General features: G+C 34.7%; 16 protein-coding genes and 1 long non-coding RNA gene across 21 annotated transcripts in view; 10 read left to right on the forward strand and 7 right to left on the reverse strand.

Annotated features, from left to right (window-relative positions):
* Window positions 1-11,210: 11,210 nt before the first annotated feature.
* On the forward strand, window positions 11,211-11,594 carry LOC131605874 (auxin-responsive protein SAUR71-like). Its single transcript, XM_058878173.1, has one exon. It carries the CDS (start codon window positions 11,211-11,213, stop codon window positions 11,592-11,594), a length of 384 nt encoding a protein of 127 aa, XP_058734156.1.
* Window positions 11,595-19,070: 7,476 nt separating this feature from the next.
* On the forward strand, window positions 19,071-19,496 carry LOC131605875 (auxin-responsive protein SAUR32-like). The gene has a single exon (XM_058878174.1). The coding sequence runs from the start codon at window positions 19,071-19,073 to the stop codon at window positions 19,494-19,496; it is 426 nt and encodes a 141-aa protein (XP_058734157.1).
* A 2,188-nt stretch (window positions 19,497-21,684) lies between these two features.
* LOC131605877 (uncharacterized) lies at window positions 21,685-22,068 on the forward strand. Its single transcript, XM_058878175.1, has one exon. The coding sequence runs from the start codon at window positions 21,685-21,687 to the stop codon at window positions 22,066-22,068; it is 384 nt and encodes a 127-aa protein (XP_058734158.1).
* A 1,634-nt stretch (window positions 22,069-23,702) lies between these two features.
* On the reverse strand, window positions 23,703-24,047 carry LOC131605878 (auxin-responsive protein SAUR32-like). Its single transcript, XM_058878176.1, has one exon. It carries the CDS (start codon window positions 24,045-24,047, stop codon window positions 23,703-23,705), a length of 345 nt encoding a protein of 114 aa, XP_058734159.1.
* A 1,798-nt stretch (window positions 24,048-25,845) lies between these two features.
* On the forward strand, window positions 25,846-31,333 carry LOC131603588 (uncharacterized). Of its 5 annotated transcripts, none has more exons than XR_009284461.1 (8): window positions 25,846-26,076; window positions 26,274-26,376; window positions 26,965-27,072; window positions 28,634-28,723; window positions 28,842-29,189; window positions 29,361-30,211; window positions 30,711-30,812; window positions 30,902-31,333. It is a non-coding gene; the product is annotated as an uncharacterized LOC131603588 (long non-coding RNA). The 5 variants fall into 5 exon arrangements; XR_009284463.1 differs by having other exon boundaries at window positions 25,847-26,076; window positions 29,361-29,844; window positions 30,708-30,812; window positions 30,902-31,316; XR_009284462.1 differs by having other exon boundaries at window positions 25,847-26,076; window positions 29,361-29,844; window positions 30,902-31,316.
* A 1,388-nt stretch (window positions 31,334-32,721) lies between these two features.
* Window positions 32,722-33,318, forward strand: LOC131605879 (auxin-responsive protein SAUR32-like). The gene is made up of 2 exons (XM_058878177.1): window positions 32,722-32,771; window positions 32,901-33,318. The coding sequence occupies exons 1-2, from the start codon at window positions 32,722-32,724 to the stop codon at window positions 33,316-33,318; spliced, it is 468 nt and encodes a 155-aa protein (XP_058734160.1).
* A 4,519-nt stretch (window positions 33,319-37,837) lies between these two features.
* On the forward strand, window positions 37,838-38,197 carry LOC131605880 (auxin-responsive protein SAUR71-like). The gene has a single exon (XM_058878178.1). The coding sequence runs from the start codon at window positions 37,838-37,840 to the stop codon at window positions 38,195-38,197; it is 360 nt and encodes a 119-aa protein (XP_058734161.1).
* Window positions 38,198-43,090: 4,893 nt separating this feature from the next.
* LOC131605881 (uncharacterized) lies at window positions 43,091-44,023 on the reverse strand. Its single transcript, XM_058878179.1, has one exon. The coding sequence runs from the start codon at window positions 44,021-44,023 to the stop codon at window positions 43,091-43,093; it is 933 nt and encodes a 310-aa protein (XP_058734162.1).
* Window positions 44,024-47,954: 3,931 nt separating this feature from the next.
* On the reverse strand, window positions 47,955-48,962 carry LOC131605882 (uncharacterized). Its single transcript, XM_058878180.1, has one exon. The coding sequence runs from the start codon at window positions 48,960-48,962 to the stop codon at window positions 47,955-47,957; it is 1,008 nt and encodes a 335-aa protein (XP_058734163.1).
* Window positions 48,963-49,726: 764 nt separating this feature from the next.
* On the forward strand, window positions 49,727-50,086 carry LOC131605883 (auxin-responsive protein SAUR71-like). The gene has a single exon (XM_058878181.1). It carries the CDS (start codon window positions 49,727-49,729, stop codon window positions 50,084-50,086), a length of 360 nt encoding a protein of 119 aa, XP_058734164.1.
* Window positions 50,087-57,011: 6,925 nt separating this feature from the next.
* On the reverse strand, window positions 57,012-57,425 carry LOC131605884 (auxin-responsive protein SAUR71-like). Its single transcript, XM_058878182.1, has one exon. The coding sequence runs from the start codon at window positions 57,423-57,425 to the stop codon at window positions 57,012-57,014; it is 414 nt and encodes a 137-aa protein (XP_058734165.1).
* Window positions 57,426-64,654: 7,229 nt separating this feature from the next.
* Window positions 64,655-65,321, reverse strand: LOC131608007 (auxin-responsive protein SAUR71-like). The gene has a single exon (XM_058879951.1). The coding sequence runs from the start codon at window positions 65,257-65,259 to the stop codon at window positions 64,804-64,806; it is 456 nt and encodes a 151-aa protein (XP_058735934.1). The 5' UTR covers window positions 65,260-65,321; the 3' UTR covers window positions 64,655-64,803.
* Window positions 65,322-73,705: 8,384 nt separating this feature from the next.
* LOC131605885 (auxin-responsive protein SAUR71-like) lies at window positions 73,706-74,128 on the reverse strand. The gene has a single exon (XM_058878183.1). It carries the CDS (start codon window positions 74,126-74,128, stop codon window positions 73,706-73,708), a length of 423 nt encoding a protein of 140 aa, XP_058734166.1.
* A 14,068-nt stretch (window positions 74,129-88,196) lies between these two features.
* LOC131605887 (uncharacterized) lies at window positions 88,197-89,737 on the forward strand. Its single transcript, XM_058878185.1, has 3 exons — window positions 88,197-88,252; window positions 88,375-89,026; window positions 89,138-89,737. Exons 1-3 carry the CDS (start codon window positions 88,197-88,199, stop codon window positions 89,735-89,737), a joined length of 1,308 nt encoding a protein of 435 aa, XP_058734168.1.
* A 23,640-nt stretch (window positions 89,738-113,377) lies between these two features.
* LOC131605888 (auxin-responsive protein SAUR71-like) lies at window positions 113,378-113,848 on the reverse strand. Its single transcript, XM_058878186.1, has one exon. It carries the CDS (start codon window positions 113,846-113,848, stop codon window positions 113,378-113,380), a length of 471 nt encoding a protein of 156 aa, XP_058734169.1.
* Window positions 113,849-134,497: 20,649 nt separating this feature from the next.
* Window positions 134,498-134,968, forward strand: LOC131605889 (auxin-responsive protein SAUR32-like). Its single transcript, XM_058878187.1, has one exon. The coding sequence runs from the start codon at window positions 134,498-134,500 to the stop codon at window positions 134,966-134,968; it is 471 nt and encodes a 156-aa protein (XP_058734170.1).
* Window positions 134,969-137,533: 2,565 nt separating this feature from the next.
* The window catches only part of LOC131603589 (recQ-mediated genome instability protein 1), a 6,847-nt gene continuing 201 nt past the window's right edge, over window positions 137,534-144,179 (forward strand). Inside the window, exons 1-8 of the mRNA XM_058875954.1 lie at window positions 137,534-138,042; window positions 138,999-139,169; window positions 139,528-139,673; window positions 139,856-139,989; window positions 140,096-141,027; window positions 141,424-141,534; window positions 141,620-141,748; window positions 141,827-144,179. The exon at window positions 141,827-144,179 is cut by the window's right edge and continues 201 nt beyond it. Coding sequence (XP_058731937.1) covers window positions 137,578-138,042; window positions 138,999-139,169; window positions 139,528-139,673; window positions 139,856-139,989; window positions 140,096-141,027; window positions 141,424-141,534; window positions 141,620-141,748; window positions 141,827-141,997 — 2,259 coding nt within the window. The 5' untranslated portion in view covers window positions 137,534-137,577 and the 3' untranslated portion in view covers window positions 141,998-144,179. The remainder of the gene's footprint in view (window positions 138,043-138,998; window positions 139,170-139,527; window positions 139,674-139,855; window positions 139,990-140,095; window positions 141,028-141,423; window positions 141,535-141,619; window positions 141,749-141,826) is intronic.

Raw genomic sequence — 144,179 nt, forward strand, 5'->3', positions numbered from 1 at the left:
GGGTCTATGGAAGCATCAGAAGAACATGAGATCAGAAGCACTGAAGTTTTGATGGTATCACGCTCAGAAGCACTTCAAGGTCAGAAGATCAGAAGATGCTTTGCACCAAGCTGTTTGACTCTGATGATATTCAAACGTTGTATTCACAAACATCAGATCAGAAGGAAGTACAAGTGGCAAGCTACGCTGACTGACAAAAGGAACGTTAAAAGCTATTATAGGCAACGTCAGTAGACACAGCGTGAACAAGGCTCGAGGTAGTTGACAAAAGCGTATAACATTAAATGCGATGCTGTACGGAACACGCAAAGCATTAAATGCACTCAACGGTCATCTTCTCTAACGCCTATAAATATGAAGTTCTGATGAGAAGCAAGGTTAACGATCCTAAACAAAACAACTCATATTAACTTGCTGAAACTCTGTTCTATTCAAAGCTCAGAATCTTCATCTTCATCAAAGCTCACTACATTGCTGTTGTAATATATTAGTGAGATTAAGCTTAAACGTTAAGAGAAATATCACAGTTTGTGATTATAGCTTTTAAGAAGCATTTGTAATACTCTTAGAATTGATTACATTAAGTTGTAAGGAACTAGAGTGATCGTGTGGATCAGAATACTCTAGAAAAGTCTTAGAGGTTATCTAAGCAGGTTGTAACTAGAGTGATCGTGTGGATCAGAATACTCTAGAAAAGTCTTAGAGGGTATCTAAGCAGTTGTTCCTGGAGTGATCAGTGTGTGATCAGAAGACTCTGGAAGACTTAGTTGCTGACTAAGTGGAGAACCATTGTAATCCGTGCGATTAGTGGATTAAATCCTCAGTTGAGGTAAATCATCTCTGCGGGGGTGGACTAGAGTAGTTTAGTTAACAACGAACCAGGATAAAAATAACTGTGCAATTTATTTTTATCTGTCAAGTTTTTAAAGCTACACTTATTCAAACCCCCCCCTTTCTAAGTGTTTTTCTATCCTTCAAGAAGGTCCAATGCCTCTTCTAAAGCTATTACAGACGCGCAAAAACAATCTTTTTAGCTTCCTTGATACCTCAGGAACACATGGATGTGCTTGCTTTGCTTTAAAATGATCTAAAACCTTCCACCCAAGTCATGTTGCAAGGTGGAAAATGGAGTTTGGATGGTGTGTTTTGGTAGTTACAAGGGTGTATTAATGCATACAATAGGTTCTATGTAGTGTATGGAAGGTGTTTGAGAAAAAATCAACAAAAACCTTAATGAAACAAGAATTTCGAAGTTTTGGTTTTTTGAGAGAAAGTGAGGTTGAGAATGGTGATTTTATGTGTGTAGAGGTAGAGAGCCTGAGTTGGATTTTATAGAGGTCTTCTGAGGATTATGAAATGAAATTGGAAGGATTCAAAAGTTTGTGGGAGACAACTTTGCTTGTTGTTGAAGAATTGATGCAAAAATGCATATAGCTCAAGTGTTACAAATGGAAAGTTTTGTGTTGGAAGGAGATATTGAAGTGTTGGTGGAGTCTTATCAGAAGTTTGTGTGGAGTGTTGTAGATCAAAGAGTAAGATTACAAGGCTTCATGCATGTTTGGAAGGAAATTGAGCTTTTGTACATTTTTGGCTAAAATGCTTTATGCACTTATGGTATGATCTTTAGATAATGCAAGGATCCTTGTACAAAGCAAAGGTTAACATGGAAAATTGTGCAACAACTAAGGATAAGAGGCTCACTTGGTGGATTATGAGGTTTGATCTTGGTTGGACATAAGTTTTTGACCTCTAACTTGACCAATAATGCAGTCTCAACATGGCCACATCCATTCTTCAAAACTTCATGCTCCAGCAACTAAAATCTTTGTTCTTGGTATCTATGGAAAGGTGGCATGATGCTCTACAAATTTTATGTTGAACACTTGAAGAGAATCAACTTGAATCATGGAGAAAAATGGCCATTAAAAATCAATGTTGAGGCTGTTTGATACTTAGAAAAAATTCTAAGTTTTTTTGTGTGACAATTTTCACAATTTGACATCTTATCTTGCCCCTTTGCTATAAGAAACTGAGGAATGATTTTGAATCCAAACTCTTCGCCTAGATGTAGTGTCATATGAAATATTGAATTGTAGCCCTTGTTTTCTCAAAATGGATGCTTGCGGAGGAAGTTACAACCTTGAAAAGTCACCTCCATGAATATGATTTTTGACACTTAGAAAAAATATTAAGTGTTTTGACAATTTTGAACCAAATTCCAAAATTTCTTGATTCTTCATGGTTTTTCTTGATCAAACTCATCCATAATCCAAAATTTCTTTAGATTTGACTTGTCATGGCCATGGTTGACCAAAAAACCATAAAGTCAAAGTTTGACTTTTAGGCATTTGTGTTGACTTTTCCAGATGAATCAAGTGTCTTCAAAATGATTAAAACTTTAGAACCTCAGACCACTGCTAGACATATTGAATCATTTTGAGGACCATGGAATGATGATCTTGATGATCCTTTGAGTGATGCACCTTGAAGCTTAACTTAGAAACCCTAAATCATAATTTTCACTTGATGAAAGCCTAGCACTTGAAATTTCTTGAAGAAGAAAGTGATCCTTGTGCCTTGATGATTAAGATCGTGATGATAATAAACAAATCCTTGACTCACTTGAGTGTGAACTTGAGTGTGATAACCAGATGACTTTCACACCCAAATAACAAGAGGGAAAACCTAAAGCATATTCATAACCACATTTATTTCTTCATTTGCAATATAGTTATAACAACAAAACGAAAAAACAAAAACATATCCTTATAACGACAAAAATATCACAGCACGAGAATAAGACACGTGACAATATCACATAGCCTTATAACAACAAAAACATCACAAAATCTGAATAAACCTAAACACAAAGTAATTCAAGTGCAACAAAACAAAAATATATACCACATAAAGGAAAACCTCAGCACAACGTGAGAGAGACAAAGAAATGAATAATGAACAATGACCAACGAACATAGAAAGGTAACGTATCGTACTTTGAAGAAGAGGAAGAGACCAAGAAAATATTTTATTTCCAATAAACGAATAAATATGGTGGAGATTAGGCAAATTTGAAATGAAATGAAAGAAAATATCTTTATAGATTTGAATTACCAAGCCGAATCAAACTTACCGTTGTCATAATGGAGAAGAATAAGGTAATGGTTTGAGTGGTTCTTTATCAAAGTGAAACATTTGGGTGTGTTCCAATCATCTAGATAATTCTAATTACAAATTCCTATGTCAAGCCAAACAAAAGAGTAAGTACCTCATTTCCTCCCATTGTTCCCAGTGTAATAGATACCATTAATATCAAGATGCAATATTTCATTTTGATTTTTTTAACTAACAAACTCATTAGTGGAAGTTTTGTTTGGAATACATCTACCAAATTTCACATGCGGTCCAATAACTACATTAAAATCACCTAGCATACACCAAGGGTAAAGATCTTACTACTATTTTTCACAACCACAAGGTAAGGATCAAGTTACAACCTTCTTTTAGCAACTATCTCTTTCTCAATCTCCAAATTTTTATTCAAATCACTAGGAGGCTCTACTACTATTTATTATTCATTCAAATAGCTTGTTTTTTTATAAATATTTCTCATTAGTCTATATAGAGATAGGATCAAATGAGACTAAGGTGCCAAAGTTTAATTTGACACCAAATCTCAACCGTCAAAATAATTGATCAAACAATCATATTAAATTAAAAATATACTATATATATATATATATATATATATATATATATATATATATATATATATATATATATATATATATATATATATATATATATATATATATATATATATATATATATATATATATATATATATATATATATATATATATATATATATATAGGAGGGATCAAATTACACCTGAAAAGTTACACCACGAGTTACACTCGCTCATAATTCATTTCGAATAAATATTTTTTAAAATCAACCGTTGGATTGAAACATATTATCATATAGATCATACCTATAAAGTTTGAGATTAATATATAATGATTTACTATACCATCAATATATTCAAATATTAACGTCAAAATGAACTTTCATATAACGTTAATTTTGATGCAATTCAATGACATGGTAAATTATTATAGATTAATCTCAAACTTTATACTATGATCTATATGATAATATGTTTCAATCCAACGGTTGGTTTTAAAAACTATTTATTCGAAATGAAGTTACAAGTGAATGTAACTCGTGATGTAACTCTTCGAGTGTAATTTGATCCTTATATATATATATATATATATATATATATATATATATATATATATATATATATAGGCGACAAAGATTTGTTTAAGGACGGTGAAGAAACTCAATAAACCTACTTATATTTCCCCACAATTATGACTCAAAACCGACAATAATTGTGTTTCTTTTTAAATAAAAAATACAATAAAAGAGGTTTCATCCCTAGCGCTACATACCTTTCAGTTTCTGTCAAACACCGAGGGGAAAAAGTTTAAAAAAAATACAAATTACACAGTGGCTATTTCTCACAAAGTAAGATATTCCAAATTCCTTTGGAGATGATGTGAACAATGTCATTTTATCTTATCGTCATAATCAATCAGATCATCTAAGCCATATCGATTGGGTGGCTTGAAATGTGATTTTTTGGGAAGACATTGTTTGTAATTAAGACCATCATAATTGGGCTTTCAGATTCAAATATTGTTTGAGGAATCGAACTAGTTTGTTGTTAAGACTTATTCGAGGATGTTTGAAGAACGAAACAACGAGCACATCAAAGAAGCTTCCAACACATAAGAATAAATGTTTAGCAAAGTGAAAGAAAACTGAAATGGTGGAGTTGAAGTTCAAATGCACGAACCTATATAAAGGCCAAAGCCCCTTAAATGCAAAGTGTCCTACAGGGATTAGGCAACATTAAGAACCATAACCCGTAGAAGTTAGAAAAACTAAAAAGCATATAGTAACATATTTGTTCCCAAGGTGTTTGTAATCATTACACTAAAGTAAAAAGATATTTAAAAACTTTCAAGAGGTAGAACAAAAGACCCAATAGAGTTCAAATTTATAAATCACTTAAATATCATATAATTACCAACCTCAACCATAGAAAGAGCCCAACCAAAGAAAATGATTGACTCGCCACTTAAAGCACTGCGCCCCTATGCACCTTGTGCTTGGGGAGAGCTATGTTATGACGTGGTTTCCTCTCAAAAGTATTTTTCCCCTACATGTCTCGTGCTTGGGTGATTATGTAATGTCAGGATTTTCCACTCAAAGCACTTTGCCTTTAGCCTCCTTGTGTTTCGAGGACTATGTACTAATAGATTTATTTTCACATAGTAACATTCGGACACAGTGAGATATACCCACAAATAAGAGCCCCACCAATATTCAGGAGACTACCCTTAATAAATTGTATTTCTCTGTACTACTTAAAACAAGGCTAGTAGAGTATGACCTAAAGAGATAAATGGGCGACCCCTCTTGACTTTAAGGCCAACACACCCTAAGTTAGAATACCAACTCGACCAACTGACTCAACACTAACGTGAATATGACAATCCAATATATTTTTCAAGTAAATCTCTCTAACATTTTCCTCTTTTAATATAGTCTATTTTAATATATATATATATATATATATATATATATATATATATATATATATATATATATATATATATATATATATATATATATATGGGACATATCCTATGAGAATGCCATTTTTATGTGAGAACATGAGAATGAATCTGAACTATTAGATTTTAAAATAAATGGTAGAGATTATGTGTCATTCTTTTTTTTTTCTCTTCTCCATTCTTAAAATAAATGATGGAGGAGAGAGAAAAAATGTCATAAGACTAAGAGAAAATGGTAAGGGTGTTGGTTATGTAAGGGGAAAAGATTAACACCCTCACGTCCGTCCTACTCGATGGGATTCACTATTGTTCGTTCTAATCTAAGGGTGTAAAAGTCTAAGTGTTAAGCTAAAGGGAATGCAATGCATGCAAAAAGAAAATAAAGAAAATATGGGGAAAAGAAGAGAATATTTACATAATTGTGCTCGCTCAGGCCCCGCGACCAAATGCCTAAGTATCCTTAAAGGAATCAGAGTGCCGTAGTTTCGCTCAAAAGTTTCTGTTTGTGTTTTTTAAATGAACGATGTTAACTTCACATTCTACTGTCGCTCGACCTTTGGAGACTCACGCAATTGTCGTAGAATGGAATCTAACATGTTCTTAAAAAAAAAGAAAAGTGAATTGGTTGGTGTTTTTTAATGTAGACAATTGACACATTAAACCCAATGGTGGGACACGCATCACCCCTATACTGTTTTTAAGTTTTGAGACTTTAACTACATAGAAGTCTATGAACAGAGAAAAGCAAGTTTAGCGTATGGATCCACTCGCTCTTTCCGCTACTTAAGGCTCACGGTAGTGTGATTCTTATCAACCTTTATTAGGTATCTTAAGAAGATTTATTGGGTATTTTTTAAGGGGAAAGCTTTGTGATTTGAACCACATAGAAGTTTATGAACAAAGAAAAGCAAGTTTAGGATATGGACCCGCTCGCTCATTCCGCTACTTAAGGCTCATGGTAGTGTGGTTTGCATCGTTATTTATTAAGTGTCTTGAAAAAGTGAAAATAAAAGAAGATGACCTAAACTAAAAGGAAGACTAAAGAGCCTTAAATGTTGTCATGCTTGGGTAGAATCCTAAGGTCTAATGACTTATCTTGCACAAGATAAAGTCAAATCCTAATGGAACATGGCAAATGAGCATCAAACAAGCTCAAAACAACGCAAGGAATGTGTACTCGATCAAGACACAATCAAAATAAATACATAAGATTGTCACAAGATGTAATGCACACAAGGCATACTCAAGTAATTTATGCAAGTGAAATATCAAACTAATGTGTGATCAAATATCCATGTGATAAGGAAATGACAAGCCTGAAGTCAACACAGATCACAATGAATGCCAAATGGTCATGCCACACTAGTTAAACAAACATCAATATCTTTCAATAAGGAAAATCATGTGTTGATATAAAGAAAAGAGACGGGAACCAAAGCCAAAGAACCTAAGTCAAAATGAAACAAGTCACATAGTAAACCAAACATGGCTCATTGATCTTTAAAATATCTCACCTCACAACAAGTTAAAAGAGAAATGAACTGAACAAACAAAATAGCTTCTTATGGTCATCATGAAGAATGATCAAATAAATTATCATTAAGGAATCAAGAAGCATGGCACTAAAGGCCTCATAACATCACAAGTCATAAGTGAATCACTAAAAAAAAAGGGATCATTTGCCTTAAAGGCTCACCACAAAAGCATACAAAATAAATACAAGTTAGCTTAAATGAATCAATCAAATTGATCTTAAGACCCTAAACATGTAAGTGAAGAAAATTAGAATTAAATTCCCAAAAGATTGCATAAATGCGTTCCATGAAAAGATGTGGGTCATTTGCCTTTAAGGCTCACCACAAATAAAAACAACATAAAAGAATCACAAAACGAATCACATTCAAAGTGAAGGATCAACGTGATCAATTGAGGTCAAATACCTCTCAAGTCTTTAAAAAACTATCCTTAAACTTATCATACCTCTAAACATCGATTACAATCAACAATGTACAAGACCATGATTACAAGATCAAACACAACCCAACAATGCCTACTTCAAAGTAGGACTTACAAACAATAAAAAATTACCTACAATAGTAGGACTTTAAACAATAGGTATTAAAATCAAACACAAATTGCCTACTTAAAGTAGGACTTTAAAACAATCACAAATCACCTACTTAGAGTAGGACTTTAAATCAAACACAAATCACCTACTTATATATATCTTTGGACTTATATTGGTTATGAATAATATCGATTATCAGATCAATCACAATTCATCATTTTATGACTTTGGTGCCGTCAACGCTACAGATCCGAAAGCATGAATATTTCGGACATCTCAATACAGTCAATACATTAATATTTGTAGGCATATGCAATTTGCCGTTTTATGCTATTAACATGGATGCTGTGGATTTGTTCGCAGATTCATCCTTTTTGTTTTTGCCGATTTTGAATTTGTATTGCAACGATGCACTATATCGATTTGAATGAATGAATATCATTTATTTTTTGTAAAAAAAAAAGTTGCATATTAATTTGAGTAAAAAAAAAAGGTTGCATATTAATTATTTTTAAAGATGCTAAACAATTACAAGCGAGTTATCGAGTATTTTTTTTAGTTAGTACACATGAATCAAATTCATATTATTATGAACGATTCTTGCTTGTTTTTTCCCATAGATTTTTATTCGCACACATAACTCATTGCATAAATTCACGCTCTAATGATTAAACAAGTTTCCACTCTAATGATTATGATTTAAAAGCAATGAGATTTAACTTAATTCAGTTAACCTAAAAAGTGAGGATATTCTAGAAAAGTTTAACCACTAAACGCATTCGCCTTAAGTTGAAACGCAGACAAGTAGTATATCTTAATCATTAAATTATTTGACCAATTAAAAAGCTTGATTGGATTTGTTTAATGTTAATAGAAGAACGTTTACCAAGTTATCATCAACTTAATGAAAGTGATAGATATTCAAACATTCAACGTTTCAGTTTGGACCGTGCAAGCATCATCATGTCTCGTTGAGGACGCTGGAATATTACGTAAGAATAAAATTAAAAGCAAAAATATTGTTTCACAATTGACTTGGGTCGTTGAGGAAAGTACGTTGTGTGGAAACAAAATGTTGTTATTTATGGATTGTTGTTTACTCGTCAGAAATGACAGCGCCTGGAAGAACTTCTCTTTACTTTCTATATTTTGTCTATTAAATTTTGATTTTTTTGAAGAAAAATTCCTAAAAGAATATAATACTTCTCATTTTGTAAATTATGTTAAAGGAGTATTTTTAGTAATTTAAATCATAAGTTTTATATTACTTAATAGATTAAATTCGGAAAAAAAAAATTAAGAATAACTTGTGCAAAAAATACAATAAAAAGTATTTGTGATTAAAATTTAGATTTTTGAAAGTTGATAAACCAAACATAAACTCTAATTAAAAAAAAAATTGCTTAGGCAAAAGTTATAATAAATGTCATTAAACTAAATGCTTCAAATTAAAAAGACATAAATAACTTAAAGAAAATTGACGCAGACCCATACATTTATTCATAAATTATTTTTTTCTGACTTAGATATTTTAGTTCTATAGAGAATACTTGATGAATTTTGTGACCCATAATTACAACAATAAGATCAACTTATATACTAATACAATGTTAGTCGTCGACAACAATTATCTCCATAGAACTTGACACATATCACCTTATGCGGGCTTCAACCTTCTAGTTTGCTCCCACGTGTCTTCAATGTTTAAACGAATGCAATCCATCCATCATGTTGATAAATGCCTTTAAACCCACTAATTGCTTCTGTTGAGAGTCTTTGGTCGACTCATGTAGTGTTATCGAAACATCCTTAGTTTGGCTAACTTCTAAACTAAAAACACACTAATATCCTCTTGTGGATCTATTTATAAGATTCTTCCAAACCAAGTTTCATGAGCATTAAAATACACTATATCCCAAATTATCTGATAATTTAGTCGAACCATCTTAGTTGACATGGTTAGTTTCTCAAAACTATGATTGAGCCTTTTTACACTTAGCATTTTCAAACATGATCATTACCATTCTCTGTCAAATTCTTCAACTACAATTTTCAGACTAACAAATGCCCCCCAAAAATGTCACTTTTTGAGTCCCCAAATCGGGGGATTCAGAGGGGAGAAGATGGAATGTGACTTTTGATATTTAATAAATTAATATATTTACTAAAATATTCACAATTTTATTTTATTGTTTCAAAATTATTATTTTCTTTCGTGTTGTTTCTTTTTCTATTTTGTGATTTTTCTCTATTGCTTCCATCAATTTATTATAATTATTCTTCACCTTTAAATTATTTTTTATTTTTATTTAATAAAAGTTTTAATCACTGCGATTTTTTTTAATTATTATAATTTTTTATTTTACTTGTTTATAATTTTGTTATGCATTCTATTATATTTTTTATATAAAATTTTAAACCATTTATTTTTTATTATATATATACATGCATACACATACACACACACACACACACACACACACATATATATATATATATATATATATATATATATATATATATATATATATATAATATAATATTTAATAATAAGTTATTTTATGTATTTAAAAGTTATTATTAGTACATAGTTTAATTTGTGTCAAAAGTTATAATACGAATTTAACTGTATTCAATTTTTTTTAACGTTATGTGATAAGTTATGAATTTTTAATTACTCAATATATTATAAATATTGTTTTTAAAAAAATATCTATGAAATTTTCACTTTTCAAATACATATCAGTTATATAAAATTATAAGGATAAAAATATAAATTATTAATAAAATTTTTCCGTTCCCATGTGATCCAAACATATTTTTGACCATAATTCCTCCCCTCGTAAACCAAATTCATTTGAACCAAACACACGTTAAGATATTTTGGATTTAAATAGTTAAATTTAAAAGGAAATGAAGCATAAAAAGAAATAAATAAATCAAATAAGTTTATGCAAGTTATCTCAATATTAAATAAGATATATAACCCAACAAAAAAAATTAAATAAGATATGTTTTGTTAAAAAAATAGTAAAACTTTAAAAATATATATAATTTTTCAAACTAATAATTAAAAGCATATCGCTTTCTATGGTATAAATATTATAATTGACTGATATTTTAAAAAAACATTTACATAGAAATTAAATAAAGGGAATTCAATTCTATTAAAAAATTCATCACAAGTTTCTTTTGACCGAAACCTACTAGGTAATTTCATAAAAGAAATATTCAAACTCGAACAGCACGTGTGAATTGACAATATAAAACAAAACCAAAAATAGAGCAACAAGACCAAAGTATAAGACCATTATATATTATTATATTATATGAATAATAATAATAATAATAATAATAATAATAATAAAGTAGGTCCCTATGAAACTTTAATTCTCTATATAAGAAGCTTAACATGTTGTGTTGGTAATATATATTATCAATCTCTCTAATTCTTCCTCTAAGAAAAGAGAGAGATATATATATCTTGGTTATGGGTTTTGTGAGGAAGTGTAAGAGAGTATGGGGAAACAAAAACAGGTTGCATCCAGAACACAGTTACAAAAAGCAAAGAGATAATACTAAGAAACCACCAATTAATGGTTGTGTTTGTGTCTATGTTGGAGATGAGAGACAAAGATTTATAATCAAGATCAAAATATTCAACCACCCTTTGTTCAAAACTCTTTTAGAAGATGTTGAGAATGAATATGGATATGGAAAGGAAGGTCCTCTATGGCTTCCTTGTGATGTTGAATTTTTCTGTGAAGCACTTGAGGAGATAGAGGGTTCTGTGGATGAGATGAGTTTTGTTGGTTGCAATTTTCCAATGAGTCATAAATTTAGTCCAGTTCATAATTATCAGGTTTTGGTATGAAATTGTGAAGTTAAATGATGTAGATATGTATGTTTAGAGAAATGGATTTTTGTGAAACAAATTTTCATGTTCACAATAATGGTATAAGCAGGAAATGTGTGTACTCTGTCTTTCCTATTTATTTTGGCTTCATATGTTTATTTTGAAATTTTGACTTTATAACCACTATTCCTCCCTTAAATTCTTGGACACTAAAATAAAAGTTTTTACACTCAAATTTGTGACATGATGAGTGTTGAATATTACTTTATTGCAATGCTGCAAACGTACGATTATTTCGAAGTAATAATAGAGAATTTCGTCTTTTAAATACTAGTTTTGTGTATCGAGTTCTATTGTCTCAACGTTTTTCTAAGACGATAGATGATTTGGTTTTGAATATTGATATTTTTTTTAGAAATTAAAATCTTAAAAACATGGCTTAGGATGAAGGATTCCTATCTCTATCAGATTCGTGCAAACTCTGATTCATTATGAGAAAAAAAAATTCAGTTTGTAGAAAAATAGAAAATAATTGACAACATCTGTTTTCGTCAGCGCGTTGTACTATTTTAAACAAATAGATTAGAAAACTTTCGCCAGCATCATATGTTTGCTCAGAATCGATTTTAAGCACAATTACAAAAATGAAGTTTTCTCGACCGAGTTTAAGACACTTTCGTCGCCTCAACTCAGTCGTTCAGTATTTCTTATTTGGATATCAATTCATACTTTTCAGCATGTGAATGATATGTATATAACGCCTTTACTGTCGTAGAGACATCTACATTAAAAATAAGAAATCTGAAACAAGCCTTACAACTTTTCTCGTAATAAAATGATTGGAAATCTACATAAAGTATATCACAAGACAGTCCTCGTGACCCTAAATCCTTAAAAAATTACTCAGACATAATAAGATTAAAAGTATGCATAACAATGGTTAAATACATACACATGAAAAAGTAATACTTAAACAAAATGAAAACCTATATTATAGTGAATCTCATAGTAAGAGATGCTCTGAAGAGACTTGTATAAAACAACAACAACTTAGAAAATCCGTACAAAATGGAAATGCACAAAACTAAAAATTTCCTTAAAACTAGAATAAGATAAGAGCTTAGTGATTTGTTATATGTTACAACTCACTTATATAAGTTTCTAGGAAAATAATTAGTACTAAAATGACTTAAACATGAAGCCAAACACATGGAAACCAATAGCTTCAAAAGAAAACATAAGAACTCCAAAAGTCACCCTGAATTTGGGGGAATTATGGCCGTAACCCATAATTACGAGCATAATGTAATTCCTTTTGGGCTAAAAATAGAAACCATATTCAGTCGAAATTATGATCGCAACACCCAGTTACGGGCTGATCATAACTTTCTCTGCTTTTTTGTTACTTCACTGTTTTATTTTCCTGATCATCAATAACTAGTTTCATATCTGTAAGGTGCCAAAGAAAAACAAATAAAACAGATAAATTTGGTAGTAATTACTACAAAACTAGAAGAAAAACTCGAGAAAACTATTAAAAACCCTTAGTTAGAAACAATGAAAATACTGTTGAACAAATTCCCTCAAACCTAAATCATTGTTTGTCCTCAAGCAATTTAGCTTGCATTGAAAGAACTTTAATAAAGTTTTTATAACATAAAATACTGTTTTTATAACACACACGGGAGCTTGGACTGAGAATTTTTTTCTACTTTAATCATAACACAAACAAACTAACTTTTGGGAAGAGCAACCTTTTTATGGTATACCCATCTTACTCCGATTAGTCATTCTTTATTTACTATACACACATGCACATTTTATTATTTTTTAGACATTTAGGGATTAACCATCGTTAGACTGAAGAGGATTACCCAACTTAGTAGATGCAATTGTCTTTTACTGCCCAATTTTTCATTTTTGTTTTCCACAACCAATCAACACACAATATACAACAACAACAACAACCAAGTCTTATCCCACTAAGTGAGGTCGGCTACATGGATCAACTTTCGCCATAATATTCTATCCCGGACCAAGCTTCTATCCAAATTGCTAATTTGGAGATCTTTCTTAATAAACTCTCTTATAATCGTTCTAGGTCTTCCTCTTCCTATTTCACTTATCTCCATTTGATATACTATTCTAACAATATAATCTACGGATCTCCTCTCTACATGCAGAAACCAGTTAAGTCTATTTCCCACCATTTTATCTACTATAGGTTCTACCCTAACACTCTCTTGAATATTTTATTTCTAATTCTATCTTGGCTAGTCTTGCCACATAACCAATGCAACAACCTGATCTCTGCTACACTTACTTTATTCTCGTGTTGATTCTTACGTGCTCAACATTCTGTCGCGTACAACATCGCAGGTCTCCTCGGTATCGGTACATTTTTCCCTTCATTTTGAGTGTTACCTTTGCGTCACATAAAACACCGGAAACCCTTCTCTATTTCAGCCACCCAGTTTAAATTCAATGGTTCACATCCCCTTATATTTCTTCATCATTTTATATTATAGACCAAAGTTATATAAACTGTGTGACTCCGAGGATGATATGGTCTCCAACTTTCACCTCTATGTTTGGAACACTTCTTCTTTTGTTGAACTTACATTCCATATACTCGTTTTTACTTCTTCTTAGGCAAAAACCTTTTTATTAAAGCTAGTCTCCAAGTCTCCAATCTCTCATTTAAATCCTCATTCGACTCTCCATATATGATATCATCTGTAAAAAGCATGCATCTCAGTGCTAGATCTTGGATGTGTTCCGTAAGGGCATCCAAAATTAAGGTGAAAAGGTAGAGTTTTAAGGTTGAACCTTGATGCAAACTTATTGTAATGGGAAAATTGTCCGTCTCTCCACCTTGTGTCAACATAATATAATCAATATCCATTCATATCTTGGATAACTAAAATATATGCAATGCTATCCCCTTTCTTCTCTAGAATTTTCCATAAAATCTCTCTAGGAACTCTACCATACGCTTTATCCAAGTTAATAAAAATTAAGTCCAGGTCTTGTTAGTCCCTCTGATACTACTCCATCACACGCCATAGTAGATAGACCGCTTCCATGGTCGATCTACCAGGAATAAAACCAAATTGATTCTCAGTGACTTGAGTCTCTTTTCTTAATTTTTTTCAGCCACTCTTTCCCATAACTTCATGGTATGAATCATAAGTTTAACCCCCTATAATTTACACAATTTTGTATATCCCCTTGTTCTTATAAACTGTAACTAAAGTGATTTTTCTCCATTCATTCAACATGTGCTTTGACCTCATAACTTTATATGCCAAGAAAATATTCACATTTGACTTCATAATAAGATAGAAGTCTATCTGAGAACACGTCACCCCAATTTCATGTGTGATAAGATCCAAAACCGAAAACTCCAAGATGGATTTACCCTCCATATTCACATGCCCTTGACCATACCTCCATGCACGCGCTCAAAACCTCATACCATGCTCCTTACATGTCCATTTAAAAACCCGATTAAAAAAATTCTTTTCTCCTTGGGGTATATCTTAAAGTAAGCCTTCTAAATCTCCTAAAATTTTACCTTAAGGTGTACTGCTTACCTAACCCGAGGTGCGTAAGTACTAATAACATCAAAGGTAGGTTCCACTATAAATTTAAAGGCTACAATTTAATCTCCTACTCTTTTCACATCCATAATATCCTCCGTCCACTCCTTGTCTCGATAATCCTCACCCAATTTCTTGATCTAACTTTTTCGGTGTACCAAAGCTTAAATTCTTAGTTGTCTAATTCTTTCGCCTTTTCACCTGTCCACTTGGTTTCTTGTAAGCACATAAAATTTATTTTCCTCCTAAAAATAGTGTCCACTATTTCAATAGATTTTCCAGTTAGCATACCTATATTCCATGATCCAAAATGAATCCTAATCTCAGGAACTAACTTCTTTATCCACACCCGTTCACCAAAAAGTGGGAACCCTTGCTTATTTTTCATAGCATCCAAGTGGAATGAAGCAACCATTTCTCTTTTGATACTTTACTCGACCCATACAACGCGTTGCTTACAAGAAATGTCACAACATTCACATTATTTCATAGTTGATCCATGTCATAGAGATTCAATAAATTTTTATGTTGGCTATCGACTGCGTATCATAACCCTCTACTTTTATGTGATCTTGGGGCCGACTAAGCATTGCAAAGCTAACACATACATGATTAAGAAACACACAATATGAAAGATAAAATTATGCCAGACCGATTCATGTGAATTAGTACGATAATACTTACAGGTTAGAAAGACTATAAGTTAAGTCAATTTACCAATTTATCTCAGAGTCCCTAACCTTAAGCTTTTCTTCCCATAAGTTATGGAGGTTTTCAATCAACTATCACACTAACACATAAGTAACAAGAAAAACAAACAAGCAAATAAACTATGACTTGATAGTTGATATACCCTCATACTTAAACTAAACATTAACCCTAATATTTAAAGAAATATTAAAAGAATGGTAAAGTAAGCTTACACAGATCACTGATTCGGAAGAGGTGGTGGTGGGGTAGTAATGGCCCTAAGAGATATGTCATTCATACATTTTTTGGATTATCATTTACTGCTTTGATATTTACGGATTAATTAATTTTGGTCACTTATCAAATTGGACTGCCCCATCAGCAGGGAAGTTTGTCTCGCTTGTTCCTGCCTGCTTGTTACCAACTTTTCCTTATGTAAAATATGCAAAAAAATTGCATTGTAATGGAAAATTTCAATTATATTAAATCATTCTAAACAGACAACTCTACAATATTCTCACTTAGTGTAAGTTACAATGATGAGAATAAAAGAGAAGACATGACACTGGAACTTGAAGAGAGAAAGAAATTCCACGTCGAAGTTGCCTACAACCAGGAAGGCTCGTAATGTGATAACTACTGAGATAAAACCACCAAGAATCAAAGATCGAAAGAAAAAGCTCACCAGCAAATAAAGAGACAAAAGGAAGGAGGAAGAAGAAAAAACTTTATATGTAATGGAGTTTTGGTGAAGCACCAATTGAATCGGTTCACAAAAGTGTTTTCTCTTCAAGAAGTTCAACAACAAAAAATATGAGGAATAAAGACAAAATAATACACGAGCGCCAAATTAGTTTAGAGAATCACATTTCTTATACTATAGTAGGTTTAGCCTAGGGCTAGGGTCCACATGGTAAAAGAAGGAAGAGCAAAGGTCAAATCGAGTCCTCACCACCCACTAATGACTAACAACGATAGATGTGACTGCATGGTTTGACTAGATGTTAGGACCTTCTTAAAATTCCAAAATGAAACACATGACTTTCATGGGTGTGACTTAATACTTTTAAGAGAAAAAACTACCCATATATTCTCCTTCATATGCAACTAAGGGTCACGATCACGAGTATTATCAAGAGAAGAACAACTTCATTCAACTTCAAAACAAAGGCATAATTGATCTCCGCTAGCTAAAGGATGGGGGGCGACTCTTCTGAATTAGACCTATACTCTAAATCTCACACCTTTATTAACTTAATCGTCAAAGTATTTATAATATACGATATATATACCCATATAGCTGAATTCAACTACAAAGAGTTCTTCGTTATCATCAACACCAAAATACTTTGAAGATTAATGTTTTTTAGATTCAATATATCCTTAACACACACACACACACACACACACACACACACACACACACACACACATATATATATATATTGTTTTTTATATTTTGGTATATTATTCTCATCATTGTATATTTGTATGGAACCGTTGTTTTTTCTCTCTCGTAGGTGTAATTGGATAGTAATCTTTTTTTTTGTCGGAGTTTTCCGTTTCTTCTTGTAACCGGGTTGGAGAATCCTTAGTTCTCTATTAAGGAGTTTCTGGTGTTATTTTCTCTTTCGGCTTTGAAAAAAGTGTCAGTGGCGGGTATGGGAGGGTGGAACAACGGTATTTGGGAATGGGCAAATTGTGGCATTATGGATTCTCAAATTAATTGTGTTTCCTTGAATTTGATTTGGGTCTCTTTTCGGAATTCTCTTGTGGGATGGGGGCCGTCTTGTATAGGGAGGGATGAGGTTTTTTGGAAGGGTTCGGGTGATAGCTTTTTCTCCGTGGCGTCTTGTTATAGACTTTTTGTTAGTAAGGGGATTCCTTGCGGGCCTTTTGAGAAGTTCAACGAGGTTTTGTCTTTAATTTAGAAGTTGGATGTCCCTTACAAAATCAAAGCTTTTGGTTGGAGGTTTTTTGTGAATAGGCTTCCTTTTAAGGATTTACTTTTGGTTAGAGGTATAGTTTTAACTCCGGATAATTTAAAGTGTGTTTTTTGTGGTATTAATCCGGAAAACCGGGAACACTCTTTTATGGTTTGTAAAGGTGTGGAGGTGGTGTGGAGGGAAATTTCATCTTGGATTGGGAAGCCTTGGAGGGCGATGGAAGAAGAGTGCAAAACGTGTTTTATGGATTGGTATTCTTTTTGTAAAAAGAACAAAGTGAAGAAGGGTAAATTAGGTGTGGTGTGGCTAGCTACTATGTGGATTCTTTGGCTTAGTAGGAATGGGATTTGTTTTCGAAATGAAGGTTGGGATGTGAATAATACATTGTGGAAGATTAAATCATTGGTTTGGAAATTGTCTTTTATTCGAGAAATTACTCATCCCATGTGTAGTTTTTACGAGTTTAACAAGGATCCGTTGTTATTTCTATCGTAATTCTAAATTGGTTTGTAATTTCTTTTTGCGGGGTTTCCTCGTCTGTGTAATCAGATATTGAGAACATTTAGTTCTCCATTTTAATTAATCTTGCTTAAAAAAAAAAAAAAATTAAGAATCCTTTCTCTGGTCCATTTTGGAAAAAGGAGCATAGATATCCTTGTACCCGCAAACAAAGTATCCGTTGCCAACTGATTCACTACACATGCTTGATATTTTCATTGATCAAACCTAATGATTAAACCTAATGATTAAATATTTTCATTAATAGGTACTCCAAATTCTCAAATATATTCATTGATCAAACCTAATGATTAAATATTTTCATTGGCATAATTGTGATTTGAAAGCCGTCAATAAAATTTAATTCAGATAACCTGAAAATGATGAAGACATTCTAGAAAAAGGTTATGTATCCACTTGTCTCATGTTAAGGTTTTAAAAAATGTTGATTACCTCCACTAACTTTTTACTTTTCTACTTAGAAAAAAACTTAATATACTCATAAACCATATTCAAATTTCAACAGCAATCGTAAGAACCAGTTATTAATTATAGAATAAAATAAAGTAGAACAATAAGACCAACAAGTATATATGTATTATATGGTGGGACCTTGTGAGAATTCAATGGTCTATATAAAGACCTTAACTTGTTGGTCTTAGGACCCTTTTCATACACATTATTAAATCAACGCCTTCATCTCTAAACTCTCTTGCTTTTCCTCTACGACTATAGATATATACAAACAAACTATAGAGATGAATTTTGTAAAGAAGTGTAAGAGGGTATGGGGAAGCAACAAGAGATTGTATGATCCACAAGACACTAGTAGCCATGGCAGCTATGGAAATTTACCAGACAAGTGTCACAAAAAGCAAAAAGGTAATACTAAGAAACCACCAAATGGTTGTCTTTGTGTCTATGTTGGAGCTGAGAGACAGAGATTTGTAATCAAGATCAAAATAGTCAATCACCCTTTGTTTAAAATACTTTTGGAAGGTGTTGAGAATGAATATGGTTATAGAAACGATGGTCCTCTATGGCTTCCTTGTGATGTTGACATGTTCTGTGAAGCACTAGGGGAGATAGAGGGTCACAAACAAAGTTCAGTTTCACAATATTCTCCATTGTCTTGTCGTTCTAACTTGAGTTCATGGGATGGAAATTACGAGGTTTTAGTATGAATTGAGGCTGTAAAATTAACTGGTGTAGATATATACATGTCCGATATGATAGAACCTTTTTTTTTATGGTAAATTATGATAAGATTGACTTTTGTAAACATATTTTCTTTCCATGACACATGCTTCTTTAGAAAAAATGGATAATATTATATGACTTATCCTACCTGATTTGAAATATTCTCATAATTACATTTTAACTAAAAAATTATTGTTTGATCTAAAGGGGCATGTGTGATGAGTATGATCAAGGGGAGGTAAATGCAAAAAGTATATTTTGTGACGATTGAGATTGTACCATGAGATTTTTTTTGACTTTTAATTTTATTATAGTTAATACATGTTTTAGAAAAAAATATGAACATACCAGACGGAGTGACATGTTCTCATATAAACTTGTTTCTTATTAGAAAATTATATAGGAAATTTTGTTTGGATTATAAAGTTATATTTAGAGTGAGTTTGACTATCCATCATAGATTATTATTGAATATGGTTGTAAGAGTTAAAAGGAGAGCGACGAGAAGAAGCCGTATAGAGCTTCACAGATTAAATGGTGACATTTGAATGATATAAAAACATCAAATTGTTCATTAATTTAAGATGTAAAACATCAATTTTACTAATAAAAAATGAATTTAAGGAGTCAAAACAAGGGGGCTTAAAATCCTATATTTTTGAGAAAAAAATTTGGAACAAAAGATTTTAGTAATATAGTGATCTGATCAAGTGACTGAATATCTTGACTAAATTGTTCATCGGCTTAAAAACCAACTGATTTGCAATAGTTTGTTGCAGGATTCAAATTAAGGGTGTTCATGGTTCATGAACTGCACTGAACCAAACCACAAAAACGGTTCAGTTTAATTTTTAATAACCACATTAATAATAATTCAGTTAACTAGTAAAACAATTTCAATTCAGTTAAAAATTGGTTTAAACCGGTTTGTATATATAAACTGGTTTAAAACCAATTTGTAGTTATAAACTAGTTTTACATTGAAGATTGTTTCAAAATCAAATAATTTTGAAAAACTCGATTTAACTGAATTTTCAAAAAACTTGATTTTACTGTATTTTTAAAAAACTTGATTTTAAAGTGTTTTGGAAAAACTCGATTTACAGTATTTTCAAAAAACCCGATTTTACTGTATTTTCCATAAACCCAATTTTACTGTATTTTCAAAAAGACCTGATTTTACTGTATTGTCAAAAACTCGAACTTATTGTATTTTAAAAAAAATCCGATTTTACAGTATTTTCAAAATACCTAATTTAACTGTATTTAATAAAAACTCGATTTTACTGTTTTTAAAAAACAATTTTACTGTATTGTCTAAAAACCCGATTTTTCTGTTTTTTTGGAAAAACTCGATTTTATTGTATTTTGTTTTAAAAACCATAATTGACTATATTTTCAAAAAAGCCGATTTTACTGTTTTAAGAAAAATGATTTTACTGTATTTTAGAAAAACCCGATTTATTGTTTTTTTGGAAAAATTAGATTTTACTGTAATAAGAAAATTATTTTACTGCATTTTCAGAAAAACCCTGTTTTATTGTATTTTCAGAAAAACCCAATTTTACTATTTTTTCAGAAAAACCTGATTTTACTGTATTGCTAAAAGCGCAATTTTACTGTATTTTTGGAAAACTTGATTTTACTGTATTTTTTTAAAAACAGAAATTTGCATTATTTAAAAAACATGATTTTACTATACTTTAAAAAACTCGATTTTACGCAGGTAGAACTCTGCTGGTTCAAAGTACGTTGCTAGCTATTACAAATTATTGGACTCAAGTCTTTCCTTTGCCTAAGAAAATAATCCATAGAGGCGAAGTTTTGTGTAAAAATTTCTTATGGTCGGGGAAAGCAAATGGGATAAGAGCTCTGGTAGCCTGGGACAAGGTCTGTGAACCTCAAAATGCTGGAGGTTTAAACATTACGGCGTTGGATTGCTGGAACAAAGCCACGTTTGCAAAATTACTATGGATCCTTCATAGGAAGGAGGACAAACTCTGGATTTGGTGGCTTGATGCATATTATATGAAGGGTATAAACACAATGCAATGGCAAATGAAACAAGATTGTTCATGGATTTTCAAAAGCATTATGAAGAAAAGAGACATGGTTAGATTCAGCCCCTATTGGGAGAAAAGTCTAAATTAAAATAGTTTTAGCACAAGGAAAATGTACACAGAGCTGAGAGGTGATAGGGCTGTTATGAATTGGAGGAAAATGTTTTATCAAAATTATGCTCGTCCACGTGCGCGTTTCATTCTTTGGCTTACTGTTCTTGGCAGAATCCCTACAAAGGATAGGCTAGCGAGAATTGGTATTCACACTGATGGAAAATGCATTGCGTGCGATCAACCCGAGACTGTTCTTCATCTGTTTTTTGACTGCAATTTCACACAACAGATTTGGAGCAAATTACTCACATGGCTTGGGTATCCAATACAGAGGCGGAACTGGAGCAATGAGTGGCATTGGATTATTGAAGAGGCTGCAAAGAAGGGCTGGAAGAGATGTCTGCTAAAAATGGTAGTTGCTGAAACCATTTATCATGTATAACAACACAGAAATGAAAGTGTCTTTGGGAACACTAATCGAACCACGAATATCGTTGAGAGTATAAAAATCATGGTGATGATTCGTGGGCAGCATAAAAGGAAACTTGAAGAGCATATGGATGTAGACAACATACTGATAAAGTAATTATCTTAGTTTTGTTGTTCTGTGTTGTTTTGAGCTTAGCTTGTAGCCTGGATCTTCGGATCGACATGTATTAACTGTTTTTGGTTAGAAATAAAGTATTCATTTCCTCCTCCAAAAAAAACTCGATTTTACTGTATTTTTTCAGAAAACCTTATTTTACTGTATTTTCCAAAAAAAGTAAATTCGAGTTTTATTAAAATACAATAAAATCAGTTTTTTAAAAGTAGCAAAATCGACTTTTTCTAAAATTTAAGTCAATTCAAGTTTTTTTGAAAATATAGTAAAATCGATTTTTTTAAAATACAGTTAAATCAAGTTTTTTTTGAAAATTCATATGTATCTACTTTGTAAACAATAAAGTAAAATCTAGTTTTTTTATAAATACAGTAAAATCAGGTTTTTTGAAAATATAGTAAAATTGATTTTTTTTGAAAATACGGTAAGATCGAGTTTTTGACAATACTGTTAAATTGGGTTTTTATCGAAAATATAGTAAAATCGACTTTTTCCAAATTACAGTAAAATCAAGTATTTTGAAAGTATATTAAAATTGAGTTTTTGAAAATACAAATAAAAAAGTAAAATCCAATTTTTTTAAAATACAGTAAAATCGGGTTTTTCCAAAAAAAAAAAACAGTAAAATCGAGTTTTTTTAAGAGAAAAGTAGAATCAGATTTTTTGAAAATACAGTAAGATCGAGATTTTTGAAAATACAGTAAAATAAACTTTTACCAAAATTATAGTAAAATCAAGTTTTATGAAATTATTGTAAAATCGAGTTTTTTGAATATACAGTAAAATCAAGTTTTTTTCAAAATACAGTAAAATCGTGTTTTTCCAAAATATAAAAACAGTAAAATTGAGTTTTTTCAATAAACAGTAAAATCTGATTATGTTGAAAATACAGTAAGATCGAGATTTTTGAAAATACTGTAAAATCTGGTTTTTTGAAAATACAGTAAACTCAACTTTTTCCATATTTACAGTAAAATCAAGTTTTAATTAAAATATAGTAAAATCGAGTTTTTTTTTGAAAATACTGTAAAATCTGTTTTTTTATTTATTTTAAAATATAGTAAAATCTAGTGTTTTATGAAAAATATGAAATATTGATTACATTTCTGAAAACGTGAAACAAATATTCTATACAAAATATTTATTTAATAAATTAAAAATTAATTTATATGATTAAATCTGTTTATAAAAAGAAACTGGTTCTGAACCAGTTTTAAACTGCACTTGAATTGTTTAAATTAAATGGTTCAGTTTATTAACCATCAGTTTTTATGGTACAATACAATTCAATTCAAATATACTATTCAACTAACCATATTTTACAACACCCCTAATTCAAATGATACCCTTAAAAAAGTAGCATCCTCTATAAAGTAGGGATATGAAATTGACATCCGAAAAAATGAAATGAAACAGATATATCATTAAATAAAAAGAATCTGTTTAAATATGTACAACAGTTACACCAAAAGCTCTTAATTAGAAACACAACTCATGTTACTACAATGACTTATTGGAAAATTGCAACCCATGTCACTCATAGCACTTTTTATATCCACAAGTGCTTCACAGAACATGTCAACGTGGCAAGGAAGCCATAGAGGACCATTGTTTCCATATCCATATTCATTCTCAACATCTTCTAGAAGTGACTTGAACAAAGGATGATTCAATATTTTGATCTTTATTATGAATCTCTGTCTCTCATCTCCAACATAGAGACAAACACAACCATGTGGTGGTTTCTTAGGATTATCTTTTTGCTTCTTCATGCTCTTGTTGCTTCTCAATACTATCTTACACTTCTTCACGAAATCCATTTCTATAAATTCTCGTAGAGGGAAATCAAGAGAGACTACAAATTGGGATGTTAGTGTGATGTGTTCACTTGAGTCAAGTCCTTTATATATATTTAGTCTCAACGCTTCCACCCTATTGTTTTGCACGTATATCCCTATTTTTAGAACTAACCAATAAGATATTGATATTTTAAATTAAAAATTTGAATTGGAATTATGAAATATTGGCGATAAAAATGAGAGAGGAAATTTTATTTTTATTTTTAATTAATAAAAAAATGATGATTGGTTATTTGTTGGAAAATATTTAGATAATTACAATTATAATACTTGGTTTTATTTTTATTAATTAAAAAATAAAAATAAAATAAAATTTTAAATAACTTTGAATTTTCTTTTTCCTTATTAATTGTTCCTACAAATATGAATTTAGATTTGTATATGTGCAAGTATTTCTCATGGTTGTTTTTATCTAAATATTTTTGTGTACTTGTTGCTCTTATACTTATTACACGTGTTGAAATTTTGAGTATTTTTCTAATGAAATTATATAGTATATCAATTTAATTCAAATGCTCCATAAGTTATTAACTTATTAATGATAAGTGTGGAAATTGAATTAGTCAAAAGAAAAGTGTGGAAATTGAATTGCAATGAAAAACAGGGTTAGTTTCAATTAATTTGATAACCCATAATTTATTAATAAGTCAATTTTAAAATAAAAAATAAATGACAACAATTGACATACTAAATATATTCAAACATTGCAATAAATATTACAACCTCATCATCAATAGAAAATAGAAAATAAGGATATCATAAAGTAATATTTAAGTAGGGGACAACTTCTCTATCTACACAAAAAAATTAGGTAGAATATACTTCTAACCAATTATATAATTTCATTTAATTTAACACATTTAATTATTTTTTAAAATACTACAAATATTTGTTGTTTTCAAAACATTTTATAAAGGGATAATCTTATCTAATTTTTTAAAAAATATGTTGGTGTAAGTAACCCATCAATAGAACAACCTAAGATGAAAATTATGAGCATATGTCACTTCTTTAAAAAAAAAAATCAAAAGTAGTTTTATGTCAAATTTTACACTTATGTTACAAACACTTTAATTAAAAGGGACACTCGTCAAATTGTTTTGTGAGAGAATATCCTTGCTAATAAAATTGTTAAGGTACCTCAAATTCTCAAATATTATTCAAAATAAACTGGCACGTGTGGAATGGTCAAACCTAATGATTAAATATTTTCAGCCGTCAATAAAATTTAATTCAGATAACCTGAAAATGATGAAGACATTCTAGAAAAGGATATCCACTTGTCTCATGGTAAGGCTTAAAAAAAAGTTGATTACCTCCACTAATTTTTAACTTTTGAACCTAGAAAAGTAAGCTTAATATTCATAAACAATATTCATAATTCAACATCAAACGTAAGAACTAGTTAAGAATAAAATAAAGTAGAACAATAAGACCAACAAGTATATATGTATTATATAGTGGGACCCTGTGAAAATTCAATGGTCTATACAAGGAGCATAACTCGTTGGTCTTAGGAACCTTTTCATACACATTATGAATCAACACCTTCATTTCTAAACTCTCTTGATATATACAAACAAACTATAGAGATGAATTTTGTAAAGAAGTGTAAGAGACAGGACCCACTACAAGAAAATATAAGATTTGCTACCATAATTTTACTACGGAATAAAATGGTAGTTAATCTTAAACTAATAAAATGTTATATGACTTCATTTAATATTTTATTAGTTTAGTTTTAGTTATTATATCAAAATTTTAATTTTATTTGGAAAGAAAAAAGTCACAGATCAAAGTTTGCGTTCAGCTTCTCCCAAAAATAAAACACACTGCGTTTTCTACCGATCTCTCTCTCGATTCTAGGTTTTGCTCTCTCTCGATCTCTCTCCCGATCTCGTTTCCCTCTCAATTTGGATCTCGCTTCCGATCTCGATTTCTCTCTCTCTTTGGATCTCGTTCTCACTCTCGATAACACGTTCTCGTCGAGGTATGCATCCATTGTCTCTCGCTTCGATTTCCACGTTTCTGATTTCCACGTTCTCGTCGAGGTGTTTTTCTTTGCAAATTCATGAATCTCTTATTTTACCCTCTTCTATCTATTATCAGGTTTCCTGATTATTTGTTTTTTAATTGTATTGAAATGCTAGTTATACTTTTAATCTGTTTCATGATTATTTGTTTTAGGTTTTCTAACTTGATTTTGACAGTATTGATTTTGACAATACTTGATTTTGAAAGTTATCTAACTTGATTAAAGAAACTTTGAGGCAAAATCTCTTCATTTTGGGTAAGCAACTTTGTTTTTTCTCTTTGTTCTTGTTGTTATTGTTGGTGTTGATTGTTTACCAAAAAATGCAAATACTGTATTTACACCACAAAGTAGAGAAGAAATTGAGCCACCTGTTTAATTGATTCATGAAATTCCTATACAAAGCGAGCCATCTAAAACTGATGCATAAACTACTCAGTTTCTGGATAATAGTTGTTCCTGTCATGATTTACAATACCTTAGTTTTATATCATATTGTATAAACTACATCCATGTGCACATGTTTATGCTGTTCGATAAATGTTGCCTTTTAATACCTTAAAATACCTTAGTTTTAAAAAATTTAGAGGCTCTTGAGGAATTTACTCCTAATAAATCATATTATATTTAGCTAAACCTTTAACCCAAAGAAATGGATTTAAATGGTCTGTCATTAAACATGACTTATAATAATAGGATATCATTATGGTGTTTGATCAATGTAGTCAAGTCTATGAAATGGGCCAAGGTTTTGGTGGATGGTGTTTGCGTCGTTAAATTTGGTTCGATATTTTATCAACAAGGTATTATTGGAAAATTATGGTCTAATCAAATATTATCATGCAGGTACCTTGGACACAAGTGAGCAAGTCAAGGCCATTGTTGTTAATCGCTGACTTTGTCGACAGAAACCGTAAGCTTTTCTCAGGGATCAGTGCATTTTTCCTTAGCCTGGTAAGACCGATCCCATTGCATGGTTTCCTTATTTCTTTATTTTAATTTCTTTAATTTGTACAGAATTCGTATTCGCATCATGACAATTCGGATTTGGGTGTTTCTGCTTTTACTCACTATACTTTTGCTTTCTTTGACTGGATTAGTTTATATCATAAATTGGATGCTTCTACTATTTATAAATCTATACACCATATAACATTAACATTGTTTTTGCGCATAAAGTCACAAAACCAAACCCACTGTGATTGTTAAAAAAAGTGGTTATTAATATTACCGCTTTTTTTTCAAGCTAGGTGAATTTAATTTCGGAGACATTAAGTGTGAAAGCTAGTGAAACTACTTACTTGATTTTTGTTGGCTTTATTGAAATTTATACTTGTTTAGTAATTTTACCAAACAATATATAGAAAATAAAGTACTAGAGGTGTTTCAAAGTCTAAAACTACACCAAAGCATCCAAATGAAACTATTCAGAAGAAAATGACACTTCTTTCTTGTACACTATTCTTCAAAGTAATCATTATACTTTGATGCTGTCCTTTTCTTTACCAAAAAAGGTAAATAATTCACATGTTTTTGTGAAGAGTACAACAAGACTAACAATTTCAATATACAAAGTGAAAAGTAAAACTTGCATAGATGGAAAAGTATCAAAACTATTATAGAAGTGAATATATTATACTCTACTGCCTAGAAAATGATTGACAAAGTTTTAGTGTCATTTTCATATATTTGCATGAAAGTTAGAGACAAGATAAAATCATATACCACAAAGTAGAGAAGAAAGGGATAACTGCTATTTGTTTCATTAGTTTTCAATTTACTAATCAAAAGTTAAAAATATCCTCTTTGTAAAATGAGTTTAGAAAATAGTTTAAATGTTTGTACTTAGATGCTTATATTCGTGTATATTTATCTATTTACTTTAGGATTTAATCCTCTTAGTAAACATTTGATGGGAAAATGATACGAAATGCAAAAGATTTTTCCTTATTTGATACCAATTCCCCAATGGAAGAAGTGGACATAAATGATATATATATATATATGTCAACAAAAGTTCCATTTACTAATCAATTCATAAATGAGAATGATTCTAGTGAAAATGAAGAATTCTTAGATGAAGATGAAGATGAAGAATCATATGATTTAGATTCAAATAGTAGCTTGTAACTTTTTTCTTTTTCAAATAAGAGGGTTAATTGTTATTGTTTATTGCTATTATACATATACAGCTCCTTATTGTTTGCTCTTTTTCAAATAATAGGGTTAATTGCATGGTGAAAATGAACAGAGAAGTTCTGAGAGTAATCTATGGCTGTTGCCTAATACTAAGATGTTTGATGCTAACAAATCTTTAGTTCTGAGAATAATCTATTTTGCTAATTAAATTTTGTGTGGAGTTTTGAAATTTGTATTGGCATTTACTTATTGATTGCTATGATGTGAATATATGAAGGAATATTTTAACCATTGTGATGTTTTGAATACTGTAGTAAGTTTCAACTGTGGGTGACTGAGTTTTTGAAAATATGCATTGATATTACTGCTATTATAGATATCTTAGTATGACAATCCGAGGTAGAGGAGGTACGTAGACGGAGTCAAGAGAGTGGTCGCAATCAACTTCACTCTTCACCTTTGCGAGGTATATTAATGGGACGAAATCCGGTTCTTTAATACAATTCTAATTTTAGTGTAAGATTACTATATTAATGGGATCAGATTTATTGCATTATATTTTTAATACAACTCTATGCATATAGGTGTGCATATTGACCGGAACAAAAGGCAAAGGTTAGGGATGGTTGATGCATTAAAGCATAAGCATAAATTCACTTATGATTTTGAAGATCTCTATGATGATATTGAAGATGAAGAGACGCAATTAATCAAGAAGAGAAATTATCAACGACAATTACTCAAGCGCCAAAAAATTGATGCATATAATGTAAAAGAAGGTAAAGGAGTGAGTTTTGAAATTTCCAACAATATGGGACAATCTAGTAGAAGAATTATATACAATCAAGGGAGAGAGCGTAATGACCGACCAGAACCTTCTCAGTCTTGCACTAGTCCAGCACCACCACCTCCACGTGCACAATTCTGTAGAGGTATTTCTCTACTGCGACTTGTTTATCATTAATGTCATAAAGTTGCACCATGACAATACATTCATCATGTATACTTTTTCGGTGTAGACTAAATATTATTTGTTTAGTGCTAAAGTTGTTTCCAGTAGCACTATCTAATTTAATATATCTACATTGCTGGACCTGTCTTAGGTATCTCTTCCACAAAACTTGAACCACATTGGTCAAGTCACTAAGATGTGTCTTTAAAGGGAAAAAGAATCTTGAAATTCTATAAACAGTTCTCTTCTGTTTAATTTCCAACAGTATATAATAGCCAGAGCTTGATAGAGAATTTGAGAGCATATTTAACTGAGTTTTCATCAAATTTAACAGAGGTTATCCCTCAAGTTTCTTGCCTTTTCTTCAGCAGAAAATTGTTATATACTTGAACTTTGTCATGTTAGAAACTATATTTCATTCAAAGATGTGTTTGTGTCCGATGTTTGTGGTCGACACTAAGGGTCATGGTCCCAAAGGAATGAAGGCAGAGGTATGGGGCGGTTTGGTTGACATTTGATTGAAACCAGAGTGGAAGAAGAAATCCGATGCAAATCGTTGTAACAGGGCTGCCTTACCTGATGCAGTGTTGCACACATGGGGTTCTATTAACTTAGGTGAACATAAGAAAAGGATGGTAAGTTCTGATGAGATTTTATGTGTTTATAGTTGTCCTGTTTATCATCTTAAAATGTTTCGAAGCAATATCTATTTCAATTCTTTAAACGCATATTTGCCATGAGCTGCCAATTTAGAATATTTTGGATGTCTTTAAGTTTTCGGAGTCCTTGAAAATTATTTGGAACTCTTCTGATTGTAATCAGCATTCAGTCTTATGAAGCATTGGTGTATTATGATATGATTTTCATTAGTGGTTCTCTGGATCTCTGATCTGCTACTAAATTTAGTTTATTTGTCATGCTGACTGAGGGAGAAGGAACTGAAGTTATTCAAAGTTGATGACTTGTTATTGTATTCAAGTGTTTCCTTGATCTCAGTATTAGGTTAGTTAATGGTATTTCCACTTATGATCAATAGTACTTCATACAGCTCGTTAAGTAGATAAACTACTGTCCCTATGTCAAATAAGCTTGCCTTCAAGCTGAGTTATATACGTGAGAATGGTAGGGTTAAAACTATTAGTTGCTTCTCATACTGTAATTAGCATTCAATCTTCATATTTTGATATGTTCTCACTATTAAGTGACCTTAATTTGGCAATACTGACTAGTTAGGCAGAACCCATAATATAATGTTCTTCTTTTGTGTTACTTTTTTGTTTGCTAAATCTTAAATAAATTAATATGTTGGATTTAGGTTTGAATGGAAATAAATGTGTAAGCACTTTTTGATACTTGATATATTCCTTTGTTTATGTTTAGGCTGTGGACTCTATAATGTAAATTGTGGTTTATGAATACTGTAAGCAGTATTGTTTGTTTTAGAGAGATATTGTCTAAATATAACACATGATTGGATCTTTTTAAATGTAAATTGCAGGAGGAGGAGGAGTTGAAACATACAGTTTCGTTTAGAGACGTGTATGCTCGAGTTCATAAGAAAAAAGATGGAGAATATGTCTTTCAACGGTCGAAGTTATTTGTTGTAAGTTATTAAAATTTAAAAATTAAATGTGTAATGTTTAACATGAATGTAGGTTACATAATTAATATATTCTTCGTATGCGTTTTTAGGAGTCATATGACACGGCTATAGTGGAAAAGTATGGAGAAAACACATTTGGCGCCGATGTTGGAGCCAATCCTTTCATTGATTCAATCCATGCCAAAAGCACCCATGCAAAGTGAAGTACCTGAAAAAACTCATGGAGATACAAGGTGAAAGAATGTTTTCCAATCTATTTCGAAAACCGGAGTTAATATGGAACCTGAGTTGTGATTTCTGAATTGGAAATAAAATAGAATATTATTGTGATGTATAATGTTTTCTGAATTGGAAATAAAATAGAATATTATTGTGATGTATAATGTTTTAGTGTTGTTAAATATATTAAAAACTTGATTTTTGAATATTATTGTGATGTATATTGTTTAAGTGTTGTTAAATATATTAAAAAAATTAATTTTTTGGGTTATTTAATTATTAGTGTATTTTTTGAATATTATTGTGATGTATATTGTTTAAGTGTTGTTAAATATATAAAAAAAATTAATTTTTTGGGTTATTTAATTATTAGTGTATTTTCATTTTAGTAATAAAGTAAAAATTATATTATATTTAAAAATTAAATTAATTAATTTAAATAAATATCAATAATTTTAATACTTTTAAAAATTAATTTTTACAAATAGTATAATTAGTTTTTATTTAAATAATTATAAAAAGTATGAATTAGTCTAATTAAGATTTACTTAAAAAAGAAAATAAAAAAAGTTGTAAAATTGTTTTAAATATTTAGCTTGAGATTTGTTATGATATTTTCGTAGTCATATTGTAGCTGTTTAGTTGGGAAGTATAAATTCAACTTCGAAATTTTGCTACTGCTTTGTTGTGGTTTAGCTAGGAATAATTTAATATCAGCTTGAATTTTGCTAGAATTATTTTGCCAAGATAATTAGCCACTCAATCCATGCTAGGGCATATATTGTAGTTAATCCCCAACAAATCTCAAACTATTTTTGTTTGATAGAGATTAGCTACGAATTAGCTAGTGTATTTGCCCTAGCTAATTTAAGATTTTCTTGTTGTGACCGGTCCTGACTTTTTAGAGGCTCAGGGCAAATAAAAATAAATGGACCCCTAATAAAAAACATACGTTTTGTTCGCCTCCAAAATAAAGAAGAATTTCAGAGACAAGATTAAAAATACGAAGTCTTGGTTGTTTCTAACAATAAAATGAATTTTAATGTAGATTAGTAGCCATCTGCAAATCATTGAAGAATTCAAAACCGAAATATGATTAACTGAGTTAAGAATGAGAATATTTTTAATGCGTTAATTGCTCCAATTTTAGATAACATCCACCATCTCAAAGAAATGAAAGTGGCATTTTCTCTTGTTTTAATTGCGGAAAATCAAGTCGTATGGCTAGAAAATGTAGGAGTAGGCGTAAACCATGTCATGTCCTTAATACGCAGGTTTACCTAAGTGGTAAGAAGTTTATTTCTATGATAAAAAAAAAATTAGTAAATCAAAGCACAAAGGATAATGAATTTGATTTCATCATAAAAATTTGATAATAAATGAGTTTATTGTACGATAAACTTTTAAATATTTAACTATAATATAGTCTTTAAAATTTATACTAAAATAAAATTATAAGGGTAGCAAGAATAAAATTTGACCTCAAATCTCATATGATTATAAATTTTAATTGATTATATATAAATTAATTAAAATTTAAAAATATAATTTGTTAGAAAAATTATATTAAAAATACCCTATGTAATATCAGATTGATTAATAATTGGAAAGACAATCAGTTGGAGTGTTCAAGTAAAAAATTATTATTTGAAAAATGGAATTCCGCCACAACAAGTCTCAAACCTAGATCATGTCACTCTTAAAGAAAGAGCTAAACTGCTGGGCTACAAGCAATGAGCTGTCCTATAATTTCGTTGAAATCTACATACTTTATTATTTTAGTGTTATAATTTCTTAATTACACCCCCAAAATTGAGGCCCTCATTATTTTGAGGCCCTAGGCTGTGGGTCTGCTTGTCCCTGGCCCAGGACCGACCCTGGTAAGAGAGTATGGGGAAGCAGCAAGAGATTGTATGATCCACAAGACACTAGTTGCAATGGCAGCTATGGCAAATTATCAGAGAAGTTTCACAAAAAGCAAAAAGGTAATACTAAGAAACCACCACATGGTTGTCTTTGTGTCTATGTTGGACCTGAGAGACAGAGATTCGTAATCAAGATCAAAATATTCAATCATCCTTCCTTTAAAACACTTTTAGATGATGTTGAGATTGAATATGGTTATAGAAACGATGGTCCTTTATGGCTTCCATGTGATGTTGACATGTTCTGTGAAGCACTTGCGGAGATAGAGGGTCACAAACAAAGTTCAGTTTCACAATATTCTCCATTGTCTTGTCGTTCTAACTTGAGTTCAAGGGATGGAAATTACGAGGTTTTTGGATAAAGCTGTAAAATTAATTGTTGTAAATATGTATATGTCAGATAAGATAGACTTTTTTTTGTTGGTAAATTATGATATAAGATTGACTTTTGTAAACATATTTTCCTTCCATGAGACATGCTTCTTTAGAAAAAATGGATAAAATTATAAGACTTAGCCTACCTGATTTGAAATTTCCTCATAATTACATTTTATCTAAAAAAAATATTGATCGATCTAAATGGGCGTGTGTGAGTGGTATGATCATAGAGAGGTAAATGCTGAAAGTAAATTTTCTTCCGGTAAATGTATTGTGAGATTTTCACTTACTTTTGATTTTAATATAACTAATACATGTTTAAGAAAAATATATGAACGTTCAATCACATGTGAGAGGGAGTGACATGTTCTCATATAGATTTGTTAGATCTTATAGAACATTTTGTTTGGATAAAGTTATACTTTGAAAGAGTTTGACTATCTATCATAGAGCATTAATGGTTGTAATTAAATATGGTTGTAAGAATAAAAGGAGAGGGAGGAGAAGAAGCCGCATGGAGCTCCACAAATTAAATGGCGAAATTAAAACGGTGATAAATAAAGAAATTTCCAACACAAAATCTTAGGAGGAGATTTCGGGCAGTCAAAAGAAAATGCAAATGATATGTTAAACGAGATGACACAGGAGATTGGAAAAATAGCAAAAGAGACATTGAGAGAATTAAGAAATTTTGGAATTAGGAATAAAGATCGTAGTGGTGAAATGAAAGTGTTCAAAGTAAAGTTAGAGCCAAGAACAATGTTTTAAAAATTGATGTATGTGTAGAGATGCTTAAACTTGAAGAAAATTACAATGTTTTTCTTTGTCGAATTCCAAGGCTAAATGACTTACAATATTTCATAGTACCAGATAACACAATCAGCCTATCAGTGTGACCAACTTCTCGCCAAATAACTTTGTTGAAGATACCTTCATACCCATTGAAGTCAATCTTTCTTTATAAAATTCAATCCTTTGTCTCCTGAATATCTTCCTTTTGGAGAGCATTGAATTTCCAGCTGTCAGGCACGTTATCCAATTTTGAAAATAATAAAAATGAAATTGCTAGGGATCGAGCCCATGACCAATAAATCTTTCACCCTTGGTGAAATTTCAACCGAGGGAAAAAATGGCGCACAAAATATCCCTCTTACTAGAAAGGACATTGTCCGTCTTAAGCACAAAATGTTTTGATGAGTACCTTTTTTTTAGTGAAAGTGCTCACAACGAAAGTTTAAAGTTTAACATGACCACAAGACAAAAAATAGTTTTTGGTTATTTGTGAGTAACATATGCTCATGATTTTCATCTAGTTTGTTCTATTGATGAGTTAGGCCAACCTAGTTATATTATCGGTAAAATAGTCAGTGGAGATGGTGGGTTGTGGAGTGTGAAACAAATCTGAACCAGGCAGAGTTAGATGAATGGGGAGAGTTGAGACAACTTCTATTAGAGGTAGCACCAAAATGGAGGGAAAAAGATTATGTTGTTTGGCCTTTAAATGGTTCAGGGGTGTTCAATGTAAAAGATTATTATGGGAGATTGGTTTTGGATCAGACTGAAATGGTTGTGGAGCCGGTGATCAAGAAGGCTTTGTCAATAGTGTGGAAGTCATGGATGCCGTCGAAGGTTAAGATCTTTGCTTGGAGATTGTTCAAAGGCAGATTGGCAACAAGGGTAAAGCTTGTAAAGAGAGGCATTATTGAAAATAATGATACAGCATTGTGTGTATTTGGCTGCCAGTGTCAGGAAAACATTCAGCATTTGTTCCTTACCTGTGCGACAGCAGTAGGGGTGTGGGGGAAAATTTATCAGTGGCTTGGGATTGTCCAACATGTTCACACTGCATGTTGCGAAGATTTTCCGCATATGGTGGGAGTGTTGAAAAGGAGCTGCGCGAAGAGGAGGGTGGGAGTGATTTGGGTGACAGTGTGTTGGTGTCTATGGAAACAACAAAACTGTTTGATATTCAAAAATGGTGTTGTTGACTTAGATGAAATTGTTCACAATGTGAAAATGTTTACATGGTGGTGGTTAGCAATTGGTAACAAACAGAAAATCTACTGTAATTTTTATGAATGGAGTCATTCTCCTCTAGATTATATGTAGTATTAAGGTGCTTAGGTGACTGCTAGTTGGAAAGGCTTGTATTTGTCTGTAACTGGTTGAGAACTTTTATTCTCTCCACTGTTTGTCTCTGTTTATAAAAAAGCTCATTGATTATCAAAAAAAAAATATTATCGGTAAAATATTATACTTTCCTTAGATATCACTGTGTGATATCCTTATTTTCTATTGTTGAGATTTGTAATGTATGTTTCTAGACATGTTTGAATATATTTAATATGCCAATTGTTTTCATCTATTTTTATTTAAAAATTGAGTTATTAATAAAATTATTATCAAATAAATTGAAACTAAGGATAAAACTGAATATAAGTTGATTTCTTGTGTGCTGTGTTTTTCAAATAATTAAGACAAATGATTGCAATAATAATATTCTTGAGTAGTGGAATCCAACATCTATTAGTAATGCTGAATAGGCTCACAAATGTAGTTTCATCAAGCGGCAAACATGATGAGAATTGCAACCATGTCCAAAATTACAAAGTATGCTTGCAATTCAAGAAAAAGTGATGCGATATTTTCAAGTCTAGAGTGTATAGGATACATCTAAAAACTAATTCAATTCTTCCTATTTTAATAATATTATTTGTGGCAATGACATTTTATACCATTCTCTTATAGACGAGAGATTTTGTAGGAGGAATATATGGTTTCTAGGTGGTTTTGACACAACTAACTTCTACATGTTTATTACTATGACATGCATAAACATCATGGCAGATTTCTCGAATGCTTTCAACATGGTAGATTGATTATATCTATCACACAAGGAGATGGTGATATTTACATCTATTTTTTTGTGGATTGAGTTTCTTTATATTCAGACAACAAGATTTTATCTTGGGAATGAGCATATTATGTCACCCAATAAAGTGCAATAACGTGACCCATTAGGGCCGCACTTTTTTGCACTTGTGTTACACCTCTTATTCATCTGATTAGAGACAAGTGTATGATTCTTATTCATGTTTGATATCTTGATGATTATATTGTCATAGAAGACTTCAAGGAGATGTCTAAAGCCCTTGACATCAATCAGGAGTCGGGTCCTGGATTAGGCCTCAAATTGAATAGTTGTAAGACTAAGATATTTTGGCCTTCTTGTGATAATAGTAAATTTGGTGGGGGAGTTGTTGCATTCAGACTTTAAGAGGTCAACGTTGAGGATAAAGGTTTCTATAAGGGATTGTTAGTCGAGATGGAGGCTTTATCAAGGGGTTATCTATGAAGAGAGCTGTCAAAATTGGTTAATTAATGCATCTTCTCCCACATTTAAAGGATCCTCATAATGAGTTTTTTCTACTTCAATCCTACATCGGTATCACCAAAATTTTGGTTTTCCTAAGAATATGTCAACCTAATCGTATGGAGAAATTGCTTTGATAAAAAGTTCGAAGGGCGGTTGAAGACATCTTGTTGGTAGAGGTCCTTTCTTTGAGGACCTTCAATGTATAATGGTTCCATAAAGGCTTTCTCGTAGGCTTTTGTAGCTTTTAGAGCAAAATCTTGGGTGTTACCAAAATCATTTATTGAGAGAGAGAGTGAGATATATGGTGATGTAATTTTAGATTTTGAACTTAGCACTTTTACTAGCAAGGATACTGTCTCTCTTAAGCACAAAATGATTTGACGAGTATCCTTTTTAATAAAAGTGTTCGAGACATAAGTGTAAAATTTAACATGAACATAATACAAATTTTGATTATTTACAAGTAATAATGCTCATGATTTTTATCTAAGTTGTTCTATTAATGAGTTACGCTAACATATATTATTGATAGAATATCAAACTATCCTTAAAAGATATCCTTATTTTCTATTGATGAAGTTTGTAATGTTTGTTGCATGATGTGTTTAAATGTATTTAGTATGTCAATTGTTGTTGTCATCTATTTTTTAATTAAAAATTGAGTTATTAATAAATTATTATTAAATAAATTGAAACTAATTTTGAAATTCAAATTTGACACTTATCATTATGTTAATAACTTACCGAGAATTTGTTGTAAATTAATTAATCGTACTATATAAACATGTGTAAATTGACAAGTATAAGAGCAACCAATCCATGAAAATAGTTAGATAGAAACAACTTAACACGTATTTTTATAAATAACCAATATCAATATCTTAACACAACTTAAAAATCTTAACTCAACTTAACACAAATTAAAATTTTTAATTTTAAATATCAATATGTTATTAGTTTGTTCTAAATATATGGATATATTTACAACCAAAAAAATAGGGTGGGAGGGTTGAGACTTTAATGTTCTATATAAAGGGCTCAAGTCTAGTGAACACATCCAACTAACTTTCCATAGTGATTGTAGTCTCTCTTGATTTCTCTCTACGAGTGACTATTTAATTCTGGAGATGGATTTTGTGAAGAATTGTAAGAGTCTATTGAGAAGCTGCAAGTTATCTTCAAAGACAAGGGTCAAAAAGCAAAAAGACAGTCCTAAGAAACCACAACATGGCTGTGTTTGTGTCTACGTTGGAGATGAGAGACAGAGATTCATAATAAAAATCAAAATATTGAATCATCCTTTGTTCAAGTCACTTCTAGAAGATGTTGAGAATGAATATGGATATGGAAAGAATGGTCCTCTATGGCTTCCTTGCGACGTTGACATGTTCTGTGAAGCACTTGTGGAGATAAAAAGTGCTATGAGTGACATGGGTTGCAAATTTCCAATTAGTCATTATAGTAACATGATTTGTGTTTCTAATTAAGAGTTTTGGTGTAACTGTTGTACATATTTAAACAGATTCTTTTTATTCAAATGTTTCTTTTCATTTTTTTGTTTGTTAAGCAGATTGTCATTTTCATATCCCTACATTATTGGAAAAATATATAGAGGAGAAACACATATCCCTAAATGTATTAGTAAATTTGGTGTTTTAAAATTTAGATTGATGAACAATTTTGTCAAGTTATTTAGTTATTTGATCATATCATAAATTATTGGTCAACCGTATGACTCAGTGGCAAAGTCAGGAAAATTATAAAGCTTGGGCAAAAATTTAAAGATCGCAAATTCATTGTATATAAGATAAAAATAGTTATCAATCAAAATAAAGAAGACTCGTCAATTTGTCAACAAAAATATAGTTTAAAATAAAAGAGATGAACAAGGCAATCGACTTGCAAAACATGGAGTATGGCTTGGCATATGGACCAAAAATGCAATGGTACAGTCAATGGTGATGCACAAGACAATCAACTTACAAAACTTGGAGTATGACTTGGTATATGAACCAAGAATGCGCGAGTTCATAATTTATTCAAGCATAAAAGCAAGCAAGCAAATAAAGCTCAAGAAAATAAAGAAAGCGGTAAAATTATTACAAGATTTCGAAAATGGGGAATATAAATTAACAAATGAAGATGAAATGAAAGCAATACAAGTGCGTACAAACAAGCATATATTAAACATGAAAATAATAAGACAATCAAATCAAATTAAATTACAAATGTACTAGCAAAGTGAACTAGTCTTCTAGACGAGTAATTTAAACAATTAATCGAGTAGGTCTCATTGTAAGAAAGTCCAATATTAAGCTATGAATATGTGCAAGTGTGCATGTGTCTCATTGTAAGAAAGGCTCAGGTCTTTCATTGTAAGAAAGGCTCATGAATCAGTCTTTCATTATATATTTATTTATTGTAAAATTAATAATAATAAATCAAATAGTAAATAAACTATTAAAAAAATTAATAAAATAGCAAAAAGAGAGGTTCAAGAAGAAACATATATTTAGGCCCATCCAAAAAAAATAAAATAATATAACAAAAACAAATATACAAACTAAACCTAATTATCATTTAGTTACTAATAAGAAATAATAAAAATAATAATTATCATTTGGTTAATAATAAAAAATTAAAAAAATGAAAACAAGAGTTGGTGAGATAATGGGATAAAACCAAGCACTAATGTGTCTTCCTTATAATTCTCTCAAAACAATTTTTTAATATTATAAAAAATTAAAATGTGGCCAAAAAACAAGGAGGAAGTTTGACTAATTAAGGAATAATTGAACATTATATTTAATTAACATGGACACGTGAGGTAACATCTTTAGCATTCTCTCTCATAATAGAATTCATCTTCTTCGACAAACAAAACGCCATGGCCGTACCCCTCTTTATGCCTTTCTGATTATTTTCTGCTTTCTTTTTGTAGACTTTTTTGGGTCAAATTCAAAAAGTAATTGGGCCAGAGCCTGGGCATGTGCCCAGCCTGGCCGGGCCAAGAACCACCTATGGTATGACTAATGATTCATTTGTTTTAGTTTATTTTTTAAAATAATTTGTATAGTAATATATATTTTTATAGAAAAAAATGTACATGTAGTTATTTAAAAAGTTTAAAATAAAAAAAAGATTTAAATGGTTTTTTATAAAATGTAATTTGAGTTTTTTTTTTCATTATAAATTTTATTGGATATTAAACTTTTTAAAATTTGTAGTTATTTTAAATAAATTTTTATACATTTTTTGAGATTTTTATTTCTGAAAAATTAAAGAAAAAATAATTTTAATAAAACTTTTTTCATTGTTAAAAATAATTTTGAATATATTAAAAAAATAAAATTTTCAAAGCTAAAATAAATTGGTCTTAATTCAATAGATATTAAATTGTTTATATAAAAAATATGTTTAACAAAACATTTTTCATATATATTATTTTTTAAAATATTTAAAAAAATCAATTTTTTTAAAGTTAAAATAAACTGGTTTTAAATCAATAGATATTAAATGGTTTTAAAAAATTATGAAATAAATTTCATGCTTTAAAGGCTTAATTATAATTTTGGTTACTCTATTTTACCAAATTTATGAAATTAATCTTTTTATTTTAAATTTAAAATGTTTTGGTTCCCTTCTCTTACTCTTGCATTTAAAATAAACGATGTTTCTATTTTTTAAATAATTTTTTTACAAAACATAATAAATCATCGTATAGATAAATCTATAACGAAATTTTATAAATAAGAATATAAATTCAAAAATGAACATCTCATCCCTTTTCTATGAAAAACGTAAAAAGAGAACCAAAATTATTTAAATTTAAATTTTAGTATTATGTAGTAATTTTTCTCTAAACAAATTGTATGGGAAAAATAAGACATAATATTTTATTCTTTAAATTTATATTTGAATAGCATATTGTAATTTCTCATTAAACAAAATGTATAGAAGAAATACAAAATTAGTTATGTATTTAATAGCTTCATTTTTCTTTTAGTCTTAGATTTAAAAAGAGAGTTTACATCCTGCTTGTGTAGAAGTACTTATATTGTAATCAAATCTGTGATCAAAGATGGTTTGATCATTCCTTGAGAGACCGAGTGAAGGTCAGTTGTCTCATGAGGTCTAGGACTAGAGAGTCTTAGAGGTTGTTAGTCACAGGAGGTACCTGTGTAGGTGTTAGTCACAAAGGTTATCTGTACAGGTTGTTAGCCACATGGGTTACTTGTGTAAACGTTAGTCACCGGCTGTTGGCGTGTGTGTTTGTAATCGGTTCGGTTATAATGGATTAAGTCCTCGCTTGAGAGAGACAAAATTACCTTGAAAGGGTGGACGGGACTAGCTTGAGAGTTCTCAAGTGAACCAGTATAAAAATACCGAGTTCTTTCCTTCTTGCATCTTTTTGTTATCATCCATAGTAAGGAAACTTGTAGTTTCAAGAAAGGGGAATATTTTTATAAAAAGCTTTGTGTTTTAAAAACCCTATTCAAACCCCCCTTTCTAGTGTTTTTCACACCTTCACGCCTGTGATCAGACCCCTCTGGGAAGAAACCACCGATAATGCCTGTCCGCGCCATATCAAGTATCTCACGACAGCGAAGAAGAACATCCTTAGTATGGTCCAACTGAGACTAATGAGCCTGCACGATCTCCTGATGGGCTGGTTTGGGTGGTGATTCCCCTGCAGTGGGATCATGTAATGATGTGACACCGTGAAGTACCAAGTGATGTACCCGTAGACGCAACTCCAATCTACCTCTGATTTGGTCTCCAGAACCTCATCGGGAACCATGTGATGCTTAGAGTATGCAAAGACCTCATCTATCTGTCAACGGGTTATCACGATAGGAGCAGAGACAGAAGGGTGTCGAGGTATTGTCTGACAGTAGACGAACAGCCGCATGACGCACTCTGGAAGATAATGAGCAATGATGGTCGAACTGGTAGCCAACCATCCTGAATATAGTGCAACATCATCCCACGGAACCGTCTCACAATGAGCCGCGTAATAGTCATATCAGGTGTCTTCGGCAGCCATGTGGTCCATTTGTATCTGTACGGATCGGACACATGGTTCCCTCTGAGGGATACGAAGGCACTAGCACGTGGCATGGCTTTAGTGTAGCCAACCACCTCTCCCTCTGAGGGATACGAAGTGCTGTAATTTTGGTGGTTGTTGGTTTTTAGATTTATAATTTATGATGGATTAGAAGCAAATAGTGGCTGTCATATTGTTCTACTTTAAGATATTTGGTGCAATTTTAATTCTGAAGGATTTACTTAAGTGACATTGTTTTTTATTCTAATATACTTTGTTAATTTGAGATGTTTTGTAAGACTTATTAGTTTTTTGGGTTAATGAACTTTTTCGTCCCTTTAAATATTTCAAATTTTATTTTTAGTCCCTCCAAAATTTTCCTTCAAGAAATCGTCCCTTCAGAAATTTTCTTTCAAACCATTGGTCCCTAACATCAAATTTCGTAGCTAATCGGTGGCTAAATTCATAGCTATTCTCTAGCAAATTTGACGTTAGGGACCAATTGTTTAAACGAAAAATTTTGAAGGGACGATTTCTTAAAGGAAAATTTTGGAGGGACTAAAAACGAAATCTGCAATATTTAGAGGACCAAAAAGTTCATTAACCCTAGTTTTTTAATAAAATTGGAACTTACTTTTATAATTATAGCGGACATATGTATAAAAAATATTGACAAACTATTATTATTAATAAAACAAAATTTTTTATTATTAATAACAAAATGTGAAAAAAATATAGCCAAAGTTATACCAACAGACAAATGTGTGGATAAAAAAATATATTAAAGTGTTAATGCCCGTAGGTGTATAGGACTGAGATTTTGTTCAATGGTCTCAAATTTCCATTATAGGATATTGAGATGGAAAATTTCCGTGGGTATAAGATAATCACAGAACAAAATGTCGTTGGTATAGGTTTTACGGTCTATACCCACGGTTTTTCTTCATTTACCTAAGGAATTATGTCGTCGCTATAAGTCAAATTTCTTTTAGTGAGAATATAGAACTATCCTTAAATATCATTTTATGATATCCTTATTTTCTATTGACGAAGTTTGTAATATTTGTTGCATGATGTGTTTAAATGTATTTAGTATGTCAATTGTTGTCATCTATCATTATGTTAGTAACTTACCGAGAATTTGTAATGTCAATTGTTTAAATTATTATTAAATAAATTGAAACTAATTATGAAATTCAAATTTGACACTTATCATTATTTTTTTTTTTTAGAAATCAAGATATCAATAAAAGGGAGAACTAAGAGTTCTCCAAGCCCACAAGAGATGAAACGGGAAAACCCCGACAAAAGAAAAAATTACTAACCAATTACATTACGAGAGATAGTACAACGGTTCCTTACAAAACTCGTAAAAGGAATAATTGGGTTGAGTAATTTTCCCACAAAAAGACCATCTCCAAGCCAACAACTTAATGTTCCAAACAACGTTGTTAACACTCCAATCCTCTTTACAAAAACAAGCCCCATTCCTAACCAACCAAAGGCACCAAGTTGTTGCAAACCAAATAATATCCAACTTTCTATCCAACACCAATTTACTATGAAAGAACAAGTGCCAATCCATAAAATTCGATAAACACTCTTCTTCGTAACAAACCCCTTTACCCACCCAAAAAGCTATATCATTCCAAATATTTTTCACCACCAAACAACCAAAAAACAAATGATCCCTACTCTCCTTACTAATGCCACAAAAAATACACTTTAAATCTTCTGAGGATAAAGACATACCTCGGAACTCCAAGAGGTCCTTCATAGGGAGCCTATTGTGAAATAACCTCCAACCAAAAGCCTTTATTTTGAAAGGAGCATCCATATCCCACAAAAGATCAAAGGCTTCCGCATGCTTAATTAGGGGACCATAAGAAATAAAAGACTTTTCATAGTGCTCATAACAAGAAGCAACCGAGAAATCCCTCTCCGAATTTCCATTCCAAACCACTGTATCCTTACCTCCCGACCAACCATTGAAATTCTCCAAGCGGCTCTTTAAAGACAACAAAAGACCCCTTAGGACCAGATCATCCACCACGGAACCGGGAAGGCCTAAATCCCCCCACCTCCATTCCTCCTCCGACCACCCTCCCATGGCCGCCACCAACACATTTTTAAGGCGAGAGGCAAAAAATAAATCCGGATAAGCCTCATTCAAAGCTATATCGTCCAACCACTTAGAATACCATAATGGAGTATTATAACCATTGCGGATAATAAAGCTAAAACTACCAACAATCAGATCATTCATACCAAGGGAAGAAAAATATGAAGTGTGAATACAAGATCACACTCACAAAGATGTTTTTGATTCATGGCAAACTCAACAAGCATACAAGCAACAAGGCACAAGCAGAAAAACTCAAAGAAAAGCAAGCATTGGTCACTTATGAGAGAGCAGGTCGACCTAATATGCATATAGGTCTACTCAACACAAGCAAAACAAGAAAAATGCAGAAAAGCAGCAGCTAGGTCGACCTACTGTCAACCCAGGTCGACCTAAAATGGAGAAAATTTCATACACTTCTGCTAGGTCGACCCACACATCAACTAGGTCGACCTAAACTGAAGAAATGTCCCAAAACGCATTTGAAGAGAATTCTGGTCGACCTACTTCCCTAACAGTTCGACCTAACTGGGAGCAAATATCATTCAAAGCTAATGCACCTCTGCTAGGTCGACCTAAGCACTACAAGAGGTCGACCTAATTGATCAAAAACACCAAAAGTTCTGGTTTTCTCTGCTCCAACTGATAAGCTCTCATATATATTGTCCAAGGTTCATTATTGCTTCTCAACAACCAACAACTGAAAGATACACAAAGGCTTCTCATCTTCGTTCTTCGTCATCTCCAACACAATTACACATAATCATTCTTGTGTTGAGGGTTAGTGATCGAGTTCGATAACGTCCATGGAACGGAATTGAAGATTCCTAGTGGGTGAAGATTTGTGGGGTTTTTGGTGAATAAAATCTGAGGGTTTTGTCCTCCAAGATAGGTGAATTTTGGGGGTTTTTATCAAGAAGCTTCATCAAGGATCCAGCTGAGTGTGAAGATTGAAGAACAAGTGTTCGAGCAATTCAAGACACTGCAGAAAGGGATCAAAGTGAAGCTCTTGGAAGACCTTAATCTGACTCAAGATTAAGGGGGAAGAAGATTCAAAGGATCGACAAATTTGGTTTATTGTTTATCGCTTTGCTATCTTCTTTGTATAAACTGCTTTCAACATTAATGGAAGATTTCCCAATTTCAATTTGGAATTGGGGGCAGACGTAGTCGTAGCGAGGACGGTCGACAAACTGCCTGAATAAATATCGTGTTCTTGTCGCTTTTATCCTTTCATTTAAGTTCTGTTCATAATTGGTTATAATTGCAAATTGATTAACAATTCGAGTGTTAAAATTGTGAATTAAGAACTTGTATAAACATCACAATTCATCACACATTGAATTACTATCAATTTGATCATTATCACCAAGTGTTTGTGTTTTTGCTTCTTTCACTATTACTGCATTGCAAACATCGTTCATCATATAAGAAGTTAATCGATTTTCATTAAGAGCGATATATTGATTCTATAGGATATTCTCTTATCGTTTATCTCAAGCTGTTTAGTGGTTTTAACACATATACAATCATTTCAATAGCGGTTCGGAATAGACGCGAGTCGATTCAGAACCGCTTTCGCTTAAAGTTCAATTAACTCCGAAAAACTCTGTGAGATCTATTCACCCCCCTCTAGATCCTTAGGCCAGCGTCTAACATGAAGAAGAATTAATTTTTAAGATGTCTTTCCACCATAAAGAAAAAAGAGGCGATAAAGATACCTTACTATCCGATCCGAGCACCATGGAAGAAAGATCACCGTACCGCGCTTTCAAGACGTTATACCACAAAGAGTTATGACCTTGAAGAATCCGCCACCTCCATTTGTTTAGAAGCGCCAAGTTAAACAAAGCCAAATTCTTCACCCCTAAACCACCATATTTCCTCGGTAAAGTGACACCCCCCCACTTTATTCAATGAATACGTCTTTTATCTTCCATTCCACCCCATAAAAATCTACTTTGAACACTAGTGAACAATTTCACCACTTTCTTCGGCATCTTGTAAAACGACATAGTAAATATGCATAACGAACTAAGCACCGATTTAAGAAGAGTAATTCTACCTCCCAAATTCAAAAACCGATTAGACCATCCTTCCAAACGATTCCTCATTTTTAACAAAAGAGGTTTCCAAGTGGCTTCCTTCCTTGGATTAAATCCAATAGGAATGCCCAAAAAATAAAAGTTACTCTCCTCCACCTTACAAGAAATAAAATTGGAAGCCGCCTCCAAAAAGTGCTCATTAGTATTAATACCAATCAACTTACTTCTATTATAATTAATACCGAGGCCCGACACCATTTCGAAAGCCCGAAGAACCGCTCAGACCGCCCACAAATGTTTCCAACTTCCTTCCCCCACAATTAACGTGTCATCCGTAAATTGAAGAATATCCACTTTGCAATTAGCATTGAAGGAATAGTTTTGAAATTCACCCAATTGAATGGATTTCTTCACAAGACCCGTAAGGCCTTCCACCACTAGAACAAATAAAAAAGGTGAAAGAGGATCACCTTGCCGTAAGCCTTTATGAACCTTGAACTCCTTAGTTGGACTTCCATTTACTAGAACCGACATGTTACTAGAAAACACCAACATCTCCATCCACTTCTTCCACTTTTCCCCAAACCCCATCCTATTAAGCATGTACCTCAAAAAATTCCATCCTACGTTATTGTACGCTTTTTCAAAGTCCACCTTGAAAAGAACACAATTACGCCCTTCTTTTCTCGCATGATCCACCACTTCGTTTGCCACAATAACACCATCCAATAATTGCCTACCGGGTACAAAGGCATTTTGAGAAGGAGAAATAATAGAATTAAGCACTACTTTTAATCTTCCCGCCAAAATTTTGGAAACCGCCTTATACAAACATCCCACCAAGCAAATGGGTCTATAATCATTCAAATCCACCGGATTCTTGGCCTTCGGAATTAAAGTCAAGAAAGAAGATGTAATCCCTTTAGAAATAGGACCTCCTTGAAAAAAGCAATTGAAGAAATTGATAACATCGTCTTTAATAAAGTTCCAACATTTCTTCAAAAAAAGGAATGATAATCCGTCGGGACCCGGACTCTTCGACCCTCCACACTCCCAAACCGCCTTTTTAATCTCAAATTCAAGGAAAGGTTTCTCAAGATCCTCCGCCTCTTCCCTACAAATGGATTTAAAAGGGATACCGTCCAAAGTAGGTCGGAAAGGTTCCGATTCGGAAAACTTATTCTCAAAATGAGAAAACACCTCTTCCCTAATCTCTTCCACCGTTTCCACCAAACCTCTCGAAGAATTAATGGGACCTATATGATTTTGTCTTCTTCTTTGTCTCATCACTTTATGAAAAAAGCACTATTCGAATCACCCTCCTTAAGCCACAAAAGTCTAGATCTTTGCAAAAGCATATTCTCTTTAATCCTTACATTCCTCCAAAATCTACCCGTCGCCTCCTTTCTAAGAACAAGGTCATCATCAAAGGGGGGAGGAGATAAAGGATTGAAAACTAACCTTTCATCCACGGTATTAATGTCATGAACTTCTTCATCAATCTCTAGATCAATCTTCCCGAATACTTCCTTATTCCAAATCTTGATTTTGTCTTTAATGAGTCTAAGCTTCTCCTTCAAGATAAAATCGCCTCTACCATGGACCACCAAGTTTTTCCACTCCTTTTCCACAAAAGGCACGAAAGAATCATTGGATAACCATTCATTGTTGAATTTGAACGGTTTAGGCCCCCAATTGTGATTATCCGTCATAATCCAAATTGGGCAGTGATCCGAAATATCCCTATCACCAATCATTTGACCAACGACATCCCACCTATTCACCACCGTGCTAGATAAAAGGAATCGGTCAATCCGGCTCTTCGATCTACCATCACCGCTAAACCACAAATTGTTTTTTTACCCTTACAAGGAACATCCATCAAGTCGCTCAAAAGAATGAATTCCGCAAACAACTCATCTTCTTTGCTAAAAGCCCTAACCGCCCTACCTTTTCTCTCCATACTATTCTTTATCGCATTAAAATCTCCTCCCATAATCCACTCCCCATCATTAAATTTCTTCTTCAAATCAAGCAACTTGGCCCACATAATCTTCTTCTTCGCTATCTCGCAAGACGAGTAAATATTCACCACATAATCTTGCAACATCCAACACCTCCCGTTTGGCCGTATCTTCGTCCACACAAATGAATCTTCCCCAAGACTGAGCCAAAGCCACAAAAAAATCAGAGCACCAAGCATGAGCCGGTAAACCGTAGATCCTGAACCACGCGTCCCTTGACGAGTCGATCATACCAGCCTCCCACTTCTCAATATGCGTAAACCAAGACTGCCACCACGTTTTGCCCTCCTTGATTAAATCGTTTATAAAACCTTCCTCTCTTTCTTCTAGTAAGCAAGTATTGCCGCCTAGAGGAGTGACCTTGATCGCGAAAACGCCCTCCATCTCCATATGAGTCTGCACATTGTAAGCAGAACCCGGAATACAAACCTTCCCGACATAAGCTTTATCGAGTCTACTTCTTACATCACTATTGGATTGAAAGTTAAGCACAACTTTCTCAACCTCTTTACCCGCTTGCTCCTTTGCGGTTCCTCCCACTGCTTCAGCGTAAGAAGAAAAGGACCTATTCTGCTCCACAGAAATCGCAACCCTTCGTATCTCCTTACCTCTCCAACCATCCCTTTTAATTGTTGACGAATTCACGCCCCCTTTCGTCCACACTTCCCTTTTGAATCTGGGCAGATTAACATGGATTTTCTTGCCCTCGATCAAGATGTTGTCCAAACGAATAGCTAGAATCCTACCGTCTTCCACATCGGTGAATCTAGCAAAACCGAAACGCTTTCCAAACTTATTCCTCCTCGGAGAGATAGCGACCTCAACCACGTTGTTGGAGCAACCAAATAATTTGAATAAGTTCTTCGCAGAATAATCTTCTGGAAACGCAGAGACATACATAGAAGTTACAACACCAGAAGAATCGTTCCGATTCCTCCCACCAAACGGAAAAGTATCCCATCTCCGTCCAGTACGTTTCGAGTAAGATACAGTTGACCAGCCACCCTTCTGCATAAGTAAATAAGACAAAACGAAAGCAATCGAAAAAACCCGGACCACTGAAAACCAGAAGCCTTTTACTCCACCTGCGCAACAACGAAAATAGCAATCAACCCATGAAACCGTCAGACACACACAACCCCCTCAACAAGGTCCCTGACCCTAAAGCCAGGAGTTTAAATCGAAATCGAGAAAGTTGATGTATCCCAACGAAATCAGAGCTGACCCATACCCGTAGAGAGCACGAAGGAAAAGAAGGAGTAAAATGATCAAAGACCGTCGAACCGCCGGAGGAGAAGACATAATCGCGAGGGTGAAAAAAACCCAGATCCCCAATCGCCTAAGGACGCACTTTCTCTCTCCTCATGTTAATAACTTACCGAGAATTTGTTGTAAATTAATTAATCGTACTATATAAACATGTGTAAATTGATAAGTGTAAGAGCAACCAATCCAAGAAAATACTCAAAATTTCAACATGTAAATTGATAAGTATAAGAGCAACTAATCCATGAAAATAGTTAGATAGAAACAACTTAACACGTATTTTCATAAAAAATCTTAACACAACTTAACACATATTAAAAATTTTAATTTTAATATCTTATTAGTTTGTTCTAAAAATATGGATATATTTACAACCAAAAAAATAGGGGGAGGGTTGAGACTTTAATGTTCTATATAAAGGGCTTAAGTCTAATGAACACATCCTACTAACTTTCCATTGTGATTGTAGTCTCTCTTGATTCCCCATTACAAGTGACTATTTAATTTTGGAGATGGATTTTGTGAAGAAGGGTAAGAGTCTATTGAGAAGCTGCAAGTTATCTTCAAAGACAAGGGTCAAAAAACAAAAAGACGGTCATAAGAAACCACGACATGGCTGTGTTTGTGTCTACGTTGGAGATGAGAGACAGAGATTCATAATAAAGATCAAAATATTGATTCATCCTTTATTCAAGTCACTTCTAGAAGATGTTGAGAATGAATATGGATATGGAAACAATGGTCCTCTATGGCTTCCTTGCGACGTTGACATGTTCTGTGAAGCACTTGGGGAGATTAAAAGTGCTATGAGTGACATGGGTTGCAATTTTCCAATTAGTCATTGTAGTAGCATGAGTTGTGTTTCTAATTAAGAGCTTTTGGTGTAACTGTTGTACATTTAAATAGATTCTTTTTATTCAAATGTTTCTTTTTATTTTTTCGGAGTTTTTTAAGCAGATTGTCATTTCATATCCCTAAATCTATTAGTAACAACATATATATCAAAATAATAGAAAAAAAGAGACTATGGGTTGATAACCAAATAATATAATTTGTAAAAATAAAGATTACAAAAAATATAGATAGTGAAACATAAATAGAACTTCTAACAAATGTTTAAAACAAATTCATCCCTATATTAGTGGATCACATCCGTTTTCAAAAAGCATATGTCAACCTTTAAATATATAACATCTACTAATTAATAATATATATCACTAATTTTCCATTTCTTCCATACATTTTGTGTTTAAAAAGAAGTTACAATATGCTATTCAAATATAAATATAAATATAAATAAAATAAAATATTATGTCTTATTTTTCTCATACAATTTGTTTAAAGAAAAACAAATTTAAATTTAAATAATTTTGGTTCTCCTTTCACTTTTTCATAAAATATTGATGAGATGTTCGTTTTTAAACTTACATTCTTATTTATAAAATTTCATAATAGATTTATATACGATGATTTCTAATGTTTCGTAAAAATATTTCATTTAAAAAATGGAAACATCGTTAATTTTAAGTGCAAGAGTAAGAGAGCGGGCCTAAACATTTTAAATTTAAAATAGAATGATTAATTTCATAAATCTGATAAAATGGAGTAATTCGAATTATAATTAAGCTTTTAAAGTATAAAATTTATTAGATAATTTTTTAAAACCATTTAATATTTATTGATTTAACTTTAAGAACAGTTTATTTTAACTTAAAAAAATTGATTTTTTTTAATATTTTCAAAAAAAAAATTTAAATGGAAAATTTTTTGTTAGACTTATTTTTTAGATAAACAATTTAATATCTATTGATTTAAGACCACTTTATTTTAGCTTTAATTTTTTTTTAAAAATATTTTCAAAAATAATCTTAAAAATGTTTAAATGTGCTAGACCGTCCCGACCCATTTGCTTAATGGGCTATAGAAAATGAGCCCGACCCGTTTTCCAAAGGCCCGTGCAATCCAATTGTGTTCTTAAATATTTCTTTGAGCAAAAAATCACACGCATACACACACACACATAGGTTGACATTGGAACTTGGGAAGTGAAATCATTGACATTGGGTTGAGGTTGTGTTGTTTCAAAAGCTGCACAAAGATCTGCTGCAAGCATTTCAAACTCTTAGTCCACATCATATTGTGTTTCTAGTTGTTGATCAAGTGGAGGATGATCTTGAGGTTGTTGCTGCTCAGTAGAAGCTTCATATTCAACATGAGTTGGTTGTTCTACTATAATTGGTACAGGTTGTGTAGCATTTTTCTTTGGTTTTTTATGCATACAGAGTAAAGCAATCAATATCAATTGCCAATAGTTAGTAAGAATGCATTATTGAGCTAGGATTTTACCTTTCTTTTCCGAGCTTCAGGGTTAGGAACCAGTACTGAACAACTCCTTGCATTGTGACCATGTACACTACAGTTGGTACAACAATATGAGGTATGTGTCATTCCCTTGTTAGGGTTTTCATCAGGTTCCCTCCTCCTTAATTTCTTGGGCCTACCAGGGCCTCTTTTGTATGATGGAGGCAACATCTCCTCAGCATTCACCTCAGGCCACATGTCTTGGCCATTAATAAGACTAACATTGAAATCATAGCATTGTGGCCATGTAGGTCTGTGTCATTCCCTTGTTAGGATCTTCATCAAGTTCCCTCCTCCTTAATTTCTTGGGTCTATCAGGGCCTCTTTTGTATGATGGAGGAAACATCTCCTCAACATTCACCTCAGGTCACATGTCTTGGCCATTAATAGGACTAACGTTGAAATCATAACATGCCATATATGTTTCTCTTGAATAACAGTCATCTACATTTTCTTCTGGGCATTGGTTCCTAAAGCCTAAGGCAGTCACTGTAAACCAACTTTGAACTTATAGTCCTTGTCTAGCTTTTCCATCTTAAACCTAGGATATTTGGGTCCTTTCTCTTTATCTGATGCATCAAGATCACTACTCCCAAGATCATCACTTAAATAATTAGTTTCAAGGCTTTCATTACCAACACTAACCCAACTTGATGAACCTCCAGTGACATTTCTAATCTTTGAAGGAGTAGTCCTATGTTTCCTTGCTACCTTTTTGACCCTTCTAGTTGGTTTCTCAACACATTATCAGCAATACCATTATCAGCATTAACATTATTATCATCATTAACTACATTTTCAGCTACAACTACCTTATGCTCAACATATAAATCCACACCACAACTAGTTTGAACAACATTTTCATAAACCTCAACAGCATCCACATCACTAAACATCCTTGCATGCTTACCCGATACAATGTTATACCACCATAACCAATAATCAGTGGACTCAAGATTGCGAATTTCTTTCACAATACCAGTTGCTTCAAAGAAGTTCCGCCTATCAGGGTCAATGTCTACTGAATGTTTACCCACACCTAAGTAGTATACCACACCGTCCCTACGAAACTTACCCACATAATGAATGTTCACCGTAAATGTAATACCTGGAAGATTCGTTGAGGTCGCTCAAACACGATTGTGACTTCGTCAACCTCAATGGCCTCACCCAAACAAGTGCTCGTACCAAGCGCCTCCACCTTCCCTAAGTTGTGCCTGAAATGCTTTCTAAATATAAACCCTAATTTACACAGACTACATGCCAAAGAGGGACATGACTTTTGATGACATATTTTGGGAGGAAAAGAATATATTCACTTGTGTTAAAGAAAATAATAAAAGAAAAGCTAAAACATATGTCAAGTCATTAACGTTTGTCACCTAAGCGTTTTTTTAACGTCTCACTAACAGCAGAGACTAACGTCAAAGCAAATTGGACATATGAGAACTTAAACCAAATAAAAGATTCAGTGCCTAAAACAAAAAATACACTAACTTTCAGAAACGAAAATATTATTTAAACCTTTATTTTATTACGCTTTTTTCTATTCTTACAACTCTCTTTTTTATTCCCGCCAATTTGTTGGCTTAAACTACTATCTATTTCTCTCCCTCTTATGAATGATCTATTTATGACAATCAAATACCGAGACTTGTTGATAAATTTGCTTCAACTTTATTTTAGAAAAGTATTTCTTTTAAAATTGTTTGAAGGTTAAAGTTGTATTTTAATTTATTGATTCTTTAGTTATTTAAAAACATAACACTTTTAAATTATTAATGTTATTAACATTTAAATAAAAAGTATTTTCTATTGATGTTTTGTGCTTTATTTTATTAGAAATCAATTTTTTAAGATTACAATTAAAATTTTTAAATTATTATAGCCGAGCTAATTATTATAGTCTGAGCAGAAAGCTCTTTCTTTTAGTTTTTCAGAATTTAAAAGAAAATGATTGAATGGGTATGCAACTCCTTGAACAATTACATTTATAGCTATAAAAATACTAACTAACTAACTGTAAACTGAAACAGTTACAAAAAAACAGTTAACACTAACCGAAAATATTAACTAGCATGAGTCCATTCTATCACGCATATACAATCTCCGAAAGTTAATTTCACAATTTTATACCAAAATCTGGTAATTGGCAGCACAACTCAGGTTCGAACGACACGACAATGAAGAACGACAAGCTGGACTGTGTTTGTGAACAATTGGAAAGCTGCAACCAACGGAACTTTCTATATCCACAAGTGCTTCATTGAACAAGTCAACCTCACAAGGAAGCCATAGAGGACCATCGTTTCTATAACCATATTCATTCTCAACACCTTCCAAAAGTGTTTTGAACAAAGGGTGATTGAATATTTTGATCTTGATTATGAATCTTTGTCTCTCAGATCCAACATAGACACAAAGACGACCATTTGGTGGTTTCTTATTCTTAGTATTATGTTTTTGCTTTTTGTGGAACTTTTTTGATAATTTGTCATAGCTGCAACTTCCATGGCTTTCTTGTGAATCATACAATCTATTGCTGCTTCCCCATACTCTCTTACACTTGTTCACCAAATTCATCTCAATAAGTTAAGCAAGAAATATTAGAAATGAAGGTGTTTTGATTAAGAGTATGAAAGGATCCTAAGATTCTAAGAATATACAAAACAAGTTAGGTTCCTTTTATAGACCACTAAAGCCTCAAACGGGTCCCAGCCATATTATATTTTTTAATTGGTCCACACGTGTTGTAGAGTTTTGAATATCTTGTTTTCATAAAAAGCTACATTTGAATTTTGTCCATAAAGAATGACCTCAACTTCTCTAAGGAATTTGAGTAAAAAACAAAGCATATGCTCATGGTTTTAAATTTTAAATTGCGGACCGCATCACCTGATGTGGCTGTAATATTGCGGTTGCGGTAGTGTCCGTATCCGCATCAGGTCACAATTGCGGTGTGATTGCAAATCACAATAAAAACCGCATCATAACACCGCAACGGTCGCATCGTAACACTGCATCGGCCGAATTAGATTATGCAATGCTCATAAAAATTATTTGGTCTATCTTCTTTTTAAATTATATCATAGATTTAAGATATATCTTAAAAGAATTAGCGATTAGCAAAATGATGACCAATTTCTAATGAGAAATATATGAAAATTTCTAGAGGAAAGAGAAGAAATGTGAAATCGAAAAATAAATAATAAAATATAATATTTTATGTTCATAAATATGAATTCACACTGTAACGACCGTATTCCGCATCGCAACAACCACAATAACTGCAACCACAGTAACCGCAGTTACAACCGCATCGGAAGCTGTAGTTTAAAACCATGCATATGCTTGCTTAGTCAATTCATAGTTGGTAGTAATTATAAAAATATAAGAAATTAACAGTTTGGTTAGTGAGAACAAGAAAGACATAGTATTATGTAATCCTCTCCAATGAAAACATTATATATAAAAAAGTCAAAGAATAATATGAAAAAAAGTGTGGACTATGGAGAAGGTGAGTGACTGAGACCCTGGCGCTGTCATTCTTGGCTAACGGTAATTGAGAAAACAGTAAGAACTTTCCGTTTCAACTTTGAAGGGATTAATCGGTCAACAGTCAACACTTTAATTTTCAGGTAGTGAATATTTTACATTGCACAAACTTGAATGTTGAATACCTTTCGTCACTTTCAAACTTGTTTTCAGAGGCCAATTAGTATAATTTTTTGGTAATTATTTTAGAATGGATACAATTCGCTACAGCATTAGTACTACCAACTAACTTCCTAAATTGGGCTTCTATCTTGGCCTTTCCAAGCGTCTGCAGAAATTGAATGCGGATTTATAAGGAGGAGGAGCAACATATGGCTTCTGCTTCTCTTCCTCTTCAACAACCTTCTTCTCAGGTGGAATTGGTTCACTTTCTTTTACTTCCTCGATTTTCAGACCAGAATCTTCCATTTGCTTACTGCTTCTAGTAGTTACCTCATTCATAAGTCCTTTTGGGTTAGGCATAGGTTGTCTTGCAAAAGTTTCGGGCAAGACGAATGAAGATGTTTGTTCTTTTGCAACTTGAAAGATCATTTGAGTATTCAACATCTTGTTGTGGGTAGCTATGGAGTCTACTTTGAATGCTAGATTATTCATCACTTCACTCATAGGTAGATTTTAGTTTTTGAATTCATTATTTTGTTTAGTTTGATTTATGATGAAAATTTCCAACATTTCTTCCAAATTGAATTCACAGAGGTGTTTCTACCCATATGTCCTTGTTAACCTGAAGTACTAGGATTAGCTACAAATTAAGAAGAATTATTTTTCTATGAAAAATTAGGATGATTTTTTTGACCAAGATTGTAGCTATTAGAATATGGATTGTTGTTCACAAGAATAATTTACTTCTTAATTACTTATTAATAAATTGACATATAGATTGAGGGAAAATAGAGAGAGGTTACCAATCGTTAGTTGGTCCAATGGTGATTGACGCCGGAGATATGTGTTAAATATAACTAGTATTTTTATATAATATAATACTTCCAATAAAAGTAAGTTTTTACTTGTGAGTAATTGACTTACACTTATCTATAATGTTCATTAAGACCAAAAATAATTGAAATTTATACACTCAAATCACAAAAAATTGAAAATAACTTTACCATAAAATAGTGAAATCCTAAGTTTTATATTTTATAAATCACCAACTGAATTTTAGTAAAGGAGACTTTGGAAATAATAGTCAAAATAATATTTAACCAATCACAAATGAATAGAAAAAGGAAATTTTGGCAAAAGAGTTAATAGTAAACAAATAAATAAATAATAAAACAAATAAGTAGTTATAAAAAGTGTGAGTTATAGAAAAAAATATATAAATAGTTAAAAAAAAAAGTTGATTGTATCAGAAGGATATTTAATCTAATAAATAGTTAATAATAAATAAATAAGAGCGATTAACTTTACTAGAAGAAAGTGGGAGAAAGTTTTGTTTTGATTAAATGATAAAAGAAATTAATGGGAAAAGATTAGTTATTATTAAATAGTTAAAAAAATAAAACTGAATCCATATAAGAAGTTAGATGGATAAATTTTTAAATAAATATAAGAAATTCTTTGGTGAAAAGTTAACTCCGTCACCATCATTTTTGCAGTCCGACTGTTTTTTAAAATCTGAACAACACAGTCTAATGATTCAGCTTGGAACATTGAACTCCAAGTTTAATTCTCTTTGAAAGCTCTTTATTTTACCGAAATTACAAGAGAATTATTGAATAAGTATACAATAACACCTAGAGGCTAGAACAATTAAATTTATAGCTACAGAAAAAATGCTAACTAACTAACGGAAACAATTAACACTAACTGACACTATTAACTAACTTGAATCTATTTTATCACACATACAAAATCTGGTAATTAGCAGCACAAATCAGGTTAGAACGACAGGACGTACAATAAAGAACTTGAAACTGGGCTGTTTTTGTGAACAGTTGGAAAGCTGCAACCAAAAGCACTTTCTATCTCCACAAGTGCTTCATAGAACAAGTCAACATGACAAGGAAGCCATAGAGGACCATCGTTTCTATATCCATATTCATTCTCAACATCTTCTAAAAGTGTTTTAAACAAAGGGTGGTTGAATATTTTGATCTTGATTACAAATCTCTGTCTCTCAGATCCAACATAGACACAAACACAACCATTTGGTGGTTTCTTAGTATCATTTTTTTGCTTTTTCTGGAACTTTTCTGATAATTTGTCATAGCTGCAACTACGAGTACTGTCTTCTGAATCATACAATCTATTGCTGCTTCCGCATACCCTCTTACACTTCTTCACTAAATTCATTTCGAAAAAATACGCAAGAAATATTAGAAATGAAGGAATTGATTGAGAATATGAAAGGATGCTAAGAATATACAAGTTAAATTCCTTTTATAGACCACTACAGTTTGTCCCAAAACCCCTATTATAATAATATTGCATATATTACTCTATTTTATTTTTTATTTTTGTTATTTTAATTATTGGTCCACACGTGTTGTAAAATTTTGAATATCTTGTTTTCATTCAAAACTACATTTGAATTTTGTCCATAAAGAATGACCTCAACTTCACTAAGGAATTTGAGTAAAAAAACAAACATATGCTTGCTCAGTCAATTTATAGTTGGTAGTACTTATAAAAATAATGCTAGTAGTTGGTTAGTGAGAACAGAAAATGACATAGTATTATATAATCCACTCCAATATAAATATTATATACAAAAAAGTCAAAGAATAATAATATGAAAAAATGTGCGGAGAAGGTGTATGACCCTGGCGCTGTCATTCTTGGCTGACGGTAATTGAGAAAATAGTAAGAACTTTCCGTTTCAACTTGGAGGGATTAATCGGTCAACGTACACTTTAATTTTCAGGTAATGAATAGTGTATGAGACAAACTTGGCTTACATTGCACAAACTTGAATGGTTAATACCTTTAATCACTTTCAAACTTGTTTTCAAAGGCCAATCAGTAACAAAAATTGGTAAGCTTTTTAGAGTAAATACAACCTTAGCTGGTGATTTTATAGTTTTATTTTGTATTTTCTGTTATTAAAATTGTTTGTAGACTTTGATTTTCAACCAACAATATATTCTGATTTGAAAGGACGGTATGCTAAAATTTGCCATATAAACTCTCGATACCATAGAAAAAGTTTTCGGTAAATAGAGTAGGGAACGTTCCTTTAAGGTTAAGAAGGTCAACGCATAAGTAATTGTGTTTACATTCTTCTGGGCAGCAGTTTCTCTGCTAAGTGTTTGGAAGATTTGGAGTGCTGTCAGCATACTTTTTAATTTTGTGTTGCTGGGTACTGGGTTGTCGCAATCATGTCGAATTGAAGTAAACACAATGGCTACAACAGAAATGTGAGATTTTGGATCGAACTCTAGTATGGCCGAAGGGTAGCTTCTTGGTTCGACAGGGTTAAGCATGAAGTCGAAGGTTGTTCACATGCTTGTGTCGAAGATGCTAGGGTTGTTAGCATGTTAAATTAGGTTTTAGTGTTTAAACCCTAATTTGTTAAGTTAGCTTGTTTATTAAGTTGACTTGTGTAATGGGCCTTGTGGAAAAAGCCCATTAGTTAGTATGTTAGGTTTTATTATAAATAGCATACTAGTCTCTCATCATTGCTAAGCTGCAAATCCTAATTTAGGGTGAGAGAGGTTATTTGTTATTCTTGTAAACTTGTAATCTTGTTTTAAGAGAAAGTGAAAGAATAGCAGTTATAACCAATTCTTGTGTTCTTATTCTCTTCCCTAATTCCCTATTATACTTTGTTATTGGTATCGTTTTTCACAACAAATTGGTGCGGTGAGCGTGGAGAAGATGCCGTCAACAAAGTATGAGATTGAAAAATTCACCGGAGTGAATGATTTCGGTCTGTGGCGCTTGAAGATGAAAGCCCTACTGGTTCAGCAGGGTTGTTTGGAAGCGTTGAAGGGAGAGGCAGCCATGAATGCTGCATTAACGGCAGCGGAGAAGACAACTATGATCGAGAAAGCACACAGCGCAATTTTGTTGAGCCTTGGTGATAAGGTTCTCCGGCAGGTATCAAAGGAGACGACGGCATCAGGGTTATGGGTGAAACTTGAAAGTTTGTATATGACCAAATCGCTGGTAAATCGACTCTACCTGAAGCAAGCTTTGTATTCATTCAAGATGATTGAAGACAAAGTATTGGCTGAGCAGTTGGATATGTTCAACAAGCTGATTCTTGATCTTGAAAATATTGATGTGAAGATCGATGATGAAGATCAAGCGCTGTTACTATTGTGTTCTTTGCCTCGATCACATGCTCACTTCAAAGAAACTCTCTTGTATGGAAGGGAGTCCCTGACGTTTGAAGAAGTTCAATCAGCCTTGTACTCTAAGGACTTGAATGAACGAAAGGAGCATAAACCTTCGACTGTTGGCGAAGGTTTGGCCGTTAAAGGAAAACTCTTACGAAAGGATGGTAAGTTCGACAAGAAGAAAGGCAAAAGCCAGTCGAAGTCTTACAGTGGCGAAGCATCTGGCATTCGATGCTACCATTGTAAAAAGGAGGGTCACACAAGAAAGGTGTGCCCTGAACGCCTGAAATATCATGGAGGTAAGGATAATGGCAACGCTGCCATTGTTCAAGATGATTTCGAATCATCTGATGTTCTTGTGGTTTCAAGCAGTGACTCTAAGAAGGAGTGGATTATGGATTCAGGTTGCACTTGGCACATGACTCCAAACAAAGACTTGTTCGAGGAATGATGTGATCAAGATGGTGGATCAGTATTGCTGGGAAACAACAAGGCTTGCAAGATTGCAGGTGTTGGATCTGTGAGATTCAAGCTCCATGATGAGTCAATAAGGTTGTTGACTGAAGTCAGGTATGTTCCTGATTTGAAGAGAAATCTGCTTTCTCTTGGTGAATTCGACAAGAAAGGATATGTTTTCCAAGGAGAGAAAAGTATCCTAAGAGTCATGAAGGGTTCGAAGGAAGTCTTGAGAGGCGTGAAGAAACAAGGCTTGTATACCCTTGAGGCTGAAGTTGTAAGTGGTTCGACAAATGTTGTATCCACGAAACCTTTGTCGAAGACAGAAATCTGGCACATGAGATTGGGCCATGTCAGTGAAAGGGGTCTGGTCGAATTAGGGAAACAAAATCTGCTTGGTGGAGACAAAGTCGAAAAGCTGAAGTTTTGTGAACCCTGTGTACTTGGAAAATCTTGCAGAGTGAAGTTCAACAAAGGCAAACAAAGAACACATGGATCCCTTGATTACATCCATGCTGATCTTTGGGGGCCTGCAAGGTGTGCATCACATTCAGGAGCAAGGTATTTTCTATCCATAGTAGATGATTATTCCAGAAAATTATGGGTATTCATCCAGAAGACTAAGGATGAAACTTTTGAGAATTTCAAAAGTTGGAAGACTCTGGTTGAAAATCAGACTGGCAGGAAGGTCAAGAGGTTGAGAACCGACAATGGCCTTGAATTTTGCAATGAGGCATTCGACAATTTTTGTGCTGCCTTTGGTATTGCAAGGCACAGAACTACTGCAGGTACTCCACAGCAAAATGGTTTGGCTGAAAGATTTAATCGAACTCTTTTGGAGAGAGTCAGATGCATGTTGACTAGTGCGGGGTTAAAGAAGGTGTTCTGGGCTGAGGCTGTTTCGACAGCAACATATCTGATAAACAGATGTCCTTCGACAGCGTTAGATATGAAGACACCTGAAGAAGTTTGGTCGGGACATCCACCAGATCTCGACAAACTGAGAGTATTTGGCTGTGTAGCCTATGCTCACATTAGGCAAGACAAGGTCGAACCTAGAGCTCTGAAATGCATGTTCATAGGATACCCTGAAGGAGTCAAAGCTTATAGGCTATGGTGCCTAGAGCCAGGTCACAGGAGGTGTATCACCAGTCGAGATGTAGTTTTCAATGAAGCTGAAATGGCTTTTAAGAAAACTGATGATGTTGGTCGAAGTACAGAAACATCTGACGAAGAGCTGGAACAGGTAGAAATTCCTGTTGAGGTGGAGCATGTTGATGCTGAATTGCATATCCCAGATGAAGTCGAAGAAGAAGCAGAAGATGCTGAAGTTGAGGAAACTGACGATGACTACCTATTGTCGAGAGATAGGTCGAGAAGAGTCATCAAGCCACCTCAGAGACTTGGATATGCAGATCTTATAGCTTATGCCTTAATCTCTACAAGTGAGGTTCTAGACGAAGAACCTAGAGACTATAAGGAAGTTATGAGGAGTCGAAATAAGACTGAATGGCTGAAGGCCATGGATGATGAGATGAAATCTCTTCATGATAATCATACTTGGGAACTGATCAAGAAACCTGTTGGGGCAAGGCTAGTCAGCTGTAAATGGATTTTCAAAGTTAAGGAAGGAATTGAAGGAGTGACGTCGAAAAGATACAAGGCAAGGTTAGTTGCAAGGGGTTTCACTCAGAAAGAAGGTGTCGACTTCAATGATGTGTTTTCTCCTGTTGTGAAGCATAGGTCCATTCGAATGTTGCTTGCCATGGTGGCACAGTTCGATCTTGAACTGGAACAGATGGATGTGAAGACTGCGTTCTTGTATGGTGATTTAGATGAAACGATCCTGATGAGGCAACCTGAAGGGTATGTCGAAAAGGGGAAGGAAGATTATGTGTGCAAGTTAAAGAGATCTTTGTATGGGCTGAAACAATCTCCTCGACAGTGGAATAGGAGATTCGACAAGTTCATGGCACGCATAAGTTTCATTAGAAGTCAGTTCGACCACTGTGTTTACTTCAGATTTCGACCTGGTAATTCATTTGTTATTTTGTTGCTTTATGTGGATGATATTCTCATAGCAAGCAACAGTGTCGAAGATGTGATGAGGGTAAAGGCTGAACTCAATAAGGAGTTCGATATGAAGGATCTGGGAGCTGCTTCCAGGATTCTTGGAATTGACATTCGAAGAGATAGAAAGAAGTCGAAGTTATGCCTATCTCAAGAGGCATATCTACGGAAGATTCTTGAAAAGTTTGGTATGTCGAATTCGAAGCCAGTTGTGACTCCAACAAACCCTCAATTCAAGCTGAGTATTGATCAGTGTCCCAGTACTGATGTGGAAAGAGCCTATATGAATAGCATCCCATATGCTAATATAGTTGGTTCTTTGATGTATGCTATGGTTTGTACTAGACCCGACATAGCATACGCAGTAAGTCTTGTAAGCAGGTACATGGCGAATCCTGGAAAGGCTCACTGGCAAGCATTGAAGTGGATTTTAAGGTACATAAATGGGTCTCTGAATAGAGTCCTAATTTATGGTGGAGCCTTGGGTGAAGATGGTAAAGCAGTAATCGAAGGATATGTCGACTCTGATTATGCAGGTTGTATGGATTCCAGGAAATCTATTTCTGGATATGTTTTCACTATGTTTGGCACAGCAATTAGTTGGAAAGCAACACTTCAGAAGGTTGTTGCTCTATCAACCACTGAAGCGGAGTACATTGCATTAACTGAAGCTGTGAAAGAAGCATTGTGGCTTGAAGGTTTTGCGAAGGAGCTGAAACTTCAAGGTCGAGGTATCACTGTTAAATGTGATAGTCAAAGTGCAATACACCTGTCGAAGAATTCAGCCTATCATGAGCGAACTAAGCACATTGATGTGAGGCTGCATTTCGTCAGAGGAGTAATCGAGCGTGGAGAAGTCCAAGTGCTGAAGGTTTCGACTGAAGACAATGCTGCTGATATGATCACCAAGACATTGCCGAGTTGCAAGTTTCTCCACTGTATGCAGTTGATAAAGCTGCATGAAGAAAGCTAGTTTGTTCCCTTGATGTTGTAGAGTTAGATCCAAGGTGGAGATTTGTGAGATTTTGGATCGAACTCTAGTATGGCCGAAGGGTAGCTTCTTGGTTCGACAGGGTTAAGCATGAAGTCGAAGGTTGTTCACATGCTTGTGTCGAAGATGCTAGGGTTGTTAGCATGTTAAATTAGGTTTTAGTGTTTAAACCCTAATTTGTTAAGTTAGCTTGTTTATTAAGTTGACTTGTGTAATGGGCCTTGTGGAAAAAGCCCATTAGTTAGTATGTTAGGTTTTATTATAAATAGCATACTAGTCTCTCATCATTGCTAAGCTGCAAATCCTAATTTAGGGTGAGAGAGGTTATTTGTTATTCTTGTAAACTTGTAATCTTGTTTTAAGAGAAAGTGAAAGAATAGCAGTTATAACCAATTCTTGTGTTCTTATTCTCTTCCCTAATTCCCTATTATACTTTGTTATTGGTATCGTTTTTCACAACAAGAAAGAATATCAAATGCTCTGAATGTGGGTTTCAGGCTTCATGTTGGAGGGAAGTTGGGGTGGCGGGAAATAAGCAGTGTTCTGCTGTTGGAATAGGTTGATTTAATAGAATTTTCTCTGTCATATTCTGATATTCTGTTTCTGTCTTGCTCTCTGCAGAGGCGAGTCTTTAGTAAGGCCGAGATTTTTGAGGCTTCTGATTCATCGATTCCGCGGTGATCTTGCCTACCTAGACTACTGTTCTGCTGATTTTTTAAGCAAAATTGTTTCATGTATCTATGTAGTGAGTCTTTGTATTGGTGTATGGCAAGAATTTTCAGTTTTTTTCTCTCTCTTTATGGCTACTGGTACTGGTTTGGCTGTGGGTTGAAGTGCTGTTGCAAGATTATTGGAGTGAATTTTCTTTTCTGATATGAAGGAAATTTTGTAAGGTGTGTATTATTTTGGATCCTGATGTAATATGTTTTGTGGCATCCCTTATGCCTTATGATCAATAAAAATTTTCCTTTGGCCTTGAAAAAAAATCTCTAACACCTTCTCCACCCAAGCATTGCCAACTTTAAGGGCTAAAATTGAATTCTTTCCGGACCTGCTCTTAATACAAGCATGAAATAGATAAGTGAGCATCACCTCTTTAAGTCACTGAACTTTTAGATCTCTAAAAAAGTTGGACATCTCTTTTCTTTAATTTTTCTACACTCTTTACATATCTTATGGATTTTCAGGCTATTAGGATTGTTGATTTATGTTATGTTTGGGAGTTTGGAGGGGAAGAGAGAGATGACTTTGAAAAAAACGAAGGATTGAGTGAAAAGAATTAAAGGATTTTGGTTGGGAGGATTTTGGAGGGTTTACTTTTATGCATGATAACAAAAACACCGTAACTCAAAATTTATATAGAAGAAGGGTTTACATAAATTTTTTAAATATCTTTTAATATTGTTATAGTATTCTAAAAACTAAAAATACAGTAATTATAAACACTTTTATATTCTTCTATAAAAAATCACATTTTAAAAAATGTCAAATATTACTTTATATATTTTTAAAAATTTATTTTCGGAAGTCTTTCCTTCTCCCCCTCCAAACTTCCGAACATAGCGTTAGAATTGTTTTGTAGAGAAGTATGCTATCATTCTCTGTATAGACGAAATCAATAGTTTGATTGTTCGATTTGTGTCAGAATGTCATTAAGAACCGCTTACGCAACACAATTCCTTACAACTATTGAACCAAAATAAATATATATTAAGCCTAAGCAAATACAATAAAACAAATGGTTTTGATATTGTAATATATAATTATAAACTACAATGAAAATGGCTGCATTTTCAAAAAATCATAGATCTAGATATGTTTTCAACTTTTCATATACAAGTGTTAATTTTACAACTTAATTATACAAAAACTATCAACTGGAAACACAAATCATGCTAGAACGGCAAGACAGTAGTGACGAATTGGAAACTGTGATTGGCTTGCGATTCATTCGAAAGCTATCTCCTACAAAACCGATATCCTCCTCAACACTCTCAATTTCTGCAAGTGCTTCACAAAAAAAACCAACATCGCAAGGAAGCCATAGAGGACCATCATTTCTATATCCATATTCATTCTCAACACCTTCCAAAAGCGTTTTGAACAAAGGGTGATTGCATATTTTGATCTTGATTACGAATCTCTGTCTCTCAGGTCCAACATAGACACAAACACAACCATTTGGTGGTTTCTTAGTATTCTTATTATTATCTTTTTGTTTGTTGCTCCTGTCTGATGATAATTTTCCATAGCTTCCACTGCAAGTTTCTTCTGGATACAATCTATTGTTGCTTCCCCAAACTGTCATACACTTCTTCACAAAACCCATCTCTATATAAATTGTATAGATATAGATATATCCAGTGGTATGGGTGAAAGTAAGAAATTGCAAAATTTTGTGTTGATTGTGTATGAAAGGCTCCTCAAGCTTCTTATATAGACGAAGAAGACTAAGAAGTCTCACACGGTTCCACTCTATTATGATTAGTTTATTAGTATAATACATGGGTTTTATCAGTGTTATTTTTTTCATAATATTTTATTTATCAGTCCACACGTGTTGTTGAATTTTGACTATTTCTATGTAATTGTCTTGGATTGATATATCAGGGGAGTTTATGAAGTTGTTAGCAACAACTAGTTAATGTTTCGGATTATAAGAGATATGCCATTTTTATCTAAAATTGTATCCCATATTTTAAAATATTTTGTAGTTATGATACTGTATGATATTTTACATCAGAAAAGAAATTCTATGTTCTAAAAGTGTTGTCTTGTAAAATTTCTGGTTACAATAGTAGCTGAATACTCCGGTACTCTTGAGTTTAGTTGGGTACCGGTATTCTTATCCAATCAAATAAAGTTATTCATTGTCATGTCATATTTTAAATTATTTTTATTTTAAAATAAATTAAATTTTTTAATTAATTTGCACTAAAGGTACCGGTACCCAACTACTTATCATGGGTGCCTAAGAATTTACCATTGCGTACATAAGTGTATTCACATCGTCACCATGACTCTTTCATATATAGAATCCTCTCTGTGTATAATTTATACTATTAATACAATTGTAATCACAAGTTCAACTATATATATATATATATATATATATATATATATATATATATATATATATATATATATATATATATATATATATATATAACATTGATGGAAGAATTATTTTTAATTTGTGAAAAATTAAAATAAAAATGATATTGATACATTCAGAAATTCACAAGGTGTTGGTAATTTAATTTACAACAAAAAAAAATTAAATAAAAAATTAAAAAGTTAGCATTTACAATTTTACCATAAATATAAAAATTAATTTTGGAAACAATTAAGTAATTCATTAATTCAATTTTACAATTTTTTAAAACAAGTTTGTACCAGAAAAAAATTATGTATAGGCTTCCTTTCCAAGTATGTTTGAAAATAGAGAAATTTGGGGATCTTATTTTGAAGGCCACAAAACCACAAATGGTTTTGTTCAACATTTACGATGACTGGTTAAAGAGTATTTCCTCATATACTGCATTCTCCAGGCTGATTCTGATTTTGCATGCACTTCAAGAGAATAATGAAAAGGCAAAGATGTTACTGAAGTCGAATAAAACTATGTCACTGAACCCTGTCTTATATTTTTAATCTGTCTGTTGTAAGCTCCAGCCTTAGATTCTTAAGAAAACTTGTCTGTTGCAAGCTCAATGCTTAGAATCTTAAGAAGTTCTAGTTGTTATAGAAACATTAAAATTTAATTTTACATTTACCAACAACATTATGAAGCTACTCGGTATGCATAATTTGTTATTCCTATCTTTTTGTTCTTAGTTTAAGATCAAAGTAACTTTTATGGCTTTAAGAGCAAGGTCTCTTTATTTATCAGTAATTAAGAATTTTGGATATAGAAGTAATTAAATTGTACAATTCATGAAAATAATAATGAGATTTTACTTAGCCTAATTTTATGACAAACACAATTGCTTACCATTGTTTAGGTAAGGAATTCAATATGGATCTCACCCCAAGAAAGGCATTTCTAAAGACTATGATTTAAAAGAGCTATTAAAACTAGGTGAAGAAGGGGATATTGAGTAACGTACCAATAACACTGTCAAATATATTTTTTTCAATAAGCATAACATCGAGGAAATGTCTTACGTACAACGACTTCCAATATGGAAGTTCAAAAAAAATTGACCTCTTCTTCCACCCACTCTTGACAAGTGTGTGTGCAAAAGACTTGTCAAACTGAGTACTCACATCTTTCACCTTTTCAAAAATTTGATCCTCTGTCAATATAGGTGGAGCTCTACGTTGTTTGGCCTTTCCATTGAATGCTTTTCTCCACCCACGGTAGTGATGATTAGAATTAAAGAATCTACGATGACCGAGAAAGACATTCTTCTGACAAAGATCCAATCGTGTCGTATCGGTTCCATCTTCACAAACAGGACACGCTTTTTGACCTTTATTGTTGTACCCTGATAGATTTCCGTATGCTGAAAAACCATTAATTGTTCCAAACAACATCGCCCTCAAGTTGAAACTTTCTTTCCTATACCCATCATAAACCTCCACATCGTTCTCCCACAAAAACTTTAAATCTTCGATTAAGGGTGCCAAGTATACGTCTATGTCATTTCCTGGTTGTTTAGGCCCAGAAATTAACATAGATAACATCATGTACTTACGCTTCATACATAGCCACGGAGGTAGGTTATAAATCATAATAATCACAGGCCAGGTGCTATGCGAGATACTTTGAATACCATGCGGGTTCATTCCATCAGTAGACAATGACAAGCGAAGGTTTTTTGCTTCTTTTCCAAATTCAGGATATTCATTATCAACTTTCATCCACAGTGGTGAGTCTGCCGGATGTCGCAACTTTCCATCAATAATTCTTTCATCTGCATGCCAAGTCAAGTGTCTTGAATCGGTTACACTACGATACATGCGTCTAAATCTCGGAATTATAGAAAAATACCATAAGACTTTTGTCGGAGACAACTTTTTCTTATATCGAGGGGCACCCCATTTAGGACACTCATTTAACGCTGCATACTCGTTTCGAAACAAAACGCAATCTTTTGGACCTGCATGTATCTTATCATAGCTCATGCCAATAGAGGACAACATCTTTTTGGCCTCATACGTTCGATTGGGAAGAACAATATCCTCTGGTAGCATATCTTTCATAAGGGCTAATAATTCTGTGAAACTTCTATCCGACCATCCATTGCCCGCCTTTAAGTTGTACAACTTTAACACCGCAGACAATCTTGTGAATTTTGTACAACCATCATACAACGATTTCTCTGCATCGCTTACCAACCTCTCGAACATTTTGGGACAATCCTCAAGATCTTCTTCAAGCGCTTCTGCAATCTCTTCGACTCGATCATAATCGTATGTGTCTGTGCAATCGTCGTTTGAAGCATACGTCATATTATACCTCGATTCAACATTCCCGTTACTTTTCTCACCATGCAAATTCCAACATGTATAACTTCTATCAATTCCAAACCGTAGTAAATGTGATGCCAACTGATCCGCGTCAACCTGACCCCCATAACAGCAACCCAAGCAAGGACACGTCATTCGGCTCGAGTCTTCGGCATGCGCAACCGCAAACGTAACGAATTCCAATACCCCTTTCTCGTACTCTTTCGACAATCGATTTGAATGCATCCATGTCTTATCCATGAATTAATTAAGCTAAACAAAAACTACTAATTAAGGCACAAAATAGTATAATGCGTTTTTGTCAAAATGCAAAGTATACACGAAATGAATCCGAAGCAATAAAACACAACACATTACTTTGGCGAGAGAGAACAATTAATTACCTGTATAGAAGTAAGCAACTTCTAGACCCACACAATGTAAAATTCTTGAAATCTATCAAACTTTCACTCTTCACAAGTAACCCCTATAGCAAATTCACAAAGTTAGTAAGTTCATCACTTAACGATTAACAACATTGACATCAAGAATCATAACAACATTGTAAAAAATCAGCATTATGTACATGGTGCTAAACATATTTAAAAAAGATGCTTTGTCAACTTTCAAAAGATGCTGAATTGTAAAAAATCAGCATTATCTAACAATTTACACAATTTACAACTTGTTTGGATTTGGATACATCGTTATCCCACCCCATGGCCGATTAAGTTTCCAACTCCTACTTTCGGCTTAACTTGTCTACTTGTATTTTCGGCTTTAACATGCATTACCACCTAGCTATATTTATGTAGTAATTTTTTAGTTTGTTATAAATTTCTAACTATACTTTTATAGAAACATCACCGGAAACAGAATTCTAAACTTAGCTAAAACAACCATTCACCAAAGTTTTATTTACTTCCTAATAATAAAAAATCTTCTAAGGACAATTTATCAAGGACAATTTATTATGGAGCACATGTAGAGAAACTTGGAATGACACTGTTTGAATTACTATAAGAAGCTCTTGGATTGAGTCCAAACAAAAAATCAGAGCAAAAGCCAGTGCAAATGCACATCAAAACAAAAACAAGCATACATTCAAACTACATCAACTCAGTTCATGCCATACAATCCAACCATTATTTTTGTTCAAAATTTAAACATTCACTCCTAACAAGTATCAAAAATCTAAACATTCACTCCTAACAAGTTCTAAAATTTAAAGTAATAGCACATGATAAAAGGTCACAATTATGCATAAAAAGAATATGCATAATTGGGATCAGATTTCCATTTCCTTTGATGTTTCAAACTCTACATGGGAAGAAGAATATGTCAATTATTATATGACAAATACTAGTATATACTTTAAGAGAGAGCTTATAATACATTGCATAATAGTTAACTATGTCGCAATATATAAGCACATTGCATAATAGTCTTTAAGAGATTGGTTAGTTAAGTTCATACTTCATATGTTTGTTACAACAAACTCTTAATTTTATTGCCTTTTCAATTGTATTACCTAAGCTCTTGGGTTATATGAGTCTATATAAACACCATTATGTACACTTTGTTTATTCATTCAATACATTGAAAATTATTTCATATTAAGAACACCTTCTGCTTTATTCAGAATAAATTGACTCTGTTTGAACAAGTATATACTTTAAGAGAGAGCTTATAATACATCATCTATTCTAAATTCATATATTTTTTCATATACTTAACTTCATAATACATGTATATCTATTCTATAGCAACCTTTTATTCATCTATTATATACTTCTATCCATATTTCTGTGCAATTGCAATATAACAGTTGTAGAGTATCTACATCGCAACCGCAAATGAGGCCGCACGAGCTGCATCTTAGAATTCAGGTTCTATCTATTTCTATTTCCAATGTTGGCCACAAATTCTACAACAACCAGTCCAATCATATACCAAGTTGCTGCTACCAATACATATTGCAACCAAGAACTGTTAACAATTTCCAAAGCTAGAGAAACACCTAAATGCTCTTTCAACTCAACTGTTGATCTTACTTCATGTAATCTAACTCCAGCCATGCCAATCAATGAAGTAACAATTGGTAACAAACAAATAACTCAATTTCTAAGTTCAAATGATTTCACTAAGCTCAATGCATAATCATAATCAAGCAAAAAAATCATCAGAAAAAACAATAAACCATATGCAGTAGCAGCGGTTTTCAGGACATAAACAATAAACAATAAACATTGATTCATTGAAGCCATTTTCAGGACATAACAACCAACACACCAAACAGTAGCAGTGCTTTTAAAAGACGAGAGAGACGATGATTACCTGAGATGAAGAGCGACGAGGGAGAAGACAAGAGGCAAAGCGTTGATCAAGAAAATTGAAAGCAGTGGCAGGTTTCTTCGTCGGAGAGAGTGCTTCAGCGATGGGGTTTCAGCGTCGAAGAAGAAGAAGAACTGAGGAAATATGGAAGACGAAGAACAATAGTGCTTTTAGGTTTTCAGCGTCGGAGAAGAAGAGCAACTGAGGAAATATGGCAAAACGCGTGTTTGTTTTAATTTGTTTTAAAAATTTTAATTTTAAATGAGCTACGCCAGCGCTTCTAAAAGCGCCTTCTTAACTAGCCCTTTCTCAGCGCTTTTCTTCCTAAAAGCGCTTTCGTAGCCTACCCCTATAGCAACGCTTTTAAAAGCGCTTTCATATATTACCCTATAACAGCGCTTTTATAAAGCGCTTTCTTACTGTAGCCTTAGAAAGCGCTTTCGTAGGATCCCCTATAGCAGTACTTTTTCCCTTGTTTTTTAGTTTTGTTTTTAGCGAAACCTATAGCAGCGCTTTTGCATAAAAGCGCTTTCGTAGATGTGCTGCTAAAAGTCAAATTTGGCGTAGTGATGAGACTCATACCACTAACATAGAGGTTGAAGCATGACCGATGACTCGCTATTGATCCAAGTATTCTTTTTCACTAGTTATATATTTTGTGCACATTTTGTAGTGCAGAAGTTGGTGTAACTTATTAATCTTAACGTCCATAGAAGCTAGCTATGCATTCTCTTAGTTACATCTGAAAATATGTCTATAAATATGTGTATAATTGATCAATACTAGTTTCAAGTTCAACTATATGTCTAGTTTAATGAATATTTAATGAATACTATTGTAGATGTGAAGTTGTTGCCTTTTATTCATATTATAGTATGGTAACACATTTTTCTGAATTCTATTGGAAGGATTTTTATTCTTTATAACTTGATAACTCAATTAAATTTCATAGTATTTTTCTATTTTGTTGTATTGGAAGAAATTTCATTCTTTATAATTTGATAACTCAATTGAATTTGATAGTATTTTTCTATTTTGCTGTTATAGAATTTTGTTTTAGTATATAACAAAAGAGTATGCGCAAAAAAAAAGAAACAATGGAAAAGAAATGACATGAAGATCATAAATTAAAACCATGATGCAAAGTCAGCGACCCGCTGTTTTTTATTTTATTTTATAAATTAATTAATTTAGCAGGGTATAAACTTCCGTAAAATAAAATTCACGACGTTTGAAACCGTTGCAACCTGTATTGAAAATAGTACCCAAACTAAAATTCATGACGGCTTGTAACTGTCGAAACTTGCAATTTACCTCAGTTGCCTACCTGTCACAATTTAAAACGACGTCTGGAGAGGCGGTTTCAACAACCGTCGCAGTATAGCCGGGCGACACACATTTTTGCCATAGAATCACGACTGTCGCGACTTGCGATTTGAGGCGGTTGAAACCGTCACATCTTGCCAATTTTCTTGTAGGGATAGAACCTAATTAATAGATGAATGTATTTCATATTTTGATATATTTTATGTTGGGGAGTCCAGGAAAGTCCAAAGCACAAAGCGACATTTAATGCTCCAGGACTACACAAGAATGTATTCCATTTTCTTGATATATGTTATGTTGGCTTAGCACTAAATATCCCCCCAAACATTTTAGGCATACTTGTTTAAATCCAACATTATATTTATTCATAGCTGATGTAGAACTCAATCACTCACATTTGCACCCAACAAGCTCCTCTATAAGTGTGAGTCCCCTATATCCTATACAGGATCAAAAATCGGATTCAGCTTCCTCTCTCACACCAAGTTGAACCATGGCTCTAATACCACTTGTTGGAGATTCTGGGGAAGTTGGAAGCAACAATAAGACCAATGCTCCAGAACCACAAGATCGAAAGATGTCACATCTCCATTCAAAACATTAAGACATTCAGTATATGAGTCATTTCTCTTATAAATTCAACATTTCACTCATTCATAGTTGATATGGGATTTAACCATTAACACTTGCACCCAATAATCTCCCCAACAAGTCTGAGTCCCCTAAATCTTATATTAGGATCCAACACTGGATCTAACGCTCTTTCCTCCACCTTGCCGAACCATGACTCTGATACCACTTGTTGGGAGAGTATGGAGAAATGGGAGCAACAACGAGACTAATTGTCCAAGACCATAAGAGAGGGAGATGCCACATCTCCACTCTAATCTTAAGGCATTATTTATATGGGACATATATCTTATAAATCTAACATTTCAACAATTCATAGCCGACTTGAGACTTAACCACTCACACTAGTACCCAACAATCTCCTCGACAAGTTTGAGTCTCCCACATCCTATAAATGGATCCAACACTGGATCTAGCTCTTTGTCCTCCACCAAACTGAATCGTGGCTCTGATACCATTTTTTAAGGAGTTCGAGGAAGTTGGAAGTAACAACGAGACAAATGCTCTAGGACCACAAGAGAGGGAGACTCCTCCATTCAAAAATAAGTCAACAGTTATATTGGTACCATATGACGATTAACTCTGGTGCGAATTTTTAAGTAAAAAGGTTCGACGAGATAAGTAATTTTAAATTATTGCATAGGAGGTTTAAGGATCTCTTGGCTAGAAATTTTTTACATAAGGCATTGCGTGAGTTAAAATCGAACAAAATGGAGGATATTGATTGAGTAGAGATGAAGGAGAAGGCCAAAAGATATTGATTCACCTTTGTGTTTCAAACGAGGTGATGTATTACTAACGACTCCGGAAGAGGTTTTGATCATTATAAAAATATATATATTAAGTCTCTGCAAATAAGATAACGTAAATGGTTTTGATCATTATAAAAAATATTTGTAATTAAAATGGCGACATTTTCAAAAAAAATCATAGATATAGATAATATATATACATATGTAAGTGTTAATTTTATAACTTAATTATATTAAAAAGCTCGTAATTGGAAACAAAACTCAGGCTAAAACGGCAAGTCAAGACAGTGACGAATTGAAAACTGTGATGGGCTTGCGATTCATTGGAAAGCTACATCCTACAAAACCGATATCATCCTCAACACTCTCAATATCCTCTAGTGCTTCACAGAAAAAGTCAACATGACAAGGAAGCCATAGAGGACCATCGTTTCTATATCCATATTCATTCTCAACATCTTCTAAAAGCGTTTTGAACAAAGGGTGGTTGAATATTTTGATCTTGATTATGAATCTTTGTCTCTCAGATCCAACATAGACACAAACACAGCCATTTGGTGCTTTCTTAGTATTCTTATTATTATCTTTTTGTTTGTTGCTCCTGTCTGATGATAATTTTCCATAGCTTCCACTGCAAGTTTCTTCTGGATACAATCTATTGTTGCTTCCCCAAACTGTCATACACTTCTTCACAAAACCCATCTCTATATAAATTGTATAGATATAGATATATCCAGTGGTATGGGTGAAAGTAAGAAATTGCAAAATTTTGTGTTGATTGTGTATGAAAGGCTCCTCAAGCTTCTTATATAGACGAAGAAGACTAAGAAGTCTCACACGGTTCCACTCTATTATGATTAGTTTATTAGTATAATACATGGGTTTTATCAGTGTTATTTTTTTCATAATATTTTATTTATCAGTCCACACGTGTTGTTGAATTTTGACTATTTCTATGTAATTGTCTTGGATTGATATATCAGGGGAGTTTATGAAGTTGTTAGCAACAACTAGTTAACGTTTCGGATTATAAGAGATGTGTCACATTTTTATCTAAAAATTGTATCCCATGTTTTAAAATATTTGTAGTTATGATACTGTATGATATTCTACATCAGAAAAGAAAGTCTATGTTCTAAAAGTGTTGTCTTTTAAAAATTCTGGTTAAACATGTATTGGTTACGTACTATAACATTGATGGAAGAACTATAACATTCAGGAATTCACAAGGTATTACCATGTATTACTTGACATTGTTGCAAAGGTGTTGTGAGATTATGTCAAGAACTTCCCACAAATATGAAAATTGCGCCCTTAAGACATGAGAACTTTCTCTGAAGAATTTTTACTTCAGTGAAAAATAGTCTTTAAAATTGCGCCCTTAAGACATGAGAACTTTCTCTGAAGACAATGTGAAGGTCTAAGAGTGACTTAATTTCAAGAGAAATATATCTTTTAATAAAGAGTATCAAGTTTTTCGAATGTGATTGTTAGTGAAAATAAAGTATAAATTTTTGGAAAAATTCAACTTTAAGTGGCGTATATTATTTAATGGAGACTCTTTAAGGGAGTGAAATAGTTTTTGTAGGTTATGATTAATGGTGCAAGTAAATGAAGATGTTATTTGGATATTAAAATGTTTGAAGTGAATAAGAATAGAGTGAATTCCCTTGTCGAAGAAGCAACGGATGCACGAGCAATACACTACTAGAAATTAGCGACCGAATTTTGTGTTTTTTTTTTCGTAAAATAAAGACCTCTGCGTATTTTAATCAAACCTTACCACTACACCACTTAATATTTATATTTAAACATAAATACATATAACTAAGAAATAAAATTTTCTAAAATTTAAAAAATCACTATATAAATTTGATTTTATTATACAATTTCATTGCACACATAAGAATTGTATAATAAAAATAAAATTCATTTTTATCAAATATAAATATAAAATGACATTATTTTTTATATAAATATATATTTTATTTGTTATAACAATAAAAAGATGAACTTTTACTAAAAATTAAAAATTAAAAGAGTACTAAAATCTTTAAATATTAGTAACATAATAAAGAGGATAAAAATAGAAAAAGAAAACAAAAAATATTAGTGATCGAAATTTTGATCTCTAATTTTTATATATAAATATTGTATGTAAAAAGTTTGGTCACTAAATCAGTGGCTGATTTATTTTGGTGACCGATTTACTGACCTCTTAAAATTGACTCATGAATATTAAATTTTGGTGGCTAATTCGGTCACTACAATGACCAAAAAATTTTGGTCACTAAATCGGTCACTAAAAACGAATTTTCTAGTAGTGACATAAGGAAGAGAAGTAGAAAGACTTCAAGACGTTGTTCTTGATCCATCAATGTCTGGATAGTGACAACTTCAAAAAGTTGGTGATTGTGACGTCGAAGCAAGCGTGGGAAATTCTATAAAAGACATATGCTAGAGCGGATAAAGCGAAGATGGTGAGGTTACAAACTCACAAACGTCAGCTTGAATTGATTCAAATGGAGGAAAATGAGACAATCAACGATTATATGACACGAATTACTCGGTTGGTGAACGAAATCAAGGCGTGTGGAGAAATTGTTACTGAAAAGAATGTTGTTTTAAAGATCTTACGTTCTTTGGCGGCAAGATTTGACAACATTGTGGTGGCGATTGAAGAATCGAAAGATCTTGAGACATTGAGCAAAGAGGAGCTTTAAAACTCTCTTGAGACTCATGAATAAATGATGGAGGAGAAATAACGACAAGACAAAGACGAAGATCGCTTTACATGCTCGGTTCAATGAGAAGAGCAAGAAGTGGAGAGGAAAATGGGTCATGAAGAGTAAAGCGAATTTTCATGATTTTGATACGAGAGTCTCAAAATTTGAAGAATTCAACTTATTAAAAGGGTTTATATCTTTTTTCCTAAACCAAAACTTTATCTTTTTCATCTTTAAACATCCTTCTTAATTTTATTGAGGAGTAAAATAGTCACACGGCCGAAAAATTAATTCAAGCCACGATGGCCTCATAAATTTTAAAAAAATTAATTATGTTAGCAACCCCGAGGAAGAAAAACTATTATAAAGTACATACATTCAAGGAGGATAAAACCACTTGAATTTTTCATATAGAAATTTGTGTTTACATTCACCATCAGAGAGAGTGTCCAAAATTTAGAGGTTTACATGAAAAATATTATGGGTATCACACAAAAATCAAGTCTAGACTTGATGCTTGAGAACTTTATACAAGCTGAAACTCATTAAAATGAAGAGTTCAAAACTCAAACTCACCATATAACACATAGGCAACTAAGTGCCAATATTGACTCTATAGACATACATAATAAAATGCTTTGAGACACAAATATCTCAAGTGGCCACACAAGTCACCACTTCTATCAAAGTTTCTAGGACATTCGAAACAAAATCCTAAGAGCTAGGTGATTGTTGTGATGTTTATAAGGAACAATCACATAAGGTAAAATAAGAAAATAGAAAATAAAATTAGAGAGGAGGAAAAATGAAATTCTTATACATAATACAAATTACACCCAACAGATAGTTATGTTCACAATTCAAGAATTTCATAAAAGTCTTGAATTCTCTTTTTTTTTTTTTTTTAAGTTTTGTTTTACATTAATTTTTATGATATAATATTTCGATGAAATGAGAGAAGCATTGTGATAATTTAACATGTAGGGATATGGGAAGATGTGTTTTTAAAATTGATCATTTGATTCTGCTTGTGGATTTTATGGTATTTTTACACGCCAAAATACCACCATACTCCACTGATAATATGAAGGCTCTTTCTAACCATAACAAACGCCACACTGGATGTGAAAAATAAAGAATAGTTTTTGTATAAGAGGTGAGTAGCTATGAATTTTCTTTGTTAATTATATTTGCATAAAGTTGTGTGATGATATTTAGGAGTATACTCCAAGATCCTTCCTTTTCATTTCCTTCCCTAAAATAACACCTCTCCAACTTCCCTAAACTACATAACCTTTCCATTTACTCCAAATTCTATACCATATTACCATTCCCAAAATCATTAAGTTCGTCATTACCATGATCCTCCATTATTACCGACATTCTCCATCCATAAAAACCAAACCTCCAAAAATTCCAAAAAGCCCTAAAACTCCATATTCTCAATTGTCAAAGTAAAGCTTCAAAGAATTTCTTCATAGGCATCCAAGAGGGAAAGATGTTAAAAACTAATAACTACTATATAGAATATAAGAGAGAATGCCTTGTTATCATTCAGAATAAGAGTTTGCTATATATATATAGCATTACAATTGACTTAAAAATAGAGAAACTTAAAATAGAAGCCACCACGTTACAAGCCTTTATTAAGTGGAAACTATATATTAAGTCATATTCCTAATAATAGAAACACATTAAAACATAGTAATAATAATAACCACAAATATTTAACATTCCCTCCCTTAAACTATATGCATAATGCATTTAGTTTACTTTTGAAGCTTCAATCATGCCCATCATCTTGCGAAGTTTCAAATATTGATCTAATTTTATAGGCTTTGTCATTATGTCTGCAACCAGTTCTTGAGAATTGCAGTAGTTTAATTCCACAACTCCATCTTTTACCAAATCTCTCAAAAAAAGAAATTTGATATCAATGTGTTTGCTTCTACCATGAAAAACTGAATTCTTTGAAAGCTTTATTGTAGAGCTATTATCACATTGAATCATAGTGCTCCTTTTCTCTTTATGACCAAGCTTCTCTAACACCCTCCTTAACCAAAGACATTGACAAGCACAAGATGCTGCAGCTACATACTCAGCCTCCGTAGTCGACAATGTCACAATAGGTTGTTTTTTAGAGGACCAAGACATTGTCGCAGAACCAAGCAAGAAAACAAATCCATAAGTGCTCCTTCGATCATCCAAATTACCGGCAAAGTCACTGTCAGTGTATGCCTCCAAGTTTGAGTTGCCTCCTTTTTTGTAAAAAATACCCAACTCAGTTGTACCTTTCAGGTACCTTAGTATCCTTTTTGCTGCAAGCCAGTGAGATTCAGTTGGACAAGACATAAATCTACTAATGAGACTTACTTCATACATTAAATCAGGTCTTATTGCAGTCAAATACATCAAACTACCAACCATTTTCATGTATAAAGTTGCATCAACTTTGGTTCCTTCATTATTCTTTGATAACTTTGTTCCTGGCACAATAGGATTCTGCACTAAATTACTATTATTCATTCCAAATCTCACTAAGACTTCATGAGCATACCTTCTTTGACAAACAAAAATCCCATTTGGATTTTGTATTACCTCAATTCCTAAAAAATACCGCATCTTTCCCAAATCAGACATGTCAAATTCTATCATCATTGAATTTTTAAATTCTTCACACATATTCCTATCATTCCCGGTATATACTAAATCATCAACATAAAGACTTACTATCAATAACTTGCTTCCTTCCTTTGTTTTTGTAAATAATGTATGTTCACAAAAACATTTTTCAAAACCTTCTCGAACAAAGTATGCTTCTATCTTGCTATACCATGCTCTTGGTGCCTGCTTAAGGCCATACAATGCCTTTTTTAGCTTGTAAAGTTTTTCTTCTTCCCTTTCTTCTCATATCCTAATGGTTGCCTCACAAACACCTCTTCATTAAGTTCACCGTGAAGAAATGCACTCTTTACATCCAACTGAAAAACATCCCAACTGTGTTGAGCAGCCAAAGCAAGTATCAATCGAATGGTATCAAGTCTGGCCACTGGAGCAAATACTTCAGTGTAGTCAACTCCATATTGTTGTGCATACCCTTTCGCCACTAGTCTCGTCTTGTACTTATCTATCTCTCCATTCCCATTGAGTTTAGTTTTATAAATCCACTTAACTCCAATTGGTTTGATTCCATTTGGTAAAATAGTAAGCTCCTAAGTCTTGTTCTTTTCTATTGATTAATTTCCTGCCTTCGTTGTGTCTCTCGACTTATTGCTCTTTCTAAATTCCTCAAATGAGATTGGATCATCTTCTGTAAACATCATCATTGCATTCAAGTTATCTTCATCAGATAAGCCTTCACCAGTTTCATAATCTGCCAAATAAGAAGGTGTTCTTCGTACCCTCCCTTCCACCATATTTGGTGATTCATCCTCATGTGATTCACTAGAAGATGAATTAGATTCAATGGAATTTGTTGTATCATCATTGTTTCCTCCCTCTTCATTGCATTGTTGTTCCTCTCTTCAATGTCACTCTCATAATCGTTTTTCCATTCTAAAACATCTTTGTTATTGTCCCAGTTCCAACATACATCTTCTTCAAAAATCACATCCTTGCTAATGATTATTTTCTTGGAAAGTGGATCATATAATTTGTAGGCCTTTGATTCATCACTTACTCCTATAAAAACACATTTGTTGCTCTTATCATCTAACTTGCTTCTCTTTTGATCTGGAATATGTGCATGAGCCACACATCCAAAAACTCGAAAGTAATTAATAGTTGGCTTTACACCACTCCATGCCTCTTCTGGAGTTTTGTTTTGCACAGCTAATGTAGGACATCTATTAAGAATATGCACACTCCATTTTACAGCTTCGGGCCAAAACATTTTAGGAGCTTTCTTCTCAACCAACATAAGCGCGCCATGTTCATAATCGTCGTATTTTTTCTCTCAGCAACTCCATTTTGTTGAGGAGTATAGGATGCAGTCAATTGTCTTCTTATGCCTTAAACTTTGCAAAATTCTTCAAAGTCATTTGAGGTAAATTCACCACCTCTATCTGTTCTTAAAGAGGTGATATATGCACCAGACTCCTTTTCAACATAAGCTTTAAAAGTTTTGAACATTGCAAAAGCCTCTGATTTTTCATGTAAGAAGTAAATCCATGTCTTACGAGTAAAATCATCTATAAAACTTAGGAAGTACCTGTTGTTGCTATTTGATTATGGTTTAATGGGTCCACATATATCTGCATGCACAAGTTGAAGCTTATATGATGCTCTCCATAAGGTCTTTTTAGACATAGAATCTCTATGTTGTTTACCGATCAAACACTCTGTACATAGCTTCTTCAGAATTTGGATTGAAGGCAACTCGTTTACCATTTTCTTGTAAAAAAGTGTCCTCAATCCTTGATAGCTTAAGTGACCAAAGCGACAATGCCAAAGATAAGATTCATTTTCTGACACGTTTTGAAAGCACGCAGACTCATTTGGCATCATAGAAGCTACCAAATAAAACATTTTATTTCCACTCATGATTGTTTCCATAATTAATCCTTTTGTTGGATGATATATCATACATTTCCCTTGTTGAATCTAAAATAGATAAGCCTTTGTCTTGTAGTTGTCCTATGCTTAATAAATTGTTCTTCAACTCAGGAATATAATAAACATTCGAAATTACCTGAGTATATCTGTTCACTTGCATACAAACATTTCCTTTTCCAATAACAGCCATTCTACTGTCATTTCCAAATTTTACAGTATGTCTGAAGCCTTCATCTAAATCTAAGAACCACTTTTTGTTTCCACTCATATGATTGCTGCAACCAGAGTCAAGAAACCACACTTCTTCCTTCTCACCATGTTTGATTTCAACATAGGACATTAATAATATCTCCTCTTCCTCTTTCTCTTCAAATTCAGCATAGTTGGCCTTTTGCTCCCAACCAGGACACTCATATTGGTAGTGTCCTAACCGGTGACACAGAAAACACTCTACAACTGCTTTATTATAAGGTTGTCGCCCCCTTCCTCTTCCTCGACCTCCTCTAAACACGCCTCTACCTCTTCCTGATCTATCTTCATGAGATATCTTAAGAACTTGTTCCTCTTCTACATTGCTTGTCATTCTTTGTTCATGAACAAGAAGACTACTTTGCAACTCATCAATAGTCATTGTATCCAAGTTGTTGGATTCTTCAATTGAACATACCACATAATTAAATTTTGAGACCATTGATCTCAAAATCTTCTCAGTGATGGTTGTTTGACTCATAATTTCACCATGAGCTTTCATTTTGTTAGCAATGGTTAGAGTGCGAGAGAAATAAGAATTAACAGTTTCTCCTTCTTTCATATGAAGAATCTCAAAATCCTTTCGCAATGCTTGCAGTTGTACCCTCTTAACTCGGTCTGAACCTTGAAATTTTTGCTTCATTGAATCCCATATACTTTTGGACGTGTCCTTATTGAGGATTGTTTCAAGCACATCACGAGAAATTGCTTGAAAAAGGTAATTTTTTGCCTTCAAGTCCTTTAACTTTTGCTCTTTAATCAATTTTTGTTGCTCCTCTGTTGGCTCTACTCCTGTTGCCATAACTAATATCCCATTCTCAATGAGATCCCAATATTCTTTTGAACGGAGAAAATTTTCCATCAACATCGCCCAATGGTCATAATGATCATCAAACTTGGGAATTACCGACTGCGCGAAACTACTATTATCACTTTCTGCCATTCTCCTGATCTCCTTCCACTTTAAAGAAAATTGCAATTTCTTTCTTGCTACACACCCTTTTTTTTTACTCCAATGATTTCTCTCACACACACTCAGTATGGATCAGGCCCCAATAATGGAGCTCTAATACCAATTGTTAAAAACTAATAACTACTATATAGAATATAAGAGAGAATGCCTTGTTATCATTCAGAATAAGAATTTGCTATATATATAGCATTACAATTGACTTAAAAATAGAAAAACTTAAAATAGAAGCCACCACGTTACAAGCCTTTATTAAGTGGAGACTATATACTAAGTCATATTCCTAATTACAGAAACACATTAAAACATAGTAATAATAATAACCACAAATATATAACAAAAGAACTACTAGGACTATCGAAGTTCGACTATCTACGTACGAACTAGAGGTAATCTTCATCTTAATTCTTATGGAATTTTTTTTAAAATGATGAACAATGGAAGAAATTTAATGTACTCTCTAAGAAGTGAATTGTTTCAACTAGGTACATAAAAGATGTTTTTATAAATTGTTGGGGTTGATTTGAAAATATATATGTTAAAGAAGTTATATAGGACTAGTTTGTTTCAGTTTTAAAAAAATGGATTTTTTTCTTTGTATTTTTAAAAATAGATTTTACAAAATTGTTTTTTAAAATATTACAAGTTTTTTATATTTGTTTTTTCTAAATTGAAACATTATTTTTGATATCCTATAACAGAAATAAACATTGTTGAAGATCAAAACATAGTCAAAATCACATTTTTTTAAAAGTGATATTTCAGAAATGATATTTATAAAAATCTATTTGAAATAGCTTCAAAATTAAGAGTTTTTTTTTTTGAAATTTTGATATCCAAAAAAAATTAATAAAAAGATGAAATACCTAAAATAATATTTTAAGAATAACTATTCAAACAAAATATTTATTTGAAACTTTTATGAAAAGTTTCTTTGTAAAATTTTTTTAAACAAAATTATGTAACACTATTAAAATCATTTTAAAAAAACGCTAAAACAAACAGGCCCATTTTGTTTAGTTTTGTGAAGGAATAGAGAGTTCAAGACTATATATAGGCTTCAAGTTCTTATGAGTCCAAAGTTATATATAGGATTCAAGTTCTCCTTTTAAGATGTATCAGTCAAAAGTACTTTAAACTTGTAGTTTTGACAAATGCGGAGTATAAATTTTAGTACGCTTTGTGGTTGCAGTTTTGTCTGATCTTCCACATTATAAAATAAATTTTATACTTTGAGTTGGTTGGGAAAATTTGTTTTGTTGTAGGAAAGATTTTGGTTCCAATTTCATGTTTTTCAAGTGAAGTGAAGATTAACTTAAAGAGATTTGATGGAAGAATCAATTTTTGCTTGTGAAAAATTCAAGTAAAAGATGTTTTGATACAATTAAAGACTATAAAGGACGTTGAAAGGAAACATCTTTAACATGGACAATAAGATGCAGGATGAACTAGATTTGAAAGCTTCAAGTATAGTTTGCATATTTTTGGCTAAGAATATTCTTGTGAATGATCTTAATACATCGTCACCCAAAGAGTTTTGGGAGAAACTTGAAGGGCTATATCAAGAAAAGATTATATCAAATCAGTTGCTTTGAAGGGCATATGGATGATCATACAAAAGTATCTGATCATCTAAGTGTTCTCAATATTATTGTTTATAATTAGAAATTATTGAAGTCAAGATTGAAGATGAAGATAAATCTTTGAGACTCATATGACATCTTCCATCTTCCTATGAGCATTTTAAACATGTTTTGATATATGGGAAGTGTTCTGGTCTGGGCCGAGCAGGCCCAACCCTTGATTACCAGCCGAGCAGGCCCACTTCCCTTGGGCCCAATTACTGAACAGATAGGGGCTGCCCGTCGCGAGGACCCTGGCCGAGCAGGCCCAAACTTTTGGGCCCACGTGCTAGATAACCGTCAAGGAGTTATCCACGCACGAAGATCACGCGTCACGTCCCAGCGAAGGATTCGGTCAACCATCTCCGAACCCTACGCTATGTGCATCCAGAACGTGAGTCTCCTGCTGACTCAGCCCTAGCATGGGACGTTCTGGCAGTTCCCTAGCACGTGGGCCTCCAATTGGATTTGGCCCAATTAGGGAACCTTGGCCCAGCGCTGGGGGCTATAAATACCCTCTTTCACTAGAGGGTCAGGTATTCCATTCTTAACTCTAAACCTCATTCTCTGATAGCTACTGACTTAAGCATCGGAGAATCTTGCAGGTACCCCCCCCCCCCATCTTGCTCTTCAAGCCAGACATTACGCCTTGACGATTCTCCTGATCAGGTACGATCCGTGGCGCCGTCTATGGGAACCTTGCTCCCCCTTCTTTAACAAAGATCAAAGCATAACCTTTCACCATGTAATACGGTGAACTGACTTTTATATCGAAATGTCGCGGTTAAGCAAGAGTCGCCACCGACTTTTATTTTATCCAACTTTAAGGAAAGGCTAAAAGAACAGGAAAATACCTTTGAAAGATTTTGAGTTCGGGGGGTAAGTTATGCAAAGGGAAGGTGTAAGGCACCCTTTGCATCCATGGTTATCCATGGGCTCTTAATTGCTTAGCTCACTTTGAAAATGTTTGATTTGTTTGAATTGAGTAGTGTGTAAAAAGTAAAAACTTTGTTCAAGGACTTTAGCTTGTAAATAAGCGTAGCCTTGTTTTGAAAGTATTTGAAATTGAATTGGAAATGTATTTTTGATTTGAATTTGAAAAGAGCGAGCAATTAGTAGTAACTACCCTAAGTTTGAAAATTTGTTCTTTTAGCTTTTCGAGGCGAAAGGATCTATCCATACCATAAAGGGTAGGAAGTCTTTCAATCGGATGTTAAGGGTCATCGAGGTTTATCGTTCGCCACAAGACTGTCCCATGCCATAAAGAGGGCAGGTAGTCTAAGGGAAGGATATAATAGTCATTAATCTTTTTAGGCATCATGCGAGGATACCTTAGCAATTGGGACAATCATCTTATAAGGCAACATTGAGGGACAGAAGTGATGATGATAATGAACTTAAGGCAACGTTTGTTTTGCTTAGGTATCCTCGGAATCGAGGGACTTGACTATTTTAAAGGCAACAATATAAGGCAGCAGGCAACAGTAGTAAGGCAACGAAGGCAACCAGAGGGATTACCCTAAAGGTGTGTGGGTGCAACAATCACGTGGTTAACTTCGATTATATTTATCTGTAGATTAGTGATCTAGGTTCAATTTAATTATCTTGCCACTCCCTAAATTACTAACCACGCAGAAAAATAATATAAATAATATAACAGGTTAAGTGCCTTTGAGGCCAAACAATACAAACCAGGAATAGATACATAAGAATACGGGGATACATAAGAATACGGGGAAGGGGACAATGAAACCAGCGGATCCCTTATCAGGGTTTGACATAAGTAATAATGAACAAGGAAAATATTTAAGGTTTTAGGATTACCGACATTCGTAGCTTTGGCGACTTGACGAACCTTTAGCTTTGAGTGATGAAGGTTGATGGGGCAGAGATCTGCCTTGAAGCACGAAACATTGACCCTGACCATCGGAGAATTGACAAAGAAAAAAGAAAGCAGTGAGTGCATTGATTGTTCGAACCAAACCTTATTTTTGGGCAAAAAGGCAAAAAATAATGAAATAAAATAAAGGTCAAATTGAATAAGAAAAGACTAAAAACTTAGCTTTTGATCAGTGGAGCGCATGGGCGGAGGCTCCTGGGGATAAACCTGAAAAGTTGGGCATAAAGAAAAAGAATGTAGTGAGTGTATGGCTAATTCATTAACATTTGAAAATACATTCTAACTTATATTACACGGCAAAATAACAATTAAAATAACATTTAAAAATAAGTAAAAAATTTAGAAACTTAGCTTCTTGATTGGCATGGTCGATGGACAAAGACTCGCCTCGAGCTTTAAGCATTGAACCTGATCATCAGAGAATTGGCAAAAGCATAAGTGTAGGAGGAATTCTATTGACGAGGGCACTAAACCCTAATTAAATAGAAAATCAGGCAAACAAATATTTAAGTAAAAGAAATTAAGACTTAGCTTCGTAGAGTGCGAGGCGCGTAGTCGGAGAAAACCTGAAGCATGCACAAGCTATGAATTCTGCAAAGCGGTCTAATACTCACGATGGTGGTATCTCACAAAAACAAGAAAGTGTTAGTACGCATCAAATGATGCATTATTAAAATGATAAAATTAAACTAAGTATTGATAAAAAATAATAAAGAAATCTGAAATATAAACTAAATTTTAACTATGTAAGCATAAAAATAACACCATTTATTTTTTAGTCTTTTTTTCTATAATAAAAAATAATTTAATAAAGAATTAGAAAAAGAAGAAAACTTGGTCGTACTATCTCTCCTTTAATTTTTATCCATTAATTATTTTACTTTTACTTTTACATAAATGAATTAAAGCTTATCCAAATAGTAGGAAGTAATAACAACGCCGACCCATAGCTTCTTCTTCATTGAAACAATCGGTCTCTCTTCCTCTGTGCATAGAAAACGTCTCCGCCATAACCATATCGATGCAAGCTCAAAATTCAACCAAATGAGAGAATAAACCTACCATATGACTCGACTTGATATTCTATATATGAGGCTATCAACGAAAATCACAGAAGACAACAAACAACAACAATTAATTTCATATTTCTTGTTTAAACCCTAAAGCTTCAATTTCAAATTAAACAATCATGGAGCACGGTTTCATATAATTAGCAAGGGGTTTCAATTCAGAAGAACAAGTGGAGTATGATGGTAACGAGAATTTGAGATAAAAAAAACTCACAAGGGAGCAGGTCCAATGGTTCTCCGATACGGCGACGGCGAAGAGGTTCAGGTAGGTTTGATTGTCGTCCTCCCTTCCTCTACTACTCTTCTTCCACCTTTCTTCCTCTGAATTTCGCAAGCGATGTGTTGTTGATGTTACTTTGGTGTGAACCAGAGCTTCGGTGGCATTAAAGTTCATGATATTTGCAGATGGATTCGTTGTGAAGTCAAAACTTTGAATCGTGTACGCTAAAGGCCGTTGGCTGTTGTTGACTGAAGCTTTGTTGAATCGTAGGTGAGTTGTTGGCAGCACGGTGCGTTGCTTCTTCCGATTGCTTTGATTTGCTGTGTTCTGAACCGTCGCGATTCAAGATGCTGTTGTTTGCAGGTTGTGAATAATGTCGCGAATTGATCAAATGTTGAAGGATGGCGATACGGCTTCAGTTGGATGCACTTGAAGGTGAATGCAGGGATGTCGACTCGACGAGGATGACAACGATAGTTGATGTTCTTCAACTTGAGGTTGCCGATTGTTGAGTTGTTGTTTTATTATGATTCTGCAGGTTTGTTGCAGGTATGATTCACTTGTAAGCTGATGTGTGGAGATGTCGGTGTTTGTTGATGTAAGTAACGCGTGAGGGAATGTTACAGTTCATGTCGATGGCATGTTCATATGTTATGTTGTTGTGATGCTGCAGATGGAAGGTTGTTTACCTGTATGGTTTTGATATTGGTAATGACATGTTAAGGGTTGTGGTACCATACGGCAACGAAAGTAAGGGTTATAAGAGTTGGTACGAGAGAATTGTTAGTCAGGTCAAGAAAATTGTAAAAAAAAACTGTACGGCAAAGATATATACATGGACAAGGGTTGTCAAAAGTTCCTCTTCTTTTGAAAATAAAAGACCTATTTATATACAAATTTTTAGGTCAACAAGTAAGGAAATAAAAATATGAATTAAAGCCCGATCACATTAGATTTTATTTAAATCAAATTTTATTTAAATCAAATAATATATGATTGTTCCTTTTTTTTTTTTGATGAAATGTGCATAAAATAAATTAAAAATCATTATTTAAAAAAATCTATAATAAAAACCAAAATTAAATATTAAAAAGTTAAACATGCAATTTTTGATATTTTTGTGATTTTTTTATGAAATGCATAAAACGAAATTAAAACAAGATAATAAAAAAGATAGAAAGGTGTCAATGTTAGGATTCGAACTCGCAACCTTACCTACAAGCTTTACCTCCTTACCAATTGTGCCACTTCATTTATTCGAAATATAATGACATTTGCAAATATATTAGAGCAAATTTTGGGGTATGACACACCATCGTCATGGCCAACAACAACACACCCAGTCCTGATCTCTTTGTCCTGGAATAACTGATTGAAGATTCCAGCCGCGAACTGACAAACCGCCGTCGGTAGGAACGTGCTTTTACCGAACAGAGGCAACAGACTCAGCACATTCAACATGTGCACGGCCTTCAAAAAGTCCAGAACGTCGAACAAACCCGTCCTGAAGGACAGGTTCAGAACGGGGAAGACGGGCAGACCCGGCCCCAGACTGAACCAGACCAGCTCCAAGTGGTGAATGAAACTGATACCCGAGACGGGCAACACGCTTCCTCGTTCACCCACACCTCTGACAGACGAAGAAGCCGTAGCCCGGACGAGGAGGAACAGATCAACATTCCCGAGGGCGCTGATCCGACTGCCATTCTCCTACTCAAAGAGCTGCAGAAGACCAACCGCCTCATCCGCCAACAGGGCGACCGCATCCACGATCTGGAAAGGAGGCGACGATATCGCTCCCCCCAACGGAGGCGCCATCGGTCACGTTCCTATTCCTCTTCGCGGTCTCCCCCGAGGAGAAGTCGCAAGCGCAGTCCATCTAGGTCTCGCTCCCCCTCGAGGAGAAACCGGCGCCAGCGGTCTTATTCCCGCTCTCCACCTCGAAAGACGCGAAAGAATCAGAAACCTGAAACCACTGAAGCCAAAGGTCTCTCACCCGAGCAGGAGCACCAAGGCCCCTCCAAAGCCGTGCAGAAAGTCCGCGAGCATTCTCCAAAAGACAACCGCAAAATCTCGGGCAAACCACGCACTAAGCCCCAGCGGGGCAGACATTCAAACTCCCCTGAACCCAGCGACGAAGAGGATTTCCGCAGTCCCTTGTCCGAGCAAATCCGGCGTGTTCGTCTTCCCCGGGGGATGGAAAAACCACCAGCCTTGGACCACTATGACGGGACCACCGACCCCGATGACCATATAAGGAGCATCGAAGCTGTCATGGACTACCACGTGGTACGTGGATCCATCAAATGCCGCATCTTTCCGACCACACTAAGGAAAGGCGCGATGAATTGGTACAGGAATCTGCCCCCTAACTCCATCCACTCCTGAACCGAACTGAAGGATCTTTTCCTAAGCCACTTCACCGCGTCTCGTCGGCAACCGAAATCAGAAGCAAACCTTGAGGCAGTAATCCAAGGTACCAACGAATCTTTGAGAGACTACCTCGACAGGTTCAACAAAGAAGCTGTCCAAGTGCAGACCGCGGACTACATGAAAAGGTACCTACTCGAACGAGGGCTCCTCCCCGGAAGCGACTTCAAAAAGGCCATCAAGATTGAGGAGGTCCACTCCATGAACGCCCTCCTTCGCAAGGCTCAGGCCTTCATCAGATATGAGGAAGCAGAGGCTGCGACCACGAGAGCGTCACGGGACAACGATGCCGCTCGCAGTTCCAACCATGAGCCCTCAACTTCGAGGCGCGGGCACGAGAGGAGGAAAGACGATAGGTCTCTCGACATCAAAGAACGTCGGGGACCTTCTGGTCGTTTCAACGAATATACCCCGCTGAACGCCTCACGGGAAAGGATCCTAGCCGAATGCCAAAACACTGACTTCAAAAAGTCGAACATCAGACCCCCGAAGTCAAACCCCGCGAGGCCAGGAACCGACAAGTCCAAGTACTGCAAATACCACAGGAGCCATGGACATATTGAAGGATAGAAAAACACTTAGAAAGGGGGGGTTTGAATAAGTGTAGCTTTAAAAACTTGACCGATAAAAATAAATTGCACAGTTATTTTTATCCTGGTTCGTTGTTAACTAAACTACTCCAGTCCACCCCCGCAGAGATGATTTACCTCAACTGAGGATTTAATCCACTAATCGCACGGATTACAATGGTTCTCCACTTAGTCAGCAACTAAGTCTTCCAGAGTCTTCTGATCACACACTGATCACTCCAGGAACAACTGCTTAGATACCCTCTAAGACTTTCTAGAGTATTCTGATCCACACGATCACTCTAGTTACAACCTGCTTAGATAACCTCTAAGACTTCCTAGAGTATTCTGATCCACACGATCACTCTAGTTCCTTACAACTTAATGTAATCAATTCTAAGAGTATTACAATTGCTTCTTAAAAGCTATAATCACAAACTGTGATATTTCTCTTAACGTTTAAGCTTAATCTCACTAATATATTACAACAGCAATGTAGTGAGCTTTGATGAAGATGAAGATTCTGAGCTTTGAATAGAACAGAGTTTCAGCAAGTTAATATGAGTTGTTTTGTTCAGAATCGTTAACCTTGCTTCTCATCAGAACTTCATATTTATAGGCGTTGGAGAAGATGACCGTTGAGTGCATTTAATGCTTTGCGTGTTCCGTACAGCATCGCATTTAATGTTATACGCTTTTGTCAACTACCTCGAGCCTTGTTCACGCTGTGTCTACTGACGTTGCCTTTAATAGCTTCTAACGTTCCTTTTGTCAGTCAGCGTAGCCTGCCACATGTACTTCCTTCTGATCTGATGTTTGTGAATACAACGTTTGAATATCATCAGAGTCAAACAGCTTGGTGCAAAGCATCTTCTGATCTTCTGACCTTGAAGTGCTTCTGTGCGTGATACCATCAGAACTTCAGTGCTTCTGATCTCATGTTCTTCTGATGCTTCCATAGACCCATGTTTTGATTCTGCTTCGACCATCTTCTGATGTCTTGCCAGACCATGTTCTGATGTTGCATGCTGAACCCTTGAGACAAAGCTTCTGAGCGCTGAATTATGCATACTCTTTATATATTTCCTGAAAAGGAAATTGCATTGGATTAGAGTACCATATTATCTTAAGCAAAATTCATATTATTGTTATCATCAAAACTAAGATAATTGTTCAGAACAAATCTTGTTCTAACAATCTCCCCCTTTTTGATGATGACAAAAACATATATAAATGATATGAATTTGCGATCAGAAAGAGCAGACGGCAAAAGACAAATTACACAGCTATAGCATAAGCATGTGAATATGTCTCCCCCTGAGATTAACAATCTCCCCCTGAGATAAATAATCTCCCCCTGAAATAAATACTCGAAGAACTTTAATAAAATACTTCCCTGATTATTTCGGTAGAGACGATCACATAAGCTTCTGTCTTCAGAGAATTCATAGCTTCTGATTTCTGCTTCCATTGGACAGCTTCAGAACTTGAATTTCTTTAGATCCCTAGAACACTCATAGCTTCTGATTCCTGCTTCCATTTAGGACAGCTTCAGAACTTGAATTTCTTTGATCTTCAGAACATTCACAACTTCTGATTCCTGCTTCCATCTAGGACAGCTTCAGAACTTGAATTTCTTTGATCTTCAGAACATTCACAGCTTCTGATTTCTGCTTCCATTTAGGACAGCTTCAGAACTTGAGTTTTCTGGATCTTTAGAGCATTCACAGCCTCTGATTTCTGCTTCCCTCGGATAGCTTCAGAGCTTTGAATTTCTACCAACATCACTTCATGCTAGATTTGTATCAGAACATTGTGGAATGTACCAGAGCATCATCAGAGCATCTCTACATCCTGAAATGTTACAGAATAAAAACTAAACGACAAAAGTCAGCATGAACGAGTCAGAACATAAAATGTATATTAGAACACATGATATGTATCAGAGCCATATAGGCTAAAATAATGTATCAGAGCAAATAGAATTTTGTCAGAACAAATAGACAAATATGGATCAAATTCTATTATCAGTGCTTCTGATTCTGAAGCTTGACAGCACTCAGCTTGCTTCAGTTTCCATGAGCTTATTCTTTTTACAGAATAACGCTTCTTATGGTTTTGCTTCTTGTGTTTGCTTTGAAGATTTTCTTCACTTCTTTATACCTGCAAAACACTTAAACCATATAGAACTTGCAGTTCTTGTTAGTAAAAACAACTGATTAAATCAAATCATTTATCACATATTTCTCCCCCTTTTTGTCATATCATCAAAAAACAGAAAAGATTCAGAGACAAACAAAAAGAAACACACGGAGGAAAAAGATGATTTCATTGAAGTTCAAACATCAGGTACAGAAGTACATGAAGATAAGTAAGATCAGATGCACAAAAAACAGATGCAACGAAAAGAAAGAAACAACATAGACTCAATCTAAGATGGCCCTAGCCTTGACAGGATCTTGGCCAGCATCTCTTGAACCTCATTGTTGTGTCCATCTTGCCTCACCATGAAAGCTCTAAACTCAGCATTGAGTGAGCTTTGCTCATCCTGTCTCTTCTGAATTTCTTCCAGAGTCCTTGCAAGACGAGAAGATTCATCAGAAGAAGCTTCACCGCTTTCAACCACAGGAATAGCAACTTGATCTGTAGCTTCCATGGATAGATCATTTGCAGGGATTTCCTCAACAGGATCTGATTCAGCAACATGATCCTCAACATCTGCTTCTTGCATAGAAGCATCTCCATATTCTGCAGCAGGAATTTCCGTGTCTCCATTCTCAAGTGCCTGAAGAATGGCAGCTAGATTCCTGGGAGCAGAAGGACCTTCAACTTCTGGTGGGTCAACAACTTCTGGAATGACCAAGCTTGGGTTTTTCTCAGAAGGGTTTTCCCTCAGATAGTTAAAGAGAGTCTTGAAGTCTCCGAGCAGAACAGGATAATCAGGAATAAAGATAACAATATCCCTGCATGGATTTTCTTCCATTTCAGCAGCCAGTCTTAATTGTTCCATCTCATCCAAGAAGGGCTTCTCTTCCAACAGATGTCTTCCTTTGAGACTAGCAAACCAGAAGTCTTCATAATTCCTCAGAATTCCACGAGGCCGTGGGGCAGCAGCTACACAGGCTTCCTGAAGTTCTAAAAACAGAGCATCTGATTTTCTGCGAAAGATCCTCCAGAAGTTCCGCATAGCAACATCATTCAATCCAGAACTTTCAGCAATTCTGAGAGTATCAAAGATACTTCTGAGATTTCTCTTTATTTTTTCAAAAACTACACCAATAGGGTATACAGGGCGGAATTTTATTTGGGTTTTTGAAAAGGCAGGGTTGGAAGTGAAGTACGGATGAGGTTCTCTATCCAACCTATAAGAAGATTCTGCTTCAGTATCAGAATCTAACACTACCACTTCAGCTTCAGGACGAGGCTTGGGAGTGTAGTTGCAATCACGGAGCAGCTGCTCATGTGATGCAGAGGTTGGAAGAGGAGAATCACAAAGGTTGTTTTGAGAGGTGGAGGGAGTATGTTCAAAGGTGGCATTGGGAGAAGGTTGAGATGGAAAGAGAGTTTGAAGGGGTGGTATATCCAGAACAGGATTGATGGTAGGTGGAGAGGAAGGAATGGTTATAGGAGAAGAAGGAGGTGTAAGAACATGGACAAAAACAGGTGATTCTGATGTGGCTTTTTCAGGTTCAGGTATAGGGACAACCTCTATTGGTGCAACTTCTGAACGAACAGCAGGAGCAGAATCAGGTTCAGAAATGCATATACCTTTGGAACCTCTCAGAAAAGCTTTGGCCACATCCTCAGTCTTCTTTTGCTTCTTACTCTTCGGCTCTTCAATAATCTTTGCTTTGCCGCTAGAGATTTCTTTCCTTCTGACATATGTCAGAACTTCTGATTGATTCTCAGCCTCTTGAGAGACATTTTCTTCATCAGACTCTTGAAGAATCATCTTCCTTTTTCTTGTTTTCTTCTTCTCAACAGCTTCTTTCCCTTTCTTCTCAAACTCATCAGAGACAGACTTAGCAACCTTTGCAATGACCTCTTTAGAAACATCTTGTTTCTTAGAGACAGCAGAAGGATAATCATGCTTTCTTTTAGTCCTTTCTTCCTTCTTCTTATTTATTTTCATTGGAGCACCCTTCTCTTGATTTTTGAGATATTTATTTTCTTCTTGTGATAACAGATACCTAGTTCTGACTATAGGTACCTCACAGTTGAAGAAAGTTTCAAACTCAGCAAGAACAGGTGCTCTTCTGATTCTTGTATCAGCAAGAGGTTGGGGAGTCTTACTGATAGCCTTAATTACTTTCATCTTCTTCAAAGTGAATGCATTCAGACAAGCCCCAGATGTGACAGCAAGGTTTTTCACAATACCTTCAGATTCCAGGCTTTCAACAATCTTTGAATGCACCAAAAGATTTGAAATAATCCTTCCAAAAGGAATGATTGTTCCACCTTTTTCTCTGAAAGCGTTTCTGGAATCCTTTACTGCTTTCCACAAATGGTTGAAGATGATGTAGATCGCATCAACCTTCTTCTTAGTGGCAATGCAATAAAGAATATACTTTTGCTCATTATTGATGAAATCCGAGGCATGTGTTCCTTTCCTATGGTAGAAACACCCAAGAAGGATCTTTGTCCAGATTTTGTAGACATCTCTCAAATCCTTGACTCTTTTTGTTTCCTTGACATTTGGATAGAGAGTGGATAGAATATCTCCCCAATCTGCCCTTTGATCAATCTCAAAAGCCCCTTCAGGGTTTTTCAGATCAAACATCACTCTTAGGATGTTTTCAGTAATAACAACAAACTTTCCATGGACGAAAGAAAGTATTGATTTTGGAGCAACCACAGCATGTGCCCAGAACTCCTTGACAAGATCCGGATAAACTGGGCCAACGAACTCAGCAAACAACGAGGTCCATCCTTGAAAGATGATGTCTTCTTTAAGATGAAATTCATGTTCTTCAAGGTTGTCAAAATCAACAATAAGTTCACATAGAACTTCTAATTTGTCCTTGGGAATAGAGCATGCAACAACAGGAGTAAGTTGCAAAATTTCTTCTTGGAGATGGTGAGGAACAGATGTATCAACATTTTGGGATGAGAAGGCAGCCATGGATGCAGAATGAACAAAAGACGAACAAGAAAAGAAAACTGGGTTTTCGATTAGGGTTTTAGAAAACGGCTAAGAACTTTTCAAACGAGAGAATGCAAGAAGAAAGAGAGACAAGGGAGCGAAAAAGATATATGATATGATTTTAAAAGAATATAAGGAGACGAATATAAAATAGAGAATGAAAAAGAATAAATAAACAAAATGAATAGTTTCAGAATCAAAAGAAATCATTTTCATTAAATGACGAGTGACGTGAGGAGAGAGATCGTGGTAAAAGAAATGATTTAAAGCAGTTACCTAGGTCGGCGTCTTTTCAACTGCACGCTTTGTACACATCATACAGACACGTGTGCATCATCAGATAATGGATGACAGGTGTGAAATATTCAATAGGCTTTACGCCTTCTGATTCCGATCACTGCTTCTGAATTGATCAAGTTTCTCTTCTGGAAACACTCCTTCTGAAGTGTGCTGATGTAAATCTGAATGATCTTCTGATCCATTACTTCTGATATACACAGCTTCTGGAGATTCACTTCTTTGTTCTGCAGCTTCTGATAAGACAAAACTGTATCTGCAGAAATTCTTAAGCTGCTTTGTTTCATCAGAAACAGGTTTATCATCAAACCAGATATTGATTGATTCTTCTACAATCAATGTTTCAGTATTGTATACTCTGTAGCATTTAGAGCATTCAGAATAATCAAGAACGAAACACCATTGCTTTAGAAACAAACAAAACAGATGGTTCCAAGACTAATAAACTTTCTTTTCTGATCTCCTACGAACATAGTTTCTTCAACAGATTTAAGTACCAGAACTTGGAAGACAGTCCTTCTTCCCTTCAAGTGTTGAGACCAACTTGAGTCCAGGTGACATGACATGTTGACTTTTATCTTCTTTGTCGCCAAGAGAATCTGCAAAAGAAATAGTCTTTCTCTTTGGTACCCACATCTTCTTGGGTCCTTTCTTGTTAGTTCTCCTCAAGTTCTGATTGAACTTGGGTTTAACATTGTAAGCAATAGGAGGAACAGCATGATAATTCTTAATGTGAGTTTCATGATATTTCCTAGGTTGTGGCACATGCTTCTTAGTGTGTGTAATGTGAAAACTTTGAGCATGTGAAGTGTGCCTAATATCATGTGAGTGGCCATACTTGAACTGATCATACAATGGCTTGTATGTGATTTTCATCTTATCAACAGGTTCAAGTTTGTATGGGGTTTCACCCTCAAAACCAATGCCAACTCTACTGTTTCCAGACACAGCATATATCATAGAAGCTAGCTGACTTCTGCCAATACTTCTAGATAAGAACTTCCTGAAACTTAAATCATATTCTTTCAGAATATGGTTTAGACTAGGAGTGGATTTTTCTGAATTGGAAGGAGATCCAACATTATTGGATAATTTTAAAACTTTTTCTTTTAATTCAGAATTTTCCAACTCAAGCTTCTTCGTTTCAAATTCAAATAGCTTTTTCAGCTTTTTGTATTTGAGACTAATCTGAGACTTGAATTCCAGAAGTTCTGTTAGACTGGAAACTAACTCATCTCTAGTAAGTTCAGAAAATACCTCTTCAGAATCTGATTCTGATGTAGATTCTGATCCGTCATCTTCTGTCGCCATCAGCGCACAGTTAGCCTGCTCATCTTCAGAGTCTGAATCATCTTCTGACTCATCCCAGGTTGCCATAAGACCTTTCTTCTTATGAAACTTCTTCTTGGGATTTTCCTTCTGAAGTTTTGGACATTCATTCTTGAAGTGTCCAGGCTCATTGCATTCATAGCACATGACCTTCTTCTTGTCAAATCTTCTGTCATCAGAAGATTCTCCACGTTCAAATTTCTTTGAACTTCTGACGCCTCTGAACTTCCTTTGCTTGTTCTTCCAGAGTTGATTTAGCCTTCTGGAGATCAAGGACAGTTCATCTTCTTCTTCAGATTCTGATTCTTCATGATCTTCTTCTCTAGCCTGAAAAGCGTTAGTGCATTTCTTGATATTGGATTTTAATGCAATAGACTTACCTTTCTTTTGAGGCTCGTTTGCATCCAGTTCAATTTCATGACTCCTCAGGGCACTGATCAGCTCTTCCAAAGAGACTTCATTTAGATTCTTCGCAATCTTAAATGCAGTCACCATAGGACCCCATCTTCTGGGTAAGCTTCTGATGATCTTCTTTACGTGATCAGCCTTGGTGTATCCCTTGTCAAGAACTCTCAATCCAGCAGTAAGAGTTTGAAATCTTGAAAACATCTTTTCAATGTCTTCATTATCCTCCATCTTGAAGGCTTCATACTTCTGGATTAAAGCGAGAGCTTTAGTCTCCTTGACTTGAGCATTTCCTTCATGAGTCATTTTCAAGGACTCATATATGTCATAGGCCGTTTCCCTGTTAGATATCTTCTCATACTCAGCATGAGAGATAGCATTCAGCAAAACAGTTCTGCATTTATGATGATTCCTGAAAAGCTTCTTCTGATCATCGCTCATTTCTTGCCTTGTCAGCTTTACGCCACTGGCATTTACCGGATGTTTGTAACCATCCATCAGAAGATCCCATAGATCACCATCTAGACCAAGAAAGTAACTTTCCAGTTTATCTTTCCAGTATTAAAAGTTTTCACCATCAAATACCGGCGGTCTAGTATAACCATTGTTACCGTTGTGTTGCTCAGCAGAGCCAGATGTAGATGTAGACTTTGCAGTTTCATCAGCCATCTTTTACTGAAGCGTTTTTCTCTTCCTGAATCTTTTCTAAACACGGTTAAGTGCTTGCACCTTAGAACCAGGCTCTGATACCAATTGAAGGATAGAAAAACACTTAGAAAGGGGGGGTTTGAATAAGTGTAGCTTTAAAAACTTGACCGATAAAAATAAATTGCACAGTTATTTTTATCCTGGTTCGTTGTTAACTAAACTACTCCAGTCCACCCCCGCAGAGATGATTTACCTCAACTGAGGATTTAATCCACTAATCGCACGGATTACAATGGTTCTCCACTTAGTCAGCAACTAAGTCTTCCAGAGTCTTCTGATCACACACTGATCACTCCAGGAACAACTGCTTAGATACCCTCTAAGACTTTCTAGAGTATTCTGATCCACACGATCACTCTAGTTACAACCTGCTTAGATAACCTCTAAGACTTCCTAGAGTATTCTGATCCACACGATCACTCTAGTTCCTTACAACTTAATGTAATCAATTCTAAGAGTATTACAATTGCTTCTTAAAAGCTATAATCACAAACTGTGATATTTCTCTTAACGTTTAAGCTTAATCTCACTAATATATTACAACAGCAATGTAGTGAGCTTTGATGAAGATGAAGATTCTGAGCTTTGAATAGAACAGAGTTTCAGCAAGTTAATATGAGTTGTTTTGTTCAGAATCGTTAACCTTGCTTCTCATCAGAACTTCATATTTATAGGCGTTGGAGAAGATGACCGTTGAGTGCATTTAATGCTTTGCGTGTTCCGTACAGCATCGCATTTAATGTTATACGCTTTTGTCAACTACCTCGAGCCTTGTTCACGCTGTGTCTACTGACGTTGCCTTTAATAGCTTCTAACGTTCCTTTTGTCAGTCAGCGTAGCCTGCCACATGTACTTCCTTCTGATCTGATGTTTGTGAATACAACGTTTGAATATCATCAGAGTCAAACAGCTTGGTGCAAAGCATCTTCTGATCTTCTGACCTTGAAGTGCTTCTGTGCGTGATACCATCAGAACTTCAGTGCTTCTGATCTCATGTTCTTCTGATGCTTCCATAGACCCATGTTCTGATTCTGCTTCGACCATCTTCTGATGTCTTGCCAGACCATGTTCTGATGTTGCATGCTGAACCCTTGAGACAAAGCTTCTGAGCGCTGAATTATGCATACTCTTTATATATTTCCTGAAAAGGAAATTGCATTGGATTAGAGTACCATATTATCTTAAGCAAAATTCATATTATTGTTATCATCAAAACTAAGATAATTGATCAGAACAAATCTTGTTCTAACACATATGACCGAGGATTGCATTCACCTCAAGGACGCTATTGAAACACTGATCAAGGAAGGTCGCCTTTCAAAATACACACAGAAAGGGGAACCTTCCCGAAGGGACGACCACAGAAACTCTGACGAAGGGAATTCGCCAGACAACAGGCCCCTACAGGTAGCCCTGTCAGTGACCCGACCTGAAGATTTCATACCATCGGTCGGGGCACCTGCTGCACTCAGCAAATGGGAAGGATTCCCATTCGCCATGGTCGTCTCCAACGGCGGAGATCCGGGCTCTCTCACCATCAGTTCAGTGAAGAGAAAGTTCGATGAGCTGCTCAGTGCCAACGCAGACCTCGGCCCCACACTGAGAAAGTTCCGAGGGAAATCTGAACCAATCACCTTCTACCTGGAAGAACTACCCGGCGGAGCTCCAAACGCCACGATTCCTCTGCTCGTCCGAGCAAGAATGGCGAACTTCGATGTTCGACGGGTCCTAGTCGATGAAGGCAGCTCGGTCGACATCATGTACTCCCATCTCTTCCAGACACTCCAGCTGGACGACTCACACCTCACTCCCTACGTGGGTTCAGACCTTCAAGGCTTCAACGGAGCTACCACTAAACCATGGGGCTACGTCGAGCTGATTGTCACTTTCGGAGAAGGGGAGGCTTCCAGGCAAGTCAAAACTAGGTTCTTGGTGATCGACTGCAAAACCCTGTACAACTGCATCATCGGACGCCCCACTCTGGCCGAACTGACCGCCGTACCCTCCACAGTCCACCTGAAGATGAAGTTCTACACGAGGACCGGACGAGTGGCCACCATCAACGCCGATATCGAAGCAGCCAGAAGAATCTTCGACGCTTCCGTCAAAGGATTAGAACTGATCGCTCCGCCGACCAGCTCCAACAAAAAGCCAAGGGCCGAAGACAAGCATCTTCGAGAAGACCAGCATCAGACAACCAACGTCAGCTCAGTCGACCTGGACGCCCGGTTTGCAGAAGAAGAACAAAAGACTGGGGAAGAGTCGAGATCTAAATCACCTCACCCCTTCCGACCAGTTCCGGACGGAGATTTCGAGCTGGTCCCCTTGGGCGAAAACCCTGACAAAGCAGTGAAAATCGGTAAGGGGATCCCAGACCTTCCGAGGAAGCAGCTCATAGCCTGTCTTCGAGCCAATGCTGATCTGTTCGCCTGGAGCGCCGCGGAAATGTCCGGACTCGACCCTGAGGTCGCCTGCCACCACCTCTCCATCAATCCAGCCGCAAAGGCCGTAGTTCAACGTAGGCGTCGGCAGTCTCCCGAGAAAGCGGAGGCTGCCGAGAAAGCTGTAAAAGACCTCTTAGAGGCAAATTTTATTTCCGAGGCCAAGTATTCAACTTGGCTCTCAAACGTTGTACTTGTTAAGAAATCTAATGGAAAATGGAGAATGTGTGTTGATTATACTGATGTTAACCGGGCATGTCCAAAAGACGCCTATCCGTTACCAAACATTGATAGACTGGTCGACAACTCGGCCGGCTATAAATTATTATCTTTTATGGATGCTTATTCAGGTTACAACCAGATCCCGATGGCGAGGAGCGACAAGCAGTACACGGCGTTCATGACCGAGTCGGGCAATTACTACTACAACGTAATGCCCTTCGGTCTCAAAAACGCGGGCTCCACGTATCAACGGATGATGAACAAAGTGTTCCAAGGGGAGATCGGCGACACCCTCGAGGTATACATGGACGATATGATCGTCAAGTCTCGGGGGGACACCGACCACACCTCCCATCTCGAGCGCGTATTCGAGCGGGCCAGATCCTGCAAGATGCGCTTCAACCCGGAGAAATGCACATTCGGCGTCCGAGCAGGAAAATTCCTCGGTTTCTATCTGACCGAACGGGGAATAGAAGCCAACCCGGATAAATGCCGAGCGTTCTCCGAGCTCCCTACTCCCAACAATAAAAAATCCATCCAAGTATTAAACGGGATGCTCACTGCGCTATCACGTTTCGTCGCGAAATCCGCCCAGCACGCCCTCCCTTTCTTTAAACTGCTACGCAAAGAAGCAGCCTTTGAGTGGTCCGAGGAGTGCGAGCAAGCACTAGCACACCTCAAACAAGTACTTTCCTCGCCGCCCGTCCTTTCTCGACCCGACGACAACGAGCCTCTGTACCTTTACCTGGCCGTCTCAAACGAGGCAGTCAGCGCGGCTTTGATCCGAGAAACCGTAGACGGGCAAAAACCTGTGTATTTTACCAGCAAGGCCCTACAGGGACCCGAGGTACGATACCAACAGATCGAGAAAGTCGCCATGGCCCTAGTAATAGCGGCCAGGAGGCTACGATACTACTTCCTCGCTCACACAATCTTCGTTCGGACGGATCAACCCATCAAACAACTCCTCAGCCGACCAGACATGGCCGGCAGAATGTTAAGATGGTCCCTCGAGCTTTCGGAATTCGACGTACAGTATGAGAGCAGGAAGGCGTTAAAAGCTCAGGCGCTGGCGGACTTCGTAGCCGAAATGACCTCTATCGCCGACTCACCCTACCAAAACAAATACCTGGTGGTCGCTGTAGATTACTTCACAAAATGGATAGAAGCTGAAGCGCTCGCTAAAATCACATCCCAAAACGTACTCCGATTCTACAAGAGGAACATACTCGCTCGATTCGGGGTACCACAGGCGATAATAACCGACAACGGCACCCAGTTCACGGACAGAAAATTCCAGGAATTCGTGGCCAAACTCGGGACAAAGCAGCACTTCACTTCAGTCGAGCACCCCCAAACCAACGGACAGGCCAAAGCCGCCAACCGGGTCATCCTCCGTGGATTGAAGAGAAGGCTGGGCGAGGCGAAAAAAGCTTGGGTCGAAGAGCTACACAGCGTCCTCTGGGCATACAGGACGACCCCGCATTCAACCACGGGCGAAACACCATTCAGGCTAACCTATGGCACAGAAGCCGTGATCCCCGTGGAGATCCGAGAACCGTCTCGTCGGACTGAGTCACCTCTAGAGGAAGAGCTCAACGACGAAGCCATGAGAGAAGAGCTCGACATGGTCGAGGAGATCCGAACAGGATCCTCCCTGCGAGAAGCGAAATTGAAACAACAAATAGCGTTAAGACATGACACCAAAGTCGTCAAGCGCTCCTTCGAAGTCGGAGACTTAGTGCTCCGTAGGAACATGAAAGATTCACGCGAAGGCAAACTAGCCCCAAACTGGGAAGGTCCGTACCGAGTGTACGATAAAACCGAAAACGGTGCGTATTACCTCGAGAACCTTCTCGGCGAAAAACTAGCTCGACCTTGGAATGCTGAAAAACTCAGACGCTACTACAGTTAGAAACAACCTAACACTACCCGGCCGCTCGTGACGAACACGAGGAAAATACGGGCGAGGACTCGCGCCATGGTACAAGCGCGTATGCTCCACGACAGCTTCAGTTGGATAACCCTACTAGGAGGCAAAGCCGACTACACGACGGGCCTTACACACAGACCCTCCGCGGAAGTACCTGCACGGCAGAACCCCAGCTCGCGATGGGATCGTTCACGCCGCGAGCACCTGGCCCCGACCGCGGCCTCGCGCTCGCTTATAGCGCACACCTGCTCTGCGCACCCGGACCGTTCCCCACACGCCCGGGCCATAAACCTCGGTCGAGCACAAACATAATTCAAGCATAAACACAAAACATACATCAGATAAGCACAAATAAACATTGGAGCATAAAACTATTAAAAACCGACCAAATTGGCCGGAGATATCCAAATATTACAAAAATTATCCGGGCATCACCCAACTAGCTACCTTGGCACGCAGGCCACAAAACGCTGGCACGCAGGCCACAAAATGCTGGCACGCAGGCCACAAAACATCGGCACGCAGGCCATAATAATAAAAGACTGGTCAAACATCGCCATCTTCGTCCTCGGCACCATCGTCCTCGCCCTGGGGTTCCTCCTCATCTTCCCAGTCCTCGAACTCCGGGTTCGGTTCAATTCGCCCGTCCACGACCTTATGGTATGGACCAATGCCCTTCGTCACCAAACGCGGGTTGAGGACTTTCAGCTGATCCACCGCAGCTTTAAAACCGACCCCCAAAGTAGCAACACAGTCGACCTCCAGCTCCCTCACCTTGCCCAGAAGCTGAGAACGCGTCACCAAGGCTTTCTCGTCCTCATCTTCCTCGGCAGCAGGGAGATGAGCCCTTTCCAACTCAGCAATTCTCTCGCGGAGCCTTTTTCCCTCGGCCTCCAAGTCCGCAACCTTGTTACGCTCTTTGACGAGATCCTCCACTATCCCGCTCTGGACCTCATACTTGTCCTTGTACTATTCGAACTCGTGCTCCAGCCCATCGTACTTGATCTGAAGAGCATCGTAGTCCTTCTGAGGACAGACATTCTGAGCGTTAAGAGCCAAGGCCAAGGCGGCCACCCTCATCATCCCTTCGAGGTCCTCGGACAAATCCTTGTCTCGAGCCACCCTGTCCCGCTTGACGATGTGCCTCACCTCCTCCCGCTCGAGGAGAACATTTTTCTTTGAAAAGATCCCCCTATATAGAGTACAAGAAGGCAGCACAATGTCCTCCTCGGAGGGGTTGTCGATGATAAGAGGGCGAAGCTCCCCGGTCCCGTCATTCTTTTGTTTCTTTCCGGCCGGAGAACCACGCGAGCTCGTCCCGACTGACGAAGGAGAGCCACTGTCAGGGACACTCGCGGCAGCCGCCTTGACCTCCTTGACCCGCGATCGCTTCCCAGACACTTTGGCGGCCCCCTTGTTCTTGGCCCGCATCTTCGTAACTTTGTCGTGCAAGTCGGCCATTTTTCCTGCAAAATAAAGAGTTAGAACCAAAGAGGTGTTGTTTGAGCAAATAATAGTTATCTCACCTAACAAAATCATAGCGTCCCCGTAACTTCCGCACTCGAGGACAGCTTTGGTGTTGATGTGCCGAGGCTCCAGCATAGGGCCTCCATCCTCCTCGAATAGGGGATCCCCGTTGGGATATGTACATATTGCCGGTCTAAACCCGTCCACAAAAGAAGCGAGCCGCTGATACCCCCCTGTATCGCGCTCGTTGAGATCCTTGTCCCGGAAGATGTAATAGTCAGTCCCACGCTCGAAATGGTCAGGTTGCCACTCTAACGGGAACCGAGCAGCTGGGCCCACTCTTCTCACCCCATCCTCAATATACTCGCGCTCCTCGAACAAATGACTCTCGGCATCAGGAGTGAGCGGCTTAATTATAAAATACTGGTTCTTAAAGTGCTTGACAGAGTCCTGGTAAATAGCGAACAGCTTCTTCGGCTGCTTAAACGACACCCAACTCCACTTGCCGTCCCGATCACGCAACCTCTGCAAATGAAAAATTCTAAAGAAAAGGGGCAGAGTCGCTTCGACCTCCAAATACCCGCACACGATCTCAAAGGCCCTTAAGAACGCCAAAGCGTTGGGATGAAGCTGAGACGGGCAGAGCCGCAACCAACTGAAGACACTCCGTTGCAAATGAGTGAAGGGGAGACGGAGACCAGCCTCCTTAAAGACGAACTCATACATTGCGAAACGGGGGCCGGGAAATCGCGAGCAGATCCTCTGGTGAGATTTGGGCACAAAGGCCCCCCAAGAAGGCTCCTCGTCTTCGTCAAGGTCCTCGATGACGTTAAAGGCTTCTTTGGGATGACTCGTGAAGCGCGATGCAATCATCCTCGGCTCAACAGCCACCCATTCTTCAAGTGCCCTAGGGGAGGTCTCTACGACGGGAACGTCATCTTGCGCGCCAACAGCTTCCTCCCCATCTGAAATGTCGAAGACGACATCATCCTTGTTCTCGTCGGCCATTTACCTGAAAAGCAGAGGAAACCGTGAATTCGACTGGTCAAATCCACCCTTCCACCGCAAGTCAAGTGAAAGGGCGAGGAAAAGGGACGAGGAAAACTCCCCCAATCATCAAATGGCCGACGAGCTAAAGTGTTCTCCGAATATATACGCCGCACGCAGCGGAGGTCGGCAAATTCATGCCCTCACCGAGACGTGCAACCTCCACTGCTCGTGGCCTTCATACCACTCTCTAGTCATCCTAAAAGCTGGACGTCTCATTCAAACGTTCTAGCTCCGTTCACTCAAAACTCACTCGGCAAACGCACGAGAAAAACGGTGTCTTCTAGGCTTACTCGGCTAATTAATAAACCTTCCTCGTCACGCCCATCAACCATGCTCGCCTCACTCAAAACTAATGCATAAAACTTAAATAAAAACATGAAGGAGACGAAGAACTTACTTGGAGGAAGCGAAGAAGATATGAACGAAACGAGGAGAAGAGCAGTGAGCGGATCTTGAAGGCTTGGGAAATGTTAAGTACTAAATGAGTGACCTCCTCACTCCTTATATAGGGAAAGAAGGCCAAAGGGTGTCATGATGGCCTAGGCAGCCTAGGAGACGCCATCATTGCCTACACCCCAAAGACGGCTCCCTCCACGAAAAGCTGCCACGCGTCCCAAGGATCTTGAGAACTCCAAAAGACGCCGTCTACTTTCATCCCTAGAAACGGCGCAGTAATGATTACAGCCTGTACAGCTGACACCTGTCAATCACGCTAATGAATGACAACCAATAAGGTTAAAAACCAAGACAACTGGCGACCAACCTAAGCCCTCGAGGAGCCCATGATTTGGAACCGTGCCCGGCTAAACCTCCTCGTTAAAGTCATCACCCCTATTAGGCTAATGACTTGGGGGGCTCCTGTTCTGGTCTGGGCCGAGCAGGCCCAACCCTTGATTACCAGCCGAGCAGGCCCACTTCCCTTGGGCCCAATTACTGAACAGATAGGGGCTGCCCGTCGCGAGGACCCTGGCCGAGCAGGCCCAAACTTTTGGGCCCACGTGCTAGATAATCGTCAAGGAGTTATCCACGCACGAAGATCACGCGTCACGTCCCAGCGAAGGATTCGGTCAACCATCTCTGAACCCTACGCTATGTGTATCCAGAACGTGAGTCTCCTGCTGACTCAGCCCTAGCATGGGACGTTCTGGCAGTTCCCTAGCACGTGGGCCTCCAATTGGATTTGGCCCAATTAGGGAACCTTGGCCCAGCGCTGGGGGCTATAAATACCCTCTTTCACTAGAGGGTCAGGTATTCCATTCTTAACTCTAAACCTCATTCTCTGATAGCTACTGACTTAAGCATCGGAGAACCTTGCAGGTACCCCCCCCCCATCTTGCTCTTCAAGCCAGACATTACGCCTTGACGATTCTCCTGATCAGGTACGATCAGGAAGGAAACTTTGTGTTTGAAGAAGTTGCTAGTAAAATAATTTCTGAAGAAAGAAGATTGAATGATGAGGACACTACTTGATCAAACTCAGTGATGGTTGCTAGAGGAATGTCATATGTGAAGAAAAACAGTGAAACGGGATTGCGATATTGGAAATGTGGAAAGATTGGACATATTAAGTATAAGTGTTATGATGAGACAGTGTTAGAGAAGGGCTTTGAGTCAAATGCTAGCAATGTCTCTCTGGCTGTGAGAGAGGATGATATTCTTTGAAAATTGAGAAGTGTGTCATCATGACATTTCGGCTGTCATGGAAAAGAACGAGTTATTGCTAGTGGATTAACACATGGGCATTGATGCAAAGTGTGTTGTGAGATCATGTCGGTGGTTGAAGAATTTTCTAGCAACATGAAAATTGCACTGTAAAATTTTAACTTGATTTTCAATATGTGAAAATTCTTGAAGTGATTTACCTTCAAGTGAAGTATCCTCTTTTTTAAGTGGAGTATGATAGTTTTTTAAAAGCAGTGATATTTTGTAATGTCAAAAGATGTTATTATTAATTGTCGGTAATCTTTTGATTTTACACTATCAGCTAGAGTTGTCAAAATGGGCTAGCTCTTATGGGTCGGCCCGTCCGGCCCGAAAAATTATAGGGCTTGCGCCTTCAAATTAGAGCCCATATTTTTAAGGACTTTTTTAGCCCAGCCCTAAAAAGCCCGCTACCCATTAGGGCTAGCCCGTATGGGCCATGGGTAGCCCATTAGGCCCGCATTGCTATAAATTTTAAAAAATTATATTAATTCTTATATTATGTTACTTCAAAATAATACATTGAGTTTTCTCACTTCACTAAATTATGTCTGTATTCTATTCAATCTTTCTCTTTTAAATATTATACATTAATATAATCAACACTATTCCTTTGTATTCTATTAGTTTCTCTTATGTTAAATATCTTGATTATTATTTTATACAATTTAGACATGTATTGTATATAAAAACACATTACAATATTTATAAAAGATAATACAGTACTTAAAAATGTATTATATTTAAAATAATATAATTTTTTATTTTATTTATAGTCAATATTATGAATTTTTTATTTTAATTTTTTAATTAAAAAAACCTATTTAGGGTCGGGTAGCCCGAAACCCATCTAGGACCGGGCTCGGGTAGTAATTTTGAAGCCTATATTACAATAGGGCTTTTTGGCCCAGCCCTAAAAAGCCCAAGCCTGTGAGAGCCGCCCTAAATGGACCGGATAGTTCATATTGACAGTTTACTATCAGCATTTCAATTAAATTTTAAATATATATATAATCTATATATCTAATAGCAATAAGAATAACTGTATGCATACTTAGTCAAATTATAGTTGGTAGCAGGAATAATAGGAAGAAAAAACAAGAAGTTATTTTCGAGAAGTACGTTAGCCCTCGTGCAGTCATATTTGACGGGTAATTGAGAAGTCTGCCATTTATTTCAATAATAACTTCCCTTTTCAACTGTAGTAAGTAAGTACGTAAGACGAGATACGATGGTGCTTGCTTGATTTGCAATAACTTTGAATATTTATCAATACAACTTTTGGTCAAATTATATTAACATGCATGCGTTAGTTTCAACTAAAGGAGAATCGGGGTGCCAAATTCGGATTTATTTTATATTAATAATAAAGTGAATATTAATTGCTTTATGGTCAATGGACTATGGATGTGGTATAAATTAGTGGAGGTAATTAACACTTTTAGAAACCTTATCCCTGAAACAATGGATATCTTTTTCAAGAATCTCTTCATCTTTTATGAGTTATCTGAAGTAAGTTAATTTTTATGGGGCTTTAAAATTACAATTATATCCGTGGAAGCTTGTTTAGTTATTAGGTTAATTTGGCCGTTTGCGTGGAACCATGTTTTTCAAGTTAAAGGAGCTGGATAATGTGCTTTTGATTATTACATGTAAAAGGAGCTTTGCAACTTGAATGTCAACTTGCATAGCAACTCTTACAAATTATGTGTATTCCAGTATGACAAGCAGTCAAAGATATAAGCAGGCGGATTAGGATTTGGTGATCACTATAAACATCCTCTGATGATGATACTTAATTTGAATTCATCTCAAGCCTTGTCTCCTATAAGATTCAAACAACTGTTTATATGTGATCGTACCTGATCAGATGGATCTTCAAGGCCTTTTAGGGAGCACGTGGACTCTGCTTAATCCGGAGGGTTAGGAGTGAGGAAACCCTACGAGGAGGAGGCTCTTCGGCGGATGGAGCGGGTAGAGGTGCTCGCGAGGAATATCGGCTTTGTCTCAGGCGGGTGACTTTACTCGAGACAAGCCTTGCTCGACTATGACGCCAGTGGAGTCAACAGGCCGAAAGTCACACGCTCGTGCCTGTGACGGGCACCTTAACCGTATGTCGGGACTGTCTATGGGCTGATAATGATTTGGGACCTAGTGCGATTGGGCCAAGCGTCGGCCCAGTCCAGAACAATATGATTGATTTACTTGGCAGGCTTTGAAGCCTCAAAGTGTGAAAGAGAGGAAGTGTGAAAATTCGTACAGTCACATCTAAGTGAACTGTGTTTTGTAAAAACACAAGGGCTTTTTCCTAAAGTTATATAGTTAAATCACATATTCACTAAAACAAGTCTTTAAGCCTCCATTTTTGAAAAAAACATCCCTAAAAATGTTTTGGAGTTGTGTCAGTTGAATCAGGAACTGTTACAAAGTTTTTGGACAAAATTTTGTACTATCCAATGACACTCATACACAATCGATTGAGTTAGTGCAAAAAGCGTCCTCAAATGTTTGTGATAACATCTTAATAAAAGGCAATGTTTATGTATCCTTTCTTTCATTTTAAAAAAATTGTAATTGATTAAATTTAGGGCTTCCAATCGATTGGGCAAGAAGCCAAACGATTGGTTCATTATTTTTGGCCCTTGAAATAATTTTTTTTGTTCTAACCTCTAGCCTATAAATAGAGGTTCTTCCATTCACATTTTCACATCCAAAAAACGTGAGTCTCTTATGTCACTCCTCACACTCTCTCTCTAAATTATTTTTCACTTTCTCTCACATTAATTTAGTTGTAGCGCTTCGAGAAAGTTTTTGTGTTTGGTGAGAAATCTTGTATTCGGGAAATGGGTATCATTGTAAATTCACCAAGGAGTATTTTTCTCTTGGTTGAATAATTCATCCTTAAGGAAATATTTGTTTAGGTTAAAAACTAAATTTGTTAAAAGTTTTGGTTTGGGGATTTAGTCTATAATTTGTCTGTTCGGTTCGTAAACTCAAGAATATTAGTCTAAAGTCGCAAGTTATATTGGAACATTCGTTAAATCAATATCTAAGAATTAAGAATTGGAAATCGAATCCAATCCTTAACTCAAAGGATGTGAGTGTTTATGAAATTAAGAAAAAAAATCAAAGGATGAAATCATAGAAATGTTGAAAGAATTAGTTCAATTACTTAGAGATGAAGGTTTAAGCTTACCGACCAAAGAGTCTTCAACAACTTCATCAAACTCCTTCAAAATAACTCATGTTCAATAGTTGAAAGATCTTTAGATAACTCAACATCAAATGGAGGAAATTTATCTGTTAGAAGATACCAAAAGGAAGAAATCCCATCCAGTGGAATCTTCGAGAAAATGAGAGAAAACAAAACCTCATGAAGAAGAGTCAATCTTAAGAATAACATTCGAAGAATCCTCCTCCAACAAAGAAGATGAATTTTTCTTAAAGGTATCTTACGGGGAAGATAAACATAAGGTAACAAAGTCATCCTATAAACAGTTGTTTAAAATTGGTGTTAAGTTAATTGAAGAAAATAATATGATTAAAAAACACAACTTAGACCTTATGGAGTATCTATTTTTTTTTTTTAAGAAAGTAATAAAACACTTAAGTTGGAAATGACTAATGCTAGAAACTCAGTAGGAACATGTGAGACTTGTGTCTAGTTGAAAAAAGAAAGTGACAGATTTACATGAAACTCTAAGTAAATTTACTAAGGTGAAATAAAATCTTCACTTAATCCCTACTTAAGTTAGAAATGACTATTATTAGAAACTCAGTAGGAACATGTGAGACTTGTTTCTAGTTGAAAAAGAAAGTGACAGATTTACATGAAACTAAGTAAATTTACTAAGGTGAAAGAAAATCTTCACTTATTCCTGTCAATTTAAAGGTCTTCCTTAAATAAAAATGGACTAAGATTTAAATTAGATAGAGCACCTAGTAAAGGATTAAATAAGAAGAAAAAGAATGTGCTCGTTTATAAATGCTCACATTGCAATAGATTTGGTCATTTATAGGCCATTTGTTTTGATAACTTAAAAAGGTATAAAGGTGATAACCCTAAACCTTCTAGAAGCACTAATGCACGTGAACCCAAGAATATCTAGGTACCAAAGGTGAAATCCTAATATGTTTTGTCGGGATTCTTTGCAGCTGGAAGCCTTAGTGCATATAAAATGAAATTGTGCAAAGCAAAAGTATACTCTTAAGTATACAGTGGTTTGTGATTTAATGTCTCTGGTCCATGGATGATCACTGATGATGGATATCAACTATGGAGATCAAAGCAAAGTTTTTTCACTGAGGATATCTCAACATCTCTTATCCTCAGTGATCTGCTAAACTCATATTATGTTGAGTGGATACGTCTGTGGTGGACATACTTATCTCATTGTTTATAGAAAAGAGGTGCAAATAAAGTACGGCAAGGGTGTAGAAAATTGAAAAGGCCAAAGAAAATCCAGCACAAAGCCCTAAAGAACACCAAGGAAGTTGAATTACGTAAACCCAGTCGATTGGAGCCTCAAGCCAATTGATTGGCACATCTAGGTGCGCGTATTTTCAAATCTAATCTGAGTGAAACTTAGTCTCCAAGTCGACTAGATCCTTGCATTGATTAATGTCGCTTAATATCTTGGAAAATCTGATCACCTAACCGATTGAAGCCCTAGGCCAAATCGATTGTGACACCACTTTTGGAATGATTTTGATCTAGTTTTGAATGTGCATAATCTCTATTAGTTTTTTGTGATGTTTATACACTCAAATTCTTTTGGGCTAAGGCAGTTGTGAAGAAGATGCAAATATTTGAGACAGTTAAGATTTGTGATATTATTCAGGACATGAGACAGAACTACTATGTGGGAATAGTTGTAGCTAAGGCATGGAAGGCAAAGCTCATAGAAAAGAAGATAATAGAAGTAGATGCAGATAAGCAATATGCAAATTTATGGAGATATGCACAGCTGAGTTGTAGAGGGTGAATTCTTGGAATACTTTGAAGATCACTGTTGGCAGACCAAACCCTACAATTCAGCCCAAGTTTGGATCTTTTTACTTTTGTTTTCATGGTTGTAAAAAATAATTCATTAACGGTTGCAAACCATTTGTTGGAGTTGATGGATGCCATTCGAAAATAAAAGATGGTGGTCAACTATTAATTGTTGTGGGTAGGGACCCCAATGACCAATACTTTTCATTGGCCTTTGGTGTTATGGAGACTGAAACAAAAGACAACTGGAGGTGGTTTCTACGGTTGCTAATGGAAGATGTTGGACAAGACAAGAGATATGTCTTATTTTTTTATCAGCAAAAGGTGTGTGGTATCCTCATTAGGTTGATAATTACCAACTGTTTATTATGTACTAATTTTGATATATGTTTTCAACTGTGTCAGTTACAACCATTTCTAAACAATTTTGAAACTAAATGGATGAAAAAAATTAACAAAAAATGGATGGAAGAGGAAATCGAATGGAATTTGCAGAAGAAGCAAATGGAAGAAGAAGAAGAAGAAGATGATAACACATGGAACCCTAACATTTACAAGGGCAATTTAAAAGTTTGGTACAACCTGACAAATAAATACTCGGTCAGCAACATTCCAAATGCCACGTAGGATCTGTTAGTGGAATCTTTACAAAAATGTAGCATCATGGTTTTATTGGAGAAAATCTGGATAAATTAGGGGTGAGTTCACAAAAAAAAAATTATTGGAAAAAAATCAAAACTCACTATAATTGCAGAGGGTAACGTATATTTAACCATTTTAAGAACGATTGTCCAAAGAGATGGAGCAATGGTAATTATATTCATAATGCACTTATTTTAAGTGAGGATTGTTATGAGAATGTTAGTCCCCTAGCGATGACGAGTTTGAAGACTCAAAAGAGTTAATCCATGAACTTCGAATGCTCATATTAAATCAAATCAGAAAACATATCACACCCCATAAATATTGCAACAAGAATGAGTGGGACAGAAAAAGTTAAAAGTATATTTCAGATTTGTTTACTGGTCAAACCTATAATTTTTTTGTGAATTCTTATCTACCCAACTCAAAAAGTTTGGTAAAGTTACCTTCAATGTAAAATATCTTGGAAACATCAAATAATTGTATTATTTTATAATTAATTAAATATATTAAAATTAAATGAAATCCTCTGATTGGTTGAAGGTACATTACCCAACTTTTTGAGATGGGTAGAGAAGTTGTCTCCTAATTTTTTTATCATATGTATAAAGCAACTTGGGTCAGGTTGATGTGCATAAGGTATATCCTTATGCACGGTGCATAAGTCTCGTACGAGTAATATTTAAATTATTCCGAGTAACATTTTAGTTAGAAACGAATAATAATATCATAATCCATGAATAATATATGCATTATTTGTACACATCAATTAATTACGAGTAATTATTAATTGTGAGTAATGAATACACTATTTTAAGTAATATTTACACCATTCTGAGTAATATCGAATGTTAACTATTTTGAGTAATATATACATTGTTCTGAGTAATATTTATACTATTTTGAGTAATCTTTTTATTATTTTGAGTAATAAATATAATACTTTGAGTAATATAAACAATATTTAAGTATTTATGCACCGTGCATAATAATATACCTTATGCACATCAACACATCTCAAGCAACTTGTTAATAAACTTCAGTTCTAAAAAATTAAGTCTAAATGCGAGATAAAATAATTATTGATCAATGTATTATTGGTGTTAAGTGCAAAAATAAAAGTTTATGTAAAACAAATGTGTGTTTGGTATATCACTAAAACAATCTTAATTAAAAAAGTTATTGAGAGAATACTTCAATTCGGGTTGAATATATCTTAAAGAAATATATATCTATCACAGAAAATACGTTTCACAAAAATATCTATCTTTCTTATACATATCTACAGCAGTAATTTTTAGTTTACAACTTCATACCAAAACCTCATAATTTGCATCATATGAACTCAAGTTAGAACGACAAGACAACGGAGAATATTGTGAAGCTGAGCTGTGTTTGTGACTCATTGGAAAATTGCAACCTACAAAACCCATATCAACCTCATCACTCTCTATCTCCACAAGTGCTTCACAGAACATGTCAACATGACAAGGAAGCCATAGAGGACCATCGTTTCTATATCCATATTCATTCTCAACACCTTCCAAAAGAGTTTTGAACAAAGGGTGATTGAATATTTTGATCTTGATTACGAATCTCTGTCTCTCAGGTCCAACATAGACACAAAGACAACCATTTGGTGCTTTCTTAGTATTATCTTTTTGCTTTTTGTGACACTTTTCTGATAATTTTCCATAGCTGCCACTGCTAGTACTGTCTTGTGCATCACACAATCTCTTGCTGCTTCCCCATACTCTCTTACACTTCTTCACTAAATTCATCTCTATATTTGTTTGTATATATCTATAATCGTAGGAGAAAAGCAAGAGAGCTTAGAAATGAAGTTGTTGATTAGCAATGTGTATATGAATGGGTCCTAACACCATCGAACAATATTGCTTTTTATATATACCACTAAAGTGTCACACGGTCCCACCCTATATTTATTCCTACTTTGTTGGTCTTATTACTCCATTTTTTTTATCACTCTATAATTGACCAATTCACACGTGCTGTTGAATTTTATACGCTGTTTATAGGTAATCTTACCTTTTTTTTTTCTGGTACAAATGTTAAAATATGTGATGAAACAAGTTCGTTTATATTGATTGGTTTATGAGAATGGTCTATCAATAAATTAGTGGAGGTAATTATAAACAATCTTTCTATGAAACAAGTGGATAACCTTTTCTAGAATGTCTTCATCCTTTTCAGGTTATCTGAATTAAATCATGTTGGGGATTTCAAATCACAATTATTAATTATACCAATGGAAATATTTAATTAGTAGGTTTGACCATTTCCACCCGTGCCCATATGTATATGTTAGGTGAATCACTTGGCAACTAATAGAGAAGTCATGATGTAAGCCTTCTAAAACTAACAAAGTTAGTTAAAGTTGTGTTTTTTTACGGTTAGTAGTTAATAGAGTTTGTTAGGCATAGTTACAGCTAGATACATAACTCTTCACTTGTAATAAGAGTTTGCTATCTTGTACAGTATAACTTTAGGATCGGTCTAATAGTGAAGATTTGGATTCTCGGAGTGTGTTTATGTTAAAGTTCAAGTTGGAATTCTATTAGATGCAAATAATTTATATGTTGACTTATGTTCATATATAGTTTTGTTCTGACATTAAACGGAATTCCCACAAACGGATGATGGAATTGATCTTCTTTAATTAGTCAGTCACAAGACTGGATACTAAGTTTTCAATAAACAATTTACTATCTTATATACATAAACATGATCGTATCTGTTTGAAGGGAATGAAAATAATCAATTGTTTATTCAAAAGAGTTTTCTGTATTTCATAATGTATTTCATAATATTTAGCCGCTAACATTCAACTTTATTATGGTAATAGGCATTGGTTTGTTTTTCGCTTCCGTAATCATTGTTCATAGCTTCAGTTCAAGTTCTTATGTAGGTCTTAGGAAAGTCAATGTTTGTATTCAAAGGAATTAACTTGCCACCCACTTTTTTATATCTGGCACCTCTCATATTTTTTTTAATCCAATTTTATTCTTGTTGAAAAATGTTGAGATACAAAGAATTTCCGGTATATTGGAATTTAGAAATTTTTGATATATCGAAATTTTGGAATTTCCGATACATAACAGTATTTATTTTATTTTATGGTATTACAGTTATTTTTTGCAAAAAAAATACCGAAAATTTCTGGTACATCATACAAGAAATTTTAGTTAATTTGAAATATCCGTACATATCGGAAATTTCAAATTTATGGTATCTCAGTTTTATTTTATTTTTTTACAAAAAATACCGGAAATTTTGAAAAAACCGGTAATTTTTCAAAATTTCCGGTAAAAACTCGTGGAAATTTTTAAAAATCCGGTATTTTTTCGAAATTTCTGGTAGAAACGTAAATTTTTTTAAAATTAGTAAATTTAAGCAAAGGTATAATGATAAAAACATAACTTTGGGAGGGTGTCAGGTTTAATTTTAGGGGTGGCAAGTTAAATTCTCTTGTACTCACCAAAGCTTAGAGATAAATTATGTTGGTTCGGCATGTTTTGCTTCAAAATATTTACATGTTAATAAACTAATTATAGATAAATTCTACATGTACCATCTATCACTAGAAATATTTTATCTATTTCAAAATTTTCTAAAGATAACAATGTTTTTTAATTCCTACAAGACAAGTGATGTGAAAAATCTCAGGTCTGAAAGGAAATGATTTGTTGTAATATTTATAAAGGCCCTAGACAAGGGCGATTCTGGCGTCCCCACCTAAGGATGTTGTTGCCTAAGCGGCATCCCCATAGAACAAATGGGGTCGTTCTGATGTTTGATATCGTGGGTAAATATTGTTATCCCCCATTAGTGCGAATGGAAAGATTCCACCACGACTTTCTGGAGAATAAGTGGTCAACAATTCCCTCCTAGTTATAAGGAGCAGTTGCCGTCCCTACGGGTTTGATAAGCCTTAGGTCCTAAAGCCTCTATAAATACTTCTCCTCCATGGGGAGAAAAAGGGATCTTAACTCAGACCTAAATTGAGACAAAGCATCCCGTTGATATAGAACAGGTCCTCTAAACCACTGTAAACACCACCACACATGGCTTCTCACCATCATAGGCAAACCCTAACCACCACACAATATAATAAACCTACACAGGCCTCTAAGTCCCCTACCCTTGCGGGAGGAACATACACACCTATATTTTTTTGACAAGTAGAGTGGCGCCCACCAGGGAATCTCGATAAAACTAACTTGGGGCATACCTCCTTCATCACCATCACGCTACTCACAGTTACCCTTCATTCGTACACCTAGCCACTTCCGACCATGGTTAACACGAGAGATCGATCCTCTACGCTAGAAGATATCAGTAGTACAGGTGATGTCGATGCCCTAGAAGAGATGTGTGCTTCTATGGATGAGTTGTGTCTCCATAACTAGACACTAAAGGATGATGTCAACAATATTAGACAGTGCGAGCAGAAATCCAATCCCCTAGAGGATATGGAAATCTTGGACCCCCATGCAGTCCTAGACGAGATATGGGGATTGCCTGTCCTTAAGGGATTTAAACCCCCATCCTTGGAAAAGTTTGATGGGCGTAGTGACCTCTATGAGCATGTCGCCTCCATCATCACATAGTTGGCCATAATAGGAGCGACTGACTCCCTGAAATGCAATTTATTTTCAGTCACTTTTAGAGACACTGCACTACAATGGTATATGGGTCTACCCGGTATTTCCATCTCCAACTATCAAGAGCTGGTAAAGAAAATTTTGTATCAGTGTTGAAAGTATTTGTGGATAAATATTTTCGGTAATATATCGTATCCACAGGGATTGGTTAATATCACTGCCGTTCTATAGTTGTTTATTTTGAGTTAGGAAAATTGAGTTGGTTTGTTTTATGATTCTAATAATATCAAAAGTAAACAATAAATTAAAAGCGAGTAATGAACTGTTGTTAACGATTAGAGAAATATGTTGAACCTTAGGGTTCATCAACCTATTCCTATACAATTATCAATTAATTCACAATTGAACAATCTTTTGAATCATTATCTTCACTTATCCTCAAATAAGATTCCATGTCTGCAAATCAAATTAGATAACTCTTACCGGTATGAGATTCGATCTCTCCAAATATCAATAACGATAATAGTAATTAAGAACGATAATTATGAAAACTCAATCCCAATTCCATCTCTGCAAATTGGTATTGAATCAATATAGTAACCTAGGGCAAAAGTTAAATCCTTTCTTTCGATCAAAGATTCAACGATAATTTAAGAATAAAAACAAGATTTCTTATTGATAATGAATTCAAACAATTGTTCACAGGAATTAATTAATGGTATTGTATATTCATAGGTTAACTACTACCTTAGATTCAACACGAGGGGTTTAGCTCTCCATAGACATGAAGAACACACAAAGATTAATGGAAGAATTCATCTTCATCAAAGGAATGTCTTCGCTTGATAGAGAATTGGTCTTCAATTGATGATTGTGGCTGCACCTTCAGATTGCTCTCCTAATTTCGCTCTTCCCAAAGTTATTTTTCTCTTGGAAGCTAGGGCTTTTAAATAGAAGTTTTGGGCTTTTAACGCCGAGGCCGCGGCGCGGCGCGCTTCAAAACAGAGATATTTTCGCGGCGCGCCCTTTGCAATTTCCATCTTTTTCTTCTGCCTTTGAGACTTCCAGCTCTCTTTCCTCCTCATGTTCTTCTCAAGCTTCAATTCAGCTCTAAACCTGCAACAATAACACCCACAAGTGATTCGATTTGCTTTACGCACGAACTAAACTTGTTCAGTTCAATTCTTTAATAAAAACCTATGGATTTATCACATTTTGCATTGGTTTGGAAACTAAATCACTTCTATTAACACATGAATTTACCATTAATTTACTCCTAACAAACTCTCCCCAACTTAGAGTTTTGTTTGTCCCTAAACAAAATTACTTACCTCCAGCAAAGTTTACCGACAATCATGCAACACGTTTTTCAAAAAGTTTTTTCTCAAGTGGTTCAATCCAGTAACTAAGTCAAATACTCCTCTTCTACCTGCAAACTCAGAATATACACATGAAACAAACTTTGAAAGCAAATTACCTCCAGAAGTTCAAAACACTACACAGTTGCTTGAACCAGCACTAATCACTCTTATCAGAAAATATGATGACTCAAAGAGGGGTTAAACACTCATCCAAACAATTAAATCAACAAAGATCCAAACCATACGTTCACCAAATTGCTCGCATCAAGTCTTGTGGAATCTGAGAATCAGAAGGTCTTTCTATGGTTGTAATGTGGTTTAGATTCAAAGAAAAGAAGATAATCAAGGGTTGTTCCTAATATAGGGAAGCATCCAATTCATAACTTATTTCTTTTTCTCTAAAACTCTAATTCCTTTACCTGTCCATCTTTTTTCATTCATTCGTAGCTTGATTCTTCTTTTTCACTTTTTTTTTTCAACAATCTTTATATTCAAACGTTGTTACTTCTCTTTTTTTTCAAGCTACGACTTCTTTTATCTTTCACCGATTACCATAAGTACTTACTCTTCTTTTGAATGTGACTCTCCCCACCTTGGAGATCAACCTGTATTCAGATTATATGAATGCTCCCCTACTTTCTAAAAAGGTCAAAGAGAAAACACATCACCAAATTTTATGGTTGATGGTCCAGAACAAAACTTTTTATTGAGATTAAAACTCACCAGCTATTTCCTTGGTGCATATTATGATACTTACCTTGACCTCAGGCTCAAAGAATGGTTAGCAAAGGATCACACTCTCACAGAAGAAAATAATTTTTACGGTGGAGTCGGCTCAAAGAACTCTCAAATTCAAACAATTGCCTAAATCACTTCCACAGATTTCCACAGACGATGCAACAACCGGTTTAGCATGATACGAACAAGTCAAAATAATTGATGGTCTCCTGCATATAGTAAACAATGGAAAGCTTTCCTCACAATGGTTAAGGCTAAGCTGATCCAATAAACAATGTACCATAAAGAACTTCTGACAGTATTTACTAACACCTTAAGTTTCATTGCACACATTAAGAGTTTGAGTTTGAAAATTCATACCTGCTTTGTTACTTATTGAAAAAAGAGAGTGAAACTGAAAAAATTTTGAACATTCACTTCCTACCACTTTCATACATGTTGCTTCATTGTTGATACTTCGCTTGAGATTCTCGTTTTGTTATGGGACTACTTACTCTAACTGGGAGTACATAATTAAATAAAAAAACAGAAAATTTGAACAATTCAAAAATAAATAGCTCCACCTCCCAAACTTGAACTAAACATTGACCTCAATGTTTCGTAACAAGTCCGCGAGGGTGACTTACAGAGAGTAACGCAATATCAATTGCTGCCTCCTAGCTTTCACCAGACGGGTTCCCTGATTATTTCCTGAAATAAAAGCTAAACAAAACAAAACATTAGAAGTGTGGGTTACCTCCCACAAAGTGCTTCGTTTAACGTCGCATGGCTCGACGGTTCATGCTTTCAAGGAGCTAAAAATGGTGCATGCTGCTCCACTCCCCCGAAGAAATCTTTTAACCGTTTTCCATTAACGGTTCTTCTCTCTTTTGTCAGTGGATTCTCTACCATAATGGCACCGTGGTCGCATATATCTTTTACTATCAGTGGTCCAGACCATTTTGTAGTTGCTTTACCCGAGAGACATCTTAGTTTTGAGTTGCACAGGAGTACCTCTTGTCCAACTTGGAAGTAGCTCGGAGGTTGATTTTTGTCTTCCTTGGTTGCTCCCTTAGTTGTATCGATTTGGAAGATATCACTCTTGTTCTTAAGATGCTTCTTGGCCTTGAACAGAGTAAACTTTACCTCTTCATCTTGCACCCTTATTTTCATGATCCCTTCATCCAGATCAATCATCATCCGAGCGGTTTTCATGAATGGCCTTCCTAGAATCACAGGTACCTCATGATCTTCTTCCATGTCAACAACCACAAAGTCTACCGAGAAAAAGAATTTGTCTACTTTAATTAGCAGATCCTGAATCACTCCATAGGGTGAAGTGATAGACTTGTCGGCCAATTGTAAAGTCATACTAGTGGGCTTCATCACAATATTCCCTAGCTTCTTGACAATGGATAAAGGGATTAGGTTGATGCTCGACCCCAGATCAATTAACCCATCGCCAGTGAAATTACCTCCAATATTTAATGGTAAGGTTACTCGCCCCGGATCGGATTCCTTTCTTGGAGTAGTTCTTTGGATTATAGCACTACATTGAGCATCAAGCACCACAGTTTCTTCATTTGTGCATCCCTTTTTCTTTGTGAGCATGTTCTTCATAAATTTAGCATATTTAGGCATTTGCTCTAATGCTTCGGCAAATGGTATGTTTATGTGGAGTTGTTTGAAGATGCTCATAAACCTGGTATATTGCCTGGCATTGTCCTTCTTTGACGGAGCGTGGGGGTATGGTAGATGTTGGCTTGGTATCACATGATCTAATTTCTTTTTCTTAGAACTTCTTCTTTTCTCTGTCATCCCTCTTTCTTTCTTGGTCTCATCTATTTCTCCTTCAACATCTTTGCTCATGGTGCTCACTATGATTTCATTCTCCTCATCTTCCGCGGCCTGATTATTATCCTCTTTCTCGGTATCATTGATTTCAACTTCTTTCTCAGCGCCTTCTTGACTGGTTCTAGTCACCACTGCGTTACAATGTTCCTTAGGATTATCTTGAGTGTTGGCGGAGAATGTTGCATTTGACTGAGTAGCTGCAACTTGTTTAGCCAGTTGCCCTACTTGAGTTTCCAGATTTTTTATTGCAGCTTCCTGGTTTTTCTGATTTGTCATTGACATTTGAATGAATTGATTCACAGTCTCTTCCAACTTGGATTGTCCTCCTTGTTGCTGTTGCGGTGGTTGAGTGTATGGTTGAAATGCTTGTTGTTGATACCCTTGATTTGGTGGCCTTTGTTGGTATCCCTGGTTGTTATATCTCGGTGGGTACCCTTGTTGGTATGGCTGATGTTGGTATTGATTCTGCCTTGGTCCTTGAGTGTTGTTCATGTAGTTTACTTCTTCTTCTAGGACTGGTGGACAGAATCATGTTTGATGATTGCCCTTGCATAATTCACACTTCGCAACCTGATAAGAATTGGATATCCTGTTCAGCTCCTTAAGTTGTTGTGGTAGTTTGGACATTTGTTGTGTCAAAATTTCCACTTGTGAAGTTAGCAATTTATTCTGAGCAAGTAGAGCATCACTGTTGTTCAGCTCCAACACTCCGGGTTTCTTATCTCTTACCGTTCGATCATGGTTGCCTTGACGATCATTTAGAGCCATTCGCTCTATTATCTGAGTAGCTTCCTCAGGTGTTTTGGACATGAGTGAACCACCAGCTGTGGCGTCCAAGAGTGTCTTGTTTGTAGCTGTGAGACCGTTACGGAACATATGGATTTGATCGACGTCTGTAAAACCGTGTCCTTTGCACTTTCTCAACATAGCTTTATACCTTTCCCATGCTTCATTCAAAGATTCATTACTACCTTGAGAAAATACTGCTATTGCTGTTTTTGCTTCGAAGAATCGGTTTTGAGAGTAAAACCTTTCCAGAAATTTTTCTTCTAATGTGTTCCAATTAGTCATCACTGCTTCGGGTTGATCCAGATACCAATCTTTGGCTTTAGATAGTAAAGAGTGTGGGAACAACCTCTTAAATAATGCTTCCTCGTCAGCTTGAGCGACACCCGTGGTACCCGCTAACTCATAGAATCGAGTAAGATGTGTGTACGGGTCTTCATGGTCTAATCTGGCGAAAGGACTTGCACAAATCAATTGTATGATACCGGTTTTCAGTTCTGTCGGTCGCCCGTTGGCGGCAGTTCTAGCGAACTGAGTATTGAGTCTTGGACTATTTGCACATGGACCAGGAGCAGCCATGTCGACAACAGTAGGTTGTATAATAACTTCTGGTTCTTCTTCCGTGAATAGTTCGTGAAAGAAGAGTCCTTCTTGCGACTCGTCAATAGTTTCAAGTTGTTGTGACGATGTCGCGGTTGCGTTGTCTCTTGTTCTTGCTATGTTTGCTCTTCTTCGTGCTTTGCTATTTAACCTCCTAGCGGTCCTTTCGATCTCGGGATCAAAAAGAAGTTGATCGCTAGAAACTTTGCTGCGCATACACGAATTTCTGCACACACTAACAAACGAGTGAAACAACCAAATCGAGAAAATAAAAATTAAAACTCAAAATAAGAACTATTGCAATGCGTGCAATATTGACACCAATCCCCGGCAACGGCGCCAATTTGTTGAAAGTATTTGTGGGTAAATATTTTCGGTAATATATCGTATCCACAGGGATTGGTTAATATCACTGCCGTTCTATAGTTGTTTATTTTGAGTTAGGAAAATTGAGTTGGTTTGTTTTATGATTCTAATAATATCAAAAGTAAACAATAAATTAAAAGCGAGTAATGAACTGTTGTTAACGATTAGAGAAATATGTTGAACCTTAGGGTTCATCAACCTATTCCTATACAATTATCAATTAATTCACAATTGAACAATCTTTTGAATCATTATCTTCACTTATCCTCAAATAAGATTCCATGTCTGCAAATCAAATTAGATAACTCTTACCGGTATGAGATTCGATCTCTCCAAATATCAATAACGATAATAGTAATTAAGAACGATAATTATGAAAACTCAATCCCAATTCCATCTCTGCAAATTGGTATTGAATCAATATAGTAACCTAGGGCAAAAGTTAAATCCTTTCTTTCGATCAAAGATTCAACGATAATTTAAGAATAAAAACAAGATTTCTTATTGATAATGAATTCAAACAATTGTTCACAGGAATTAATTAATGGTATTGTATATTCATAGGTTAACTACTACCTTAGATTCAACACGAGGGGTTTAGCTCTCCATAGACATGAAGAACACACAAAGATTAATGGAAGAATTCATCTTCATCAAAGGAATGTCTTCGCTTGATAGAGAATTGGTCTTCAATTGATGATTGTGGCTGCACCTTCAGATTGCTCTCCTAATTTCGCTCTTCCCAAAGTTATTTTTCTCTTGGAAGCTAGGGCTTTTAAATAGAAGTTTTGGGCTTTTAACGCCGAGGCCGCGGCGCGGCGCGCTTCAAAACAGAGATATTTTCGCGGCGCGCTCTAGAAACTCTCGCGGCGCGCCCTTTGCAATTTCCATCTTTTTCTTCTGCCTTTGAGACTTCCAGCTCTCTTTCCTCCTCATGTTCTTCTCAAGCTTCAATTCAGCTCTAAACCTGCAACAATAACACCCACAAGTGATTCGATTTGCTTTACGCACGAACTAAACTTGTTCAGTTCAATTCTTTAATAAAAACCTATGGATTTATCACATTTTGCATTGGTTTGGAAACTAAATCACTTCTATTAACACATGAATTTACCATTAATTTACTCCTAACAAACTCTCCCCAACTTAGAGTTTTGTTTGTCCCTAAACAAAATTACTTACCTCCAGCAAAGTTTACCGACAATCATGCAACACGTTTTTCAAAAAGTTTTTTCTCAAGTGGTTCAATCCAGTAACTAAGTCAAATACTCCTCTTCTACCTGCAAACTCAGAATATACACATGAAACAAACTTTGAACTTATCACTAATCCAAAGTATTCAAAGTGATCTCATGATCACCTTAAAGTATATTTGAAATGATGAAAGTTCATCAATACCAATCCAACCCTAATTATACTAGATGAATCTTTAAGTCCAATTGATCAAAAGCAAAAGAAGAAGGGGATTGAGATGAGGGGGGAATGGATCGACCACTAAATCTCAAATCAAGGAGAATTTCTCTTAATCATTATGGGACTTCACCTTTACGATTCATTAGAGAAATGGTAAATTATAACCTCCACACAATGAATTCCTCAAGGTTTGTACCCATGAGACAAGAGAAGGGAGATGAAGAGAAAGAGAGAGAATCAAATCAAAAAAGGTTTTCACCATAGTGGATCACAAAGCATCAAATCAAAATAAGTAATTAAAACAATTTTAAATGAATTTTAAAATGAAAATACGGCTAAAATTCAAAACACACATTTAAACATAAAATAAAATCAAACTAAAGATCACCATAGGTCAAGGACCACCATTGGATCATCTTCAATTTTTTTTAGAATTTGTAGACACTTAAAAACATTTTTAAAGCATTTAAAACACACAAAAAAAAGATAAAATTGAACATTTATAAAAAATCATTTGATATGTTAAAGAGAAGGATCAAAATTAACGATTTTATTGAAGTTTTGTAAAACGTTAGTTTTTATGTATTTCATTGACATGTCAAATAATTTTCTATTGATGTTATATTTTATATACATGGCCTATATGATAAAAAGCTTTCGATCCAACGGTCGGTTTTATTATGCGAATATACGATAAAAAGTTATTAGATGTGTCATGTTAGTAAGTTTGACACACACAAATTATATATATATATATATATATATATATATATATATATATATATATATATATATATATATATATATATATATATATATATATATATATATATATATATATATATATATATATATATATATATATATATATATATATATATATATATATATATATGGGACATATCATATAAGAATACCACTTTTATATGTGAACGTGAAAATGAATCAGAACCATTAGATTTTAAAATAAATGTTGGAGATTATGTGTCAATTTTTTTCTCTCTCCTCCATTATTAAATAAATGATGGAGGAGAGAGAAAAAATGACACATAATCTCCACTAGGGGTGCTCGCGGTGCGGTTTGGGCGATTTTGACGAAAAAAATCATCCGAACCGCAAGAGAAAAAATGGTGCGGTTTGGTTTGGTTCGGTTGGCTTTTTAAAAAAATTCGAACCAAACCAAACCAAACTGATGCGGTTTGGTTCGGTTCGGTTGGTTCGGTTTTTTATAATTATTTTATTGAGTCATACATACACATATAGAGGACAACATAATTTTGTATCTAGACATTCATACACTATCAAATAACAACAAAACTCGTCATATTTTGACAACAATTTTCTATTTAATATGTAAAAATTAAATTAGAAAAAAGTGGAATATTAAATATAAAATAATAGCATAAAACAATATAAAAATTATTATAATGAAAAAAATAGAAGAGACCAGAGATTAGTGAAGGTGAAAAAGAAAAAAAAGTTGAGAGATTAGAGAAGAAGATGTGTGATAAAAACGAAACTGAAATACGAAACATTTACATAAAAATGAGAAGATGAAAAAGCAATAATATAAGAGAGTAGAGATTATAAAAGAAGAGAGAAGATGTATGTGGCAAAGAAGGTGCGATGGTGTTATTAGAGATTTGAGAAGATCGGGACTGAAATTATATGTGTAAGGATGAGAAAATTGTTTGTAATCATAAGGCTAAGGTATAATAGGTTTAAGTTTGGGTTGGATGTGAGTTAAGTAAAAGTTAGGTTGTAACACAATGCGGTTTGGTTCGGTTTACAAAATACAAACCGCAAACCAAACCGAACCATGTGGTTTTGTTAAAAAATGACCCAAATTAATCCGAACCAAATGTGGTTTTTTGCGGTTTCGGTTTGGTTTGGTTTGGTTTACGGTTTTTTATTGGGTTGGTTTGGTTTTGAACACCCCTAATCTCCACCATTTATTTTAAAATCTAATTATTCAGATTCATTTTCATGTTCTCACATAAAAATGACCTATGAATAAACCTAAAAATAGGAAATTTGTATTGGATAACGTAATAAACATAATAATTTTTAATTTTTAATTAAAACAATGCACAATTTTCAAGAAATTTTTTCCACATTTAGTTCATAACATATGCCTTTATGACACATGTTAGTATTACCATATATATATATATATATATATATATATATATATATATATATATATATATATATATATATATATATATATATATATATATATATATATATATATATATATAAAAGAGTGTAACACTTAGTGTAACTTGTCGGTGTAATTTGATCCCTCCTCATATGTAGGAGGAATCAAATTACACTAAGTTTTCCACTCTTTTATAACCATTGATTGTACTTTAATCTAACGGTTATTAAATGACATCTTTTGAACTCATCATTCACATGATTCTTTCTAAACATAGTTTCTTCTATTTTTGGTAATAAATAAAAACATATTTTTTAAAATATATATTAAACCAAAAAATATGAATTCTTAAATACTTTTGAAAAATTATTGATTCTTAATAAAAAATAGTTTCTTCTTATATTTAAAATAATCTCACTTTTTGTATTTCTTTTATACTAATTTTTATTATATTCAACTAAAGCAAAAAATGAATTATGATTCTAAATATTTCTTAAAAAAAATCATAATTCTTAATAAAAAATAGCTTTTCTTTTTTAATTTTAAATGAATTTATTTTTTATTTAATTTCTTTAATATTTCAATACGATTTTGTAATCTATTTAAAACTTTATAGATTTCATAGTGTGCTTTAAGTGAATAAAATTTTGTTTTACTTAAAAAATATTAATAAATATTAAAATTTACTTTTTCTTTTAATTTTATCCACTTAAAACAATATTATTTAATTTATTTAAAATAAAACAATATTAATCCACTTAAAATACACAATGAAAATGATAAGTTTTTAAATAAAATTTGAAAATTATATTAAAAAACATAAAATGAAAAAAAATAAAATAGTGAGTAATGTGTATATAATTACTATGTTGTAAATCGGAAAAAAATGAAGTGAACATTTTATTGAACTTAATTTATATCATTTATTTATTTATTTTATTCAAAACTAAAACATTATATACTCTTTACTCATTGTTTAGTTTTATTTTCTTCATACATGTTTTCAATATTATTGCATACTATTGTTTAAAAAATATTAGTTGAATTTATATATAATAGAACTTGATTTAAAGAAAAACGTGGATAAAGTTTTGTTTTGTTTAGAAAATCTTATTAAATATTAAAATTCACATTTTTTTAATTTCTTATCCATTTAAATCAATATTTTTTTAGTTTTTAATATATAAAATAATATTTACCCACTTAAAATACACAATGAAATTTATAAGTTTTAAAATAAATTATAAAATTGTATTAAAAAATATTAAAGAAAAAAATAAAATAGTGAACAAAATGTACATAATAATTATGTTGTAATCGAACAAAATGTACATAAATTTTAATTATGTTATAATAAAATGTACAAAATCGTATTTAAAACATTAAAGGAATTAAATAAAAGAGAAATTAGTTTAAAATTAAAAATAATATTTTTTTATTAAAAATTATGATTTTTTAAGAAATATTTAAAAGCATAATTCATTATTTACTTTAGTTGAATATAATAAAAAGTTAATATAAAGAAAATACAAAAGTTGAGATTATTTTAAAAATAAGAAGAAAATATTTTTTTTATTAATAATCAATATTTTTTTAGAAGTATTTAAGAATTCAAATTTTTTGATTTATTAAATATTTAAAAAATCATATTTTTATTTATTACCAAAAATAGAGAAAATTATCTTTAGAAAGAATATGTGAATCACGAGTCTAAAAGAGATCATTTAATAACTGTTAGATTAAAGTACAATCAATGGTTATAAAAGAGTGTAACACTCAGTGTAACTTGTCGGTGTAATTTGATCCCTCCTCATATATATATATATATATATATATATATATATATATATATATATATATATATATATATATATATATATATATGAGGAGGGATATATTTATTCCAAGAGTAAGTGTAGAAGACTTACTCCAAATCTTAACCATTGATTTTCATTAATCTAACGGTTTTAATTGATCATTTAATCTAATTATTTTTGGAAATATTTTTCTACATAAAAAATTAATTACACCCGTTAGCTTAATGATAATCAATGGTTAAGATTTGGAGTAAGTGTTCAACACTTACTCTTGGAGTAAATATATTCCATATATATATATATATTCCATATATATATATATATATATATATATATATATATATATATATATATATATATATATATATATATATATATATATATATATATATATATATATATATATATATATATATATATATATTCAAAACAAATGGGCCCGCGTGCCAAGGTCAAAGCTACCGAAGAAATAATGTTTAACTTATAATTCATGTAACCTAAAAATGATGAAGAAATTCTAGAAAAGTTGAGCCACTTGTCTCATGGTAATCCTTTAAAATGTGTTAATTATCTCTCTCACCGATACATCCAAATTCATAAAGACAATAAATCAATTAGTTTGAAATTAAAGTGATATATATTCAACGTTTCAGTTTTTGTAATGCAATCAAACATCATCGTATCTCGTCTAAGTCTTACGTTGTAGTAATACCAGTAGTACGTACTTGCTACTTGTTGATAGGGAAAGCTCTTATTGGTGAGAACTATTTGAATTGTAGGCTTATTAATTAACCGTCAAAAATGACTGCGCAAGGACCAACTTCTCATAAGTTTTTTTCCATATTTTTCTTTGACTTTTGGAAAAGACCGGAGAATATATACTATTAAAGTACGTATTTTAACCTTTCTTTTCCATATTATTCTTTGACTTTTGAAAAAAACGGAGAATATGTGAAAGTACTGCGTATTTTTTCTGTTCCCATTACCAACAATGACTAGACTTAGAAAGCATACTCTCCATTTATCAATCAATGAACTATATAACAACTATTAAAATATACATGCACCATATCAATATTATCTTTTACTTCAAAATTAATTTATAATTGCAAAAGATTAAAAGAATAAATATTAAACCAGAATATAACATTGGCATGATTATGGTTGAATTTTTTTTATATTCTTTACGGTGGAATATGATTGTTAGTGAAGACAATAAAAGTTAATTTATCATTTTCAGTTAAGATAAATATTGTTGGGGTTGACTGAAGTTGCTCTTTATGGTTGTTGTTGGTTGCCATTGATGAAGTTGTGTGGTATAATCGATGTGGTTATTAAAACCTAAGTGAGCGTCGTGCTCTTTTTGGTGTAAAGAATGTGTGTGAATTATGTTATGTTCCTTTTCCCCTTGATGAAATATGTATTTATAGAGGCCTATACGACTTAGGACTTTCTTAGAAAGGGTCACCGCCCACTCAATTATTGGTGGACCGTTGAATCTCTATCTCCAAGGGAGACTTGGGTCAGTTAATTATACACACTTTTTTTCTACCCAAGATGCGTCTTATCTCACGTTTCCCATGTAAGGGTGGTGGGAAAACCTCGGGGCGAGGCGATACCTCCTTTTGAACAACATTCTACCATCGCCTCTTCTAGGACGGTCTAAAGGCATCGCCCTAGACGAGGCATTTTGCAAATATAACACCATAAAACTAGTAAAAAATAAATAATCCAAGCTATCGTACGAACTATAAGAACCTCTTCCATCTCTTATTTCAATTATAAAGAACATCTCCCAAAGCACACGAGATATTTCCTCCAAAATTATTCTGACGCATACATAGATCAACCCACAAAACCCTTTTATCTGCCAATGCACTCTTAGAGAAGATTTTAACCACATTACAAACAACCTTGGAAGCACGCCACTCCAAAAAAAAAGAGAATTTCTTTAGCCACCTCCTAACCTTCTTGCCCACCCCTAGTGAATTTACCACACTACCCCTTGTTTCGGAAGTTCATTTCCGAAACGGTATTTTTTTTTGCAAAAAAGGTGTTTTCGGAAATGAACTTCCGAAAAAGTGTTTTTTTTAATATAAAAAATTGATTTCGGAGATGCATCTCCGAAATAAAGTTAAATTTTCAGAAAATGTGGTGTTTCGGAAGTTCATCTCCGAGCGCACCCCCCATGATGGAATTCGGAAATGCACTTCCGAAGTTATGTCTGGACAGAAGCAAAATGAAAAATAACAACGATTCGCTTTATTTAATCGGGTGAAGATTACAACGATAATATTACTGAAAATCAAAGTTACATATTGTTGAACACGGGTAGGTGGGGATGAGTCAACATTTTGATAACGTCGTCCGCCGATCTTTGAAGTTTGGCGTCCAACTCGATCGGACCTTTCGAAGAAAATCGGTCGAACGTTGTCCACATAACCGCTAAGTCTTCGTCGTTCTTGATCTCAAAAGGTGTGAACTTAATGTCTCCCTCGTCGTTAAGCGATGGAGAGCGGTACTCGAGCTTGACAACCTTTCGATTCTCGGGATAGCGCAAAAGCGTGTTGAGCGACGGTATCAATTCCGCAAACGGCGTATCGCGCGAGAAGCGAAATTGGAACGGCATCGGGTAGCCGGTTTCAAAGTAGACGAATGCTAGGTGAGGGTAGGTTTGTGTCATTTGTGTTTTGTGGTGTGAAGAGGATGAAGAAGAGTGTGTGGTATTTATAGACTTATTGGAGCATTGATGGCCCAACAAACCTTATCCTGCCTCAGGGGCACACGATTTGTCCAAGCGCACACGACTTTTTCTCTAACTTTGTCAAGAATGGTGGATTCGACGTAATGACAAAATGTCCTAATAGAACCACACAAAGACCTAAAGTGTACCAATTTCTCGGTATAATCCTCTTCGGAGTATGCATCCAAAATTCCCCTCCATGCCGCCATTATCCTATCAACCACAACACCGGCTTTGACAAATTTACCATTTTCATCCAACCTATCTTTTGTCTCAACCGCGGGTTTCAACTTGCTTCTCACGTTGCAAGTTATGTGATACCGGCAAAGTAAAGCGGTAGATGTCGGGAAGACGGTATCGACCGCATTCATCAAAGCATTGTCCCGATCGGTGACAACGACGTTTGGCATAACCTCTTGATCAACTAACAAAGACTTGCAAATTCCTAAGGCCCACGTAAAGTTTTCTTCTTTTTCACACTCCAAAAAAGCAAACCCCACCGAATAAGTCTTGTCCGTCGAGGTCACACCGACGATCTCTAGAAGAGGAAGCCTATACTTGTTTGTCTTGTACGTCGAATCCATGACTAGAACGGTTGGAAATGTGTTGAACAATTTGATACTTTCGGGATGAGTCCAAAAAATATCACGCACGGTAACTTTGTCCTCGGAGGTTCGGAAGCTTGAAACGTAATTGTTATCGCCTAGAAGTTTCAAAAGTTGTTGCATTTCCGACCGAGGGTCCATATTCAAAACCTTGAGATTGTGCCGTTCATTGTAAACTTGCTTGATATTTGAAACGCTATCCGGTTTCTTACGCTTCAAATCGGCAAGTATGTTGCGAGGCGCCACTTTGACTATCGTTAGGTCCGATATCACATTCCTCTCTTCGCGGGACAAACGACACGCCATTGGATGCCCGTGTAACTTGACATCCAAGGCATGATTATGCATTCCACAAATTACGGTTAACCGCCACAAATCATCAACCCTCTGATTAGCACGCAACTTAAAAGGACACCCGCACTTTCTCGATCCCGTGTCCTCGTGTTTTAGCACACGGTTTGATTGCACATAACTACCACCACGTTCGCAATTCAAAACAACGAAAGCTTTCCGCCTACTATTTCCGTTGTCCGGCCTTAAAATGACAATTCCAAATCCAAGTTTACTAGCTTCGTTTCGAACCCAATCAATCAATTGTTCTCGACTAACGAAGCTCCGATCATTTGTAAAATGTTGCCTAACATCGACCGCATTGATCATAGGAGTAGCGTCAATAACCGGATCGTTATTAACGTTGACAATTTCCGGATTTAATACTCCATCGTCTTGCACAATGTTGTCCGGATGCACCATACCTAGCAAATGCAAAAATTAGCAAAATTGGCCAAAACTGTTTTTTTTTAAACTGCCAGGGCATATTTCGGAAGTTCATTTCCGAAATTTGTTAGGTAATATATTTCGGAAATGAACTTCCGAACCATATCAGTTTTCAGCATAAATTTGTTGAATCAATGTAGTGAAATAGGGGATGAAATGAGAGATGTTTACCTGAAATTGTAGCTTTCTATGCCCCCTTTAACGTGATCAACGGTTTGAAACTTGCTTTTAGGGCGAAAAATTGATGAAGATTGATAGGGTTTAGAGAGGGTTTTGATAAGTTTTTGGAGAAAAATGATGAAAAAGTGAAGGAGGGAAATTTGTATATGCAGCAACAGTTTCAGAAATGAACTTCCGATAATATGCACGGATTTTGAATTTTTTTAGTTCGGAAATGAATCTCCGAAAACATCAAATTTTTGATGTTTTCGGAGATTCATTTCCGAACTAAAAAAAAAACAAAAAAAAAAATAACTTCGGAGATGCATCTCCGAAGCAGGGGCAGTTTTGGGATTTCGCTGGGAGCTTCCCCCATAGGGAGGTGGGTAAAGAAAAATTCAAAAAAAAATACACAAAGAAATCAAGGACTTGCGAAAGAGAACTTGATTCACCATTCTAACTACACCAAATCTAGAGTATACCATCACTATCATACAAGAAGGGCTAAAAATCCATTCACAAAAGTAATTCCCTCATAGAAACTTAACAAATGAGTTAAAAATCTCACTAATTTTAGTCTTTTGAACCTTCATAAAATCTAAAATATTAGATAAGATTATATCTCTCACTTTACTTTTCTTAATTCTACAACCTAAACTCCTAGTATTAAAAGAACAAACGAATATAAGAAATGATTCGAGAAGAGTTTTGCTTCCAATCTCTTTTTTCCAAAGCCATTAATTTCTCCATTTTTACCTCATTTCTCAACAAATAATAACAACCTAATTTATTTATGGGAAATGCTAACGAGTGCCCCCGGGTACTGGCTAAGAGATTAAAAAGATAAGTGAGCATTGTTTAATAAATTAAAAAGCTAAATTTTTTATTCAAAATATGTGTATTCAATGATAGATATGTTTGAGACGTGATAGAATATCAAGCAGGATAAGAATAGGATATGATACAGACAAGATAAGACTTATTCTATTACGTGCTTGGTTCACACAGGATAAGAATATATATATATATATATATATATATATATATATATATATATATATATATATATATATATATATATATATATATATATATATATATATATATATATATATATATAGAGAGAGAGAGAGAGAGAGAGAGAGAGAGATCTATCAAATAAGAACTTTGGTTATTTTGATAACTAAGAACTTTTAATAACAATCACACGATTTAAAATCAATGCTCAGATCTGCATTTATGTGATATGTATTTAAACCAGAATCTATCTATTAATTATTGTCTCTTAAAATTTGAGTGAAATCTAAGGCATTGATTTTAAATCGTATGGTTGTTATTAAGAGTTCTCAGCTCTCATAATAACCAAAGTTCTCATTTGATACGTCTCATATATATATATATATATATATATATATATATATATATATATATATATATATATATATATATATATATATATATATATATATATATATATATTTATATATATATATATATATATTTATATATATATATATATATATATATATATATATATATATATATATATATATAAATTTATCTTGTTTATCTAATATATATATTAGATATCATGATCTTTTTCAAGAAAAATTGAAATTATTTACTCAATAGTATTAATGAGTTTTTTTAATGATAAAATATGTAAATGACAAAGTTACCCTTGCAAGAACATATATTTAATTTGATAAAAAATAAAATTAGTATTCATATTTTAAAAATTATTTTATTTTTAAAAGTTCTAATTTTTATATATTTTATTAAGTTAAAAAATTATCTTTATATAATCATACATATTTTTAAAAATTATTTATTAACATTTTTAATTTAATTTTAAATTAATTTTTATTTATATTTTATCATATTTAATTTTAAATTTTAAATTATATTTTACACGGGTAAATTATTATTTTCTTATCATACTTTGTCGGATTCTAACTTAGCTCATAATCAGGATAACAATTTGAACTAGTGAGTCAGAATATGATATATTTTAGGATTAATTTATCTTATCCTATTGTGTCACTAAATACTTAATTAAAATAGGATATGATACAAATATTTTATTATTGTCTCTTTTTTCGCGCACCAAACGAACCATTAGTGTATAGTATATAATGTACCTTAAATTTCTTTTGAATGACAATGGTACTAGGTAAATTCATAAATGATGTTTAAAATTCAACAACACGTGGGAACTGATTAATTAAAATAAATAATAATGAAAATAAAGAATAGAGCTATATATTAGACCAATAATTGTAGAAGAGAGATGTATGTAACATAGGGTGGGACCCCATGAGACTTTAGTGGTCTATATAAGAAGCTTAATAACTTTGTTGGGTAATCTTAGCACACTTTCATACACATTATTCTTGTCTCTTGCTTTTCATCTACGACTATAGATGTATGCAAACAAACTATAGAGATGAATTTTGTGAAGAAGTGTAAGAGGGTATGGGGAAGCAGCAAGAGATTGTATGATCCACAAGATACTAGTAGCAATGGCAGCTATGGAAAATTATCAGAAAAGTGTCACAAAAAGCAAAAAGATAATACCAAGAAACCACCACATGGTTGTCTTTGTGTGTATGTTGGACCTGAGAGACAAAGATTCGTAATCAAGATCAAAATATTCAATCACCCTTTGTTCAAAACACTTTTAGAAGATGTTGAGAATGAATATGGATATGGAAATGATGGTCCTCTATGGCTTCCTTGTGATGTTGACTTGTTCTATGAAGCACTTGTGGAGATAGAAAGTGGTGAAGATGATATGGCTTTTGTGGGATGCAATTTCTCGATAGGTCACAAACACAGCTCAGTTTCACAATATTCTCCATTCTCTTGTCGTTCTAACTTGAGTTCGTGTGATGTAAATTACGAGGTTTTAGTATAATGTTGTAAAATTAGTTGTTGTAGATATTTGATAGATTTAATATTTCATTTTCAACATTTATTGGTAGAGTACTCACTTGATTCCAACTTAATGATAGACTTATGAGTTGTTTAGATCGTATTATGGTGTCTGAAGGGTGGTTGGATTTTTGAGGATTCCTCCTGCACATGCGAGAAGTCTCACAAGACTTCTCAAATCGTTGTGATATTGTGCTTAAATATCTTTCCAAACTTTAGGGTTCAAACCTTTTTATATTTATGAGTTTTATTCTTAAAGAAAAACTCAATGCTTTAAAGAAGGACTTCAAGCTATGACATAAAGGATAACTATTTGATCTTCTTTCTGTTAAAAAAAAAAACGGTTAGATCTTCTTAGTTTTATTATGGTAAAACCAATGACGATTTAAAATAAGTAAATAAAACGTATGATATGCAATAAATACATTGATTGATTTTATTTTTGTTCTACATAATTGATTATGAGAAATTTCTGAGATTTAATTATGTTTAATTGGATGGATAGTTATTTGAATTAAAATGGTTTAACTAGATACTCTTCTGTGATAAATACATCGTTTTCTCACCTAAAAAAAAATGCAGACAATGGAGGATGGAAGGAGGTAAGAAACAAAAGAAATTTATATCTTGGAAAAATGAACATTTGTATCATCTTAAGTATGGAGAATTTATATCTTGGATGACATCAACAAACATATCTCAACATACAAGTGGAAATTTAAACAAGTATGGAGAATTTATCGATATTTAAAAGCCTGTTAGGAGTTTTTATCGAATTTTTAAAAATTCGATATGTTTTTTTATCAATTTTTTTTTTAAAATCCGATAAAATACTAATTGCACTGATATTTGTAAACTTGCAACGAGTTTCTAAATATTTAGAAAATTTGGTATATCAGATTTTTAGTCAATTATGAAAAATCTAGTAATAAATCTAGTAGTTCAATTCAACATGCTCTCCTTGTGTGCACCCGAGGTGGATGGTTTTTCTATATATTTTACATAATTTTTGACCATAAACGATGTATGTTCTACTTTCTTGTTTTATTTTTTATCTTGTGAAAAATTTAATCGGCTTTTGGTATCTCTAACATAAATCATTCATTTATTATATGTTTTAATTGACATATATTTTCCTCTTGGGCCAACGTGCTATCATGTGCAAAGTCTATTGGTAGACATCATGACATTATTGTTGTTACTATTTATTCTAATACAATAAATGAGCTTAAAGGGAGGAAAGATAAATTTATTATGGGTTGTGAGAGAGGAGGAAACTACCAGAACCAAAATTCCTCACAAAGCTCTTTTAGTAGGAAATTTAAATGTCCATATACATTGAGATCCATGCCAAGCGATAGTGGTTGAAAGGTAATGGTTAGATGTTCACAATCATGAACTGGCTAAGGATTTAGTGAGTCATGACATATTAGGCCGTTTAAAACTTCATGAAAAATAGTTTGTTTATGAAATGATAAAATACAACATGACGCCCATGTACATAGTTGTCATTTTGAAAGATGTTTGGTGAAAATGCAACATCTGCCGAAACTAATTCATGATAAGAAATATGTACTATACTAGAAATAGGGAGGAATCAAATGTTGTTGTTGATATATTTTGTACACATCATGATTCTGTGAAGTTGTTGAACATGTTTCATATTATGTTGATTTTTGACTGTACATACAAAATAAACAGATACCAACTTCCTCAAATATGTAATTTTTCCTTTATTTGATTACAACCTATTGATCGAATTTATTGTGCGTGGATATCTTCACACATGTTATTGTTGTTATATTTTGGACACATCCTAATGCTGTAAAGTTGTTGAACATGTTTCATATTGTGTTAATTTTTTATTATTCATACAAAACAAATAAGTATCAACTTTCACTACTTGAGATAGTTGGTGTCACGTCAACGATTTAACATTTTCGGTTGAATTTACCTATTTGAAACATGAAAGGTAGAAAAACTTCACTTGGGAAATTCGTTACAAGTATCTAGATTGGGTGTTCAAGATCATGAGAAATGGACGACAATTTCTTATATGGATTATCCTATTACTTCTAGACACAATGCGATACTGGTCTTGTTGTCCAATAAACTGAACATCACTTTTTTTCACTTGAGGTATCGTCATCTATGTCAACGAGTAAGCCTTCCCGAATTTCTAAAAAAATCTAATAAACAACACAAAAAACCCAATAAAAACTAAAATAAAATACCAAAATATCAAATTTCTATAAAAAAAAAAAAAACCAATGTACATATATAAAAATCCGGTAAATCACAAAAATTCCTGCAAAATATAAAATTGTCTATTTAATTGGTTAAAAATATTTTGATAAAATTAAACACACTTAAGGGTGCCAGATAAAAATTAAAGGGTGGCAGGAGAAATTCTCAACAATATAATATAGTCCCGTTCACCCTTTTGCCCAAAAGAGTAATTCAATTTCTATTAGCACCTCCCTTTTTACACGGGAGGAGAAAATTTTAGTACTTCTATAATTCCCGCTCATTCCCGTAGACAAAGAAACCCACATTTTCGAAAAAACCTCCCATTTTCATCTCGCGGAAAAAATGCACATACGCCGTCTCAGACTCGACGACGACGACGACGAAGAAGACGGCGACACCGTCGAGCCTCAGCCACAACCTCGCACATCCCCGCACCAAACTCAAACTTCCCCCAATTTCCCCCCGGAGCCCGTCGTAATCTCCGACGACGACTTCATCGACGTCCCCGATGACCCCATCCCGCACACTCCTCCTCCACCCGTTCCCGAACCTCAACCTTCGGACTGTCCCGTCAACGATTTTCTCCGCCGACTCGGGTTTTGCTTGAAGAGAGTCTCGCTTGCTGATTGTCTTCGCGAACTAGGGAGTTCGGTGAACGGCTTCCAAGGGTTTGATGTTGCTAGAAAAGCCAAATTATGTTTCGAGCAGTTTCTGTTTTCTGATCTTAATTTCTGTGGGAGCGGCGTGCTTCCTCCTAATGTGGAATCTATGCATCTCGATGTCCTTCCAGGTCCCTACGTTTTGCAGGTTTTGATTTTGTTCCGTTCAACGATTGAGTTAATTTGTTATATTCTTCGTATTATTATTAGAATTATTACTGTTTTTGCAATTCTTTGTCACGTTTTTGTTGAACCGTACTCCATCGGTTACTACTGTTAGTTTGAGTGTGAATCCCAAATTCATAGTATTTGCATTCTTAAGGACTAATGTTGCAGTTGCCAAAATGATCAAAGATGAACTTGCTTGTTTACTTTATACCTTATGAAGCACCGCCACCGGAAACCCAACACCGACACTGGTAATAATTTGAAAAAATGAAACGTAATTACAACACTGACACGTTGACACTGGTAATAATTTGAAAAAAATGAAATGTAATCACAAGTGTCGGTTTCGGACAACTCACACACATTTTTCAGAGGCGTCGATGCTACATAGCGTTATACTATATCTTGATTTTTGAAAACAAGCTTAAACCAAATGAGTGCATTCATGAATTCAATTTTGTTAAGTGGTATGGAATGTATTATTTCACCTTGATGTTAACTTAACTTGATGTATTTTGGTTACCAAAAAGTAATCTGAATTTGAACAGTCCTTGAATCCTTCATCAAAGTATATAGAATGCTAGGTTCAGGGCCGTCTTTGAGGGCGTGCAACAAGGGTTATTGTACATTGTCCAGAATTTGACATGGTTAAAGCATTGCTAAATAGAATCTCATAAATATTGTCAGAGGTTAAACCATGGCAAAATAGAGCCTCTATTTGTTTTTCCGTAGTTAAACTGGGGATCATCTTTACACGACCTCTAAAAACTTAAGAGAACTCTAGGTTGTTGGTATAAAATTAAGTTCATATATGATGGACAGTGGGTTAAGTATTTTTTTCTCAGATGGTTGCTGATATGTATTTTCTGTGTGTTGTTAATTGCAATTAATTTCTTTTGCGGAGACTGAAGACTTTAGACCCGAATGCATTGGCAGGTTGATGAGATTCTCAATATCACTTGTCCTCTAAAAAGCAGATATCAACAAGCTCCTCCAGGCCTTAAAAGGTGCCTGAAGTTGTCAATGACTGATGGTATTCAGAGAGTTTTTGGAATGGAGTACCGGCCTATTAAAGCTCTTGAAGTTTGTGCATCTTCTGGTTTAAAGGTTTCTTCGATGCCACAAGTCATCATTTCTTTTCGTCTGAATACACATACATACATACACGCTCATAATTCTTTGATTTGGCCTCAAAAAATAAGTTATTCTTTGATTTGTTATAGTTAGATCATTTTTGTAACAACACTGACTTGTATGTATTACTTTTGGATTTTGGTGTATATTATTAATGCCCCTGGGTATATAGTATCATCTAAAAGGCTCACTGAAATAAGCAACGGCCCATTCTTATTTTTAATCTTCCGGGGGCCTTCTCTTCATTTATCACTTTCATCTGCGCACGCATTACTTATTTGCTATTCTCCATGAGTAAGGGTGAACTTGAGGGATCTATTGGTACTTTTAGGTCGCAATCTCTAACGTACAAGTGCGTCGTGGACTTTTGATGCTGGTTCCTGAGACCATTCAAGTATTGGGGGGATTAGTTGAGGAGCTGGATGCAGCTCGAAAGCGGCTGATTGATGAACTAAATAAGCCAGCTAGGGGAAAAAGGTACAAATTAAGTATTCCAATAGTATTTATATTGGTACAAACCATGGAAGTTATATTTTAACATGGAAGCTAAATTTGTGTAAAACTTCTTGCTGTTTCTTGTTGGTTTATACTATTCTAATCTGTAATTTTACTGTATATAGGTAAACTTTGCTTAGTTAATCTTTGTTATCCTTATGCAGAACCAGAGATGGGGTGCTTCCCCCTTTATCAGTCCGGGCGACTCTTGCTGCATGGCCTTCAAATAGAGTTGATGATCCCAGTAACAGTGGCTCAACATTACGCAGTACTGATACTGTCCAGGCAGACAACCAAGGTCAGTCCTTATGTTCCAGATTAGAATGCATATGATGTAACTGATCTCAGTCTTAGCATTCTTGACTCTGATCTTATCTGTTTTTTATGCACGTGTTTTACATCAGGTACTGGCAACAGCATTCCTGGCACTCATAACAACTCCTCGCGCATGGGTGCACAAAATTCTACTTCCAATTCAATACCCCACATGGTTTCAAACGTGGCGCGAACAGATGTTGACATGCAGCGGCAGCAGGGTGCCAGCATTACAACTGGATATACTACACGCACTGGAGCACAAAATGCTACATCCAATTCAATACCCCACATGGTTTCAAACGTGGAGCGAATGAATATTGATACGCCAGGCCAGCGGGGTGCAAGAATAGCAACTGGACATGCTTCACCTATGCATGCACAAAATGCTACTTCTAATTCAGTACCTCATGTGGTTTCAAATGTGCAGCCAAACGTGGATCAAATGAATATTGATACGCCGGGCCAGCGGGGTGCCAGAGTAGCAACTGAACATGCTTCACCTATGGATGCACTACATGCTACTTCAAATTCAATACCTCACATGGTTTCAAATGTGCAGCCAATGAATATTGATATGCAGCGGGCTACCAATCCTGTGTCCCATCATAATTCAATGGCTAACCGGACTTCTTCAATAGCCGAGGAGATGCATATAGATACTGCTAATATTTTCAGGGAAAACTCTATTGGCAACCAATCTTCTCACATGAACTCGAATGTTGCAGAGGTACATGAAGACACTGTTCACATAGCAAGTTCCGTGACTACTGAGCGCTCTCCTGTTTCTGAAATTGTGGATACAGACCGGGACAGGGTTCCTGTAGTCACAGATAATACTCCTCTGAATGGATCTTCGTCCACTGGTTTTAACTATGAAGATATCTTGATGGATGATGTCGGTGACAATCCACTCATACTTTCTGGAGACCCTGAAGTTCCCTTCACATACCTAGCTAGTTTGTCAGCCAAGTGGGCTGCAATGAAGGAGACGGATTCTCTGGTTCAGGGTAAAATTAAGGTAAGGAGTTTAAACTGTCCAATGTTCTTTCTTTGGGTAGTAATTTTTAGCTTTCGTGCATATGTTAGTATCAGTATTCAAATTGCTTTTATTGTCTCTTTAGCCAATATGAATTGTTAGAATAGGCTACCTACAACATGTTTTATAATGATGATAAAAGTTTAAACATGTTTTACCACGTTGTCAAAAGTTTTTTGAGCTGAATCCACTTGTTGTGTTCTCTCCTCTACATATAAAGCTTCATATTGTGAATATTGAGAGTATCAGGCATTATTTACTATTCTATGGTGATATTGGTTCGTGGATGGAATTTTATTTTGTAGCGTATCGTATTTGATGCATCTTAGTTTCTGTAATCTCTATTTTTCAATACTATAAATACATTATTTTTTGTAGTGCTTTCTAACTGGTGTTAAAGGATTCCAATATAAGAAAAGGACAACCTATGAGCTTCAGGCATATGTAGATGACGGTAGTCTTATTTCTGAAATCCTCATTGATCATGATGTGAGTTTGTTCTAAAACATAAGCTTTTAATATGGGAGCTTTATCTTCCTGCCATACCAAGCTGATCAGTGATAAAATATTTTAGGTTGTACAGAAAGGAATTGGTTATTCCCCTGTGGAGGTCACTGCAGCTCTTTCTTCTTCTGACACAAATATAGTCCAGAAGATGAAGGAGACTATGCGCAAATTTCAAGCTTTCTTAGCAAACTTTGAGGTAATACAAATCCTTATTTCTATATGGCAGATTCCTGCAACTTGTATGCAAATTAATAGTTGTTTCTTCAATCTGTAGGGAGTAATGCTTGTGGAATTAAATAGAAAACATTCCCTTCCACTGGTTCTAGAAATGAGTCAAGGCTGTCCTAGATCTGATGCGTGGTCCCTTCTAAGAAGGCTCAAGTCTCTTCCCCCTTCACAAGCTCTAAAACATTTTCCTTCAGACGCAATCGTTTTATCCCCATAATTTTCTAAATGGCTAACGTTTCCTAATAAGGATGGAGCAGAGTTGGGCTCAAAGTTGTTACATGCAACACAATGTGAGTAACAAGATGCCATTGCAGCCCTTGCGTTCTAGAAATGTGGTTATCCGGTCTGAGGTGAAGGTTCAACAAAGTTGACCTATGTGGATAAGAGGAAGTCATTAATGTGCTGTCCATTTCATCAAAACAAGGTATGACACTCCTTTAATATCATGTTGCCCAGTATATCGTTTTGCCGTTTGGGGGTGGTGCATTTATTGAATGCATGTATCATGTTGCGGTTGATGGTGGTGCATTTATTGAATGCATGTAACAAATGATTTAGTAATTTAATTTAAAATGTAAATTTTTATAAGTGATTTAAGCTTTGCTGCTTTTTAGCTCATTAGTTTTTCAGAGTTTGGTTACATATTTTCCAATTTTTTAAAAATCTTATTGGAGATCCAATCAAAGAGATTTCTAGGTCTTAAATAAAAAAAATAGCGTTGACTTTTCTTTTTTATATTATTATTGAGTAATATTCATATAGATCTTACCTTATTGAAAACTGACTCCACATACAATAGAGTGAGACTCACAATTTTTACTCAATAGTTAGAAAGTAAGTGTTCGTAGCAATTCAATAAAAAAAGTATTAAAGTAAAAAAAAAAAAATTCTAAAATGAAAATCTGCTAAACCACAATTCAGCCAACACCGTTTAGCCCGTTGAATGTCTGATTCATCACCTCAGGTATCATTTAATTTTGAGAACATTTTTTATTTTAAAATGTGTTTATTTTATTTTGTGAATAAATGTCACTCTTTAAATGAATAATTAAAGAAGATATATTTTTGAAAATAAAAAATCATATATTTTTTTTGTTGATATTTTTACTATTTTAAAAAAATGCATGCAATTATTTACTTTAAAATTTGAAAAATAAAAAGTAAACCGTTTAACCGTAGAGTGATGAAAGTTCTTAACCCAAGGGGTGGACAATCAATGGTATCTTTCTAAGCCTATTTCCCTTTATTTATTAACAATTCCATTAGAGATTTCATTTAAAGAAAATTCAAGTTTCTTTTAGGAGAAATACTTGCATGATCACAACCCAGCCCACCCAAGGAAATGATCACAGCCCTAGGAAGTTCAAGTTTCTTTTACGAGAAATACTCATCTCACAACCTTTATAAAACCGACACCTTTGAACAAGGTATGTTTGATATCTACCACGTATCAGTGTCTCACACGACACCAATGCGTATTTGGTGTCTGACACACGTTAGTGTTTAACATGACAACAACACATGTGATTATGTTTAATTTATTCATTTTTTAAAATTATTATAGCTGTCAACGAGTTAGTGTCCATGTTAGTATTTCATATATCACATCCCAAATAAAAACTATACATACAAAAATATATATTACTTAATTTAAAAAATATCAATCATTTAATTTCTTTTCACGTCTGTCCAACAAGACAAGAACCACTAGTATTTCTCTCCTTTCATTTGGTTTATAAGAGACTTGGCATTGCAATTTCAGTTTGTAATTGTACTCCTGGATAGCTGAAGTATTTTCCTTCACTAAATTTTTAGCCATTACTATGAAACAGTTGAAGCAAGTAATGTAAAAACCCATAGCTGAAAGAGTAGGAAGGAATGAGAAACACATATAAAGTCATTTTTAGGACACTGCTATGTTTGAGTCATAAGACACTTCATGCTGCACATTACAAGTTTTTTCTTCCTGTTTCCCTCTCTGAAGTCCCAGAGAGTAGCAGCCAACAGTTTAAAAGCTCCAATACTTCTGGGCAAAACACCTTCCATTAAAAGGTGGTCCCAGTCCATGCTGGTTCTGTCAGGTACGAGTCTCCAAGGCAAGTGCTATTCACAATTGCTTTGCCAGTTCAGTTCAGTTCTTAGACCCTCATACAAGATTATCATTGCTGCTTTTGTTTTCCTGAAGATTTTGAAAGCTGTAAATTGGCTACTGGTTACTGACACGAGAAAGATGTACTACATAGTAACAAAAGCTTATCTTAGCTTAGTGACAAGGTTGTGTATTACTTGTAGAACATCATTCTTGGTGCAGGCAACCATCCAATAGCAACCTCTTTGAGTCGATTCTCGCTTCTGACAACTAGAGCTAGGCACGCTCCTTTCTTACCATACTCATGCCA

Source organism: Vicia villosa, linkage group LG5 (assembly GCF_029867415.1).
Source record: "Vicia villosa cultivar HV-30 ecotype Madison, WI linkage group LG5, Vvil1.0, whole genome shotgun sequence".
Classification (NCBI taxonomy): domain Eukaryota; kingdom Viridiplantae; phylum Streptophyta; class Magnoliopsida; order Fabales; family Fabaceae; genus Vicia; species Vicia villosa.

Excerpts from the sequence above, each read along its gene's own strand:
- LOC131605874 (XM_058878173.1), top strand. The coding sequence starts at position 11,211 with ATGGGTTTTGTGAGGAAGTGTAAGAGAGTATGGGGAAACAAAAACAGG.
- LOC131605875 (XM_058878174.1), top strand. The coding sequence starts at position 19,071 with ATGAATTTTGTAAAGAAGTGTAAGAGGGTATGGGGAAGCAACAAGAGA.
- LOC131605877 (XM_058878175.1), top strand. The coding sequence starts at position 21,685 with ATGTACACAGAGCTGAGAGGTGATAGGGCTGTTATGAATTGGAGGAAA.
- LOC131605878 (XM_058878176.1), bottom strand. The coding sequence starts at position 24,047 with ATGGATTTCGTGAAGAAGTGTAAGATAGTATTGAGAAGCAACAAGAGC.
- LOC131605879 (XM_058878177.1), top strand. The coding sequence starts at position 32,722 with ATGTCACTCTTAAAGAAAGAGCTAAACTGCTGGGCTACAAGCAATGAG. Across the intron at positions 32,772-32,900 it reads TGGGCTACAAGCAATGAGCT|GACCGACCCTGGTAAGAGAG; the intron begins GTCCTATAATTT and ends TCCCTGGCCCAG.
- LOC131605880 (XM_058878178.1), top strand. The coding sequence starts at position 37,838 with ATGGATTTTGTGAAGAATTGTAAGAGTCTATTGAGAAGCTGCAAGTTA.
- LOC131605881 (XM_058878179.1), bottom strand. The coding sequence starts at position 44,023 with ATGAATGATCTGATTGTTGGTAGTTTTAGCTTTATTATCCGCAATGGT.
- LOC131605882 (XM_058878180.1), bottom strand. The coding sequence starts at position 48,962 with ATGCAGAAGGGTGGCTGGTCAACTGTATCTTACTCGAAACGTACTGGA.
- LOC131605883 (XM_058878181.1), top strand. The coding sequence starts at position 49,727 with ATGGATTTTGTGAAGAAGGGTAAGAGTCTATTGAGAAGCTGCAAGTTA.
- LOC131605884 (XM_058878182.1), bottom strand. The coding sequence starts at position 57,425 with ATGAATTTAGTGAAGAAGTGTAAGAGGGTATGCGGAAGCAGCAATAGA.
- LOC131608007 (XM_058879951.1), bottom strand. The coding sequence starts at position 65,259 with ATGGGTTTTGTGAAGAAGTGTATGACAGTTTGGGGAAGCAACAATAGA.
- LOC131605885 (XM_058878183.1), bottom strand. The coding sequence starts at position 74,128 with ATGGGTTTTGTGAAGAAGTGTATGACAGTTTGGGGAAGCAACAATAGA.
- LOC131605887 (XM_058878185.1), top strand. The coding sequence starts at position 88,197 with ATGTGCACGGCCTTCAAAAAGTCCAGAACGTCGAACAAACCCGTCCTG. Across the intron at positions 88,253-88,374 it reads AAACCCGTCCTGAAGGACAG|ACGAAGAAGCCGTAGCCCGG; the intron begins GTTCAGAACGGG and ends CACCTCTGACAG. Across the intron at positions 89,027-89,137 it reads CTGTCATGGACTACCACGTG|GATCTTTTCCTAAGCCACTT; the intron begins GTACGTGGATCC and ends ACCGAACTGAAG.
- LOC131605888 (XM_058878186.1), bottom strand. The coding sequence starts at position 113,848 with ATGAATTTAGTGAAGAAGTGTAAGAGAGTATGGGGAAGCAGCAAGAGA.
- LOC131605889 (XM_058878187.1), top strand. The coding sequence starts at position 134,498 with ATGAATTTTGTGAAGAAGTGTAAGAGGGTATGGGGAAGCAGCAAGAGA.